Source organism: Apodemus sylvaticus, chromosome 12 (assembly GCF_947179515.1).
Source record: "Apodemus sylvaticus chromosome 12, mApoSyl1.1, whole genome shotgun sequence".
In the NCBI taxonomy this organism is placed as follows: domain Eukaryota; kingdom Metazoa; phylum Chordata; class Mammalia; order Rodentia; family Muridae; genus Apodemus; species Apodemus sylvaticus.
In genome coordinates, this window is record NC_067483.1 from 26,089,057 (window position 1) to 26,229,056 (window position 140,000).

At 49.3% G+C, this 140,000-nt stretch overlaps 3 protein-coding genes across 3 annotated transcripts in view; 1 reads left to right on the top strand and 2 right to left on the bottom strand.

The window, feature by feature from the left end:
• Window positions 1-29,159: 29,159 nt before the first annotated feature.
• Tmem177 (transmembrane protein 177) lies at window positions 29,160-32,595 on the bottom strand. Its single transcript, XM_052200181.1, has 2 exons — window positions 32,538-32,595; window positions 29,160-30,590 (listed from the first exon to the last, which is right to left on the bottom strand). The coding sequence occupies exon 2, from the start codon at window positions 30,385-30,387 to the stop codon at window positions 29,452-29,454; it is 936 nt and encodes a 311-aa protein (XP_052056141.1). The 5' UTR covers window positions 30,388-30,590; window positions 32,538-32,595; the 3' UTR covers window positions 29,160-29,451.
• An 8,684-nt stretch (window positions 32,596-41,279) lies between these two features.
• On the bottom strand, window positions 41,280-120,727 carry Cfap221 (cilia and flagella associated protein 221). Its single transcript, XM_052201188.1, has 23 exons — window positions 120,589-120,727; window positions 115,509-115,609; window positions 109,999-110,085; window positions 109,709-109,807; window positions 107,020-107,120; window positions 82,993-83,096; window positions 76,622-76,781; window positions 75,101-75,218; window positions 74,913-75,024; window positions 74,612-74,720; window positions 73,452-73,539; window positions 70,425-70,514; window positions 68,873-68,971; window positions 66,265-66,370; window positions 62,258-62,385; window positions 59,729-59,809; window positions 58,160-58,267; window positions 57,723-57,854; window positions 56,224-56,382; window positions 54,979-55,070; window positions 50,103-50,195; window positions 43,043-43,138; window positions 41,280-41,388 (listed from the first exon to the last, which is right to left on the bottom strand). Exons 1-23 carry the CDS (start codon window positions 120,725-120,727, stop codon window positions 41,280-41,282), a joined length of 2,511 nt encoding a protein of 836 aa, XP_052057148.1.
• Window positions 120,728-132,275: 11,548 nt separating this feature from the next.
• Window positions 132,276-140,000, top strand: part of Sctr (secretin receptor) — a 59,934-nt gene continuing 52,209 nt past the window's right edge. The window contains exon 1 of the mRNA XM_052200403.1: window positions 132,276-132,536. Within this exon, the coding sequence (XP_052056363.1) occupies window positions 132,462-132,536 (75 nt within the window). The 5' untranslated portion in view covers window positions 132,276-132,461. The remainder of the gene's footprint in view (window positions 132,537-140,000) is intronic.

The window sequence follows — 140,000 nt, forward strand, 5'->3', positions numbered from 1 at the left end:
GACATTTGTAGGGCTTCCAGGGGAGAGGACTGAGTGGAAAGAAACAGGAGAAAGAGCTTCAGGGAGAGGTGAGGTGAGATTGCTCCAGGTCTCCTCGCTGCGGCTATGTGAGATGCTCCACTTCCACAGTCTGCTTTCTCCCTGTGTGACAGACTGACTCCGAGCTGTGGGCCTCAGTCCTGCAGGACTCACAGCAGTGGGAACGAACGAACGTGGCCAACACTTAGCTCTTCCCAGCTACTGGGGGTGGGGTGGGTGGGGTAGGGTGGGGAGGGGATGGGGAATGGGGTGGGGAGGGGATGGGGAATGGGATGGGGGTGGGGAGGGGATGGGGAATGGGATGGGGATGGAGGTGGGGTAGGGAGGGGATGGGGTGGGGAGGTGGAGTGGGGAGGGGATGGGGGTGGGGTGGAATGTGCTTCCTGTTCCTCTGGTGCCTCCATCCCTTCCCTTTCACCTAGTCTGATAACGGGTCCTTCTTCTGGCAAGCTCTGTGCTACTCCCTAACATAAAAGATGAAGCCATAGGCTGAGAACATTTATCAGTGAGTAGGACACTTTCCTAGCCCACGCGAGGCCCTGGACACAATCCCCAGCACTCCCTCCGTAAGACCAAATGTGGTACAGACCGGAGGCCTGGCGAACACAGTCCTCCCCAGCACTGCATGAACCAGGCATAGCAGCACACACTGACTGTCCGAGCCCTGGGGACCTGGAGGCAGGAGGGTCGGACATTAAACGCTGGTCTGATGAGTTCGTGACACATTTGCACCACAAGCAGAAGGCCCAGTGTTTGTAGCCACAGAACCCCCTCAGAAGAGGGACTTTAAATATGCCAAGCCTCTCTTGCCCGTCTCCATCCTTCTTCAGAGTGACCGTTGATCAGTAGCCCGGGCAGCCTTTTGTTTCCGGGCCTTTGTCACCTGGTCTTAGGTCCTGGGGTTAGTGGTGACCTGGCACAGTTCCTGGCACTGGCCGCTCTACCCATTGTCCTAACACACCCAAGCACCAGGCAGGTGCGAGGAAGGAGATGCCCTTGGAAGGAGTGAGCAGTTGGGAGTAGCAGCATCTCGGGTGGGTGTCTGCCCCCTGGGGTGGTTACCCAAGCTCCGCCTCCCCTCCCCCACCGCCCTTTTCCCCTGGACTGCTCTGGAAGGAGGAGCCATGAGCTCATGTCTCAGAAATGCTTTGAAGATGAGAATCACTGAACATTTCCCCCAACAGCCCTCAATTTACTTTTTCAGCATTCTCTCTGGGTTGTCAAGCCTTTGTAGTTATTTTTATAAATAGCAATCGCTGGCTGCTTCCATTTTTACCCAGGACGGTTCCACCTCCGGCTGGATCGGATGTCATTTTGCAACTGACAGCCCTCCCGGCTGGACTTGCCCCTGTTCCTCCCCACGATGCCTTCTCTGTATCTCCCTTGTGCCGCTGCAGAACCCACTCGCATTGTCACTAGTGCATTTGCAATGCCTTCCTGTCTGCTTATATTCTACCCACAAGGCCCAAGGTTTCCAAGATGGCACCCAAAGCTGCCCTCCACTCTGCCACTTCACACCTGCTTGGCTGCATTCCCGGCCTTGTTCCTTACCACACTTGTTGGCTATTTTCAGATTCTAAAAGCCCCTCCAGTATGGTCCAGGGCTTGTAGGGTGGACCTGACCTAACACCAGGGCCTGCCTAGCACCAGCTTGCCTTTATTCAAGAACTTGGAAGGCGGAGCATGGAGCTGCTTGTCCATCTTTCTGCGCATGCGCGGGCGCATGCATGAGTGCGTGCCTGGGTGCATGGGTGCGTGCACGCGTGCGTGGGATCATATCTAGAAATCATATCCATCTCCAATGCTGTTCCTCAGGTGTTTTCTTTTTCTTTTTCAAATTACATTTATTTGTTTATTGTGTAGGAAGTGCTCAGCCCACCGTGATGTCCGAGGACAACTGGAGGGAGTTGGTTCTCTTGTTGGCGAGTTCCAGAGATCAAATCCACAGCGTCATGTCTGTCCGCAAGTGCCCTCATCCACGAACACCTCGGCAGCCTCACTTTTTCTTTTCTTTTTTTCCTTTTCTTTCTTTCTTTCTTTCTTTCTTTCTTTCTTTCTTTCTTTCTTTCTTTCTTTCTTTCTTTCTTTCTTTCTTTCTTTCTTTCTTTCTTTTCTCTTTCTTTCTTTCTTTTTTGAGACAGCGCCTTTTGTTTTTCTCTTGAGCTGGAGCCCTTTGCTATGCCGAGACTGTCTAGCTCTGAGCGCCCGCTGTCCGCTTGTTTCGGCTTTCCCAGCTCTGGGATTACAAGTATTTGTGCCACCACACGCAGCTTCTTTCTTATGTGGGTTCTGCAAAATCAAATCCAAGCCAGTCCAAGACTGGAGCCCAGTCTTCCGCCGGGAGCCGGCTCCCCAGCACTCTGCTCACTCTTTTGGCCCCTTTCCTTCCCTGTACTTAGGGATTTTGAGGCGAGGTAGAGGAAGGATGTGGCTATCTTCAGGTGACAATTGAGGTTTCCTCTCCCATGGGTTTTATGGGTCTCTCTTGGGCAGGTATCCAATGCCATCTGCAGAGGACAGTGTTTCTTGAGTCCTTCCTCTTCCCTTCCTCCGTTCCTGTGACAGTGGAAGACCCTTGTGTGGGAAGTGCTATGGAACAGCCATATATACAGCCATATATACAGCCATGTATACAGCCATATATACAGCCATGTATACAGTCATGTATACAGCCATATATACAGCCATGTATACAGCCATATATACAGCCATATATACAACCATGTATACAGTCATGTATACAGCCATACATACAGCCATATATATAGCCATATATACAGCCATATATATGGGCCCCCTAAAGTGCTAGGTATGTGAACTGCTCACCTGAAGACCTTCCTTTGGACAGCCATCTGCAATCGTGGGACAGACTTCTGACAGGCTCACATCATCCAGCGGAGGTGGGGGTGTGGGGGGGGGAGTGGGGGTGGTGGAGGTGGTGTGGTTCTCTTACACTGACACCCCAGATTGAGAAGTGCCTCCCAAGCACTCCCTGATGTTGCCATTCCTCAACTCTGGTGACCTTCTGCTAGGAACTCTGTCTTCTGCTCACATGGTCTGAAATAGTGGTAAGGCCAGGGTGTGGTTCATTGGAGCAGAGCTGGTTGAAACTGGTTAAGTGGAGTGTATTTATTTTTACTTGGTAAAATCCACATGGCATGAAAGTTACCACTTGAGAGCAAATGATTCAGTGGCATTTGGGACGTTTGTAGCGGGTGGACCCCCATCTCACCTTGTTCCAAGGCCTTTCCTCACCCCATCTCCGGACCCTATGAAGCCATCAGAGGCTTCCCATCTCTTCTCCTCTAACCCTGCTGATGGCCAGTTTGCCTTCTGTCTTGATGGGTTACAAGTGTGGTGCACAGTGAAATCATCTAAGTTTATCCGTCAGTAGCCATCAAAAGCTTCTGGTACTTGTGGTGATAAATTCAAAGGGATTGAAGGGCAAGAGTTTTAGCTAGAAATCACCAATCATTAGTTAACAGTAACAATCTTAACAGTTAGGCACAGACATAGTTAGAGAGCACAGTCTACAGGTATATTTTTAACTTTTTAAAAGCACGTATCTGTGGTGTGTGTGTGTGTCTGTGTGTGTGTATGTGTGTGTATGCATGTCTGGGTCTGTGTGTATGTGTGTCTGTATGTCTGTGTGTGTGTGCTGTGTATGGTGTGGTTATGGTAGTAATAAGAGTGTACCATGTACATGACGATGCTTGATATTTGCTGACGGAGAGACTAAGATTAAAAGACCCTGAAGAGCCTTCACAGAGCTCTGAGTTCCTTCCTAGCCTGAAGAAACGCAGGCAAGAGACATGCCTACCAAACAGCATGGATCTTGCTTAAACACAGATTCCAACAAGCTTACAGTGATGTGGGCGTCTTTGGAACATTCGAGAGACCATGACTATAGGCTGGTTATTAGATGCTCGTCAGAACCATGTGCTGCCTGAACACAGGTTTGAGGGACTTCACACATGAGTTATGTAAGTGAGAAGGCAGCTTTGTGTTGAGAGGCACTTGCTGAAACCGGTCGGCAGAGCCAGGGTGGTTGGGAATTTTTCCCCACAAAAATAAAAATAGACGAAGCAAGAGTGGCACCCGTTGCTGCTTCTAAGTGATGGGTGTTGGGAGTTTACTGTGCTGTCTGCATGAGTCAGGATCTACCCAGGAGGAGAAACCGCCGCCCCGAGATATTTAAAGCACACAGCCTAGAGGCAGAATTCTGGTTACCCGGTGGCTGGAGACCGGAAGCCAAACAAAGACCTCGGGAGTTGAGATTGTCTCTGCTGGCCTGGGACTGAAGGGCAGAGTCAGAAGGCGCTACCCCTGGAGCCACGGGCAGGGTCACTGACTGAGTGTGTACCCCAGTAGACCTTCTGGATGTGCAGTACCTCAGTGGGGACACTACCACGCTGTCTGTCCTCCGTTCTTGCTGGTATTGCCTCCCAGGCCCCAGTCCACAGCCTACTTAATTTTGTATGGTGCTGGGAATCCAACCCAGGGCTTTGCGGTGGTTAAGCAGGCCTTGTACCGGCTGAGCCACATCTCCGCCCCGCGCATGCCTTAGAGCTCTCACCCACAAAGCCCGGTGCCCATGGCATCCCAAGGCTTGAGGTCACCATGGAGACTCCTTGCAGCCTGCGGAGAGCCTTGGACAATGCAGCACTCAGGGCAGAGGCACTACCTTCACTGTTTGACAGCACGCCGCACTTTCAGATAAGTCAGTCCTCTCTGGCAAATAAAGCAAGGGCTGACTGTGTCAGTATGGCTTGTCAGCGAGAACCCAGACTGAGGTAACTGCTGCTGCCCAGAGCCGTCAGCTCGGAGAGCCTGGGGAGATTTGGCCTCATTTCCCACAGTGGTCCTGCTGGTGACTTACCCCAGTTCATTTCCTCTGTGTTCCTATGAATAAAACAGAGACTTTGTCCAGGTCGACGGTGTACCCAGCAGCTAAAAGAGGCTTGCTTCCTCAATACCCTTGAAGTTACCAGTGACCTTGGGATCAAGTTTAGGCCAAGGAGATACAGGTGAAAGTCCTTGGGCAATGTGATCCTTTCAGAACCAAGAGGCAAGCCGGCCTCAGTGGCAGCGCAACTCTGTAGCCACAGTACTGAGGTACAGCCCAGGATGGGGTGTGTTCAGCTGTGTGAGTGATTGTTGCTCTAAGAAAACTAACAAACAACACAACTACCCAAACAAAAGTGTAATCAAGCTTTTGCTCAACACAAGGGGGGAAGGGGAAGGTGGGTGTGAGTAAGTTGGTCACTAAGACCCCCCCCTTCTCTATGGCATGGCGCCAGAGCAGAGGAAGCAAGAGATGTGTGGAGAATGGATGGGGGCCGGTGGGTGGCCTCCTGAGCAGAGGCCATGGGGCTGGAGGGATGGCTCAGCGGTCAAGAGCATTTGTGTCTCATGGAGACGACCCAAGTTGGCATTCCGGAGTTTACCACCGGCAGTTTACAGCTGCCTGGAACTCCAGCTTCTGGGGTTTCCATGCTGTCTTCTGGCCTATGTACTCGCACACACCTGATCCTCTCCCCAATATACATATAAAAATAGGTACTGGGTGCGAAGGCCTTTAATCCCAGCCCTTGGGAGGCAGAAGCAGGTAGATGACTGTTGAGTTTGAGGCCAGCCTGGTCTACAGAGCAAGACTCCCAGCTAGAGATGGAGATAGTAAGTAAGGGGACAGGTACAATGGACACACCCTAATGGGACCCCAGTTGGCGACACCCCAGGGAACTTCTACTGTTGTAACACTGGTGCTTGTTCCTGAAACATGATGGTGGTGATCAGCGGACATTCTCCACCTCGGCCTGTGTCTGTGGCCAAGGTAATAATTATGTGTGTGCGCACACTCATGTGCACATGTGAGCAGCTCTAAGCAGACTGAGGAGAGAGACTCTGAAGCTGGGGCGGTGCCTCTGTTGGTAAAGTGCTCGCTGTGCAACCCCTGGGGGAAATCCCAAACGATCTTGCGTTTTGGGGAAGTGAGAGTTTACATTGAGCAGCTTTCGTAGCTCTCCTTACCCACATGCCACCTGTGGCCTGTGAGCTGAGGTTGGACATGCATGTGACAGAGGAGCTGGGCAGAGGCCACCTGTCCCAGGGCCACGGAGGGCGGGACGCTCATCTGTGCACTCACGGCCTTTCAGCTGCTTGCAAAGTGTCAGCCGCAAACCAGTCACACTAGGAGGCTTTTGTCTCAAAGCCTGACTTCCCTCCCTCCCTCCCTCCCTCCTTCCTTCCTTCCTTCCTTCCTTCCTTCCTTCCTTCCTTCCTTCCTTCTTTAGCTCACAGCTAGAGCACAGACTTCCCCACCTCGATGCAACTGAGGGGAACAGGAAGGGAAGTTCACACTTGGCGAGTCTGATAATGACCTGGGCACAGGGCTACTCACTTTGCACACACACACACACACACACACACACACACACAGAGCTCCATCTGGCATCACAGAGGGAACACAATGATTGTATTCATCAGCCCATTCCATGACTGGATAAACTGAGGGATTCAGTGAGAGAGCACAGATTCTAAGAAATGCTACCTCCTCCCTGTTCCAGGCTGGGTGAGAGTCTGGCTGAGGGAAAGCAGGCCATCTGAGCTCATGCGGCCTACTTCACGAGCCGCCTTCCCCTCCTGCTTGTCCCTCCCCTCCTGCCCTGCTCCACCCCTCATCTATGAGATGCACATTCTCATAGGTTTATAATATTATGAAACTCAAGAACACAATTCTGTGGTTATACACAGTGACTTTTAAACGGAGCGAGGGTCCAGTGTGCCTCCTTTTTTGCTTTTTGTCAGAATACTGTTCCCCTTCCAGGCAAGCGTTTTTTAGGCCATTCCTTCCAAACATTTTCTAAATTTGAATGTGGTGTTACACTCTCCTCCCCCTCAGCCGCTTCCCTCTTCATAGAACATCAGGCCATTCCAGGCACAGGGCAGTTCAGACGCAGAGCCGTCAGGTGAGGGGTGAGTGACCTCGAGGCGATGTCCAGGAGAGCGACAGGAGGTGGACAGCATCCAGGGACCCACAGCAGCAGAAGCTGGTACGGACCCGGCACTGAAGGTTCTTTCCTCGAGACAGGGTCTCACACAGCCCAGGCTGCTTCCTTACGAAGCCCAGTACGACCTTGGACACCTGGTCCTCTCATCCCATCCCCCACTCCACCCCCTCCAGTGCTACGACCACCGCTGTGCTGGTTATATGCTCCTGGAGATGGGACCCAGGGCTGTGTGCATGTTGTACAAGCACTTACCAAGTGAGCCACACCCCAACCCCCAAGACAGAGTTAAGAAAACATCACACAACACGACGAGTCTACAATTTGTCTGATTTCCATTAGTAATGGAGGGCATTTGGATTGATTTCTCTAATCATAATTATTCTTCGACACGTGTCATTTGCTGCGCCCTAATTGATGGGGCTCTTTCCATAGCTTACAGACCAGGAGAACATGAGGGACACCAGAGGCCGAACCTTCCTCAGGCCAAGAGGCCTTGGGAAACCATAAGGACCATTAAATCCTGTCTGCCTTTGCTAGATTACAGATGAGGAAGAGGTTTGGAGGCACAGGGGAAGACTGTGCAGGAAATTGCAGGGCCGGGTCTAGGGTTGACCATGGTGAGGGTAGAAGAGTGCCCGTGGTTACAGTTGCACTCCCCCTTGAGGGTTTCTTGCTGTCTTTCTCCACCCAGAGACTCCTGGGAGCCTGCCAGTCCCCGGGGCACAGGGAACCTGCGCCCCCTGCTGGCCAGAGGGGCATCTGCAGTAAGCTGGGCCAGCTGGCATCTACAGATTGTCAGGATTTTGGGCACTCAGACGCTGAGAAGTCCCTCCCTGCCACAAAATCCCCATAAACCTCTGAGATCTTTTGAGTTCAGCTCACTACAATACAGAACAGGGGCGCAACAGCATCTGTAGCTGTTTTAGATTGGCATACAGAGCACAAACTTTAAAATCACATGTTGCTTGCACTTGTACATTTTCATATATGTGTATGTGTGTATGGATGCATGTTCCTGAGGTCCACCCACTCCCACCCACAACGTCGGGGTTACAGGCACCCACAGCCATGCCTAGCTTTTTACACTGGTGCTGGGGATGCAAACACAGGTCCTCATGTTTGTAGAAGTATCCTTAACCCCCAAAGTATCTCCCCAATCCCTTTGTGTTTTTGTTTGTTTGTTTGTTTTTGTTATTTCTTTTTGTTTTTTTAGACATGGTCTTTCACTGAATGCAGAGCTCACTGACTCGGCTGGACTGGCTGGCCAGCCAGGATCAGAGATCTTTCTGTCTCACCTCTCCAGAGCTATAATTACTGCTGTCACCACGCCTGGCATTTTAAGTGGGTGCTGGGTATCCAAACTCAGTTCCTTATGCTTGTGTGGCAAAAACGTTGCTGGTTGAGCCATCTTCTCTTCCCTGGCTCACGAACATTTTGACTCAGCCTTGACTTCCTCAGAAGTCTTGCCCCACTGCAGTGCCCCAGACCCCTGCGGTGCCCCAATCCCTGCAGTGCCCCAGACCCCTGCGGTGCCCCAGACCCCTGCTCCTTTCCCCAGCCATCTGCTAGTCTCCATTTGTTTGTCTCTTGACTCTGATGAAAAGAAAAGCTGTTGTATTTGTAAAAAGATAAGGAGAGAGAGGATATGTTTTAGTGGATGTGTGGTAAGGGATGGAGAAGGGGTGCCTCTGTGTGCCGTGCTGAGGCGCCCTTCTCCTGAGGAACCAGCCACACACAGGACAGGTAGAGTATATAGAGAGATTATTCAGGGCATGGGGAGGGGAGCTGAGAGGGTAGTAGAGGCAGAGAAAGGTGAAGGGGGGAGAGGGAGAGGAGAGAGAAGAGGAAAGAAGAGAAGAGAAGAGAAGAGAAGAGAAGAGAAGAGAAGAGAAGAGAAGAGAGGAGAGGAGAGGAGAGGAGAGGAGAGGAGAGGAGAGGAGAGGAGAGGGGAGAAAAGTAGAGGCAGAGAAAGGTGAAGAGAGAGGGGGGAGAGGGAAAGGAGAGGAGAGGAGAGGAGAGGGGAGAAGAGGAGAGAAAAGTAGAGGCTGTCCATGATCACATACAGAGGGAGGGAGGGTGGGGGAGGGATGGGAAGAGGGGGGGAGGCAAGAGGATGTTCTGGAACTGGAAGCAAGAGCCCGAGGCAAGGAGGGAGAGCAGCCCCTTTTGTAGTGAGTCAGGCACCCCACAATGGTGGGGCGGAGCCTAGACAAAATACTAACAAAAGTAAGTTTATTTTGCTCTAAAATTTTACATTTCTATTTGGTGCTCCAACTTCACTATGAAGTTGTGGCAACTTGCTTACAATTACTTCAGGTTTGCCTTTCCGAGGAATGAGGTTCTAGGGGGAGGGATGTGGGGGCGGGCGGGGGGGGGGGAGGGAACAGCTCCTATGCAAGTCACATCTTAAGAGATAAAAGAGATCCCTTGAGCTCATTGGTCAAGCCAGTGTAGCCAATCAGTGAGCGTCGGAGTTCAGGGAGAGACTGTGTCACAAACACACAGACCAGCAGGCAAGGTGGAGACAGTTGAGGAAGACGCCTAACATCCACCCTCAGCCCCCATGAACCCCACATACACAAGGAAAAGTAGCTAATCCAAGTGCCATTCTGCTCCAAGGCAACCTGGGCGGAGCTTGCTCCTGTGGGGGCTGAGGGTTTGGTGCTTCTGCGGAAAAGCCATACAACTGTCAGCAGCAGGGAAAACAGCCATAAGGCTCCCTGTGGTCAGAGCATCGCATCCCTGCATCCCTGCCGGCTGCTTCCCATAGAACCATGTCCTCCATCCATTCTTCTCTTGAGGACAGACGCCCTGGGCTGATGCTGCAACTTTGCTGTAGTGACTTAGATTGCAACAAGCAAGGCTGAGAAAGTGTCTCTGAAGTCTGGTGACTTAGAGGGCACCAACTCTACTTCCAGGAGGGGAATAGCTCAGCTCTCTTTCTTGTTTGAGGAACCCCCACATCGATTTTGGTGGTGGCTAAAACTAGTTTATATTCCCACTAGCTGCGCATAAAAGGCGCCTCTACTCCCGCCCTTGCCAGCATTTGTCATGTTTTTGACGACAGCCATGCTAGCAGGGGTAAGATGGAATCCCAGTGCAATTTTGATCTGCAGGTAAATTAATATTGACTCAGTCCCCTTCACTTGTTGAGTCGGGAAGCGCCTCACAAACCACATGAGCACTGATCTCAGTCAGACAGGGAGAGTTCATTGAGCACATGACCCAGGACTGGTCAGCTAGGGCCCCGGTCCAGATTCAGGAACTGAACCACGACCCTGAGTTAAGGTCCTACAGGGTTTGTTTTTTTTTTTTTTCCCAAATCCACAAACATCTGTGCCAAATTATTCCACCAATCAGGATTTAGGGATGGGGGATTTCCTTAGGAACATGTCTTTGTTGTATACTCATCCTGTTCCTATTGGTTGGGGTAGTCAACTGTGGCAGGGGACTTGCCTTGTCTAACATTCATGTCCTAACTTGTCTACCAGAATGGGACTTGTCTTATATTCATGTCTTAACTTGCCAAGCAGGATGTCAGTTACCCACATACACGTCTCTTTCTGCTACATAGGTTGTCAGTTTCCAGGGAGGTCTTGGGAACTTAAATGTTACTGGACCACTACTCAAAATGGAAGTCTTATTCCAAACAGTTTCTTATACTGGTGTCTCTCTTACATCGGGGTTCATCTTAGGGGCAACGTATAAAGGCAAATACCATAAAAGCCTTTACATAGGTACAGGAAGTGCTGCTGGGTGGGTGACTCAGGGTCAAACTTCTTGTGGGTCACCATACAAAACAGTTCTACTGACTTCTATTGTGATTGGTTTCCAATGGCACAGAGCACAGCAGACTATGTAATCAATCTTGACATTAGAAGTTTTCCTAGCAACAGCAGAAACATATGAGAAAGTTTCCTTACCACGGCAGGTTAGCCAAGTAACTGTTACCTAGGCCTTAGCATTTCCTTAGGCCTTAACATCAGCCACGGGCTTTCTCAAAGGCACCATGAAACAGCTTCATTTCACAATGAAGGCTCTTCATTGGACCCTTGGCACGCTGCTCTCCCTACTGCAAAGGAGGACAGTTTAAAAAACAACTTCAAGGAGATATCCCCACGCCACAGATGGTAAGGAGGAAGCCAAGAAACGTTCATATACAGTTTTGGTACCTAAGCAGAAAAGAGCAGAACCAATCTGTCTCAGCATCAAAGGTCAGGATGCAGGAACTATTGAAGACATGAGCACCTGGGTGGACCTTGAGCAGGACCTGCCCTCTAGGCAGAAAGGGGAGATGGATGCCCTGCATTTGCTGGTGCGCAGAGATGGGAGCCGTGTGAGAGAGGAAAGGCTGCTGGGAAAGGAAAGCTGGACCATGAACTCCAGAGTCGCTCAACTCTGTATGGAATGACCCCATGAGATCATTCGTAAGAGAGTTAAGTTACTCACGCTTTCCCAGACGGAAAACAAAGTCCTTCTTGTCACCACAGAACTGCTGACAATGGCAACAAGGTACAGGGAACAAAAGGTGACATGCTCCCCCTGATCTCCTCAATAACCAGTCTGTGATGGCCTTTGTTGGAAGAGCGGCACTTTGAGGATAGCTTCCCAACAAGACACCCAGTGTCTCCCTCTTCTTATCTAGGTGGTGGCGGCAACAGGATCCTGACAGCCACCCGTACACCCTGGGGGCTTCTAGGAATGAGGTGCACAGGGACCTAAGTGTCCCAGAGACTCTACGTCAGGCGGTGGTGGCATCAGCCTTTGATCCCGGCTCTTGGAAGGCAGAGGCAGGTGGAACTCTGAATTTGAGGCCAGCCTGGTCTACAAAGGGAGTTCCAGGCCACCCAGGATGACACAGAGAAACCCTGTCTTGAAAAATAAAACAAAACAAAATTCAGAAAGCAAGCAAGCAAGCAAGGAAGAGTCTCTGGTAAAGAAAGTGTTGAGCAGCAGAAAGAAGAGAGGGAGGATTGCTGGAAGACAGGAAGACCCAAACCCTTCCCTCACAAGTGCCACCATGGTCCGCACAATCCTATGACTCTCAGCCCTTCAGCTGCTCTCACAGGTTCCAGGCCTGTGTTTCTAGAACATGCTTTCCCAGGTTTCTTTTTTTCTTTTCTTTCTTTCTTTCTTTCTTTCTTTCTTTCTCTCTCTCTCTCTCTCTCTCTCTCTTCTCTTTCTTTCTTTCTTTCTTTCTTTCTTTCTTTCTTTCTTTCTTTCTTTCCCTTCCTTCCTTCCTTCCTTCCTTCCTTCCTTCCTTCCTTCCTTCCTTCCTTCCTTCCTTCCTTCCTTCCTTCCTTCCTTCCTGTCTTTCTTTCTTTCTTTTTTTCTTTTTCTTTTTTTTTTGGTTTTTTGGATTTGGTTTTTTCGAGACAGGGTTTCTCTGTATAACCCTGGCTGTCCTGGAGCTCACTCCTTTAGGCCAGGCTGGCCTCAAACTCAGAAATCTGCCTGCCTCTGCCTCCCAGAGTGCTGGGATTACAGGCATGCACCACCACCACCTGGCTCTTTTCCAGGATTCTACCTGGCTCCTCCCATTTTGTATACCATCATCCCCTTCTCTGGATCAGCTTTCTTCTACTGTCCTATTTAGGGAGATACTTGGCCACACCCCCTAGCATGTCCTGTCCTGTCCCCTAGCAGGCTTACATTCCCATTGTCATTGCTTCCTCCGTGTAAGCTGCCTGTGCCCTCGTAGGAATGCGAATGTGAGGATTCTTTGTTTGAGCTTAAGCACGCTACATACATGTGTGGAGGTCAGAGGATGACCTCTGGGAACTGGTTTTCTTCTTCCTCCACATGGGTCCCAAACTTGAACTTAAGTTTTTAGGCTTGTGAGCAAGTGCCTTTATCCACTGAGCCGTCTTGCCGGGCCATGATTCCTAACCATTCCGTTTCCCCGAAGCTTAGAGTAAAGCCTGATGCATGGATGCCCAAGGAATGGGCACCAGCAGTGAGGTGGTGGTGGTGGAGATGCGGCAGGTACTGTGACGTGTTCCCACATGGACTCATTGGGCTCCATCTGGTGATGTTATCTGGGAAGGCTGAGGAAACCGTGGTTGTTGAATGGAAATGCCCCCCACAGACTCACGTGTTTGACTACTTGGTCCGTAAGAAGTGTCACTATTAGGAGGTATGGCTTTGTTGGAGGAAGTGTGTCATGGTGGGGGTGGGCTCTGAGGTCTCCTATGCTTAAGCTACACCCAGGGTGGCTCAGTCTCCTTCTGCTGCTTACAGATCAAGATGTAGAACTCTTAGCTCCTTCTCCAGCACCGTGTCTGCCTGTATGCTGCCATGTTTCCCCGCCATGACAATAAGGGACTAAACCTCTGAACTGTAGGCCAGCCTGATTAGATGTCCTTTATAAGAGTTGCCTTGGTCACAATGTCTCTTCACAGCAATGAAATCTAAACTAAGACATTGTTTATGGGTTGCAGACTCACTGGAAGAAGTGGGCCTTGCGACGTTATGGCCTGACCCAGTTTCTGTTCACACTCTTGTCCACGGTTTCAGATGCCACGTGACTAGCTGCCTCAGATGCCACGTGACTAGCTGCCTCAGATGCCACGTGACTAGATGCCTCTGATGACACGTGACTAGATGCCTCTCGCTCCTGATGCTATGATCTCCCTCCCGTCAGTCTATGAGCCAAAGCAAATGAACGGTTCGTCCTGTAGGCCGCTTCCAGTTAATCGTTGTCACAGCAATACAGGAAGTAACTGATACAGCAGATTTGTGTCAAGTGCTACCTCCCTGCCTAAGTCCTGTGGTGACTGGAGTCAGGGACAGAGTTGCATTAGTAGCAGGGTCCTCCTAAAACTCACAGTGCTGAGGACAGTGACCAGCAGTCAGCTACTTGGCCACACCTTGGCTCAACTCCAATGCTCAAGGACCTGCCCAGGTGTCCTTCACAGCTGGGATTGCTTTGTTTTTACCCAGAGGGATCCTCCTGTCTCTACCCTCGGCAGCACTGGAGTTACATACAGCTGCCGCTCCCAGCTTTTTACCTGGGGGCTGCGGATTTGAACCGAGGTTCTCATCCTCAGGCAGCGAGTGCCTGTGAAACCCTCTGCCCACCCCCCAGTTGGGCTGTTGGGACATCACTCCATGGCGATGGCCCATTCTTCACTCTGACATGTGCCTCCTGAGCCCGAGCCTGCTGGGTGCTCTGTGGACACCGAGATAAGATGGTGAGAGCCTCTGCTCCCTTTCCCTGGCCTAGTTTATCTCTAGGGCTGGGCCTCCCTGCAGACTGGGAGCATCATACACTTCTTTCTCAATAAAGGAAGCAATGCTAGGCTGCAGACCCGGCTGAAGGCTGCAAAATGTGGGCACAGAGCCAGCCTTCTGTGTAAATCAAGGCCACACAGCTAGCGAGGGTAGAGCCTGTACTCGGATCAGGCTGCGTGGCCACTGGCTGTTTCACTACCCGACTCATATATTCCATATACCACAGGCTATATGCAACTTACCTCCCCATGGGCCGTTAAGTTTAAAAGCAACCCCAGCACATTCAGTGTTTAGAAACTGCATATGGGTCTTTCAAGCTGGTCTCCTCAGAGTTTTGCACTGAGACTTGCATACAGCAGGTGCTCAAGACATGCTCTTGGCCCCCAGGCCTCACCTCTCTGCTCCAGCTCCACCTTGCCGTCCACTGGCCTCTGAGAACCTATGCTGTCCCAGGTCTTGCCTGCCAGCCATTCACAGCACAGTTGGGAGAGCCAGACAAGTTGCCAGACAGACGACAATGTGTGGGGGGGAAAAAGTGCAGGCGTGTGCCAGGTTGCCATGGGAACGTAGGGGCGGGGCTGTGAACACACGAATGAGAGCGGCTCCTGACATCTGCGCATGCCTTTCAGTTTCTCAAAGACATGGGTGTGAAAGGTGGGGGGGGGGGGGGCTAGAAAAAGCCAGAATCAGCTTTCTCAGTCCCTCAGTGCACAAATCCCTAGCAGGAAGATGTAATGACATTCTTAAATACTTGCAAAAGAGGTATTTTAAAATTTATTTTTCATGTGTGTGTGTGTGTGTGTGTGTACATGTTTGCATGTGCATAACGACACATGCGTAGGTGTGAATGTTTATGTGGTCCTGTGCAGGCTGAGGCTGATGCCAGGAATCCTCCTCCATCACTCCTCTGTTCTTCATTGAGGCAGGGGCTCTCAATCAATCCCAGAGTCCACTGATGTGGCTACTCTCAATACCCAGCTTGTTCTGGGGATCTCTGTCTCCTCCTTCCAAGGCTGGAACTGCAGGCAGCCCCCATGTCCACACAGAATTTGCCTGGGTTCTAGAGAATCCAAACTTGGGTCAAATGCTTTAACCACTGGGCCATCTCCCCATCCCAGGGAGACAGTTTTTGCAGCTCAGTGCTTCCTGATAAGTTTGCAAAGTCTCTACAGTATCATCCAGCACCAGGCTCTGAAGGCCCATGTGCTGCTGGGGAATTTGAAGACTGGCCTCCCTAGAGCAGGATTCTCCCGCTCACTCGCTGCTAAGGTACTGTGCCTCAGCCATTTCCGGGGCGGTGATCTTGAAAATTCTTCAGCAGTTGCCTAGGGTAGGGAAAAATATGGGAATGTGGACTCCTACAGCAACCTGTGGCTCTGGGCATGTTACCCTCTCTGTGCCTCAGTTTCCCCATGCATAAATGGGAGAAACTCCACACTCTCGTCAGTCTCTCTGGTTGTCGGCCGTCAGCATCTGCTGTGAGGGCTGCCGACTGAGATGCTACTTCTATAGCGAAGTTTCAGGGGAGACCTTAGGAGAGCAGAGGCTGTGCTCACATCTCATGTATGGAAGACTTTCCTCGGTTCCTAGCTACAAACCTTTGATTTTCTAGGAATCTCACCAGAAATTTGACTTGCAGTAAAAGACACGTCACAACCGACCTATGTAACACTACGACCCATGGTTTTACCTTACACTGTAGTCCTTTGAAAGGCACCTCTAGAGTCACCCTGTAGGCCCAGGTCCACCCTGTCATGGGATATGGCCCTTGGGGAGGTGGAATGTGGGGAGCTTGACTGTACTTATCCCACACTGCCATGGGGCAGGTGCCAGGCTGTTCAGCAGCTCCAAGGCGCCGCCCCAGGGGTGGGAGAGCGCAGTCTGAGGTGTGGGAAAGCCAGAGCTGGTTTGGGGGTACCCGGGTTTGTGATTCTCAAATTCTTGGACATCCAGGAGACACTGGGAGTCACAGGGAGCTGAGAACTGAGTTGGGGGACGTGGGCTGGTGGAAGCATCTAGTCCGGGGCCAGGTAGGAAAGGGCAGCTCCGGCTTGTCCCACAGGACGATCGTCCTTAGCCTGGCAGAGGCAGGCTGGGTGACCCTGTGACTGAGAGCACAGAGAGGCCTTCTATGGGAGACGAGGCTGCAGCTCTGCAGGGGAAGGCTTTCTTCATGGCTCCCCGCCAAGGATGTTGATGAAGAGAGATCGTCCATGGTTCTAAACAGTTTATTGTCATGGCGGAAAATGGACGAGTAAAATGACACCCAACTTCTCAGGGTGGGTCTGAGATTAAATTAAATACCTTTTGCCGGGAGGAATGTCTGGGAAGCTCATTGGCTAAACCCTGCAAGCTTCTAGGTACCTCATTAGCATGGAGAACTCTTGTTTTGGGCCTACATGACCAGAGGATCTGTTTCTTTTATGTGAGAAGCATGGCACATGTTCCAGGCCAGGAGCTGGGAGTTACCTGCGCTTCAGATGTGTGCCCACCGAGTGTCCGGTTCTCAGCCTACCTTACCAAACTGCCTGGCATGCATGGTTTTCCATCCCCCACCACCCTGTGGCCTCCTTCATCAAAACAGAAGGGGAAAGGGCTTCAAGATGGTTCAGCAGTAAAGGTCTTGCCACCATGCCTGACCTGAGTTCATGTCCTGGAACATACCTAGAGAAAGGAGAGAACCGAGTCTCAAAGGATGTCCTCTGATCTCCACGTGTGCATGTGGGGTCCACACACTGCAGCAAGCATATGGCATGCATGGGCCCACTTACATACATTCACACAAATATTTTGAAGAGGAGGAAACTTTGTTTGAGATATAACCAGAGAGCTACCCAAAGGGTAAAGGGTTAGTTCAGCTCAACTCTTCTTTGAGAAACCCACGCCTGCACTTGGATGTCTCATCCTCTCCTCAAGCTACTTCCTGTTAACCTTTATGCTCTAGGGTTAACAGGAAGCTCTGCTAACAGTTAAACTCCAGCTCTGATCCATACTTTCTCAACCTGTGTCTTAGGGACAGTTTGCAGTGCTGGAAACACCATGACCAAAAAGCAGGTTGGGGAGGAAAGGGTTTACTCAGCTTAAACTTCCAGATCATAGTTCATCATTGGAGGAAGTCGGGACAGGATCTCAAGCAGTGTAGGAACCTGGAGGCAGGAGCTGATGCAGAGGCCATGAAGGAATGTTGCTTACTGGCTTGCTTCACATGGCTTTCGTATAGAACCTGTGTTAGTTGGGGTTTTACTGATGTGAACAGACACCATGACCAAAGCAACTCTTTATTGGGGATGGCTTACAGGTTCAGAGGTTCAGACCAGTACCATCAAAGCAGGAGCATGGCAGCATCCAGGCAGGCATAGTACAGGAGGAGCTGAGAGTTTTACACCTTCATCTGAAGGCTGCTAGCAGAATACTGACTTCCAGGCAGCTAGGATAAGGGTCTTAAAGCATGTGTCCACAGTGACACGCCTACTCCAACAGGGCCACACTTTCTAATAGTGCCACTCCCTGGGCCAAGCATATACAAACCATCACAGAACCTCAGGCTGCTTTTCTATAGAACCAAGACCACCAGCTCAGGGATGGCACCACCCACAGTGGACTGGGTCCCTCTTCATTGATCACTAGTTAAGAAAATGCCTTACAGCTGGATGTCATGGAGGCATTTCCTCAACTGAGGCTCCTTCCTCTCTGGTGACTAAAGATTGTGTCAGCTTGACACAAAACCAGCCTGTACATCCTGAAATTCTTTTCTGCAGTAAAGTCAAGAATCCCAGTTTTACCAAGAAGCAAGTTCTGAAAAGACCTGCAAAGTCAGCAACATAGAAGTGTGTCTTTAGCCCACCTCTCTGTTGACTATGGAGACAAGCGCCTCCAAATGCTGCACCTTGGGGCCACAAAGTTTCGGCTGTGGTACTCGCCACGTGTCCCTTTCATGGTGGGCTGGGTTCCAGAAGTCTGGCTCGGGAATGAGAATCTGAGGTCCTGTCAGAGGCTGGCTCTCAAGTGTTCCAGGCAAAATGACCCTTCGGTCATCCCCCAAGCCAGTTCACCCGCAATGTGAGATTATTCAGAGCAGTTCTCTCAGACTTCAGGGTACTCACACCACCAGGAGAGAAGCTGTGAGAACAGCAGTTTCCTGGACTCAGGGCATTCTTCGTGGGTGGATTTCAGCAGTGACATGCTGGACCTAGGGATGAAAAGTTGACTGACGTGTCCTCAAGACTCCTGGCAGACTCCATCCATGCTGCTACTTCCTATCCGTTCTCCGAGTGCCCTGGGCAGGACCCCCTGTCTCCAGGAGCCTTTGTCATCCGTGAGTGTGCTGATGGGATCTCTCCTGGGAAACAGCACGATGCTGCCGTGAGTCCTAGGACCTCACAGCATTGTGACACGGATGAGTTATTTAATCTCTGAGCTGCTGCTTCCCCATTGTATCTGAGGGAAAACACCCTGCTTTCTTTTATAGGGTGCATATGTACGTACGTACGTACATGCTTGGCTGTGTGCAAATATGCATGTTCATGTATGTGTGTGTATGTAGAGGCCTGCCTGTGTGCAGATATGTATGTTCATGTATGTGTGTGCATGTGGGGGCTTGCCTGTGTGCAGATATGCATGCTCATGTGTGTGTGTGCATGTGGGGGCTTGCCTGTGTGCAGATAGGCATGTTCATGTACATGTATGCATGTTGAGGCTTGTCTGTGTGTAGATATGCAGCTATATGTGGAAGCCTTATCACTCACTGTGGGTCTTTGAAGGTTGTATCCAGTCAGTCTGCTTCCTGTTGTGCTCCCTGTCTCCTGGGTCACTGTTCCAGTTTCATTTCTGTTGCTGTAATAAAATGCCCTGACAAGAGCAACCTCTGGTTTGTTCCTCAAGAACCTCCATGTTGTTTCCTGAGGTAATGTCTCTCACTAGTCTGGTGCTCCTCCATTCTGCTGGGCCGGCTCCCCAGCCAGCAAGCCGCCAGCGAGTCTTGACTCTCCCTCCTCAGGGCTGGGGTTATGAGTACACACTGCCACACCCAGCTTTTTTGTGTGGGTGCTGAGGATCAAACTCAGGCCCTCTGAATTGAGCAGCAAGCACTTTAGTCACTGAGCGGTGTCCCCAGCCCAGTTGCCTGCCTTTCCTTTGAGGACTTTAGTGGCAATTAGATGAGGAAACAGCCTGGCTCCTGGTTTGGTAGCTATAATACTGTTCTTGGATAAGCCCTGGTGTTAAGCTGGGCAGAATAAGGGGAGGGAAGTCATCTCCATGGAAGGCCAAGAGCCACCTCAGCGTTGGCCTTGTCAGAGAGACATGGGCCCGTTCCTCTCATAGGCACACAGGCGCCAAAACTGCAACTTAAAGCTTCCTTCTGAGGCCGCAGCTTACTGGGTCTCCTTGGTCATCTCAGGCCCACTATCCCCTCCCCCGGAGGCCTTTCTCTGTGTTTTCAGGTCTTCCTCTGGCTGACGTGATCCCTGATGGATTGGGTAAACCCTTCCCCGGCTCATCTCAGGGTCTTAGCACAAGGCCAAACCAAATCAATTCATATGTATGCAGGCACGTTCCCAACAGCTGCCACAGGCTTAGGCAACAGATGGTGTCTGACGTTCATTAGGTTGGCAGGGACAGCCCCAGAGGCCATTCAAAGTGGGTAGAATAGGAGTTGGGAGGTGGAGAAGGCAATAATTTCTCAGGATTAGCAGGAGTGGGCATTTTGGGTCAACTCCTGGGGAACGCCCACAGCCTGTGAGCTGGCTAAAGCCCAGGACATTTGCACACATGCCCCCTACAGGAGCTGCAACCGGATTTTATTACTGAAACACGGTCCCCCAAGGACCAGGCAGGACACTCAGTGTGCCAGATGCCAACCAGGCAGGTCTGGACCTGAGGAACAATGGTTGAGAGAGGACTCCAGCATTCGCTAGAGGCAAGGCCACAAGACGGTAAGTGTTGGTTTATGGAGTGGTAGGTGTTGGTTTATGGGGTGTCCCGTGTCCGCTCGGAGCTCGAACTATTTGGGAGGTGGGATGTGGGAAGTTTTGCCTGCGCTCACTCCACACCAGCGCTGGGTGGGTGTTGGGCTATGTGAAGGCCGCTGGACACCACTCCAGGGGTCAGGGAGCACAGTCTGAGGTCACATCCTCTACCTGCGGAGGGGTAATGCCCTTATGTGACTGATGGCCACAGACCTATGGAGAGCTGCGGCCTCCTGTCCAGGAGCCTGGTGTCCAGGGGTGTGGCAAAATGCCTACTGTCCCTTGCAGGGTCACCAGGGTTGCCAATCTAGCTCAACTAGGCGACCTAGCCCAAGGCTGCCTTTCACGATCCTACAGATGGGTCCCTTTTGAATTGCTTTACCCAGAGGGGACAAGGTGGGCTTGAGAGTTCTGGTTGCAGCGGCCTCTCTGCTGCAAGGTCCCCTGGAAAAGGCTACACTGAAATGTCTCTCGCAGGCCTGACCCTGCTGTGACTTGGATCTGAAACTGGGTCTTAACCTCCCCGAGCCGGTGGGACTATTTTGAGAGACAGAAGCCTTAGGAATGGAGGTTCAGCAGGCAGGACTTGGCCACTCTGGGTGAGCCTTTGAAGTTTATACCCAGTCTGGCTGTTTCCTGGTCCCCAGTTCCAGTTTTCATCTCTGTTGCTGTAATAAAATGCCCTGAGCAGAGCATCTCGTAGGGCGGTTATTTGGCTTACAGTCCTGGACCACAGCCTCACTGCAGGGAAGTCGCAGAGGAGCCGGAGACAGCTTGCATTAGCTACTTTCCTACCACTGTGATAAACTCCATGACCAAGGCGGCTGATAGAAGAAAGGATTTATGTGGATTTACCCTTCCAGAGGGAGGAGAATCTATCACCGCCATAGTGAGGAACCATGGCAGCGGGCAGGCAAGTACGCTAACTGGAGCAGAAGCTGAGGGTCCGTACACTCAACCCCAAGCGCAGAGCAGAGGGCATGAACTGGGAGTGGCACGTGGCTCTCAAACTCCCAAAGCCCACTGGGGATGCGCTTGGTTGTCAACTTGACTACATCTGGAACTAGAACCTGAAAATGAAGGGTACACCTTGCTTTATTTGGTTTTGTTTTTTTGTTTGTTTTTTGGAGGGTTTTTTTTTGTTTTTTTGTTTTTGTTTTTGTTTTTTTTTGGGGGGGTGTTGGGGTTTATTTTTGTTGTTTTCTTTTTCTGTTTGTTTGTTTGTTTTGATTTGATTTGTTTTTTGCTTAATTTGAAATAGGAAGGTCTACTTGTCACTCAGCTCTTTGAGGTAGGAAGATACACTTTTAATCCAGATCTCTTGAATTGGGAAAGGGCACGCCTTTAAACCAGAGGTGGAAAGGCACACCTCTAATCCAGGTCTATAGAAGGACAGGGAAGAAGGAAGCGTTTGCTCTTTGCCTGCTTGCCCTCACCTTGCTGGCAAGTTTATTCCTTCACTAGCATTAGAGCCTACGTCTTTGGGATTCCAGCGTGTACTGAAGACCAGCTGAGACATCTACGGACTGAACAACTACTGGATTCTTGGGCTTTCCTTTCACAGTCAGCCATTGTTGCATTAGCTGGACTGCAGCCTGTAAGCCATTAATAAATCATATATATAATAAATCATATATATATTCCTTAAATTCTATTTCTCTGGAGGACTATGAGTAGATACTCCCACCCCCAGTGACACACTTCCTTCAGCAAGGCTGCACCTCAACTTAGCCAAACAGTGCCACCGACTAGGGACCGGGTACTCAAATGTCTGAGAATATGGGTTTCATCTCATTTAAACCACTGCACAGCCAGTTAAACCACAGCCACAGTTGACAACAGGGAGCCTAAGGCTTCCTTGTTGGCTGTTGGCTGGCTTTCTTAACTCTTCCATAGTTTGTGACCTAGGGAACAGTGCTGGGTCCTTCTAAATCAATTAGCAATCAGACACTCACCCACAGCCATGCTTTCAAGCCAACCTAATCTTGATAATTCTGTTGGAACTCTCTTTCCTCGGTGATTCTGGATTGTAAGAATTGACCAGTGCACCCACAGTGAAGTGCTTCTCCAACACACCTCCACAGCCACAATGGGCTAGAAACCATCCGAAGGTGTGAGCTGAAGCACACCTTCCTTCCTGATGCTGCTTCTACTGTCAGTCACTCTCCCGTTGATTCATTCAGCAAATGCTTTCTGAACACTGACAGGCAGGGGTGGGGGTCGGGGCAGGAGTGGTCAATGCTGCCCACTGCTGCTTTTCTCAGGGTACCAGGTCAGGATGAAGCCAATATACATAAATGGATTAGGGAGATGGATCAGGCAGCTGAAGTGTCTGTTATGCAAGCATGAGGACCTGAGTTTAGATGCCCAAAATTCACATAAAAATGCTGAGCATGGGGATGGCGGCACAAACCGGCAGTTAATGGCATGACCCAGAGTTACTGCTCTTACAGATGACCCCGGTTCAGTTCCTAGCACCTACGTGGCAGTTCACAACCATCCATAACTCTAGTTCCAGGAGATCCAACAGCTTCTACTGGCCTCCGCAGGTACCAGGCATGCATGTGGTGCACATGCATATATGTAGACAAACATTCATATACAATGAATAAATAAACACTTTTTTTAATGCTGAATATAGCAGTGGGCACGGACACAGTCAAAACTGTGACTCTCGCTGTCCAGCCAGCCCATCAGAATGGATAAGTTTCAGGTTCAGACTTTATCTCAAAAAGTAAAGACGAAGAGATCAGGAAAAGACAACTGGCATTACTGTCCAGACTCCACACGCATGCACCCTCATGTCCATATGCATACACCCAGAGTCAAAAATGCACCACGATATGCACACACATGCACACTTGCACACACATGCAAGAGGCTCTACTGTAGTTTGGGAAAGTCCTTAGTGCATGGCTGCCACTCCTGACTCGTTATCACAGCTGCCGAGAAGATTCTCTAAGTGCTAGGCCAGGCTAGCTCGGACTTAGCCGCTTCCTGACAAGTGTACCTTCAGCAATGACAGGAAAAGAATGAGGTTCAGCCTCAGGTTCCAACTCTGGGCCAGGCCCTGTGGAAGGGGTTTTGTGAATAAAACTTGTGATAGGAAAGAGGTAGGCATTGCTACCATTTCCCCTACTTTCCACATGGGGGAACCTGAGGCACAAAGAGATCAACGTGCCTGGAATATCAAGCTGCAGAGGCAGATGTTTTGTTTTTGTGTGTTGTGTATGTGTGTTATGGTATGTGTGTGTATGTGTGTGTGCATGTACACATGCCACATGTGTGTTGGTGCTCAAGGTATTGTCGAATCCCCTGGAGCTAGAATTATAGGCCGTGCAAGCCACTTTATGTGGGCACTGAGAACTGAACTCAGGTCCTCTGGAAGAGCAACAATCACTCTTTACTGCTGAGCCATCTCTCTGGCCCCCAGAACCTGGACCTTAATGCAGGCCATCTGGCTTCCAGGTCAGAGGCTGCCTGGAGTGGTACCTGTACATCTTTTCTTTTGGGCACACCAGGACCTCTGCTCCAATTCTTCCCTGCCTTACCAATTTGACAAAGACACGGATTTTTGGACCTGTAGGGTTCTCACAGGGACAGGGTTAGCAGGGACATTCCCACTTGCTGGGTTTAGTTCTGCTGTGAACCAGCTCAGGACCTTAAGCTCAGGGACAAAGAAGAGAGAGAGGAGTCCTTCCTGCTTTGGAAGAGGGTGAGGTGACCTTTTCCTGTTGTGATGGCTATTCCTGGTTGTCAGCTTGATTACATCTGCAATGAACTATAATCCAGAACTGGAGGGCTCACCTGTGATCCCGACCTTGAGACTGGAAGACACGAGTTTCTGACCTGGATCTTGGCATAGAGATCTTGAGACACAGTGGCCATGAAAATCTTAGGCCCAGGCAAGGTATTACATGCCTTTAATTCTAGGAGACTGAGGCAAGTAGGTCTCTTGAGTTCAAGGTCAGCCTGGGAGCAAGCAAGCTTTAGATCCAGACGTGGTGGTACACACCCTTCATCTGGGCCACACCTCTGAAGGTCTGAATAAGGACATTGGAAGAAGGAAGAGTCTTTACAGTGAACCATCCCTGTTCCAGTCACTGTGGGGTTTCAGTCTCTTGCTTGGCCCTAAGCTGATTCAAAAGCATAGGAACCACCTCACTGGTCCAGGGTCTTTGGATAGAACTGGCCAGTGTGGTAACGGTGCTGAGACGGCCCACTTGGAACCAAACGGCACACACTGGCTGGTGAGACCTACTCAGCCACCCTCCTCCTGGATGTCTTGTGTAGGCAGAGGTGTCTTAGTACATTCGTATGTATGGACTAAGTAAAATGACTAAGTAGAAATGTATGGCTCCGCCCTCTGGAGGCTGAGAGGTGCAAGGTCATGGTGCAGGCAGATCTGACGTGTCTGGAGGGCCTGCTCCCCATACATGGTATCTCCTATGTGCCTCTGGCAGCAGGACAAAATGAGCTCCCGAGGTCATTTTATGAGGCCCCAGATTCCATTCTGCCTTCCCGTTTAATCATTTCCTGTGATGGTTTTGTCATCTCAATAAAAACCGGAGGCACCTTGGAAGAGGAAACTTAAGCTGAAGAATTGACTCCATCAGGTTGGCCTGTGGGCGTGTCTGTGGGGGCATTTTTAAAAATTGCTAGTTAGTGAAGTGACTGTAGGTCTTGTCACTCTTGACTAGCATTCCTCCACCCTTGGCTTCAGTTCCTGCCTTCAGGTTCCTGTCTTGATCCCACCTTGGCTTTCCTTCTCGATGGATCTGTGACCCGGAAGCCAATTACATGCATTCCTCTTCAAGCTGCTTTGGGTCAGTGTCTGGTCACAGCAAAGCAGGCACCTCCCTAGTGGCCTACCATTTAATATTACCAGACAGATGCTCAGGTTTCAGGGGATGAGTTTGGGGATGACACAAATAGTCAGCTACAACAGAATAATATGACTATTGCAGGAATCACATAAGCTAACGTATGCAAAACACACGGCATATGACAAGTGTCATGTACGGACATGGCATTCTTATGAGGGTCGACCTTTCGGATTTAGGGAAGAGGACATGTCTTCTCCGGAAGTCCTCTCTGTACTTTCAATCCAAGCTGCTTTGAGCATCTCTCATGTTCTGGTCTAACACACTGGCTGTCAACCAGGTGTGAGTGTAGGAGTGAGGGCTACCTGACCAGAAGGCAGGCGTGAGGCCCTGGGAGCTCATATGTCTGCCTGGATGAGGGAGCAGCAGGGTTCCCTGAGATTAGACCCCCAGACGGGAGAACAGGAGGTGGAAGGCCTGTGAGTGACCAAGGGGGAGAGACAGGAGAGGTGGGAGGTTTGTATGGGGCGGGGCACATCTTCTTTAGTCACTACATATATTTTTAACTTTTGCTACAAGTATGTGGGTGCCCATGGAGGTCGAAAGGTGTTGAATCACCTGGAGCTGGAGTTATGGGTGGTGGTTGTTTGGATCAGGATCTCTGCACCCAGTGACATCACACCTGTTGCCAAGGCAACAGCCGCCATATTCCCAGAATCCACTTTGCTCACCTCTTACTCCTCACCTGCGGCTACTTCACTATTCACGTAAAAGGAAGACCCCTCTGATCTCTCCCCCCTACCCCATGCCCCCTTCTCTTTTCCCACCACCTTTGCCCTTCTCTCCCTCAACAAACCTCACCTGGAACTGTTTGTCCTGGTGTGATCTTTCCGGAGCCACACAATGATCAAAACAGTCGTGAGCTGCCCATTGCAGATGCTGGAAACTGAGCTTGGTGCCCCTTGAAAAGCCATCTCTCCAGGCCTGCTACCATCTTTTTAAAAACTTTTAAATTACATTTAATTAATTAATTAGTGTGTGTGTGTGTGTGTGTGTGTGTGTGTGTGTGAGTGCACAGGTAAGGAGGTCAGAGGACACCTGTGTGAGCTGGTTCTCTTCGTGTGTGTCAGGCTGACCAGGTTTGGTTGCAAGTGACTTTAATTTGACTTTATCTTTAATCACGCTTTTTGAGACACTGCCTTTCACTTTACCTAGAAATCACTAAACTGGCCAGGGTGCTTAGTCAACGAGCCTCAGGGTCCACTTGTCACTGACTCCCTAGTTAGAAGCCTGGCATTTTTTTTTTTTTTTGAATGTGGGTTTTGTGAATCAAACTTCAGTCCTCATGCTTACAAAGCAAGCATGTTAGTGACTGAACTATCTCCCCAGCTCCAAAATGTCCTTCTGTCCTTCTGACAGCAGAGAGCACAGAGGAAGAGTTCCCGACAGACAGCAGAGTTCCCCGAAAGGTTTCCTGGGCCCATGAGGAGTTTCAGAGCCACAGTCCCCTCTGGAGGAAGCTGCTTCAGCAGGCACTGTCACTATGCCCATGCACAGCTTTGTGTGAACAAGAGAGAGATCCATCCATCTTCTGAGAGGCTCTACCAGCAGCTGACTATGACAAATGCAGACACTTACAGCCAACCACTGGACTGAGAGGTCGGGGACCCCTATGGAGGAGTTAGGGGAAGGATTGAAGGAGCGGAGAGGATGGCAGCCTCAGGAAGAACAACAGTGTCAACCAACCCAGAGCCTTCAGAACCACTAACCCAGAGAGCATCCAGACACGTGCTGGTCCCACCCCACCCCACACCCACACCCACACATATGGCAGAGGACTGCCTTGTCTGGCCTCAGCGGGAGATGATGCGCCTAATTCTGTTGAGACGTGATGCTCCAGGGAAGGGGAATGCTGGGGGGCAAGGGGGAGCACCCTCTCAGAGGCAAAGGGGAGTGGGGATGGGGTGAAGGACTCAAGGAGGGTGGACCAGGAAGGGAGGCAACATTTGGAATGTAAATAAATAAAATAATTTAATAAAAATCATAAGTTAATCCAGAAAATAATAAATATATGTATACACACACACACACACAGAGAGAGAGAGAGAGAGAGAGAGAGAGAGAGAGAGAGCGAGAGCACTAGCTAAGATTGTGGGAAGAGGAGCCACATAAAGCACATGGGAAATTCTGAGTGGAGACAAACATTTTGACCAGGAGCAGGAGAGAGAAATAAGGAGCTATCTCAGGGACTAGCTTCTTCCTCTACCCGGGCTATCTCCCTGCATTGGTGTTTTCAGCTGTTACAAGAAGAAACTTGAGGCTGGATCTTTTTTTTTTTTTTTAAAGAAGTTTATTTAGCTCATATTTCTGGAGGTTCAGGAAACATCACCAGCCTCTTTCTGCCCATCTCTGGTGGTACCTTGAGGAGGGTGTCATGGAAGAGGGCACAACATCAGAAGCCATGGGGGGAAGGACTTGCTCTTTGGATAGGGTGTTGGCCTAGCTCAGTCTTGCCTGGAATTCACCCCCACATAACCCATGTTAGCCCCTCTGCTTCGACCTGCCACATGTTGGGGTTCGCAGGTGTGAGGCAGCATGCCATCTGTGTTGCTATTCTGAGACAGGGTTTCACTGTGTAGCTTAGGTTGCCTTCAAACTAGTCATCGTCCTACCCAAACCTCCCAAATGCTGCCTGCCATTCCAGTGTGCGCCACCACACTCTGCGTTGGTCTTGCTCTTATTTGAACAACCTGTGCCTGGTGAGGTGGTTCGTCTGCAGCACCAGCTACTCAGGAGACTGAGCTGACAAGACCACAAGGGCACCCTGGGCAACAGAGTGAGACCTCATGTCAAAACCTAATCAAACCAAAGCCTTAGTTACTTGTGGCTGCCAGAGCTCACTGTGCAGGGCCAACACAAATCCCTCCTGAAGATGAAGGAGCTATCTCAGGGACTAGCTTCCTCCTCTACCCTGGCTATCTCCCTGCATTGGATTGGCCCCCCCAAAGGGCCTCATCACCTCCCCTCAGGCCCCGCCTTCTCAAAGGTTCCCTTACTTTCAACATTACCATCGAGGGGACGCAGCTTCCACATCTAAACCCTAAGCTAGCATACAGCAACAGCAGTGACAGAGTCCGTGGAGTGTTGTTAGCCTGGATGGACAGCCATCCATCGCGTAACTACTTTATCCATCTGTCCTGGTTAGACTTGTCAACTTGACAAAGCCTACAGTCCTAAGAAGGGAAAGCCTCAATTGAAGAACTGCCTGGATTAGATTGGTCTCTTTGTGTCCATGGGGGATTGTCCCCATTGTTAATGGACGGAGGGAAAGCCAATCGTAGATGGCACCGCCCATAGGCGGTTGTATAAGAAAGCTGCTAAGCAGAGCCTGTGCGTCGGAGTCACTAGAAGACAGCATTCTCCTATGGCTCCTGACTCCAGGGCTGACAAGTTCCAGCTCTGACTTCCCTCAAAGATAGATTGTGTATGATCTGGAAGTTTAAACCTCTCCTACTGGAGTTGCTTCTGGTCAGAGTATTTTTTATCACATCAATGGAAGAGAAAGCTAGACCACCATCCATTTATCAGGCCCATACTGTGTGCTGCCCTAGAGTCCCTTGTCCTCAAGAGCTCAGCCTGCCATGCCCAGGGGGAGGACCCGTGGCTGGCAGTGTGCTCAACTCTGAACCACATACGAAGTCTGAGCAGAAGCCAGTGGTCTCCCGCCCTGCCATTCCTCAGCCCGCCTGGCTCCACCTCCGCTTAAGGTGTTCTACCAGTCACCACACCCTTCCTACGGTGTGGCCTTTCCTTTGGGTTACACTGGACCTGGGCAACACCCTTCAAGACTGCCCCAGGGAAGAGATAATTTCCAAGGAGAATATGATGAGAATGGCCACGTTGGGCCTGGCTCTGTGATCACAGGTCTCCTGTCTGAGGATTAAAGGCAAGGAATAAATTAGCTATATGACATCCAGTAGATTGGGGCAGTTCTCCACTGCAGGAAAGAAAGGGAGGACAAATTAGAAACATGTCCGGTGGTGACTCATGGTTTGATTTCTACAGTCCACTGGAATTCAGAGACCACGAAGGAAGAACGCCGTGTTTATTTACGCTGCTTACCAGGCCACCAGGCTCACAAGCTCATGCAACCCTACAATCAGTACTTCCCACCTCACAGTCGAGGTAAACCAGACTCAAGATTCACTTAGGGGCTATGGTTAGCCAGAGTCTATTCATGGCGAGGACAGAGTTGTTTAACTCCAAAGATGATCACTCTTCCGACCATGGGCTGTGGATGCAACCACACCAAGAGATTCCTCTTGAGTTCATCTCGAGGCAGTGCCTATGTAAGCCAGGACTGCCCTGTTGCCTGTTTTCTCAGAAGCGGCCTGGGCTGACTGTCGCCCTCCACATCTGTTGTAGAGAGTCCCGGCGGGTGGTGTAGGGCAAATGGTTGATGCGGAACCAGTGTCTGGGGATGATGTTTCCACTTGGTGTGTACAGCTTTTCCCCGTGCCTGCCCAAAAGACTGCGTAGAGCTAAGTTGCCCGACAGAATCTTCTCATAGAATTCCACTCCACCCTGGACATAGGCTGTAGACAGAGAGGCCGTGCGGCGGTCCAGCCAGCCTTCTAGGGCGACAGTGAGGGAGTCTTTGGAAAACGCATAGACTACATAGCCTACCACGATTGCCACCAAGTTGAAGGCGGCCCGCAAGCTCATGGGGCCTCCATAGAGCCCTAGGGCATGCTTGGCACCCACACTTACAGCCCATGTTCCTGCTAGGCACGCTGGGGCCGGCAGGGTCTGTAAGGCAGCCACGCCACTCTCCAGGTATACCACCTCCTTAGCCAAGGCGAACTTCTGGGCATCATGTGACAGGGTCAGGGCATCCCTCAGCCTGGTGCCTGCTGGGCTTTGCCAATCCACTCTTTGCCCACGGATGATCACGGTGTGTTCAATGTTGGTCACAGGGCCACCCAGGAAGATGGCGGGGATTCCCACCACAGCCCCAGCAGGCAACCGCGGGAAGCCAGCACTCACAGGCTGGAAAGTGAAGGCAGTGAAAGGCTTGTAGCAGTGACCTGAAGGGACGCCTATGTCCTTCAGCACCTCTTGGAAGAGGCACCACAGCTGAGGGGAGAGGGGAGCTGGCTCGCCCTGAGGCCAGTACTGGTAGAGCCACTGCACTAAGGGATCTGGGAAGAGGTGAAATGAGATTTGAACCCCAAACAGGCCTGCACAGGACCCCACCAATAGGCCTGTTCTGTGTCTCTGTATAAAGGATGCAACCCTCCACAGAGGACCGGCCATGAGTACTGCCTCTGCTGACAAACTGGCCAAGAATAGGAGAGGTCAGCTGATGGTTCTGTCAGGTCGTGGGCTACAGCCTCCGGGGCCACAAGGTTCTTAACTGAAGTGACACCACCTTGTGGCTGAGAGAGTGAGTTCCATCCAGTCAGACGCCTCAGGTTTCACAGAATCAGCTCTCCATCTGGCAGCCGGGTGTATAGCAACTGTGATGGGTAAATTCAGAGAGGACATTTCAGTGTCTAGCCATGGGGGACATCCTCTGGCAATGGCTGTAATTACATATTGCCATGGCTAGGCACAGCACTAAGTATGCGACAGCCTCATGCCAACCACCACTCATCCCAGAGTGACTCTCTGACTTAGGAACTACCTGCTTAATTCATACAGCACCTACTGTACGCTAGACAGTTCCGAGCATGGCGCATACAGCTGTCCCTCGGTGGCTAGAAGGGTTTGCTTCCAGGATTCTCACAGATATCAAAATCCAAAGACCATCAGCTGCTTTATATAAATAGCATAGCATTTGCATATGAGCTCTTATATACATATGCCCACCTCTCACATACTTTATCTCCCTACTACTTATAATAACCACTACAACATAGTACTACATATAGAGCTAGACTCTACCAAAATGTCTGCACACTCAGCAGACACAATTTTGCATATTTTCAGTTCTTGGCTGATTGAATATTCATGGACACAGGCAGCCAACTGTACTAGGAAATACCTGTAATATTAATAAACACAGGGAATATTTAAACACACACACATTTATACATAAATATGCACTATGTGTGCATATCCTTACAGGATTAGATTCAAGACCCAAACATTCCAACATCTTCACATGCTCATCTCTTATAGAAAGGTTTAGCATTTCTTATTATCTATTTCTAAATCAGCTCTGTATTACAGTACCTGCTACAATGCAAATGCTACATATGTAGTTGTGATGCTATATTGCATAGGGAGTAAAGATCAGAAAATAAAACCATGTTCAGTACAGATACAAATTTCCCTTCTGAAACACTTTTTGATATGTAGCTGGTGCTATCACCAAATATAGAGTCTGAGGACACAGACAATTCACTGGATGCAGTCAGTTTAAGAAAAAAAAAATCCTTCTCACTTCAGAACCCATACCACAACAGTTGATTTTCAGCTGTGAAACGGGATGCAGCTGGATAGGTTTATTGGCCAAAGCTCCAAGTGGCAGCATCACATGCTGAACAGTGTCCCCACCCCCACCACACTCCATGGTTGAGGCCACATTTCCATTATCTAAGGATGTGGCTGTATTTAGAGCGTCTGTCTATGAGTGAAATAGAAACGGAAGGTTCTTGGAATGACAATAATGAAATCTCACTGCTTTCGATCTCAGATTAGGACGCATACAGAGAAAATACTACACGAAGATTGAGGAGGAAGATGGCCAATTGTTACCAAGCAGAAATGCCCAGGGAGCCTACCCGGGCCACACCTGAGTCCTGGACCTTCAGCATCTGGAACTAAGGAAAAATAAACTCCTGTAGTTGAGGACATGTGTCATGTGGCACTTTCCTTGGCTGCTAATCTCTGATACCTGAGGCTCAGTATTTAATCTCAGGCCGTTAGGGGACCATAGCAAGCAGTTCACTTTAAAAACGTGAAATTTATCTATTACATATACACAAATAGACCATCAACCTCACTCATTAGCATAGTTAGTTTTTGTTGGTGGTGATTTTTTTCTTTGAGACAAAGTCTCACAGGTACACTTTTGAATATTCTGGGCACCTTATTTCGTCTGTGATTATGACTGTTATTTATCTTTGGAAGAAATTTCACTTTATTCCTATCTCCGTAAAGCGCTTGATTAGCAATGTACTACTGTAAACAAAACGCTGGGTTCTGCACCACACGATTTAACTCATTCTTTCCAAGAGGAAACTGAGGCTAGAAAAGACAGGGTCCTTGGGAGGGAACAAAAACCTCTCCTGGGTCGCCCTCTTGACTCTCGCAGTTGGCCTAGAAGCCGGTGTAGGTTCTGGCTCAATGTGATTCCGCCCTGACACACACCGGGCTGCTTCCAACAACCGGAACGGGACTGAACCGGGAAGCTGGACCTCGGAGAACTCCCCTGCTCACAGCCAAGAGCGAGAGCTTACCTCGGTAGCAACCTTGGAACCCGCCGCTGCCGCACTGGACTGGGCAGGCGCAAAGCATGCCGGTCTGGGAGCCTTTGTGGGCGGGGCCTTTGTGGGAGGGACGGCCCTTTGTGGGCGGGGCTTGGGGCCCGCTTCTGCTCGGGTCCTGGTCGCCGCCTCCCTGGATTCTGCTCTGTAAGGTCTTATTCAGGGGGAGGGAAAGCAAGCATAAGGACTTATCCAATTTAACCGTGTGGTGGAGCGAAGATAGAGACCTGCTGGTCCGGATTTCTGTCAGCGCAGAATATGTATCTGGGAGGAGAACTAAGCTTACTGAGAAAAGCGAGGACAGGGAGGTCTGGAATTTGCTTCCAGTGACCACTGCATTCCGAAGGTCAAGTGACCTTGTGAGACAGCAACAGTGTGGTGTAGACCATATTAGAGATAAGTAAGAAATACTTACCGGAAGGCACACCCATGAACGGTAGATTTGAATGAACACCTGTGCGCCCTCATTCATTTACAGGCCAGAGGTGAACTTGGATGTTGCGGGCCAATTTTTGGAGATAGGATATCTCACTGGCACCTGGGGTTCATTAAGGTAGACAGCGCCCCCGCCCCTCAAGTGAGCCGCAGGGATCTGCCTGCTTCTGTCTCCCCGTGCTGGGATTACAAGCTTACACCATTAACTGCCAGTTTATTTTATTTGACTGCTGAGGATTGGCAGTCAGTTTACCACTTGAGCTACCTCATTAATAGTCTAAGGAGTTTTCTAAAAAACAATGCCAAGGGACTTTAGGTGCTAAAATAATACCATTACTAGTGTTTTAATTGCTATTCAGTAGGTTAGAGCTATCTCATTTCTTTAAGCCTAAAAGTCTGTTTACAAATATTACCTTAATACATCCAGGAATCTCTGTATAAAGATATTATTCTGCTTGGTTTATGGTCAACTTTCAATTAATCCACAAGCCTTACAGATTATATTCCTTATTTATATCTCACAATTTCCTTTTTTTTTTTTAAATCAAATTTCCTGAGACATCTCAAACTACTTTGTGGGTGAACTTAGTTGGTGTTTTGTTTTGTTTTGTTTTGTTTTTTGAGATAGGGTTTCTCTGTGTAGCTGTGACCATTCTGGAACTCATTCTCTAGACCAGGCTGACCTCAAACTCAGAGATCTACCTGCCTCTACATCCTGAGCGCTGGGATTAAAGGCCTGCACCACAGCTACGGCTGCTGCTACTACCAGCTACCAGGGCCTCCACCCGGTCTAGTTGGTCCTTTTAAACACAATCACCCCCCCCCCCCCGGGATTAGTCAGAGTTGTCCAGGGAGCTAGAACCTGGAGTGTGAGGGTATGTGTGAAGAGGTTTAATAGAAAGCACTGGTCCCATGGGCGTGGTGGCCCAGGTCTTTAATCCCAACACTCAGGAGGCAGAGGTAGGCATCTCTGTGGTCTATACAGTTAAGAAGGCCAAAACCCGAGCTCTGCTCTCAGATAGTTGAACAGCCGAGATTGCTTATGGCCTAGCAATGGCCGACACCTGAAGCCTCCAGAGCAAGAGAACCAATGCAAAAGTTCTCATCTGAGTCTTAGTCCAGAGCCAGGAAAGCACCGATGCCCCAGGCTGGGTGCTTGGCTTGTTTTTCAGCGTTAAGGACTGAGCTCCTGGGACTCGGTGAAGCTCTTACAGCTATGCCCAGGGGAGGGAGAGAACTCTTCCTTAGCCCAGACTGTTGTTGTGGTCATGTTAGGCACGATGCTAGCTGTGGAAGGGACTAACCCCAGCCCACCAACATGAGGTCTGAGGAACAATGGATGGCCAGGGTGTAGAGATAATTAGTCACTGACTAGCTGGTGCTCCAGGTATCAAGACAACCGTGCTCTCTGTTGCGTCTTTACACAAAGAGGTAAAGTCACAGCTGCTGCTGTGACTCTTGGCCAGATGTGTGGAGTCAGTCAACATCTGTCACAGAGCAGGAGGCCTCACTGCTCTGGGAGAATCTACGGGCAAGCTAATGGATGCTGGGGAGAGAGAGAGAGTAGTGTAACCTCTGGGGCTCCCACCCGTGCTCCTGTAAGCAGCCCTCACAATCTCATTGTTATACAATGAAGTAGATGAGAGGGTGATTAGGAAGAGGAGGCAGGTCAGTGACGGGAAGCAAGGAAGGGTGAACACGACAAACAACATGTACACGCGTGAAATACCATGATCATAATGAAACTAGCATTAATGCAAAAAAACTTTAACAAAAAGTCCCGTGTTTGTCGGGCTGGATCTGGGATGGGGTGGGTACGTTTGTATCTCTTGTTAATCCCTCAGATGCCAAGGGAAGGCCAGTGACCTGAATCATATAGCCACATTAGTTAAAGCAGGCTTCTGTTATCCAGGGCCATGACTGTCACTCCCTACAGCCAGGGGTCACGAGATCCACACTGGACATGGGTAAGGCAAGGGTTTTTATGATTCGGGGACAGGAGGTTTCGAAAGGGGGGGGGGGTCTGGCAGGCAAATAGGCGGGGCTGGAGGAGCAGAACATAAACATAGCAAGCTAGTTCAGGAACGACCTCCTGAAGCAAAGACAAGGTGAAGGTCATAACAGTAGACGGTTAGAATAACTGTTTGAAGCAAAGGCATGGTTGCTGGCCTGTTTCTTGCTCTGTGTGTTTGTGTGTTCCTGTTCATGGAAACCAGAGTTAGAGGTCAACCTCAGACGTACTTCTTCACACACATACCCCACACCCCCACACCTCATACATGTCAGTGTTGGTGACATTGTCCCAAACAGAAGGACAGTGGCACAGTTGACAGGATTGTTATCATATAAACAAACCTAAAGATGGCTTTCTGTTTAAAAGAGAAGTACATCTTCTAGGGTGGCTCCTACAGCCATCAGGAAGTCTTTATTCCAGCCAGCTGGGACTAGACTCAGGTATTTGAGGCCCAAATATAGTGTCGAGTGTTTAGAGTAAGGCTTTTTTTTTTTTTTTTTTTTTTTTTAAGGCAAAAAGATCCTACATCCTGGTATCTCAATTGACAGCTGCTGGAAGAAGTTTTACAGAAGCAAGTCATTCAACAGAAGCTAAGGCAAACAGTTAGCTGGTCAGTGTGGCGGGCACACCAGGCAGTTTAACAGAAGCTAAGGTAAGTTTTCTGGGACATCTTGACCTCCGGTTCCTAGAAGAGAGTTGGGTAATTTTCCATGTTTCTTTTTTTCCACCAGGGAGATCAAATTCTAGTTAGACCTAAAATGGCTTTAGCAAGGATAAAAGATGGAGGAGTCTCCGTATTGTCTTGCCCTGTCACAGAACCTCTCTTGACCTTGGGCAAGGACACCTGAATCAGCTCAGATCCCCAACCTGCTGACTGTTGTTGAGGACACTGTTATTTAAGGTCTCAGTCTATCATGTCTGAATGGCTCCTCTGACACAAAATGGAGGACTCCCTTTCCCACAGGACTTCTCTTCTCGGCCTGACTTTGCCTACACCATCTACCTGAGGAAGGTCATGTAGTCCCTGACAAAGCTACAAGTTCAACTTCCTCCCGGCGCCCCACCCCCACCCCTCCAAGAACCTGCCCAGCAAGTAAGTACCTGGGATTCCTGGACTGCCTCTCCATGCAAAGGAGACATCCCCAGTGTGTTAAGTTCCAGCCAATGACTTAACATTCACCCTGAAAACTCCTCCCCGTTCTTCATAGACAGCCCTTGTCAACCCTGAATGGGCTTGACAAGTATGGGCCCACAAGCTGCTTCACTGAAGATCAGCTACGAAAGCTGTTTCATTGAGTACTGCCTAAAAGAACTGTAACACTAAAATCCTCAGAGAATCCCCTCCCTGCCCTCCTCACCATCATCCCTGGAACTCCCAACCTTCAGGGTCCTGCAGACAGCGCCTGTTCCAGGCTCTTCTTTCCCCGCTCAGTACCAGGACTTGGAACGCTGACCCACAGACTGTCTTAAATCTGTCCGCTCTTTGTGCTTTTCTTTCTGCTCCCCCACCACACAAAGGGAGGTGGCCTTGGCTGTGATCCTTTGCTAGTTTCTCTGTTCACTCAGGTGCTGTCTTTTTATTTTTTTTATTTTTTATTTTATTTTATTTTTTTGGCTGGAACTTGTTATGGAGACCAGGCTGGCTTTGAGTCACAGACATTTGCCTGCCTCTGCTTCTTGACCGCCAAGATGAAAGGTGTGCACGCCCATGCCTTCAGAACTGAGTTAAACAGACTCCCTGCTAGGTAGACTCAAGCTCTCAGAAGGCTGTGCCCCTCTCTCTGACAGATGGGATCCCAAAATCAACAATGAGAACGGATGGGGGCTGAGGACCTGACGCTATAGCCTCGGGCTTGGGGCTGGGGGGACCGGAGGCTTGAAGGTGGAATTAACTGGAGCAATCTGGTCTAGAATTTAGCATTTCTTTTCTGGGGTCCTGGTGCTGAATACTGAGGAGCCTGTTACAGATTCAGATGGGCTCTCCACAGGATACAGTTTACTGTAGCCTTATCAGCCCCTGGTTTAAATCTAATAGATAATGTTAGTAAGCATAAGAAGAAAAACCATTAGTAAGTGTGAGAAAAAGCAAGCTTCCAGATCTCCAGAAGCAAGTGTTGCACGGGAGATTCCCAGTCACTTGGTTGAGATGCCCTTGTTACACCCACTGTCCTCCAGGAACTTGGTGACTGATCCCAGAGAACCTCTGAACATCACAGGGCCAACGGCTGTAACAAAGGAGCTTTAACCATGGCATTGATTGCAGAATAAAAGGCAAGTGACGTTTCCCGCCTCTTTCATATCTGAAGATCTGAGGAGGGGGTGGGGAAAACTCCTCTGGGAATCTGGAAGGCAATTTGGTTGGTGTAGAAATTGAGGTGGCAAGAGATGTATTTATTGTAGCATCCACTAGAGGGCACAAGATCTCCAACATGGTCTCTGTAACCATTCCATGGAATGTCTTCTGTGGTGCCAGAGGCTAAGAAGACATAATAAATGTAGGAACCCATCCATGCAGTGCGGGGATGGAACGTGGGCTTCACACAGGCTCCACGGCACCCCACCAACTGAGCTACGTCCTCGACACAGGAGAAGCTAACGTACTCTGCCAAAAAGATTCAGGAGAACAGACAACCCACCCCACAGGATGGGAGGAGATGAGGGGCCCCCCTGCAGGTGAGAGTCACCTGAAGGGATCCTGATCAGTGCTGGACTCCTGTCAATGGCTGTCCTGTCCAAAGGAGTGTGCCGTGCATGTCCTGAAATCAATGTCAGCACGTGTGCGTGCGTGTGTGCGTGCCTGTGTGTGTGTGTGTAAGACAGAGAGGTTTTTGACAATTTATAATCACATGTTGTGGATGGCTAATCTTGGTTGTTAACTTGGTGGGATTTAGAATCATCTTGGAAACAAATCTCTGGGTGTGTCTCTTATCCCAGGTTCCTCAGGTTAAGTTAATTGGGATGGGAAAACCATCCTACAGTAGGCGTCACCCTCCTTGGGCTGCAGTCCCAGACTGAGTAAAAAGAGGAAGCGGGCTGAGCATGGGGGTAACAGGCCATTGCGCTGTGTGGAGGCTGTCTCTGTATTATCCAAGTGTTGATTCTAGGTGACTCGTGGTTGGGCTTGCGCAGTGCCATTCTTCTGTCCTGCTTCAAGATTCTGTAGACACGCACATTCCTCACTTTCGATTGGTTTAATAAAGATCTAACAGTCAAGGTGGGACTTCTGGAGAGAGATATGGACTATGGGAAGAATCAGGGACCTGAAGATTCACCAGCGTGATGCAGAGAAGGTCAGACATGGCCAGGGAGAGAGAGAGAGAGAGAGAGAGAGACAGAGACAGAGACAGAGACAGAGAGAGACAGACAGGGACAGACAGACAGACAGACAGGGGTAACGGGCCATGAGGCAGAGGTGGACTAGGCTAGTCGGGTTAATTGACCTGTATGCGCCAGCTGGGAGGCAGACCTGCTATGGTGCCTAAGCTTTTATAGCTAGGTCTCTGTCTTTAGTAGTGAAAGGACAGCATAAGCCCCGTTTGAAATCCAGGCCTGATTTCAAGAAGGCGGCCATGAGGCAGCAGCTGCAGGAACAGACCGTGAGTCCCAGAAACTAGGCCATGAGGCACCAATTCCAAGAACAGACCATAAAACCCAGAAACAAGGGGGTCATAAAACCCCCTCCCAAAGAACAAGCTGGGGATAACCACACAAACGGGAAAATGTCTTCTCTCAGAATGGGCCATCTCTGCTGGGCTGCCGGACCTCATCCTGTGGATAAACGGTCACGCTGACCACCAACCACCTGTGACTCCTTAGCACCCACCAGTGAAATTTTAGATGATCTAGTCCTTCGAGAGAGTTCACGGGATTCCCTACAAGAAGGCCTGAGAGTCTTTGTCTGCAGTCAGTGTAGGCATACATCTGCAACCTACTTTTAATACGGGTTCAACCTCTCGTCTAGCCCACCTCCCAGGAGAGGAAGTAGAAGAGCACAGTTATGAGGATACGGGGGAAGTGGACCTGTTCAGCAATAGTTCTTTGGGGGAGAGTTCGGTGTTCTTTCTCAGCAGTTCAGTCCTGTAGCAAACAAGGAATACAACTCAGCAGCTGCAGACCAGTCCTCTAGGCAGGCAGACAACACACACGAACTGGCAGCTAGTGTCCAGTCCTTCCAGCAGGCAGACACCAGGCACGAACCAGCAGCTGTAGTTCATCCTCCAGAAGCCACCAGTCTCACCACAGGCCCCAGAAAAGGCAGTGGGAGTGGCAAGTTGCTGCAGGAAGCTCATGAGAAGTTCTTGGTGACTTTCTCTCAGTGGTACCTCAACAAGGCTCTGTAAGGCGAACCAATAAATGCTGTCATTAGCGAAGAATAGCAAGGCGGAGCAAACCAAACCAAAGCTCGGTGCTTGTCTCCCACTGTCTGTGGGGTCATATTTATATCCTTCATCATGTGTCCTTTCATGTGTCTGCTCCAGCAAAACATCCTTTCACCCATGTCTGCTTCAGGAAAACATTCTTTCACGTATGTGCATTAGCAAGACATCATTTCACCTGTGTGCCCCAGAAAGACACCATTTGATGTAACTAACTTTCCAAAGAAAGTAGAAGTTTCCGTGTAAGGTTAGCAGTTTGAAAAATGGATGACCCCTGCATCCTGGTTGTTTCTGCAGAATAAATGTTCTTTGCTTTTTTGTGTTATCTGAGTCTGGGGTCTTCCTTCAGCGATCTTCAAGCCCTTACAGCGGGTCCAAGGAAGACTGGCAACAGCTGACGTGCCGGCGCTCATCTCTCTGCTTCCTGACTGTGAATGCCATGTGACCAGCTGCCCCGTGTTCCTGCCACCATACCTTCCTCACTTGATGGCATGTCTTTCCTGCCATGAAGGACTCTAGTCACTGGAACCGTGAGCCAAAATGAAACCTTCTTTCCTTAAGTAGCTTTTGTCGGGAATTTTGTTGCAGCAACAAGACAAGTAATTACATAATACATACACACATACATACCTGCATATGCATACATACATACATACATACATACATAATACATACACACATGTCTACATACATACATACATACATACATAGACAGAGAAGGGAACAGAATATGTCTGTCTCCGTTAGGGTTTTACTGCCATGTGCAGACACCATGACCAAGTCAAGTCTTATAAAGGACAGCATTTAGTTGGGGCTGACTTACAAGTTCAGAGGTTTAGTCCATTGTCATCAAGGCAGGAGCATGGCAGCATCCAGGCAGGCATGGTACAGGCAGAGCTGAGAGTTCTACATCTTCCTCTGAAGGCTGATAGGAGAAGGCTGGCTCCCAAGTGGTAGGTGGAAAGGTCTTAAAGTCACGCCCACAGTGACACACTTCCTCCAACAAGGCCACACCTCCAAATAGTGCTACTTCCTGGGCCTAGTATATTCAAACTACCACAACATCCTATCACAACTGGATAATTATGTGTATGACAGAACCTAAACACTGTCACCATCCTCACTGCACATATGAATAGAATCTCTTGACAAACACAATTAAAAGACTGGACTACTAGGATTCCTGGCATCTTTGCAATGACTCCTCCCCCTGCTCCCATGTGCTTCTGGGAGATAAGTTCCGGATACTATCCAGCTGTTCCCAAGTACATCTGCGAGTTCTAGTTGTCTCACAATGGCCATCCCAGTGCCAGTGCTAGTGCCATCTGCTACCAGCATAGCTACTCTGGGAGCCGGTGTTCTCACCCATGTGGCTTTTCCTGAGAGTGGTGGCTAAGGCCAAAGTACCAGAGAAGTTCTGGGCAGAGGTGGGAAGTCAGATCCCTCCCAGATCCATCCAACACCACAAAAGAATCCCAGAAACAGCAACAGGAATGCCTGGGTCTTAGCTTCTCGGTGGTGTGTGTGTGTGTGTCCACATTATTTTTTGAGACAAGGTCCCTCACTAGCCTGGAATTCATTAAGTAGCACTTCACGGACTGAGCCTTCTCCCCAGCCCCAGGCCATTGGCCCTTGCCTCGCTGACTTTTGGCTTGTTCAAGAAGGCTTCATTCCAGCACAAAGGCTTGCATTAAGAACTCCCAGCCTGGCCATCATTAACAGCATATTTTTATTTACAGAGAGAAAAAAAATATAGTTTAAAGCAAGGCATCCGCATTTCAATTCTTGTCTCTAAAAATGCTAATTCCAAAAGTGGCTTGAATGTAAATGGACTCAGAGGACGCCAGCGACCTCCGAAGGCAAGGAGAGCAATGACCACAGCAGAGGGTTTTATTCTAGAATCAGGTACGTGTTGAGAGCTTTGCTTCGCAGATTCTTCATCTCCTCCTGCACCTTCTCACCCACCTTTTCTGGTAGCTGGGACGAGTCTTTGAAATCCCTGGATATTGGAAACACAATAAAGATATATTAAGATACTAAAACATGAAAGTGGAGCCAGTTAGATAGGTCTATTGGTAAACGCTACCCTGAGACTGATAAACTGAGTTCCATCCCTGCTACCCACATGGTAGAAGGAGAGAGACAAGTGTCTTCCGGCTTCCACATGCCTGTGTACATGGTACATGAAGACACATACATATATACACATGCATGCATACAAAACCAATCACTGGGGGTTTGATTTCTAGGAGAGAGAACCAACATACACACACTCACAGACACACACAGACACACACACACACAGACACACACACAGACACACACACACACACAGACACACACACACACAGACACACACAGACACACAGACACACACACAGACACACACACACAGACACACACACACACACAGACAGACAGACACACACACACACACACACACACACCAAGTAAATAAACTTTTTAAAACTACGCAAATTACCCTGATGTCCCTTGACAACTGGAAATTTTTGCTTTAATATAGAAAAAGTTGTAATTACATTTAGTAGTAACTTACTAACTGTTGAGAACCTTCAGCTCCTAAGTGACTAGAAGTAGACTTGGGTCTCAGCTATGAACTTTGCTACAAGGGTGCGTTCTGAATGGAAGTCTCTACTTCCTACTGTGGTCATCCTTGTCACTCTACATCACCGTGAGGGTGACAAGAAACCAGTCACACAGATCCTACGAGATACGGTCAGCAATAGCTGTGTTTGCATCTGTGCCTGTGTGGATGCATTGAGTGCATCTCTCTCTCTCTCTCTCTCTCTCTCTCTCTCTCTCTCTGTGTGTGTGTGTGTGTGTGTGTGTGTGTGTGTGTGTACGGCCAGAGTCTCTTTGCCTTAGGTTTTTGAGGCAAGGTCTCTCACCAAACCTGTAGCTAATTCAGTTAAGCTGGCCAGCCAGCTGTAGAAATCCTCCTGCCTCTGCCTCTCCAAGTGCTGAGATTACAGATATACATTAGTATGCCTTATCTTTTTTCTTACCCTCTCTCTTTTTTTTTTGAGACAGGGTCTCTATGTGGCCCTGGGTGTTCTGATATTATGTAGACCAGGGTGTCCTTGAACTCACAGAGGTCCTCTGTCTCTCAAGTGCTGGGATTAACGGCATGTTCTACCATGCCCAATTTGCCTCTCACACCTGGGCATTTACTGACTGATCCTCCCTAAATATGGATGCAAGTTTTAAAAATATTTTTAATGTTATTTAAGCAAAGTATGTGTGTGTGTGTGTGTGTGTGTGTGTGTGTGTGTGTGTGTGTAGGTTTGTGCATGTGAATGCAGTGCCCAAAGGGCTAGAGAAGGGTATTGGATCTCCGGGAACCACAGGCAGTTTTGAGCTGGTGTGGGTGCTGGGAACTGAACTCAGGTTCTCTTCAAGAGCAGCATGCATTCTTTACCACTGGGTGATCTCTCCAGCCCTGTGGATTCAGTTTTTAAAGGTTTTGTTGCTAAAGCATTTGAAGGAGGTGACGACGGTGGATAAAGGATGCCATCCATGCATCTGAATCTGTGAAGCACTGGAGGTGTGCCTCCTTCAGGGCTGGGCATACTTGTGACTCAGACGTCGTGACATTTCTGACGTGCACCTAGGACAGATCTTATCCCACTTACTTCTCTTTCTTCGAGTCCCTGTGGGTCAGCATGGGGAATTCCACTTGGATCATCTCTGGCGTCAGCATGACTTCTATACCCTGGTCACAGAGATCTCTGGAAAGAAAGAAGATGCTGAATGAGCCTGGCTTTTTTCTTTCTCAGCATAAGAACAGGATGAACTATCAGAGCATCTGGGGAGCCATGAGTTTCCAGGGTCAGTTCTGGCCGCTTCTGCTGAGTCCACGTGCAGACCAACTGCCTCCACCCCCACCCCTCCATGATGCTGGGGGGGAGATATTTATAAAGAGCTGTTTTTAAAAAGGGGGTCACAGGTTTCAGGCTCCTTTCAAGTGCACCCGCAATGTTTATCCCTTGAGGATCTCAGCCTTTATCCCACGTCCCCACAGTAAAGAGGCCCAAATGATTTCAAAAGATGGGATTCATTTGATGACGTCCTCTGGACACAATGGGATTAAAATAGAGCTAGAGCCACAGATAACTCGAAAGCCCAGAGCTGCTGGGAAATCAAACAGTGCTCTTCTTTGAAATTTTTATTTTTAAAAATCATATAATGTGCCAAGTGCCATTGTGACATTCAGAACAAAGTTTGTGTTTGCGGCTCTCTTTCCCGTCTCCTACCCCGTGTCACCCCTGCATCCTCCCTGTGTCGCCCTTCTGTGGACCGATCGATCCCTCCCTATGTCGTCCCACTGTGGACCGATCGATCCCTCCCTATGTCGTCCCACTGTGGACTGATTGATCCCTCCCTATGTCGTCCCACTGTGGACCGGTCCCTCCCTCACGTCCCATGTCCTCTTGTCATCCTTCCTCATTACCTACTGCTGGCCTCTGTGCTTCCCCTCTAGATTTTTAAGCTTTGCCCACAATCACACCGGCTTCCATGTATATACGTGTATACTCTGGGTTAGGATCTGCATGTCACAGGGAACATTTTTGTCTTTCTGTGTGTGGGTCACCTTATGAACAGTCTATTTCTAAATAGTCTTTAGTGAGAGAAATTCAAGTTCATTCGGTCTGTCTGTCTGTGTGTGTGTGTGTGTGTGTGTGTTGTGAGTGTCATAGTAGGCAGGTGGAGTTCACAACCTTGCCTTCTGTCTTGTTTGAGGCAGGTTCTCTAGCTGTTTACTGCTGTGCAGCCAGGCTAGACGGCCAGTGAGCGTGTGCTGACTCCCCTGCCTTGCACTGTGAGCGTGCACTGACTCCCCTGCCTGCCTTGCACTGTGAGCGTGCGCTGACTCTCCTGCCTTGCACTGTGAGCATGCGCTGACTCTCCTGCCTGCCTTGCACTGTGAGTGTGCGCTGACTCCCCTGCCTGCCTTGCACTGTGAGTGTGCACTGACTCTCCTGCCTTGCACTGTGAGCGTGTACTGACTCTCCTGCCTGCCTTGCACTGTGAGCGTGCGCTGACTCCCCTGCCTGCCTTGCACTGTGAGTGTGCACTGACTCTCCTGCCTTGCACTGTGAGCATGCGCTGACTCTCCTGCCTGCCTTGCACTGTGAGTGTGCGCTGACTCTCCTGCCTTGCACTGTGTGTGCTGACTCCCCTGCCTGCCTTGCACTGTGAGCGTGCGCTGACTCTCCTGCCTTGCACTGTGAGCGTGTACTGACTCTCCTGCCTTGCACTGTGAGTGTGTACTGACTCTCCTGCCTGCCTTGCACTGTGTGTGCTGACTCTCCTGCCTGCCTTGCACTATGAGCGTGCGCTGACTCTCCTGCCTTGCACTGTGAGCGTTTGCTGACTCCCCTGCCTGCCTTGCACTGTGAGTGTGCGCTGACTCTCCTGCCTTGCACTGTGAATGTGTACTGACTCTCCTGCCTGCCTTGCACTGTGAGCATGCGCTGACTCTCCTGCCTTGCACTGTGAGTGTGCACTGACTCTCCTGCCTTGCACTGTGAGTGTGCACTGACTCTCCTGCCTTGCACTGTGAGCGTGCACTGACTCCCCTGCCTGCCTTGCACTGTGAGCGTGCGCTGACTCCCCTGCCTGCCTTGCACTGTGAGTGTGCACTGACTCTCCTGCCTTGCACTGTGAGCATGCGCTGACTCCCCTGCCTTGCACTGTGAGTGTGTACTGACTCTCCTGCCTGCCTTGCACTGTGAGTGTGTGCTGACTCCCCTGCCTGCCTTGCACTGTGAGCATGCGCTGACTCCCCTGCCTGCCTTGCACTGTGAGCGTGTGCTGACTCTCCTGCCTTGCACTGTGAGTGTGTACTGACTCTCCTGCCTGCCTTGCACTGTGAGTGTGTACTGACTCTCCTGCCTGCCTTGCACTGTGAGTGTGCGCTGACTCCCCTGCCTGCCTTGCACTGTGAGTGTGCACTGACTCTCCTGCCTTGCACTGTGAGCGTGCGCTGACTCCCCTGCCTGCCTTGCACTGTGAGCGTGTGCTGACTTACCTGCCTTGCGCTGTGAGTGTGTACTGACTCTCCTGCCTGCCTTGCACTGTGAGCATGCGCTGACTCCCCTGCCTGCCTTGCACTGTGAGCGTGCACTGACTCTCCTGCCTTGCACTGTGAGCGTGCGCTGACTCCCCTGCCTGCCTTGCTCTGTGAGCGTGTGCTGACTCTCCTGCCTTGCCCTGTGAGTGTGTACTGACTCTCCTGCCTGCCTTGCACTGTGAGCGTGTGCTGACTCTCCTGCCTTGCACTGTGAGTGTGTACTGACTCTCCTGCCTGCCTTGCACTGTGTGTACTGACTCTCCTGCCTGCCTTGCACTGTGAGCGTGCGCTGACTCCCCTGCCTGCCTTGCACTCTGAGTGTGCACTGACTCTCCTGCCTTGTACTGTGAGCATGCGCTGACTCTCCTGCCTTGCACTGTGAGCGTGCGCTGACTCCCCTGCCTGCCTTGCTCTGTGAGTGTGCGCTGACTCTCCTGCCTGCCTTGCACTGTGAGCGTGTGCTGACTCTCCTGCCTTGCACTGTGAGTGTGTACTGACTCTCCTGCCTGCCTTGCACTGTGACCGTGCGCTGACTCCCCTGCCTGCCTGCATTAGCGACGTGTCAACTTCAGACGTGCACTGCTGTGTGCAGCTTTCCTGTGGGTTCTGGGGATCTGGACTCAGGCCATCACACTTATGTGGCAATCACTTTGCCTGTGTCACCATGGACTCAGTCTGATCCAGTTTATTCCAGTTGTGATTAATAGTTCAGGCTTATTACTAGACAATGAAGTATGTCCCCAAGGGCTCCATGTTGAAGGCTTAGTTCCCAGTGCGGTGCAATTCTGACGTGGGGATTTTTTGAAGTGAAGGCTCATAAGGGGCTCTGACTTAATCAATGGGTTAATTCATTGGTGATTCATAATTGAGGACAGTTATGGGTGATGGGAGCTGTTGGGTGAAACAGATCACTGGTGGCATGCCTGTGAGGGATGTACCATCCCCAGACACTTCCTGTTACCCCCTCCCTGTTCCCCCCTCATTTCTGGCCACGGGTTCCTGTCTCCATGATGCTTCTGTTTTGTCTCCTGTCCAAAGAAATGGCCAAGCATGGTTGGACCTGTGAGGCCACGAGCCCTAGCAAACCCTTTGCCTTTGAAGGTGTTTCTTTTGTGCTTTGCCACAGTGACGAGAATGTCTGAGTATCACGAGAGCAGCAGGCGTTTTCCTTGAAGACTCTGTGGGCCGTGGGTCTCAGTGATAACTCCTCAGCTTTGCCACGCGGCACTAAAAGACTTTGTTAGTAACTTTGCTGTGACAAAACGTCTGATGGAAGCAACTAAGGAATGGTTAGGCTGGTTCTGACTCGCAGGTCAAGAGTACAGTTGGTCATGGTGGCAGGAGCTTTAGACAGCTGGTCACAAGGCACCTGCCCTCAGGAAGCAGAGAGCTGTGTCTCAGCTCTCTCTGTCCTCTATTCGGCCTGGGTCCCCAGTGCACTGAATGATACCACCCGCATTTAGTGATCCACCTCAGTTAACGCAGTCTGGAAAGTTCCTCACAGAAATGCCCAGATGTTTGCCTCTTTCATGATTCTAGATCCTGTCAAGTTTGCAATCAAGGCTAGCCTTCATAGGAAGCAGGACGCTTTCTCAGTCTGAAGCAAATAGGGCCATCCAGCCATGCCTGCAGCGCTTTCCAGAAAGGGTCTCTGCATAGGCTGGAGAGATGGATAGCTCAGCAGGGAAGGGTGCTGTCCGTGATCCCTGGGGATCTGAGTTAGGATGCTGTCCGTGATCCCTGGGGATCTGAGCTTGATCCCTGGGACACACATGGTGGGAGGAAAGAAGTGGTTCCTCAAGTTGTCCTCTGATCACGTCATGAGAACTTGGAACAGGTGTGAATATGCACACACACACACACACACACACACACACACACACACAGAGACACACACAGACACACATAGACACACCCACACACATATTAAAAATAAAATAAAAAGAAAGGGCCTTGTACTGTGCTTTGGGTAGACGTTCAATCTTCCTTTGTAGATCTTGCTTCCAAGCGAGATGCCCAAGTAGTGCCAACTCCCAGAGCTCGTAGGCAGGTGTCAGAGGAATTGGCTACGTGCCCCAGTTATTTAGCATTTCACTAATTGATTATTTAGCATGGAAATGTGCTGAAACTATCAATGTAGTATGTGTTGATGAGAAATAGAGTTTGTCACAGTAATGATTTTTGAGTACGTACTGGATAAGAGATACTGCACCTGGCAAGGACACCATTTCCTGTGCTCAGCGAGCAGGCTGGCACGGATCCGGGGCTAGGACGCCGATGAATGGTTATCAATGGTTGGCCGTTCAGGGCTCCTTGGCTTCATTGTAACTCACGGTATAATTTAGAGCAGGAAAGTTTGGACTGATTAAGAATAGAAACTAGGGCTGCAGAGATGGTGCAGTTGATAAAGTGCTCGTTGCGAAAGCGTGGGCACCTGTGTTCAGTCCCCAGAACACAGGGTGTAGCATTGTATGCTTATGACAGCAGCGCTGGGGAGCCAGAGGCAGGTATGTTCCTGGGCTTGCTGGCCAAACAACAACGAACGCCTAGAAAAACATCAAAGGTTGGTCTCCAGCCTCCACACACACACACACACACACACACACACACACAGAAGAAGCATGTGCAGAGAGGGCAGTGACAGGTGGCACAGCCAGCACACAGGTGCCCGAGGTGTTTGGGTGTCACACCAAGGGGCTCACGGTTTAGGAAGTGCTGGGCTCATGGTCCCTGCTCTCGCTTGTGCTGCGGAGTTTCTAGCTGGATTTAAGGATACATGCTCTCTAGCTGTTGGATTCCGATTAGTAAAAGGAAATGCAAATACCTTGCTTCTAGTTTATATTTCTTGTGTGTATGTGCATCTGTGTGAGTGTATGAGTGTGTGTGTGTATGTGTGAGTCCTTGTGAGTGTATGAGTGTGTGTGTGTGTGTGAGTCCGTATGAGTGTATGAGTGTGTGTGTGTGTGTGAGTCCGTGTGAGTGTATGAGTGTGTGTGTGTGTGTGTGTGAGTCCATGTGAGTGTATGAGTGAGTGTGTGTGTTTATGAGTGTGTGTGTGTGTGAGTCCGTGTGAGTGTATGAGTGAGTGTGTGTGTGAGTCCATGTGAGTATATGAGTGAGTGAGTGTGTGTGTGTGTGTGTGTGTATGAGTATGTGTGTGTGTGAGTCTGTGTGAGTGTATGAGTGAGTGTGTGTGTGTGAGTCCATGTGAGTGTAAGGATGAATGAGTGTGTGTGTGAGTCCGTGTGAGTGTATGAGTGAGTGTGTATGTGTGAGTCCGTGTGAGTGTATGAGTGTGTGTGTGTGAGTCCGTGTGAATGTATGAGTGTGTGTGTGTGGGTCCGTGTGAGTGTATGAGTGAGTGTGTGTGTGTGAGTCTGTGTGAGTGTATGAATGTGTGTGTGTGTATGTGTGCGTGAGTCCGTGTGAGTGTATGAGTGAGTGAGTGTGTGTGTTTGTGTGTGTGTGAGAGTCCGTGTGAGTGTATGAGTGAGTGTGTGTGCATGTGTGTGTGTGAGAGTCCGTGTGAGTGTATGAGTGAATGTGTGTGTATGTGTGTGTATGAGTCTGTGTGAGTGTATGCGTGAGTGAGTGTGTCTGTATGAGTGTGTGTGTGAGTGTGTGAGTGTGAGTGTCCGTGTGAGTGTATAAGTGAGTGTGTGTGTGTGAGTCCGTGTGAGTGTATGAGTGAGTGTGTGTGTGTGAGTCCGTGTGAGTGTATGAGTGAGTGTATGTGTGTGAGTTCGTGTGAGTGTATGAGTGTGTGTGTGTGTGTGTGAGTCCATGTGAGTGTATGAGTGTGTGTGTGGGTCCGTGTGAGTGTATGAGTGAGTGTGTGTGTGTGTGAGAGTCTGTGTGAGTGTATGAATGTGTGTGTGTGTGTGTGTGCGGTACATTTGTGTCCATGCGGAACATGTGTCTGTGCATGTGCACAGAGACTCCTGAGGTCAGTGTCAGTGCCTTCCTTGTCTACCTGTTTTCTCTCCCATGGAACCTGGAGTGCCCTGATTCAGCCTGACCTGCTGGCCTGTAAGTGCCAAGGGTCTGATCATCACCATGGCCTCAGCCTCAACGCTGGGCTTACAGATGTGTGCCACCATGGTTGGCTCTTTTCTTTTCTTCCAGTTGTGTTTGCTTACATGCACGGTATGTGCCATGTGTGTGTGTGGTGCCCACAGGGGCCGGAAGGTGGCACTAGATTCCCCAATCTGAAGTTACAGGGAGTTGTGCACTGCCTTCGGGACATGACAGACTCTGCAATGACAGCCGGTGCTCTGAACTGCTGAGCCATCTCTCCAACCACAAGCCTGGCTTTCTGTATGTGTGCTGAGGATCTGAAGTTGGTCTTCATGCTCATTGTCAAGTTGCTGTCAAGCACATTACTGCCTGAGCCGCCCTCCCCGCTCCTCACGTCTGAGACATACGGGATAATCTATTCTGCACTGTGAGGGAAGTGTCTGTCTCATCTCCTGCTGGCACAGCTGGGAATTAGCCTTGCCTGCTCCTTTTGGGTAGACACTCAGGTGCTGTGCGCTCTTCCACAACCCCTCAGACTGCCTCATGAGGAAAACTTAACAGCTTACACACCAAAAGCCCCAAGAAGAAAATCAGAAAAATACCGCTCAGTCGTTTCCAATCTGTCTTCTTCTGGTAAGTCCTCCAGTGGGGCAGGGATGTCTATGGGCAGCATCATGGGACTGTACCAGTCGCTTCTGTGGGGGAAGACGCAAGCAGTGAGAACCACGATGCACCTGCACTCACGCTGACCCCTGTGTGGTTTGCTGTGTCTTGACACAGAGTCTCACCTATGCCACACAAGGCTTCAATTCACTCACACTTAGCTAAGGATGGCCTTGCACTTCTGATCTTTCTGCCTCTGCCTCCCAAGTGCTGGCTTTACCCGTGGCACATCGTTATGCCCGGTTTATGCTTTGTGGGGGATGGTACCCAGGGCTTTGTGCATGTTAAGCAAACACCCTACTAACTGAGCTACAGCCTTAGCCCCTAGAACTTACATACATAGTGTAGTATGTATATGTTGTGTATGTATATTTGCATGTGCGTGGGCACGTGTGGGTGTAGATTTGTATGAATGTGCACATGGAGCCCAGAGGATGGGTTCAGCTGTCTTCTTTTACCACCCCCCTCTACCTTACACACCCAGACAGGGTCCTTCACTGAGCCCAGGTCGCACTGATCTGGCTAGCCTAGCTTGCCACTTTACTCTGAGGCTCCCTTGTCTCTGCCTCCCAAGTGCTGGGCTTACAGGCACACACCATGTTGTCCAGCTGTGCTTATAGGCACACACCATCTTGTCCAGCTGAGCTTACAGGCACATACCATCTTGTCCAGCTGAGCTTACAGCCACACACCATCTTGTCCAGCTGTGCTTATAGGCACACACCATCTTGTCCAGCATTTTCATGGGTGTTGGGGATCCAAACTGATACTTACATGTAAACGCTTGCCTACCGAGCCATCTTTCCTGCCTCTAGAAATATAACTTATTATTTTAAAAGACTTGAGCATTGAAGGCATTAAAATAGTTGAGATAAGGAGGTTTTTTTTTGTGACTTTTTAAAAAAAACTTTTTTGTGTAGTTCTGAGTTTGGGAAACACATCGGATGTTCTATATATTGGGAAAGTATTAAATCAGCAGGAATGTAGAATTAAGAAACAGAAACAGGCTGGAGAGATGGCTAAGTGGTTAAGAACACTGACCAGCTCTACCAGAGGTCCTGAGTTCAATTCCCAGCAACCACGTGATGGCTCACAACTATCTGTAATGGGATCCAATGCACTCTTCTGGAGTGTTTGAAGACAGCGACAGTGTACTCACATATATAAAATAAATAAATCTTTAAAAAGAACCTGTTAATTCCATAATCACAATAGAGGGGAAGAGAGAAAAAGAATGGGCAGGACATATTAGTGCTTAGGAGCCCTTACTGCTCTTCCAGAGGACCTGGGTTCAGTTCCCAGTACCCGGGGTGATTGGCTTACAGCCACGTCTACCTCCAGCTCCAGGGGATCTGGCGCCCTCTTCTGGATACCACAGCACATCCCGCCCCCCCCAAGAACAAGCACATTCATATAATCAAAACCAAACAAATCTTTTTTAAAAGAAGAAAGAAAAACGGGGGTGGGGGAAGGGGAGTGAAAGGGGGACAGGGGAGAGAGGGTTATGGGGGAGGGATGTAGGGACAGGGCAGAGGCAGGAGGGATGGAGGGAGGGACAGAGGGAGGAAGGAGAAGGAGGGAGGGAGAGAGAGGTGGAGACACACTGAAGGTGGGTGGTGGAGACTGGACAGGGGTGGGGTGGGGTGGGAACAGAAGGGATCGGATGGAGGGGATGGAGGGAGACAGTGCTGGGAGAGACAGCTGTAATGGGAGGGGCGCCTCTGGACCGAGCTACAGACCTAGGGCAATGGAAACTCCCATGAATCTGATGGTGACTCTAACTAAGGCTCAGCAATGGGGGATCAGGAGCCTGAACAGGCCATCTCCTGTGGTCAGGCCAGTCTTCCAGTGGAGGGATTGTGACACCAACGCAGCAACAAAACTTTCGGCCTACAATCTGTCCTGCCCACCAGGTCTGCTGGGGTAAAAGTGGCACAGAACTTGTGTGAGAGGCTGGCCAATGACTGGTCCAGCTTGAGACCCATGCTGTGAGAGGGGGCCTGCAGGGCCAGGAGGCAGAGGCTGGAGAGTCCAGAACTGCCTTCTGAATCTCCCCTCTGTCCTCCATGTGTGTACTGTGGCCTGTGCCTTCCGCCTCCAAGATAAAAAAAAAAATGTAAAAATATTTTTCAGTGATTTGGGATAAATAAATGCTTAATAACCACGCTGCATGATTTAACGATACACAGATAAATCTCAGGTTTAAAAGACTCAAGTGTGACCCCATAATTGAGGGTCATACATTCAAGTCAGAATAGCTTTGAAGTTGATGTCGTGAATGGACTTGCAGAACTTAATGGAGACTAAAGGTGTCGCCTTCTAGCCCTCACATCCCTAATTCCCACTCCTAATGTATCAATGGGCGGAGACAGAACCGCTGGGAGGCGATTGGTTCCTAAGAGTCGAGCCTCACAGCCAGCATTAGAGCCTTCAGAAAAGAAGTCCTAGAGAAGCCTCGCTCCTCCCTCCGCCTGTGGGAGTCACAAGCAAGGCTCCCGGGCCAGCAAGATGGCTCCCATCACCAGGCCTGATGGCGTGAGTTTGATTCCTGGAACTCACAGTGAGAAGAGAGGGCAGACTCCTGAAAGCTGTCCTCTGTTCCCCACATATGTGACGTGGCCTGAGCACACCTATGCTGTGCACACATGCACATAGATAAATAAAAATAGAAAAGAAGGACCTGTCTGTGAACCGGGAAGTCAGCCCTCTCTAGACACAAGAATCTGCCTGGTACCTGACTTGTGAGAAATATATATGTTGTTTTTAACTTATGGAGACTTTATTACACTTTATTATAGCACCTGGATGGATTAACAGAATGTAGGAAAATAATTACTATTATTATTTATAACTGCTTTTAGAAACAACAGTGTGGCCTTCAATCCAACAACCAGTATAAACACATAATAGAAAAATAAAGATTTATTTTTTGTTTGTTTGTTATCTCATGTAGCCCAGGCTGGCCTGGAACTCACTGTGTAGCTGAGGATGACCTCTCCTCTCCATGCTGAGGCTACAGATGCGTGCCACCTGGTCCAGTTTCTACCATGCTGGGGACGGACCCAGGTGTTGTGTGTGTCACACACTTCCTACCAACTGAGCTGCACCCCTGCCTGGGCACTGGGCTTTGAGCTATTACGCAATGGTAGTTTGTCTGAAACAAACTGGCCAACAGAGCATGAGGGCACAGAAGCCGAGGGCACAGAGTCACGGCAGAAAACTTTTCATTGATGCTGCCCTCATGCTTAATGCACGGCTATTCCGGGCCATGACAACCTCCTCCTGACTTCCCACTAAAACAACAGCTTTGGGAGATGTTTCCAAGGACACTACTTTGGAAAAACGAATTGTTTACTTTTTAATACTTGGAATCCACATATGTTAACAGTGGGTGCACTGGAGTCCAGACACAACCCCAGACCCAGCGGAGTCTAGCTAGTCAATTTTCCCTCCACCGTATTGGTAAGGATGAGAGAGAGGCAAGAACTTTACCACTGAGTTATGTACCAGGGATTTGGGTCTATATCAGGTTGTCTGTGAGCATGCCTGTGTGTGTGTATGGAATGAGTTCTGGGTTGTTAATTGATATAGGAAGACCCAGCCCACTGTGGGCGGCACCATTCCGTAGGCAGCAGATCCTGAATGAGCAGGATTCTTATCCTGCCTGCTTTTGGCCCTGGAGGGTGCTTGAAACTTCTGTCTTGACTTTCCTACACTAACAAAATGTAAACTGGAATTGCAAGCCAAACAAACCCTTTCTTTCCTAAGCTGCTCTGAGTCAGGGTGTTTTATCACAGCAACAGAAATGAAACCAGAACTGCGCGTCAGTTTGACTCAATTTTCTTGTGGAATGAGTTGGTTTTGAGGGGCTGATGCTTCCATCTAGTGGTGATAGAATGATTGCACAGTTTTGTGAGCTCAGTGGAAAATGCATCCTAGATATTTCTACATATAGCCATTTGCCACATCCTGGTGGTGGCATTGTCATCATAGCCCCTGTCTCACAAAGAGGAGGATACTGCTCAAGAGCCCAGGAAATGACTCAATAAAGTGCCTACCATGCAAGTGTGCAGGCCTGCATTTGATCCCTGAGTTCCAGCCACAAAACACACTTTAAAAACAATTGGGTTTGGGGATGAACATCTGTAACCCTAGAGTGGAGGAGGCAAAGTCCGGAGACTCCACTGGTGACATGGCTGGCCGCCTCAGCAGAATCAGCTACCTCCGGGCACTAATAAAAGACCTTATCTCAAAATAAATAAGTAAGTAAATAAATACATTTAAAAATAAGCAGAAAGTTTCAGTTTCTGATGAAGAACACTCAAGATCGCCTTCTGGCTTCCATAAGCATGTACACGCATGAGCATGTGTGCCTGAACACACACACACACACACACAAACATAAACACACACACACACACAAACATAAACACACACACACACACACACACACACACACACACATACACACACAGAGACAGACAGAGAGACAGACAGACAGACAGACTCACTCACCCCATGAACCATAAAGAAAATAAAAGAATATTTCAGAATTATATGATCAGTTAATTCTCTCTCTGTGCACCAATTAGCCAGCATCACATTACTTTTCAAAGGCATGTCTTGATTAAGATAGATTTGAAATATGAAAACCGGCTCTCTATCATCGTGTCTCCCTGGTAGGCAAGCCCCCCTCACGTTTTGAAAGTGTGATTTATAAGTGTGGTTTGCCTCTGTGGCTTTGCTTCCGGGTCTCCCAGCCTGTTTAAGCCACGGTGCTGACACACCCCAGGAGGCCCGCAGCTTCCAGCTTACCTCTGAGTGGTTTCCACCCTGGAGGGGTCAGACATGGAGTTAAACACCAGTGGCTGGAACTTCTTCCAGTTCATGATCCCAGGGATTATATCCTGGGATGAGAGGTGGGGCAGGGGCAGGATGCAGAACGCTAGCGTTAGCTGTAGCTAATATCATCATCGACTGCTAGCTTGACAGCCTCTAGACTCATCCAGGAGACAAGTCTTTGGGGATGTTTCTGAGGGTTTTTAAAACTTGGGTTAACTGAAGTGGGAAGCCCCGCCTTTAACTTTGAGCCACAAACTGAGCCCCCCCCCCCCCAACGGATACAGGGGGAAAGGGAGCCCCAGCACCCCTCCCCCTCCCTCCCTTCCCCGCCCCCTCCTGGCTTCCTCACTGACCGTGGGTGTGAGCTGGCCAGCTGCCTAAGGCTCTTAGGTTGCTTTTGCCTTATGTTTTGTTATAGGACCAAGAAAAGCAACCAACAAAGATATGTCTCAGCCTCCATTTCATTCAGGTGACTGCTTTTAAATTCCAAAGGTCCAATCCAAATGTATCATTTCATTAAATTTGACTGACTTCCTCTATACTAGGTCACCAGCAGTTTAGCTGAGTGCCGGCTACGTGAGTGGTGAGTGCAAGGAACATGATGGGGATGGTACCTCTGGCCAGAGAGGGAGGAGGGTCGCTGTGGACTTGGGGGCCGGGCCAGTGAAGCTGCTCTTTGGGCAATGGCTACACATTGTGTGTGTGTGTGTGTGTGTGAGTGTGTGTGTGTGAGAGAGAGAGAGCGAGAGACAGAGACAGAGACAGAGACAGAGAAACAGACAGAAAGACCGAGAGACAGAGACAGAGAAATTATGTGTGAGGGAGAGAAAATTGTGTGTGTGAGAAAGAGAAAGAGAAAGAGAATTTTTTTTGTGTGTGTGAGAGAGAAAATTGTGAGTGTATGTGTGTGTGAGAGGTGTGTGTGTGTGTGTGTGTGTGAGAGAGAGAGAGGTGTGTGTGTGTGTGTGTGTATGTACAAGTTGTCAGAGGGGAAGATGCAGGGGTCAGTGCTCCCCTGGGTCTCCCTCCACTGTGAGGGTCCCCAGGGTTGAACTCAGATCATTAGGCTTGCTGGCAAACACCTCTACCCACTGAACCACCGTGCCCGGCTAGCCACCGTGCCCGGCTAGCCCTCTTTTGCGGAGTCTCAGCTCTCCCCGTTCCCTGCCCCTCCACACAGCCCAAGGCCAGCTGTGCCAAGCCTGCGGCTGACATTACCGTGTGATGGAGAAACTGCTTTTGGGTGAGGGGAATGCTGGAGCCCATGTGGGACTCCTGGGCATACTTGTACTTCGGGTGAGAGCACAGATGGTAATCGATCAGCGTCTCCGCGTAGGTCAGAGGATGCTTCACGGGAAACAGTCCCGGGCTGGGGTTCTGTGGCGGAGAGGAAGACCTGATGGATGGTGTTTACCCATCTCCACACCAGGCACAGGGCAGGCGTCAGAAACACTTCCCCAGGCTCCCACTAGCACTAACAATAGGAATGTATGCTAACATTTCTAGCGAACGGGCACAGGGGCAGAGCTCAGGTTGGTCCGCCTTCCCAACACTGCCAGCTTCATATACACGTTTTCTAGTCACAGGGCTTCATTAGATGCTATTGAGATTTGCCGACCTCACGAGGAAGAACATGTTACTGGAATCGCAGTATGAAACTGCTTCTAGCCATGATCGACGAGGAGGCGGGGAGGGGGTGGGGGGAGGGGGCTGGTGATTAAATAGGCAAACTGGTTAGAAAGAGAAAATCTATCTCCTGGTCTGCCTTAGTTTCTTTTCCTGTGACTGTGAGAAGATACTCCAAGAAAAGCAACTTAAGAGAAAAAGAATTTATTTGGGCTCACTTCAGGAGACCAGCCCATCCCGGTGGGGAAGAACGGAAGCAGTTAAGCCATTACCACATCATTCATAATCAGAAGGCAGAGGGTGAGGGTGCTCAGCTGGCTTGGGATGCCAGAGACAAAACACACTCCAGGGCTGGGGTGTAGCCCATGGGCAGAGTGCTTGCCTAGCATGCATCAAACCCCAGGTTCACTCCTCAGCACCACATGTGGTGTAGCTCACCAGCAGTCCTGGTACTTGGGACATAGAGGCAAGAGGGTTAGGAAGGAGTTCAAGGTCATTCTTGGTGCGTTATTGTGCTCCAACCCGTCCTGGGCCATGAGATACTGTTTTTTAAAAAATGGGGTTTAAAAAGAAGGCTTAGGTGTTGAGAGTGCTTCTTTCTTTCTTTTTTATTTTTTAATATTTATTTATTTTATGTATACGAGTACACTGTTGCTGTCTTCAGATACACCAGAAGAGGGATCAGATCTCATTACAGATGGTTGTGAGCCACCATGTGGTTGCTGGGAATTGAACTCAAGACCTCTGGAAGAGCAGTCCGTGCTCTTAACTGCTGAGCCATCTCTCCAGCCCCTAGTGCTTCTTTCTTTTTCATGGAGACTAGAGTTCAAATCCGAGCTTTGTGTTGGATGGCTCATAAGCACAGCAACTCCAACTCCAAGGGATCCAATGTCCTTTCCTGTCCCCTCTCCCCTGGCATACTCACAAATAAGTAACGGGAGTAAACCCAAATATTTAGTGAAGAAAAATTTGATTAAAAAAACTAAAGCAAAAAAAGAAAAAAAAAAGTATTTCCAATTCATGCTTCTGTTTTTACCTAATCTCTGAGATAAAGGGATATAGGACACAGGTGTCTGCCAACTGGTACTTACGAAAATATACAGCGGATCGTATTCCACAGACACGGCTAAGCCCTCGGGTGGTTTCATACTCAGGATGGAGGGCTTTGCCGAGAGCTGTGTGGTGTTCTTCTTGGGTAGGGTTATGATGGTGGTGACTTCATCCTGTGAAAGGGCCAAGAATGACCTGGTCACCTTTTCTCCTTAAAGAGTTATTTATTTTACTTTCTGCACACGAATGTCTGTCTGCGTGTATGTGCACTGTGTGTATGCCTGTTGGATCTCCTGGAACTGGGATTATGGATGGTTGTGAGCTATAACATGGATGGTGAGACTCAAACATGAGTTTTCTTCAAGAATGACAGCAAATTCCCTTACCCACTTAGGCATCCCTTCAACTCAATGACCTGTTAGTCTTGACGGCAGGACATGAGTGGTGAGAACAGTTCTTGAATTTGCAGATGCATTACCTCGGCACCATGCTTCAGGGGTCGAGCGAGTTTCTGAAGTCTGTAATTTGTTGAGGACTTGTTGACAGAAAATGAGTGATATCCCTTGATTTTGTATAACTGTGGAACCTGAAAGTGAAAGAAGACTGCATATTGGTGACACATAAAAGCTTGTTTTGTATAGTTACTTCCTTCAAATGGAAACATCCTTTTGTGGAAGAAGGCCCATGAGGGCTCAGGTAGTAAATGAACTAGTCTCAAGAAGTCCCTGAAACTTACAAGATTCACAAAAAAGCTCCTCTCCAAGGTGAACAATTCCTGGGGAGAGGAGACTCTCTGATTAGCTGAGCTGCCTGCAAATTGTGCAGGGTGCTTCAGAGATGTAGCTTTAGTGAGTCCTTACCCATGACAATGTGGGGTTTCAGTGATGCAGAACCTTCACCCTGTACCTGTAAGTAATTTCAATAATCATTCTGGATCTTCAAGCTAGACTGAGGAAAATAATTTCTTTGTTCTGTCATCAGTGCCTTAACTAGAGTGAATAGACATTTGTATTTTCCTTAAAAAGAAAATGGCCCACAAGAATCCATTACTGTTTGGTAAGATTAGCATCTCAACAACAGCTGCCTAACAGGGCCAGTCTTGAGCCTTGTTCTGAGTCTTGGCACATGTCAGTATTCAAATTATTTTCTCATACCAGATGGCTTCACTGGAGACATACATAAACATATTTTTACTTTCAAAAGCACAAGTGGTCCTACACTTCAAGAAAGGCTGACTATCCAGGCAATGGTGGCGCATGCCTTTAATCCCAGCCCTTGGGAGGCAGAGACAGGTGGATATCTAGAGTTTGGTGAGGCCAGCCTGGTCTACCTAGTGAGTTACAGGAAAGCCAAAGCTACACAGAGAAACCCAGTCTGGAAAAATCAAAAAAGAAAAAAGAAAAAAAAAGGCTGACTAACTAGTATCTTGAGGTTTCTAATATATAGAGAGCTTCCTATATGCATAATATATACTGTATCCACAGGAAAGAATCAGTTTCCATAATCACTTTAGAGAAAAGGAACCTGAGGCGAACTCAACACACCATCAAATAACAGAAAATGCAGTGTGCCACTCCACATGAACTGGAATTGAGCAGTGCTAACATGATGATGCAATTGAAATTCAAGCTATTGTGCTCCTTCACAAGAACCGGAGGACCACCAGGCGGTGGTGGTGCTCACCTGTGAGCCCAGCGCTCAGGAGGCAGAGGCAGTCAGAGTTCTGAGTTCAAGGCCAGCATGGTCTACAGAGTGAGTTCCAGTTCAGCCACGGCTACACAGGGAAACCCCGTCTCAAAAGCAAACAAACAAACAAACAAACACAAAGAAACAAAAAGAAATTTGAGGACTAGTAAGATGGCTCAGTGTGTTTTGCTGTCAAGCCTGGCGATCAGTCTCTAAGCCTCACACTGTAGAAGGAGAGACCCAGACCCCAAAAGTTGTTCCCTGCAGGTCACCCATGAACTGTGGCATGCGTGCCTCCCCAGTGATTGAGAGATGATGGTTGTAAGCAACCTGCTTAACTTACGCTCTATGCGAGTCTCACCTTTAGAACGAAATAGGGATAATTGTGCTTGATTTGAATTTCTGAAGCTTTAATTGGAACTAGTCCGAGGCCATCAAGAGCCTGCATGGGAAAATGGAAAAAAAAAAAAACCATGAAAAGACAGATACGCATCTGTGAACAGAAACAGCTGTGTGTTGCTGTCATTATGTTTTGAAACATTACCTGAATAGTTCTGGCTCCAAACAGCTCTTCCTGTGGCCGCAGGTGCTGTCTGAGCCGTGGGCACACAGGCGGCTCCCACCCTGTCATGTCTCTTTGTGTGTGAATCTTATGGACTGTGATGTAGGCTGCTACACGCCCTTCTGCGGTGGTTCACCCTGGTTGTGAACTTGACTGGATTTGGAGTCAGTTAAGGGGTGAGCTGCTGGTCACACATTTAAGGAATCCCCTTGACCAGGTTATTTGAAGTGGGAAGACCCATCTGAAATGTGGTGGCTCCATCCAATGTCAGCCAGACCGAAGGCTGAGGAAGAAGCTTTGATTTCTGCCTCATCACCGAGACGGCTCACCAGGGAGCCTATCTACCACTGGCTGCTGCCTTCCTTGGCTGAGATCAAAACTCAGCGTCTTTGGGTTTCTGTTGCAGATTGAGGACCAGTGGCTCTCCAGGGTCTTCAGTGGCAGGTAGGGATTGCTGAGGCCTGCATTCTGTGGACCAAGCAGCTGCCAGGTTCTCAGCCCCTCTGGTATAAGGTAGCCATTGTTAGACTGCCCAGATTGTATTGTGTAAACAAACCTAATAACACCAGCTCCTTTCTCATGCTATCAGTTCTAGAGTTCCCTCAGACTTAGCTCACAAACCCTTGGGAGGTCAAAGGAGCAACGGGCGAAGTCAGCAAAGGAGTTGCCTTGTCTGAGGAAGCTGTCTCACGACCTTCTGGTCTACCTCGTAGGACAGTCTGACGTCAAAGGGTGAGGGTTAGCTCCTCTCACCCTGTGAGGGCTTCAGAGCCCTTAACCAAGTCCTTTACCAAAAAAAGCACTGCGTTTACACTTCTCTACGCAGACCACACCTCTGTGCTGGCCTTCTGAAAGTGCTGGCCCCCAGAGAGCTTCCCACACAGCCATCTGCGTCAGACACTCAGAGACCCTGCGGCAGGCCCAGGTACATTCCAGCACCCAACAAATATCATTCTATACCTTATTTCAATTAGGCATCAGCATGCCCTTAATATGGTGGATTGCTGACATGCTATTATTTAAAAGAGATAACTCAATTTTAAATTTGCTAAATGTTAAAAAAGATGTGCATCTTAGAATTGATGAAGTCTAGTACCCAAAGCCCTTAAAACATGACTTGTGGTAAATGCCATGTAAGGATTAATTAACTACTATAATTACTTTTATTTATTATTATTATTATTATTATTACATTGTTCATTATTGTTGTATATGTGTTGATATGTGTGCAGGTTCATGTATGTGCAAGTGCATGTGTATATGTGTACACATGGATATGGAACACAGAAAACAGCCTTGGATGTATCTTTACTGAGAACTGGTTTATACTTTTCAAAAGGTTGATTTTTAACTTTATTGTGTCTGTCTGTGTTGGCATATGACATATGTGTGTGGGTGCTCTCTGAGTCCAGAGGAGGCGCCTGGGTTTCCCAGAACTAAAGTTATAAGCAGTTGTGAGATGTCCTAGGCGGGCACTGGGAACCAAGCTTGGGTCCCCCAGAAGAGCAGCAAGTGCTCTTAGCTGCTGGGTCCTCTCTCCAGACCTCGGCTCTGGTTTTTGACACAACATCTTTCACTTTACCCTGAATATGATGATGATGATGATGACGACGACGACGACTCATCATGCCCATAAGGGAAGAAAGGGAAGGTATCATCATACTTCAAGAGGAAATGGGGGTGGTGCCGGGAGGTGGTGGCCCACGCCTGTAATCCCAACACTCTGGGAGGCAGAGGCAGGCGGATTTCTGAGTTCGAGGCCAGCTTGGTCTACAGAGTGAGTTCCAGGACAGCCAGGGCTACACAGAGAAACCCTGTCTCGAAAAAAACCAAATCCAAAAAACCAAAAAAAAAAAAAAAAAAAAAAAAAATGGGGGTGGAGAGGTGGGGTTCCAAGTGTGAGGTTAACTTGTCCGAGTCTGGGGCCTGCCCGACCTTGGAGTTGCTCTCATCTCGGCCTTCCATTTGCCAGGCCAGGAGGCTCATTTGAGCACCGGCCAGGCGGGCCTTCCGTCCTGTCTTCTCTCGGGTCTACCGGGTGTCGGCTCAGTGCCCACGCTGGGCTTCAGCCTACCAGGGAGCCCCTCCAGGATCCCCATGGGTTCAGGGGGTTCGGTAGGTCTGGAGCAGCACATGCAGCAGCGGTGGGTGCTCACGGATTCCCAGGCACCGCTCTCCTTCCGAGCCTCTCAGAGGAGGTGGTGACTGAGAGCCAGCTTGGCTAGCAATCTGCCCACGCCCACGTGATCCCGTCTGCGTCCTCGGCACCCACGCGATACCCTCCCCTCCCCCCCTTCCACGACAGAGGAAAGACCGGAAGACACCCACCAACTCATTGTAGCTCTGAGAGTCCGTCGGGAAGGCAAAGTGCAGCACTTCCTCCGGCTGTATTGAGTAGCGCCAGAGGTTTTCGTCCTGACTCATGCGGGCCTTCAGCGATCGGTAGGGATTCTCTCCTACAGAGGCACAAGCAATTGTAGGGGCCTCTTAAGGCATGTCCGTGTGAAGCCAGCATCTTCAGCTGTGTACATCGCAGATGCCGTGTGCAAAAGGATATTTAGGTTTAGCTTCAGTGTGTGGGGGGTGTCATGCGCCCATAAACTACTCTACTTGAATGTATTGGGTCAACACACACACACACACACACACACACACACCACAGCACACACATAACATACACACAGCACATACACACATATACGCAGGCATGCACATGCACACACACACAGCAAACACACACCACACAAACACACATGCAGGCACACACATGCACACACACATAGACCAACATATGCAACACACAGCACATGCCAACTCCCCCCACATTATCTACACATAGGCACCACACACAGCACGCACATAACACACACACATTCACCCACACACAAAGCACACACTACACACACATGCATACACATACAATACCCCACATCAATACACATTCATAGTACACATACCACATACAACATATAGCAATAGCACATTCATACACCTACATAGCACATACACATCACACAGCACACACACATACTCTACATATACCATGCACACCCCACACCCCTCTCTTTCACACACAGAGCATACACCATGTACCATATACACACCATATACACATACCATATACACACCACTTCCTACACAACACACACCAATCACATGCACACATATGTACACACACAGAGCACACAGAGAGACAGGACAGACACACACATTGCACAAGAGGGATTAGTTGGAAAGGAGATCTGCAGGAGTTGGGAGAAAAGTGAAAAAGATGTCTGTGGGGTGAATAAAACTAAGAGACAGGTGCGCATATGAAACCGTCACAGTGAATCATTCTTATAGATCATTAATATACACTAATAAGGCCTTAGAAATAATATTCAGATTTATGCCAACTCAAGCATGTGTGTGTGCACATGCACACACACACTCATATACACACACCCATACACACACACACACATATACACACACACATACACACACCCATACACACACCCACACATACACACCCATATACACACACCCCATATACACATACCCATACACACACACCCATACACACACACCCAAACATACACCATATACACACACCCATACACACACACCCACACACATACCCACACACATACCCATATACACACACCCATACACACACACCCAAACATACACCATATACACATATCCATACACACACACCCATACACACACACCCAAACATACACCATATACACATATCCATACACACACACCCATACACACACACCCAAACATACACCATATACACATACCCATACACACACACCCATACACACACACCCAAACATACACCATATACACACACCCATACACACACACCCACACACATACCCACACACATACCCATACACACACACCCATACATACACACACACCCATACACACACACCCATACACACACAATGCATATGTACATTGTTAGTTTCCTGTGCTCTTTGCTTCTCTGTCTCTAATTTTGAAACAATGTCCCATGTAGTCCAGCCTGGCCTTGCACTCACTATGTAGCTAAGGACAACCTTGAACTTCTGATCCTCCTGCCTCCACCTCCCAAATGCTGGGCTTACGGCTGTGTGCCATGTTTATAGAATGTTAGGAATGAGACCCAGGGCTTCATGGATACGAGGCAAGACTCTGCTGAGCAGTCTTCACGTTCTCTTTATTCTTATTTTAACTGACTAACAGATTGTTTTTGAGACTGGGTTTCTCTGTGTAGCCCTGGCTGTTCCAGAACTCCATCTGTAGACCAGGCTGGTTCCTGCTCACACGCCCTCTTGCCTCTGGAGTTCTGGGATTAAAGGTGTGTGCCACCACACCAGGCTTCCTTTAATATTAAAATTTTTACCTCATTTTGCTTTTTAATATACAATTCTTTTACATTTTCATTTTATTTTTAAAAGATTTTATTGTTATTTTTAATTATGTGGACAGGCTTATGCATGAGCGCAGTGTCCAGGAACGCCAGAAGGGGGCGACCACGTCCCCGGCGTTAGAGTTACAGGTGCTTCTCCAGGCCTCCAGACTAAATTCTCACTTAAATTACCTCTCATGAATTTTAACAAAGAGAAAAAAATGGAATTCTAGAGAGCATTTAGAGACAACTGCATGAGATTTTCATGCAAAGTTTACTGTTTTGTTATTTTTTAAAAAAAACTTTCTTTGTCAGAAATTTCAATATTAGAAATTAAATGCTATAGGAAGAATAAAAGAATAATTAAAACATTGAGAAGCATTTTGGGAGGGGAGCAAGGTAGTTTTGTGGAGGGGGGGTGTCCTTACTGCTCGGGGAGATGGCAGAATGCAGGCCTGGAGCAGGGCAGGCCATACGCTGCCTGTGGTCCTGTGTGTGTGAACCGCAGACCGGAGATACATCATCTACAGGAGAAAATTAGGACTTGGCTTTTGGTTCTTGAAAGCACCTTGTGAACCAGAGCACACACACACTCTCTCTCTCTCTCTCTCTCTCTCTCTCTCTCTCTCTCTCTCCTTTTACCTCCCTCCCTCTCTCCTTCTTTCTTTTGATCGAGTGCATGCATGTCTATGTTCATATGGGTACACGTGTAGGTGAAAATATGTAGTGTGTGGGTGTCTGCATGTGGAGGTCATAGATCAACATTGGCTGTCGCTCGCCCAGGCTTGCACCGGTTTGCCTTTTGAGACAGCCCACAGCCTGAAACAACAGCCAGTATGATGCTTAAAGCTTTGTGTGAGATTGACAATCCACTAGATTCAAACCGACTGTCACTCAGCGACTGTAAGTGACAAGTGTCCCCGTGTCTCTGCCAATGAGAAGTAGCAACGGATAAGCGGAGATCAAGCCGAGGCCGGATTTCATGGGGATCACTACTCGGTCTAGGGTAGGTAGACCTTGGCAATGAACTGGATAGGCACCTGGGCCAACGCTGGTGTGGAGATCTAAGGGAGGTGTGAAAATAACCCCCAGAAATTCCCATATCCCCACCCCTAAGGACGTGCAATTGTACACGGTAATTCACACACAGTGAGAGGGAATTAGCAGATGAGGGTAAATCAGGCCTCTCCAAGTGGAGAGATGACTCTGATTTTCCAGGCGGTCCCGATGAAATCCCAGGGTTGGTATAAAAGGTGAGGGGTAGCAGTGGCAGAGGGAGGGGCCAGGAACCAAGGGGAGCAGGCAGCCTTTAGCCACAGCTGGCAAGACGAGGAACCAACCTGCCGAGAGCTTGCTTTCAGACTCCTGATCTGATTTCTAGAAGCTGACTTCCGTGTGCTCATGTGTGCACACACACGTGTATGTCTGTGCACCTCATGAGGAGGTTGGAGGACCGCCTTGGGTATCAGTCTCCAGGTGCTTTCTACCTCTTGCTTGTGATAGGACCGGCCATTGGCCTGGAATGGCACCAAACAGGCTAGGCTAGCTGGCAGGGAGCTTCTCGGGACCGTGCTGTCTCTGCCTCCCAACTCACTGTCACAGGGAAGACTGGACCTAGACTTTTGTTGGTTTCCAGGGTTGAACTCCGGTCCTCACAGTTTCCAGGCGGGTGCTCTGCTGACCAAGCCATTGTCCCATCCCTGAATCTGTGTAATGCTGAGCGGCGAGGTTGGTATCAGCTTGTTATAATGGCACCAGGGAACCGATGTGTGGGATCTGCTGTCGCCAGAGCTGGAGCTCTGACCCAGTAGAGACGTGAGGGGGAGTATCTGGCTGCCGCCACACCTCTACCTCATGCTGAGCACCATCCCCACTCTGGACCTGTGCTTCAAGCAGAGACCTCAGGCTCTGAGAGGCCACGGTTCCCAGCACCCCAGGGCGTGTTTACCTTGGATCAGGGTTCGCTTGACTTGGACAAGCTTTCTTAGGATGCCTTCTTTGTCCATTCCACGGATGGCTCCCAGCATAATGAGCAGCCTTCGCTCAAGCATGATCTGCAGTGGGAAAGAACGGCTTCAGGTTAGGGGTTGGTGCGTGGTTCTCTTGGCGGTGGTGAGGCGAGCGGCTTGGCTCCGGCAGGCTTTCCTAGCTGGGATGCTCCGTGCGATGGAACTGCACCTCTAGAAGTGAGTCAACACTTGAACCTTCCTTTGCCTTCAGTTGTGACTGCTTCAGGCATTTTGTCACAGTAGAAAGCTGAATAGCACCAAGACACGTCTTAATCATCATCGCTCTCCCTTGCTTGAGTATGGCCTTGTCTTCTGGGGGAGCCACGCACAAAAGGAGAGACCTGCAGGTGGTGTAAGATGACAGAGGGGCTGGGCACATCCTTTGGTGTCAAAGCTCAGAAGGGTTGTTCTTTTTGAGACAGGCAGACTCCAGTTGGGAAGGACAGGGGTGAGCCGTAGAGGGAAACAGGGGAGTGATTCAGTCATAGAGGAGGACTCGAAACACAGGTCCACAGTGGGGATGATGTTCTAGGACTGCTACAGCATGAGGCAGAGGTGTGGCGGCAGCCAGACGCTCTACCTCACTGTGTCAGAGCTCCAGAAGGTCATTCTTCCTCCCTCCCCATGTTTCTGTTTTGTGTGGTGCAGTATATCTATGTGCACGTGCACATGTGTGTGCAGTATATCTATGTGCACATATACATGTGTGCACAGTATATCTATGTGCACGTGCACATGTGTGCGCAGTTTATCTATGTGCACGTGCACATGTGTGTGCAGTATATCTATGTGCACGTGTACATGTGTGTGTTGTTTATCTATGTGCACATGCACATGTGTGCAGTATATCTATGTGCACATGCACATGTGTGTGGTACATCTATGTGCACGTGCACATGTGTGTGCTGTTTATCTATGTACACATGCTCATGAGTGCAGTATATCTATGTGCACATGCACATGTGTGGTAAATCTATGTGCACGTGCACATGTGTGTGCAGAATATGTGTGCACGTGCACATGTGTGTGCAGGCATATGTGTACTCGGGAAGACAAGAGTCAATACTGGGTCTCATCCTTAATTACATCTCCACCTTATTTTTCGAGACAGGATCTCTCCATGAACCCAGAGCTCGTAGATTTGGCTAGGGCGGCTGGCCATGGAGTCCCAGGGCCCTCCTGTTTCGGCCTCCCTAATATTCCTAATAGGGTCACAGGGCAGGCCACAGCACCTGACTTTTTACACAGGGGGAAGGATCTGGCCTCACGTTTACATGATAAATGCTTCCTGGAGGATGGGTATGAGGGAGACCCATGGTGGGCAGTGACTTGTAGGGAAAGCAGTGAGCCTGATATCACCTCTGAGAGTCCCCATTCTCCATCGAAACCATTTCCTCCAAATCCCATAGCTCTGGAGTCATTGTATGAGCCCCAGCAATTCCCCTCCTAGGTGTGAATACTCTGGAGAGTAGAGACCCACGTGCCCACTAGCTCGTGGAGGAATGTTTATAGCAGCATTGCTAGGAAGGGCCAAGTGGTAAAAATTGCTGAGATGCCCATTAGTACAAGAACAGATGAAAGAACAAATCAAAGCCTGGTTTATCCAAACAGTGGAATATTACACAGTAATGAAAAAGAGTGAAGTGCTCATTATGATACCAGGGAACTTGGAGATAAGAGAAAGGAGTCAGTTACAAAAAACCATATAACATGTGATCCCATTTCATGGAATGACCAGAAGAGCCAGGTCTATAGGGACGGAATGTAGATGTGGTGGCTGCCAGGAACCTGGGAAGGAGGGGGTGGGTAGGGACTGCTAAGTTCCTTTCTGCATAAGAAAAGATGTTTTGAAACTAGGTAGCAGACGGGTGTAGCCCAGGCTGTCCAGTCTGTTCACAGAGCGGATGCCTGAATTTCACCAAGCCCTGAGTTCCAACCATAACACACTTAAACCTGGTGTGGTGGTGCACACCGGAAATCCTAACATTCAGGGCGCAGGCAGGAGGATTCGTGAGTTCAAAGCCTCCCCCTAGGGTATAGACCCTGACCAAATCAAAAACAGAAGTAAAAGTCACATAGCAATGGCGGCTGTCTGGATATGTGACTATACTAAAACCTTACTGTCTTGGTTAGCTTTAAGTCCCACGTTGCTGAGAAGGTAGTCTGAGGGGGGGGGGGATTCCCCAGATCAGACTCATCCATAGACAGATCTGTGGAAGACGATCTTGACGTTTAGTGGCTGCAAGAAGACCTGTCCCATGGCTGATTGCGAGCCCGAGCAGCGTTTCGCCATGGCTTCTGCTTCAGTTCCTGCCCTGGCTCCCTTCCTGATGGACGGTGATGTGGAAGTGTCAGTCAGATAAACCCTTTCCTCCTCCGAGCTGCTTGTGGTCAGTGTTCTACCACAGAGCGACTGGAAGGAAAGGGACTAGTGCACTTACTCCACGGGACACTGATTTTCGGAAGTGATTTTTATGCTGTGTGAACGGCATCTCTAATGGTCTCTTCCCCCTGCCGGTAATTGCACGGTCCAGAGGTGAGGGCTACCTTGCGTGCTGCTTGCTGAAACCGTCGTTGTGCCCGGTGTCTGCTCAGCCACATGTTATTCACGAGTGGGTCAAAATTAGGATGAAATTCCTGGATTTTCTGTAAATATAAAAACATGGGCACACCTTATATTCAAATACAAGCTCTTTGGCATGAGTATTTAATAAAGGCTTTTGAGTTTGACCTCTGGCTGGGTATGGTAGTGCGTGTCTAGAATACCAGCAACTCAGGAGGCTAAGGCAGGGGCATCTTGAGTCTGAGCCTACTTAGCAAGATGTTTACCAAAACAAGCAAAAACAGGGGCAGCAAGTGGCTCAGAGAAGGAAATCGGTTGCCGCCCTGCCTGATGACCTGAGTCCAGTCTCTGCCATTTTGGTGCTGGCAATTCAGTCTTGGCCTTCCAACCGAGAACAGCGAATGCTCTCAGCCCAGCCAGCTCTGGCCTCTGCTGCATTTTCTGAGACAGTCTCCTGCTCAGAGTGGAGCTCGCTGACTTCAATAGACTGTCTCTGGATCCCCAGAGCCGGGGCTATAGGTACATCTGACTTTTATCTGTGGGTGTTGGGACTGAACTCAGGTCTTCAAGCTTGCCGGGCAAGCACTTTACCAACCAAGACATCTATCTCCCCAGACCATAATGATAAGTTTTGACATTTTATTTGCAATTTTGTAGTGTCCTAGTTAGCTTTAGCTTGCCTAGAGTTATCTGAGAAGACAGTCTCAGCTGAGGAATGTCCTAGCTCAGACTGGCTTGTGGGCAGGGGTATGTGAGTATGGGGACTTGTCTTGATTTGATAGGAGGGTCTGGTCCACTGTGGGCAGCACCATTCCTAAACAGGTGGCCTGGGGTTGTTTAGGAAAGCTAGCTGGGTGTGAGCCTGCCTGTGAGCCAGCTAGGACACGCCCTCTTCCCTGGGGTCTGATGAAAGGCTTTGGCTGTGAAGTGAGCTTGTGGTCAGAGGTAATGCTTGTGGGGAACAGTACGCAGGCTGACTTTGGGCTCCTGCTTTGAATCCTTTCAATGATCGAGTGTGATTGATCAAAAGCTGTGAGTAAATAAAACCTTCACTCCCCTAAATTACTTTTTAAATTAAAAAACAAAAACAAAAACAAGGGCTGGAGAGGTGGCCCAGTGATTAGGAGCACCGGCTGTTCTTCCAGAGGACCTGCGCTCAAGTCCCAGCACCCACAGGGCAGCTCTAACTCCAGGTCCACGGAATCTGACACTCTCACTACACATCTGTGTGTGGTTGTGTGCTACTGGGAGTGAGGGGCCGGGGAAGGTCAGGAGAGCATCTGATACCCTGGAGCTGGAGTTAGGAGGTGGGACTTGAGTCCGCCCAGTCATGGGGCCACCTCTCCAGGTTCCTTACGCTACTTTTAGTCAGAAAGGAAACCAAGACAAACAGTAAAATGACACTCTGAAAACACAAGTAAATGAAAACCAACCACTCCCTGCGACGAAGGAACTTCTGCAGTACTTGTTGGTGTCTTTGGAAACAGTCAAACCACTGCCACTTAATTTGATTCCAAATGAAGAGAAGCCACCCACCTCCTCCAAGTCCCGGACGATGCGCTTGTTGCTTCGCTCAGTCTGGAGTCGCTGAAGCTCCTCCCCTTTCACAGGGTCGCCTCTGTTTTGCTAGATTTTTATATTAGTGACACACTAAAGTCAAAAACAAATGCATGAAACTTTCTCTTTACAGCTTGTAGAAACCTGCTGGACAGTGGGGTCACCCTGCCACAGAGTGCTGACAGGATGAAGTGTCCACTCTCCTTATTGTTCAGACATGGGGAAATCATGTAACGACAGAGACTCTCATGTAGCCCAGGCTAGCCTGACACTCACTTTGTGTCTGGGGATACCCCTGAACTTCTGAACCTCCTGCTTCTACCTCACAGAGTATCCCAGGATAGGTAGGAATCAGTCTCCCTTGGTGCTCTCCAAAACACCATAAGGCTTTCTTTTTCTTTTCCTTTTCCTTTTTCTTTTTCTCTTTCTTTTTCTTTTTCTCTTTTTCTTTTCCCTCCCCTTCCCTCCCCTTCCCTCCCTTCCTCTCTCCTTTCCTCTCCTTTTTCCTTTCCTTTTTCCTTTTTCCTTTTTCCTTTTTCCTTTTCCCTTTTTTTCCCTTTTCCCTTTTTTTCCCTTTTCCCTTTTTTCCCTTTTCCCTTTTTTCCCTTTTCCCTTTTTCCCCTTTTCCCTTTTTTTCCCTTTTCCCTTTTTTCCCTTTTCCCTTTTTCCCTTTTCCCTTTTTTCCCTTTTTTTCCCTTTTTCCCTTTTTTTCCCTTTCCCCTTTTTTCCCTTTTTTCCCTTTTCCCTTTTTCCCTTTTCCCTTTTTTCCCTTTTCCCTTTTTTTCCTTTTCCCTTTTTTTCCCTTTTCCCTTTTTTTCCCTTTTCCCTTTTTCCCCTTTTCCCTTTTTTTCCCTTTTCCCTTTTTTTCCCTTTTCCCTTTTTTTCCTTTCCCCTTTTTTCCCCTTTCCCCTTTTTTCCCCTTTCCCCTTTTTTCCCCTTTCCCCTTTTTTCCCCTTTCCCCTTTTTTCTCCTTTCCCCTTTCCCCCCTTCCCCCCCTTTCCCCCCTTTTCCCCCCTTTTCCCCCCCCTTTCCCCCCTTTTCCCCCCTTCCCCCCCCTTTTTTCCCCGCTTTTCCCCGCTTTTCCCCCGCCTTTTCCCCTGCTTTTCCCCCCTTTTCCCCCCCCTTTTCCCCCTTTTTCCCCCTTTTCCCCCTTTTCCCCCTTTTCCCCCTTTTCCCCCTTCCCCCTTCTCCCTTCCCCCTTCCCCCTTCCCCCTTCCTTCCCCCTTCCCCCTTCTCCCTTCCCCCTTCCCCCTTCCCCCTTCCCCCTTCCCTTCCTTTCCTTTCCTTTCCTTTTTCCTAACCACTTGATTGCAGGTCCTACAGTGTGAACTTTATATGACATCATATGGTAATGCCTAAAAGGCTGGCCACAGGGGCTGGAGAGGTGGCTTAGCATTGAGTGGTGACTGTGTTTGCAGAGGAGTGAGTTCAGTTCCTACCGCTGTATTGATTGGCTCACAACTGTTTGGAGATCCAGCTGGGATCACCTGCCTCCCGCTCCCCCTCTCAGGCACCCCATTCACAAGTGCATGCTCACATGCATGTATCCCCCCCTCTGCAGGGGCCCCACTCACAGGTCCTCCCCCCCTCTGCAGGGGCCCCACTCACAGGTCCTCTCCCCCTCTGCAGGCACCCCACTCACAGGTCCTCCCCCCCTGCAGGCACCCCACTCACAGGTGCATGCTCACACGCATGTATCCCCCCCTCTGCAGGCACCCTGCTCACAGGTCCTCCCCCCCCTCTGCAGGCACCCCATTCACAGGTCCTCCCCCCCTCTGCAGGCACCCCATTCACAGGTCCTCCCCCCCCTCTGCAGGCACCCTGCTCACAGGTCCTCCCCCCCTCTGCAGGCACCCCATTCACAGGTCCTCCCCCCCTCTGCAGGCACCCCATTCACAGGTCCTCCCCCCCTGCAGGTACCCCACTCACAGGTCCTCCCCCCCCTCTGCAGGCACCCCATTCACAGGTCCTCCCCCCCTCTGCAGGCACCCCACTCACAGGTCCTCCCCCCCTCTGCAGGCACCCCACTCACAGGTCCTCCCCCCCTCTGCAGGCACCCCATTCACAGGTCCTCCCCCCCTGCAGGTACCCCACTCACAGGTCCTCCCCCCCTCTGCAGGCACCCCATTCACAGGTCCTCCCCCCCTCTGCAGGCACCCCACTCACAGGTCCTCCCCCCCTCTGCAGGCACCCCACTCACAGGTCCTCCCCCCTGCAGGCACCCCGCTCACAGGTGCATGCTCACACGCATGTATCTCCCCCTCTGCAGGCACCCCACTCACAGGTCCTCCCCCCCTGCAGGCACCCCGCTCACAGGTGCATGCTCACACACATGTACATACGGATACAGATAAGGCACATCTTTAACAAATAAAAGTCCTCATCCTTCCTACTCACTGAGACCCTGTAGTTCACACTATTAAGCTTTGCTGGGTTTTGGAGGGGTGAGTAGGGGGTTGCGGGGGTGGGGGTGGGGGTGGGGAGGTCCCCTATCATTCAGATGCCAGTGCCTCAACCCTAGCTCCTCAGCTTGTGACTATATGTGGCATCCAGCTCGGGGTGACTCCTAACAGCAGTTGGGGGCCTCTCGTTTTGATTCTCTGGAGACCACAAGTACAGCTCACATCCAACCACTGGCTGAGTCTTGTCATCTCCTTGGACTGCAAGTTTCTTTCTCTCTCTCTCTCTGTTTGTCTCTCTTTGTGTATCTCTCTGTCTCTGTCTCTCTCCATCTCTCTGTCTCTGTCTGTCTCTGTGTCTCTGTCTCCCTCCCTCTCCTTCTCTCCCTCACTCCCTGTCTCTCTCTGCTTGTCTCTCTCCCTCACTTCTCTGTCTCTTCCTCTCCCCCACCACCCCCCCACCCCCATTCTGGGCAAGTGCTGTGCCACTCTGCGTCACTCCTCGCCTTTCCCTGCATCGTCTTTCTCCTGCTTTGGCCTCTTGTATGCAACAGGAGTTGGAAAGATTTAGCAAACCAAATGCGATCATGGTGGCAGCCGCTCTGACCTTGTACTTCTCCCGCGCTTTCTGCCGCTCCTCATTGATCTCTCTTTTAAACCTATAAGTTGTGTGCTCTTTCCCAAGGTGCACCTGCCTGTGAGAACAAAAGCCGACTTCCAGAAGACATCCACAAGCATCGTCTTTGCAATGAGTGTCTTAGCGAGATTCTATAATCAAGAAGGGGTGGGGAGAAACTGGAGGGAACCTCTGGGGTGAATAATAGGTCCCGTGAAATGAAGTTTATCATTTAGCGATTGATGCTAGAATACTTATGGATTAATAAAACAAGGGTCAGAGAGAGAGTTCATTCAGCGAAGTATTTGCTTTGCAAGCACGACGGCCTGAGTTCAATGCCCAGCAGGAGCCTGGTACAAACTGTCAGGAGTGGCCGTATGCTCTCTTTGCCTTAGCACTGTGCAGGTACAGACAAGCCATCCCAGGACAGCCAGCCTAGCCTGCTGGGTGAGCTCCAGGCCAGCAAGAGGCCCTGTCTCAAGGAAAAGGCTGGCTAGACAGCTCAGTGTTTAAGAGGACGGGATGTTCTTCCGGAGGACCCAGGTTCAGCTAGTGGCCCGACATGGCGGCTCACAAGGGACTGTACCTCCAGCATTAGAGGATCCAATGCACTCTTCCAGGATAAAACAGTGGAGCATATGCATCCCACTCTTACTGAAGCTAAACACATAGTGAGGCTCCTGGGGATCTCTAGCTTAATATAAAAAGAATTTATATTTATTTAACCCCAGAAAGACAAGAGTGCTCCCATCGGAACATCTCTTGTCAAGTCTGCCCCCGGCTGCTACTTCCCACAGCATGGGGGCTCGCAGGAAGGTGAGGGGTCATGGGGTGTGATGTGGGCCCCTGAGTCACCCCAGGTCTGTCTGGAGATGGGGACTAGGGCAGCGGGAAGGAAGCGGGCCACACACCCACCGTTCACGGTTGCTCTGCCCTGTTTGTGCATGTGAAGGAAACAAGATGTCTTGGTTATTAATTTATGCCCAATGGCCACCCATTCTGAGACAGGAACACTGGCTGAGGAGAAGGAGTAATCTAATTCATCGAGAGAGTTTATCAATAATTGTGTGTTATTGTGTCTCCTGCGTCAAAGGCTATCCCATAAAAGCAGTCAACCTGTCACTTGATACAAATTATCCCTCCATATTTACCACTTAAGATGGTTCTCGATCTCTGTCAGGATGTCCTGTCTGACTTTCTGTTCGAAGATCGCCTCCTTCATCTGTCTGGTTTTGGAGATTTCATCACCTTGGTCCAGGACTGGAGGCAGGAACGAGCGGAGATCATGGCCGTAATCAGATCAGTCATTTGCCCAGACGAACACAAGTTTCTAACCATGTCACCTAACAGACATCTAACTGAGTTTTGTTCATTAATAATAAATGTTGCTGGACACATTTCTTTCTTACTCTGCCCCAGGGACTGGTTTAGGGCAGGGCTAATGACTATTACCTTGTTTTAATTCCTTAATCTTCAGTTTTCCGGGTTCCTGGTTTAGGACAGTAGCCACGGCGAATGGATTTGATAGATCGACTGGAAACCGCAGGTCCTGATAATCGATTTCCTGAGGACCCAATTGGGAGGGAAATGAGTTTCTTTTTTCCCTTCCCATTACACCGGGGGTGCACCCAACCCCTTACCTTCAACTTCGGAGGTTTTGCCTTTGCCGGAGCTGGGTAAAATTGCACATACGCTGTTTTTTCTATAGGAACATTTACTTTCTTAGAACGAGTATTTAATCTTTTAAACTCTTCTAATCTAAAGTTTAAAACAGATGTTTAATTAGTGTATGATCCAATGGTTCGAGGTTTGTTATAAACATTTATTTTTAGTTTTGATTGTGCTGTCATGTTGTCTGTATACCTGGTGAGGCCAAAAGAGGGTGTCTGATCCCCTGGGGTCAGAGTTCAGACAGTTGTGAGCTGCCGTGTGGTGCTGGGAACTGAACCCAGGTGCTCTGCCGGAACTGCTACTGCTCTTAGCCATTGAGCCGTCGCTATACCCTTGTAGCTCAAGGATTTTGTTATTGTATTTTTTCTGATAAAACTATTACTTGTGGAGCAATAGTATAACTAAGAGAAAAGTAAATTTGTGTGTCCATGAAAATAAATTTCATATCGGTATATTAACATGTAGGTATATATGCATATATGTATGTGTGTACACATATACACACCAGTGGTTGCTTTGCCTCCCACGAACCCTTTAAAATGATATATGTATTTATTGTGTGAGTGTGTGCCTGCGTGCCTATATGTCTGTGTGTGTTTGTGTCTGCATGTCTGGGTGTACCATGACACATGCGGAGGTTAGAGGACAATAACTGTCTCCTCGCTTTGTAGATCATCCCAGGTATGAAACTGAGGTCGCCTCAGCAGCAGTCTCTGCCTGCTCTCATTAGCATTTCTCATGAATATGTAAATGAAAAAACAACAGGCTAAGGAATGCTCTCCTGGTTTACTGTAATTGGTTTCTAGGCTGTAGCTCTTCAACAACCCAAGCTGATTAATTTAGAAACCAACCATTACTTTAATTTATTTTCCCAGTTAAAGCATGACTGCGCCCTTAGAAAAACAGACAGAACACCTTCCTCTATGCTCTAAAGCCTTTTGTGTAGACTCTCTTCGTAATAGAAATGCTGTTTTCCTAGTGTTGGGTTGACCCTGGAGCCACATGCATGCCAGACAAGTGGTCAATGACTGACCCGCCGTACTCCCAGCTTTAAAAACAAGAACAGAGAGAAATTGGAAAAGAAAACTCGAATATTTATTTTTTAAAAGGCAACTTCTTGCTATGTAGTTCAGGCTAGCTTTGAACTCAGGATCTTTCTGCCTCTGCCTCTGCCTTTGCCTCTGCCTCTTCAGTGATGGGATTACAAGTGTGTACCACAATGCCCAGAACTGGACTGTACTTAGTTTGTGATGAAGTGTTAACAAAAAAGTTGGGGTCAGGGCTGTGGCTGTGGCTGTGGCTGAGTCTGTAGAGGGCTGGATTCCATCCCTAGCACCATATAAACTGGATGTGTGGGTGCATGTCTATGACCCCAGCGTTCTGGAGGTGGAGGCAGGCAGACTGTCAGGTCATCTTGGTTCCATAATGAGTCTGAGGCCAGCCTGGGCTACATGATAGAAAGAGAAACACAGTGAAGAAGCCATACATACGGTAAGGCCGTGTTGGGGTAGCAGGTTCCAGTGAAGACACATTCGTATGGCTGAGAGTTGAACTGGGAGATCCACAATTGAATTTTTATTTGCGCCATCCCATACTGGATGGGTGTGAACTTGACAGTTACTCTTGCCTTCCCGTTAGCTGGAATTATTCCTGTAAGGAGAGATAGATAGATAGATAGATAGATAGATAGATAGATAGATAGATAGAGATTTCTCATTTCTGTGACATAATGCCTGACAGGAGCAACTTCATGGGGGAAGAGTTTACTCTGGCTCCCAGATCAAGGGCGCAGTCCATCATGGCGGCGAAGGCACAGCAGCAGGAGCCTGAGGCGGCTGCTCGATCAAGTCCACACTCAGGGGGCAGAGAGGCGGATGTTGAGGCTCAGCTCACTGTCTCCTCTTTAGTTTGTCTCGGACCCCAGGCCATGGGATGGAGCTTCCCATGTGCAGGGTTGAGCTTCTCACCTCGAACCTGTGCCCTGCCCAGAAGTTCTTTGTCCCTCTGGCATTGCCAGGTAAGACGAACCACCACAGAGGTGAGCTCTGCCCAGCGAGGGCAGGGGAGGAGGCAGCACAGAGCCCACTGTCCCAGCACACCACGGGCGTGCCTCTGCTCTTGATACAACCTCTTCCTTAACTACACAGGGCTCAGCTCCTAAGTGCTGGCACAGACCTTGCTTATCAGTGACTACTGGAATTCTTACCAATGATTGTCTGATCGTGTAGTTACACAGATGTGGACAAACCCTACTACATCAGTGCCTCAAATATAAATCCACAGAATACCGACCCTAGAGAGAATGGGGTTGGAATGCAATGTCAGAGCTGGGAGCAAGATGGAAAATAGGAAAACAGCTAGAATTTTGGTCCAGACAGTTCAGTACCGGGCTTTTCTATAACTTTATCCTTTCTTCTCAAATCACCCTTCCTTCCTCCTTTTCTTTCTTCCTTCCTTCCCTTTCTTTTTTTCAGCATTGGGGCTAGAGCCCAAGGCCTTATCCACACTTGGCAAGTGCTCTATCAGGAAGCTACACCCCAGCCCTCTCCTTTCAAATCTGTCTGATGAACCACCAAGCAGCACACTGTGCCATATTCCCCCTTGGTATCTCTTGTGCCATCTGGACGTAGAGCACTGTGTGTTCCAGGGGTCATCAGGGTCACAGCCTGGACCTTCGAAGCCCTAAGCAGTCAGGCTGTGTCACTCAGGAACTCAGTTAAAGAGACAAAATGATAGTGAGAAACAGAAGAGATGCGGTCAGTGCACTCACACTGCGAAGGAGAATGACGAGATGCGATGGTCCCTCCAAGTCCACCCATGTGGCCCTGATGTGATGTTCAGGTTTAAACAGAGGGCAAGATCCGGCATGGCTAAGATGTCCTGGCCAAGGTGTGGTCCTGCCCATCCCTGACCCAGCTGTGGCTCAGCCCAGTCCCTCCTGTAAGGCGATCTGACAGATTGTCAGCACTGTGTAATCAATCTCTCTGTGGGTTCTATTGAATGGGACCTTCCAGAGAAACTGCAAGCACCCCAGGCGAACAGCAGCTCACACTCTTTTATACACCCGAACTCCTTCTCTGGTGCTTTAAAAACAGGCAGTTATAGTCTAGAAGGGAAGCAGAGACATCTTTAGCGGTGTAGCCACTGGTAAGGTGCCCAGGCTCTGGGAAACAGTCCCTCATCCACACTAACTCATGAGGGTAAGCGACCCTCATGAAGCATATTGAGACACACAGACGTGAAAGTAGATGGGCAGCTAGCTGGGAAGAGCAAGGAGATCAATAAGAATGGTTGAGGGACAAGGGGGAGTCGTAGGGGTGAATGTGACAGAAAGCTGGTACAAGCATGTATGGAAATGCCACCCCAAACCATTATATTATATAAACAATACAGAAGACTGTGGGGGGGGGGTGGATCTGTGAGTAAAAAGCTTGCTGCACAAGCATGCGGGTCTGAGATGGGATCCCCAACACCCACGTATGTAAAAGCCAGACAAGGTGAACATGTCTGTAACCCCAGCACGGGGACGGGAGGAGACAGGTGGACCCCTGGAGCTCCCTGGCCAGCCTAGCTGAAACAGTGAGGGAGTCTACTTCAAAAGGTAAGGCAGAGGAACAATTAAATTAGAGCTCATACACACACACACACACACACACACACACACACATACACACACACACATACATGCAACATGCACATACATACATGCACATGCACACAAGTGGAAATTTGTTAATTTCCTGGATACATACAGAGATCAAAATCATTAAGTAATGGCCACCATTGTATCTCAAGCCCAGGGCCAGGTGGAAAGAGTCACTAGAGACCCTGGGTCTGCAGGCTAACAGCAGGACATCTGGAGAGAAACCTCAGCCCAAGAGACTTTAGTACATTGACAGTCACTTGGTCAGAGTATTCACCTGCAGACCATTCTCTTCAGCTCATTAACTTAAAAACAGAAGGTCAAGCTCTGGGACATGATTAATGGTTTACCTTGACCTGGGTGATTAATTTTTTTAAGTGCTCTCAGCCCAGACATGATACATAAAGCCAGTGGTGGAGATGCAGCCCAGGCAACCACAGTGCAGCACTGCTGCTTTTGTCCCCTGTTCCTGCAGCCTCATTACCAGAACACGGTGGTGGCAGGCTGTGCAGTGTTGACAGTTGTAGGATATGTGCCAAGTCTCGACAGCTACTGCCTGGCTGAAATTCACAGTGGCACAGAGCAGTGATGGCCTGGGCTTTATAAGTGAGAATGCTGTTCTCAATATTTAACCACGTTAGAAAAAGTCTCCCTCGGTTGGAGGTGTGCTCGGTCTGCACATGCTTACCTAGCATGCGCAAAGATCCTTAGCCCTACAGAAGCCAGCTGTAGTGGTGCCAACACTCAGGAGTTTTAGGCAGCAGGATCAGAAGTCCAAGGTTATCCTTGGCTACACATAGTGACTTCTAGGCCATCCTGCAAAATGCAAGCTGTCTGTGGAGCAGGCAGTGAGATGGGTCACAGTAAAGGAGCTGTCAATCCTAACGGTCCGAGTTTGAGCCCTAGACCTGCATGGTGGAAGGAGAGAACTAACTGGAAAGTTGTCCTTGGCCCACAATGCATACATGTCCATACACAAGTATATGAAATAAATACATAAGAATGTGATAAAAACAATCTAAAGCTCACACTGCTACTCTTGGATCAATTACAGATCACTACCCTCAGCACAACCAGGAGTAATGACTGAGGCAAAGCCACAGAGCGGGAAGCCGGGCGGGGTGGGACGTGCCTGTTATCCCAGGACTCAGGAGGGCAAGGCAGGACCCAGGCTGGGGTGCGCTTCACAGCAAGACAAGCAATAGCAAACAAACAGGCAAAATAATAGCAACAACGAAAACAAAAGGCAGAGGAAGTTCTGGCTGCCAAGATGGCCCAGAGAATCTGCTGCTCTCGCTGAGGACTGGAGTTTGGTTCCCAATTCTAATGTCGGGCAGCTCACGACTGCCTGTGGCTCCAGCTCCAGGGGCTCTGATGCCCACTTCCACCCTCCACGACCTTCACAGGCATGTGACATACCTATAACTACACACACACACACACACACACACACACACACAAAAATACAAGCAAGAATAAAGGCCATAGTTTATCAACATAAGCATTTCAAAGAACACTTAGAACACACACTGAGCAATGTGAAGTCACAACAAGAAAATATTGCTGAGTCATTTCCTAGGTGGCACAGAGGTCGACATATTTAAATATGCAAATAAACTAATACAAGTATGCACATGGACATATTTAAATATGCAAATGAACTAATATAAGTATGCATGTGGACATATTTAAACATGTAAGTGAACTAATTAAAAATATAGGCATAGGCCGGGACTAAAAGAACAGAAAATAAAAGTACATTAAGGACCAGACTGAGAAAACTTGCAAAAATTGTTCCTTATTATACATCTATATAGTTATAGCCTTTAAAAACATTTTAGTCAACATATAGTTGTAAAGATATGATTTTTCCATGCATGCACAGTTATATAAGGAAGAAGCAGGGTAATCTGTCACCTCAACCCTTATCTTTGTCACAGTAAAATTCTCTCCGAGTCTGTGCACCTGTGCACACCTATGCCTGAGTACACCTATGTCTGTGGATACTTGTGCCTGTGCACACTCATGCCTATGCACACACATGCCTGTGCACACCAGTGTCTGTGCATATCTACGCCTGTATGCACCCGTGCCTGTGCACACCTGTGTCTGTGCACATCTACGCCTGTATGCACCCGTGCCTGTGCACACCTGTGTCTGCCCACCCATGCTTGTGCACGCCCATGTCTATGCACACCCCTGTCGGCACACGTGTGCAGGCGTGTGTGAAGGCTGACATCGGGTGCCTTCCTCAGTGGCTTCTCACCTTACTTTTTGAGACAGAGCACCTCACTGAACACAGAGCTCACTGACTGGCTCGGTTGTGTGGGCAGCAGGCACCAGGGCTCTTCCTGTCCTAGGTCTGTGACTGTAGGCACCGTCCCCCCCAGAGGCTTTTACACGGGGTGCTGGAGAGCCGGGTCACCACGGGCAGCAAGCACTTTGCTGACGGCTCCCTTCAGTCCCGCGGAGTCATTAGAAGCTCACGTTAGTGACCTCTGATACTCTAATATGCATTTACATCCTATAACCATAACCTGCTCACCATCCCACCTCATGCCCCCAGCTTTTGATAGCCACTAGCCTAGATTGTGTTTCCATGAAATAATTTTTTAAAAATACTCTCTATGTAGTCCTGACTCTCCTGGAGCTCCTTATTTAGACCAGGCTGGCCTCAAACTCACAAGGATTCACCTGCACCTGCCTCCTGAGTGCTGGGATTAAAGGCATGTGCCAGCATACCTGGCCAAAACAACACCGTTGGGGGGGCAGTGCCAGTTCTCTGCTTTCTGTGTAGCTGAAGATGACCACTTGCGTCTAATCATCCTGACTCCGCCTCTCAAACCCTGGGGTTACAGGTGTGCAGCTACACAGGGCTGAGGGTGGGGCATCGCCCTGGCTTGCACGCCAGGCAGGCACTCTGCCCCTGAGCTGCATCCTGAGCCCTGGGAGATGAAATAGATCCCATGCATCGGTGAGATCGCCTACATCAGCACAAGCTTTAACATTTTCCCCCAACAGCGCAGAGGTACAGATTGGTCCCCGAGCCATCCAAAGCCTCACGCTTGGAGTCTTCTAAGGACAATTGTAACCTTCTAAGATTTAGGGTTCCACTGAGTGTGGAGTTTGGGGTGAACTAACCTCTGTAAGATTCAGCATAGTTTAAAAATGATGTGCAGACAAGCTGTTGATAAATGTTAGCACAGAGGTTATGGAGGAGGGCACCAAGGAGACAGAGCCTCCCTCTGCCTCCTAGTCACAGGCCACTGCTGTTGCCCAGGGCCTGGGGCAAGAAAGTAGCTTCAAGGGTCACTGGGCCTCCATCACACACAGTCCTGATTGGTCACTCGGGGACTCTGCAACTCAGCTCGGACACCTTAACAGAGGCTCAGTTTTCTCATTTTCTGCGGAGTTCATGTGATCGTGCAGTGTTTGTGAAGACTGAGATTCCAGCCTTTGGGCTACATGGGCAAGCGATAACTTACATGGGTTCAGTCACCGCCGAACCACTTGGAGGAAGAAATGTGTCTTGAGATAATTGTATACTTGGTTCATTTTATTGTCCCCCCCTCCTCCATTTTCTTGTGTGTGGAGTGAGTGTGTGTGTGTGCATCTTTGCATGTATGTGTGTGTGTGCATCTTTGCATGTGTGTGTGTGCTCTCCAAATATGCTGGTTACGATTTCTTGTCAACTGAGCTGGAAATGGAGTTACCGTATAAACACGCTCTGAGTGGGTACTCCGCAGAGTGCTACTGGAAGCATGTAACCAAGGCGAGAAGACCTGTCCTGAACACGCAGCACGGTTCCACCCGTGAGCTGGGCTGAGTGAAAAGGAGGAGGGGACTGAGCACTCCATCTCTCTGCTCCCTGACTGTGGATGCCGGTGAGCAGCTGGCTCACTCCTGCTGCTGTGCTTTCCCCGCCATGATGGACTGTGCCCTTGAACTGTGAGCCAAAACCACGTTTTCTCTTTCCTTCCCTCCCTACCTCCTTCCCTCCCTCCTTCCCTTACTCCCTCCCTCCCTCCCTCCCTCCCTTCCTTTCTCCCTTCCTCCTTCCCTCCCTTTCTCCGTCCCTCCCTCCATCCCTCTCTCTATTCCTTCCTCCTGTTGTGTTTTTGCTACAGTGACGACCAGGACATCAACTCCTGTTTCAAGCCCTGCCTCTGACCTGAGATCTCTGTGGCAACTGGGCGTCTGAAGTCACACCCTCCTCACCTGACTTTGGCTCAATCGTAAAGGCCTGATGAGACCGAAGCAACGTGATGTGGAATTCGAAATCCACGGGGCAGCTGCACTGCAAGGGGATCACGTAGCTTTTACTGCAAAACAAGACCAAGAAGGAGATGGGACACAGCCTAGAACGGAGCAGAGGCTCAGGAAGCACAGCTAGCAGCAATAGGTGTCACCGACCCCAACCGTCCCTCCTGACTCTCAACACAAAGATTTGTTTTAAAATAGGTTGGCCTGGCATTTAATTTGCCACATGGCCAAGTGTCTGAGTTTAGTTTCTGGTTGCTGTGACAAAATCCCCTGACAGAAGCAACTTAAGGGGGAATGGGTTTGGTTCACAATGCCAGGTTATTGTTGTAGAGAAACTGAGGCAGCAGGAACCGGAAGCAGCTACGCCCACTAAAGAGCGGAGACAACGAGGTAGTGCTTGCTGTGGTGAGCTCGCCTGCTCCCTCTCACACAGTTCAGGATCCCATGCCCAGGGAATGGCGCCACCCGCAGTGGGCGGGTCTTCCCACATCAGTTAAGGTAATCAAGATAATCCCTCATAGACACACCCACAGGCCACTGCGATCTAGACAACCCCTCACTGAGACTCTTCTCTGGTGATTCTAGATTGAGTCGTGTCAACACTTGACACTAACCATCACACCCAGGAAGAGCTTTCCTCTTGAGTGGTGGGATTGCAGGCGTGCACCACCATATGCGACTTGTGCAAGCCTGAGGATGGAGTCCAGGGCTTCGTGCTCTTAGCAGGCAAACAGTCTACCAAATGTTCCATCGCTCCTTCACACTCCTGAGAGAGCTCCACTGTGATCACTGCGGGTGGGGCTGGAGGACTGGGGGACTCACTGTGGGTGGGGCTGGAGGACTGGGGGACTCTCTGTGGGTGGGGCTGGAGGACTGGGGGACTCACTGTGGGTGGGGCTGGAGGACTGGGGGACTCACTGTGGGTGGGGTTGGAGGACTGGGGGACTCTCTGTGGGTGGGGCTGGAGGACTGGGGGACTCTCTGTGGGTGGGGCTGGAGGACTGGGGGACTCACTGTGGGTGGGGCTGGAGGACTGGGGGACTCACTGTGGGTGGGGCTGGAGGACTGGGGGACTCTGCCTCCTTGAGAGACACCCATTTGACCTGCTCACCTCTGTGGACTTCACTACCATACACTAGGCTGAGCCTCAACCGGCAATGCCACGGCTCCCTGGATTCTGGTAGAGTCGTATGTATAGGAATTTCAGCGACATCTCAGACACACACACACACACACAGAGGTCAATAAATATTTGGTTTTTCAGTAGCCATTTAGGAGACTACAAATGTGGCTTTTAAAAAATTACTTTTATTTTTTTTTATAGTTCCCCCCCTCATGGCCCTCCCTCCCACAATTCTTCATCTCATTCCTCCTCTGCCCTGTCTTCAAGAGGATGTCCCCCACACCCCTTCCCCAGGCACACACACACACACACACACTACTTCCTGCCAGGCCTCCCCACTCCCTGCAGCCTCAAGTCTCTCAAGGGTTAGGCTCTTCTTCTCTTACTGAGGCCAGACCCGGCAGTCCTCTGCTGTGTATGTGTCGGGGCCTCAGACAGCTCCCGCATGCTGTCTGGGTGGTGGCTCAGTGTCTGAGAGGGCTCGGAGGTCCAGGTTAGTTGAGACTGCTGGTCTTCTTCTGGGGTGGCCCTCTTCCTCAGCTTCTTACATCCTTTCCTTAATTCAACCACAAGGGTCCCCGACTTCGGCCCAATGGCTGGGTGTAAATCTGTGCCTGTGTCAGTCAGCTGCTTGTTGGGCCTCTCAGAGGCTAGCTATGCTAGGCTCCCGTCTGTACGCACACCATAGCATCAGTAATAGTGTCAGGCCTTGAAGCCTCCCATTGAAATAAACGTGGCTTTTAAAAGTATGTCCAGAGCTGGGCGGTGGTGGCACACGCCTGTAATCCCAGCACTTGGGAGGCAGAGGCAGGCAGATTTCTGAGTTCGAGGCCAGCCTGGTCTACAGAGTGAGTTCCAGGACAGCCAGGGCTATACAGAGAAACCCTGTCTTGAAAAAAACCAAATCCAAAAAAACCAAAAAAAAAAAAAATATGTCCAGAACATTTATATTGGGCATTGAGATTCATTACCTTTTAATAACCTGTGAAAAATCTGAATGTAAATATTTTTAAACAATTAATATTTCTTTATTCATTACTATCATCTATGAAATATTTCCACAGAAATAAAACATCACCAGTTGACAGTGCTTGTCTGTCTTTGTTCTCTTCTTTGCAGGGGTGACCAGAACTAGATAACCTCTGGGTAAGATTTATGTATATGTATTTATTTATTATTAAATGTGTTTATGTATATTACTAACATTGCTGCACATCGTGCTTGGGAAGATGTGGCTGCAGTAGAGATGCTCACATGGCATCGACGGTCAAGACGGCGGCCGGTGCTGAATGCTGGTCTTCGGTTTTCTCTGTCCCTTTTCATTAATCTGGGACCCCACCCATAAGATGGCCCCACCTACACGCAGGACGGGTCTTCCCACTTCAGTTACGTGGCTCTGAAAACGCCCTCCCAGGCACACCCATGTGTGCTTTCTAGGTGGTTCCAAACTTAAGTCCACTTTGCCGCTACACTCATGACCCCTCAAGAGCTACGGTTGCCTTCCGGAGACTTGCGGAAGATAAGTCAGTCAACATCCCAGCAGGGATGGGCGCAGAGCCTGCAAAGCCTGCTCCTGGGACAGGCGGCCAGGAGAGACAGACGGTTCCTGTCAGGGTCACGGTCCTTGGTAGGTGGCTCACGTTTTAGGAGTCAGTACTATAGCCATGAGCACACGGACAACTGGGCTCAGTAGATTACATATTTTTAAATCTAGGACAGGACATGAAGTTGGGAGGAAAATCTGGACGGGATGCACAGGAGAAGCAGGAGGGTGCGAGCGAATTGTATTGTAGTCGTGTATGACATTCTCTAAGCGTGTTAGGGCTCCTGTGACGCAGCTGTCTCGGGGCTTCGGTGCCCCAGCCACTGGGCCAACTGGCAGCGCGGCTCTGCTCTGCCTCACAACCTGGCTGTCACCATCCTCTACTTGCCTCCGTCCCCAACTGGATGTGAAGCCCCAGGCCCAGGTCAGTGACATTTCCTGGCTTTCATTGGCTGAAGAGGAAGAGAACCTCAGTTCCCCCTCAGCTTCAAGGCAAGGGCAGGCGCTGCTCCCCGGGATCAGTGAGACTGAGCCTCCGTGACCCATGGGAATGAACTCCACAGCCAGGAGCCCACTGCAGCACCGAGCCCACTGCAGCCCCCAAGCCCATTGCAGCACCGAGCCCACTGCAGCCCCCAAGCCCACTGCAGCTCCTGAGCCCACTGCAGCCCAGAGCCCACTGCAGCCCCCGAGCCCACTGCAGCCTCTGAGCCCACTGCAGCCCCCGAGCCCACTGCAGCCTCTGAGCCCACTGCAGCCCCCGAGCCCACTGCAGCCCCCGAGCCCACTGCAGCCTCCGAGCCCACTGCAGCCCCCAAGCCCACTGCAGCTCCTGAGCCCACTGCAGCCCAGAGCCCACTGCAGCCCCCGAGCCCACTGCAGCCTCCGAGCCTACTGCAGCCCCCAAGCCCACTGCAGCCCCTGAGCCCACTGCAGCCCCCGAGCCCACTGCAGCCTCCGAGCCCACTGCAGCCTCTGAGCCCACTGCAGCCCCCAAGCCCACTGCAGCCCCTGAGCCCACTGCAGCCCCCGAGCCCACTGCAGCCCCCAAGCCCACTGCAGCCCCTAAGCCCACTGCAGCCCCTGAGCCCACTGCAGCCCCCGAGCCCACTGCAGCCCCCGAGCCCACTGCAGCCCCCGAGCCCACTGCAGCCCAGAGCCCACTGCAGCCCCTGAGCCCACTGCAGCCCCTGAGCCCACTGCAGCTCCTGAGCCCACTGCAGCCCAGAGCCCACTGCAGCTCCCAAGCCCACTGCAGCTCCTGAGCCCACTGCAGCCCAGAGCCCACTGCAGCCCCCGAGCCCACTGCAGCCTCCGAGCCCACTGCAGCCCCCGAGCCCACTGCAGCCTCTGAGCCCACTGCAGCCTCCGAGCCCACTGCAGCCCCCGAGCCCACTGCAGCCCCTGAGCCCACTGCAGCCCCCAAGCCCACTGCAGCCTCTAAGTCCACTGCAGCCCCTGAGCCCACTGCAGCCCCCGAGCCCACTGCAGCCCCCGAGTCCACTGCAGCCCCTGAGCCCACTGCAGCCCCTGAGCCCACTGCAGCCCCCAAGCCCACTGCAGCCTCTAAGTCCACTGCAGCCCCTGAGCCCACTGCAGCCCCTGAGCCCACTGCAGCCCCCGAGTCCACTGCAGCCCCTGAGCCCACTGCAGCCCCTGAGCCCACTGCAGCCCCTGAGCCCACTGCAGCCCCTGAGCCCACTGCAGCCCCTGAGCCCACTGCAGCCCCCAAGCCCACTGCAGCCTCTAAGTCCACTGCAGCCCCTGAGCCCACTGCAGCCCCCGAGCCCACTGCAGCCCCCGAGCCCACTGCAGCCCCTAAGCCCACTGCAGCCCCCGAGCCCACTGCAGCCCCCGAGCCCACTGCAGCCCCTGAGCCCACTGCAGCCCAGAGCCCACTGCAGCCCCTGAGCCCACTGCAGCCCCCGAGCCCACTGCAGCTCCTGAGCCCACTGCAGCCCAGAGCCCACTGCAGCTCCCAAGCCCACTGCAGCTCCTGAGCCCACTGCAGCCCAGAGCCCACTGCAGCCCCCGAGCCCACTGCAGCCTCCGAGCCCACTGCAGCCCCCGAGCCCACTGCAGCCTCTGAGCCCACTGCAGCCTCCGAGCCCACTGCAGCCCCCGAGCCCACTGCAGCCCCTGAGCCCACTGCAGCCCCTGAGCCCACTGCAGCCCCCAAGCCCACTGCAGCCTCTAAGTCCACTGCAGCCCCTGAGCCCACTGCAGCCCCTGAGCTCACTGCAGCCCCCGAGCCCACTGCAGCCCCCAGCCCACTGCAGCCCCCAAGCCCACTGCAGCCCCCAAGCCCACTGCAGCCCCCGAGCCCACTGCAGCCCCCCGGGCCCACTGCAGCCTCTGAGCCCACTGCAGCCTCTGAGCCCACTGCAGCCTCTGAGTCCACTGCAGCCTCTGAGCCCACTGCAGCCTCTAAGCCCACTGCAGCCTCCGAGCCCACTGCAGCCTCCGAGCCCACTGCAGCCTCTGAGCCCACTGCAGCCTCTAAGCCCACTGCAGCCTCTGAGCCCACTGCAGCCTCCGAGCCCACTGCAGCCTCTGAGCCCACTGCAGCCTCTGAGCCCACTGCAGCCTCTGAGCCCACTGCAGCCTCCGAGCCCATTGCAGCCTCTAAGCCCACTGCAGCCCCCGAGCCCACTGCAGCCTCTGAGCCCATTGCAGCCTCTAAGCCCACTGCAGCCCCCGAGCCCACTGCAGCCCCCAAGCCCACTGCAGCCTCTAAGCCCACTGCAGCCTCTGAGCCCACTGCAGCCTCCGAGCCCACTGTAGCCTCCGAGCCCACTGCAGCCTCTGAGCCCACTGCAGCCTCTAAGCCCACTGCAGCCCCCAAGCCCACTGCAGCCCCCGAGCCCACTGCAGCCCCCGAGCCCACTGTAGCCTCTGAGCCCACTGCAGCCCCCGAGCCCACTGCAGCCTCTGAGCCCACTGCAGCCTCCGAGCCCACTGCAGCCTCTAAGCCCACTGCAGCCTCTGAGCCCACTGCAACCTCTAAGCCCACTGCAGCCTCCGAGCCCATTGCAGCCTCCGAGCCCACTGCAGCCTCTGAGCCCACTGCAGCCTCTGAGCCCACTGCAGCCTCTAAGCCCACTGCAACCCCCAAGCCCACTGCAGCCCCCGAGCCCACTGCAGCCCCCGAGCCCACTGCAGCCTCTGAGCCCACTGCAGCCTCTGAGCCCACTGCAGCCTCTGAGCCCACTGCAGCCCCCGAGCCCACTGCAGCCCCTGAGACAATGCCAGGTGCCATCTTTCCGGTCTGTCCATTTCATTTGAGACAGTGTCTCTCATGGCCTAGAATGTCACCACACAGGCTAGATGAGGTGGCCAGCAAGCTCTAGACACACCCACCTGTCTCTGTCTCCCATCTTTGCATCCCTGGGATTAAAACTGTGTGCATATGTGTGTGTGTGTGTGTGTGTGCGCGCGCGCGCGCGTGCACATGTGTGTGTGCACATGTGAGTGTGCGTGTGTGTGCACGTGTGTGTGTGTGTGTGTGTGTGCACATGTGAGCGTGCATGTGTGTGTTGCCCAGAGGAGACGCCTGGTGTCTTTCTCTATTAATCTCTGCCTCACCTTTTTGAGACAGAGAATAGTAGGTTCATCAAGACAGGTCTCTGATGAACCTAGATCTTGACAATTCAGCTAGACTGGGCGACCAAAGAGCCGCCTGCCCCTGCCTCTGCCTCCTCAGTTCTGGAATTACAGATGCAGGGTGCTCTGCCTAGCTTTTGACATGCATGCTGGGGTCCTGAACTCAGGTCCTGCTGCTTGCCAGCAAGCACCTGTTGACTAGACATTCACCTGCTCCGGGTGGTGCAGCGTATCTAGTGACTCTGAAGCTCACTCGTGACACTTGCCAGGCCACGCCCTGTCCTGCCTGTAAGTGACTGCCACTGCTATTTATTCCTCCCTCTCTCCCTCCCTTCTTCACCTACTTCCTTCCTGAAACATGGTCTCCTGGAGCCAGGTTCCTCTCAATCTTCCTGTGCAGCATGGATGACTTTAAACCATTATCTTTGTCCTCACCATGGATGACAGTGTGAGCCACCACGGTGGGTTGATATGGTCTGGAGATGGAACCTGGGACTTCCTGCATTCTAAACGGGTGCACTACCCACTGAGCCAGAGCCTTCTTGGTAAATATTGTTCCTTAGCTATGACGTTCTCTGCTGCCAGGGTAGGTGCCTATAAACACTCGCATGCCCTGGTAGGAGACGAGGTGGCCCCAGGGTTCCAGCAATGATGCTTTTTGACATAAATCCTGGATAATGGTCGCATGGGATCCTTTCTTCAGCCCGGTTTACAGGATTTTCCATGAAACCTTTACAACCTGTCCTACCTCAGGCTCTGCTAGGGTATACAGCCGACCAGAACTCCCTGCAAAGCATCCTGATTCTGCAACCATGTGTCGTGTACATGGGTGGCTGCGTTTTAAAGGTGTGACGCTCAGTCTTGACCGTCAGCTTGATGGGATTTAGAGTCACCATGAACAGAGAGACTTCTGGGCATGGCTGTGAGCAATTTTCTAGGTTAGGTTGACTGGGGCAGGAAGATCCACCCTAAACATAAATGTGGACGGCAACATCCTGTGTGCTGGGCTCCTGGCCTGAGTAAAACAGAGAACGTGAGCTGAGCCCCGGCATCCATCTCTCTCTGCTTCCTGACTCTGGTACTCGGTGACCAGCCGCCTGAGTCCCTGCCGCCACCATGCCTGAGTCCTTGCCGCTGCCGCAGTCACCGCCACCACCACAGCCACAGCCATGCCTTCCCACCATGAGGGACTGTGCCCTGGAACAGTGAGCCACAATAAACCATTTCTTATGTAGCTTTTATCAGGTTTTTGTTGTTGTTGTTGTCGCCCTCTCTTTTGTCACAGCACCTAGTGACTACACAGGGCTGTCTGCGGCCTTACCACCCTCAAGGCTCCCAGTCTTCTCTGAAACAGAAGGCAGATCAGCCGAGCAGACACGTAGGCGGTCCACTTCCTGTCAGCCATTCCACCCAAACTGGTTTGACTGAACTAACAGCCGTTGTTACAGCAACCAGACTGGATCCCGCTCGCTCATGGAGATGGGAGCAGGGTGCGGGTAAGGGCTCATCGCTGTCGTCATGCGGTCTCTGGGGACAAGACAGGTGACTATGACTCAAGGGTCAGCACCTGAGAGGTCAGCACAGAGCTGCCCCAGTATGGACCCCCAGCTGGTGCTCAAGGCTCTTCTGATAAATGCCACATGGCTGAGTGTTTCTAAGCTGAAATAATTCCCCACAAACTCTCTTGGGGTCCTCCCCTTTGGTGATAAATGGCCCATTTTCGGTGAAGTCCTAAGCTCTGATAATTCTCAGAAAAAGGTGTTGAGGTATTTGTTTAGTGGTGATTACCAGCGGCCAAGTTCCCGATGCACTTGCCAGCCTGGAAAAATAAACAGTTCCTTAAGGGAACCACATTCCAAGCACCGTGATTCAGAAGGCGGCAGACTGATGCAAGTCGCCAGGTTGCAACGGCATCTGTGCTCTGCCCCAGTTACTCCTGCCCCTTCATCAGTGTCAGGGCTGCAGGGATGGTGGGGCTGGACTGGGGCTTGGTAGCATCACCATGGTGGCTAGCTGTTTGTTTGTGAGGGTTTTTAAACAGTTATTTACTTTTATCATGCATTTGTGGATGTGACCCGTATAGGAGCTGGGAACTAAACCTTGCTCTTGTGCAAGGGCACAAATGCTTGTTAATTTCTGAGCTAACTCTCCAGCCTCTTATTTTATTTCTAAATATTATGCTTTCAAGTGTGTACGTGTGTGCATGAGTGTGTGTGTGCGTGTGAATGTGTGTGTGTGTGTGTTGATATTCACACGAATGCTGGTTTCTGTGAGACCCCATGGAGCTGAGTTACATGTGGTTGTAAACTGCCACATGTGGGTGCTGGGACATGAACTTGAGGTCTCTGCTGTATGCACCATTAACCAGTGAGCCATCTCCTGCCTCCTTGTGTGATGGTTAATTTAATTGCCAAGCTGACACAATCCCAGACCATGTGGGAGGTTGGCATTAAACTTAGACATGGCTGCCTTTGCCCGCACAGTGCTGGGATTAAGGGCATGCCCTGCAATGCCTCCAGCTGTGGAGAATGATCTTGATTATGTTAGTTAGGGAAAGGTGTCAGAGAGGCTGAGTGGGGGAGGCGGAGCCACAGAAGAGCAGAAAACAAGCAAACAACCGGGAGAAAGCAAGCTCTGGCAGGCACACTTGGAACCGGGAGCCTCCCGGGCCCTTTCTCCCTGAAGTTGCTTTTGTTGGGCTATTTTACCACACAGCAACAGTATGGGGAACTGGGATGCTTATCATATGTGAGGTCCTGGGTTCAAGCCCAGTACTAGAAGCTGTTTAGTGTTTGCTGAAAGTGGAGGTGCACATCTGTAATCCCAGCACTTGGGAGGCAGATGTAGGAGGATCAGAAGTTCAAAGCCAGTCTGGGAAACTTTTCTGAGACAGCAGCTCAAATAAACAAATAAACCTTCCCAGCTTTGGAAACGTGTTTAGCCAGGTAAGAGTGTTGTCTATGCAAGCTTGAGGCCCAAGTTCAAATACCTAGCACCCACCTAAAAATTTAGACAAGGCTTCAGGGTACCTAAAACTCTGTGCTGGGTGATGGGTAAGTGGCCAGAGAATTTGGGGGCTTGATGGCTGCTAGCCTTGCTCCAGGACCAGGGAGAGATCCTGAGGTGAAATATCAGGAAACCTCAGATTCTCCTCTGGCCTCTGGACACACATGCACACAAGCACACTCACACGTAAGAACACACATGTACACACATACACACATGTGTGCAACACACTCACAGACACACACATGTGCATAGAGACATACATGTGTGCAACACACTCACAGACACACACATGTGCATAGAGACATACATGTGTGCAACACACTCACAGACACACACATGTGCATAGAGACATACATGTGTGCAACACACTCACAGACACACACATGTGCATAGAGACATACATGTGTGCAACACACTCACAGACACACACATGTGCATAGAGACATACATGTGTGCAACACACTCACAGACACACACATGTGCATAGAGACATATATACACACATACACATATACATGCGCGCGCATGTGCGCGTACACACACACACACACACACATCTCTAAGCTAAATCCCTACTGATAAATTCTGATCTACAGTGAAGAAAAATACTCCATTCTTGTTATTCCTCAGAAGCAATTAGGACCTTAAGTCAGAGTTCTCTAACTGACAAGCATCAGATAATTAAAACAGAAAAGCAGGTGGAAGTCAGCGCTCTGGGAGATAATCTTAGCTTTTAGCCTCCTGACTTTACTGCTCGTTTTATCAATTTCATTAAGATTGCATATAAAACTACATTAGATACTTCAAAAGAGTCACTTCCTGTTTTTTTAAATGACAGCATAAACCTTTGAAATGCTAAGACTTTGTATTATGTTCAAATTTCATCATCAGAAGAGAGCACACATTTACCTTATAGGAAGTACACATGGGAGGAAGGGACCTGGGAATGTGGCTCAGTTGGTCAAGTGCCTGCCTAGCGCGAGGCCTGGGGGCCGTCCCCAGCATGGCATAAACCAAGTGAGTTGTTACATGCAAGCATGCACTCCTAGCATCCAGGAGGATCAAGGTCATTCTCGGCTACACACTGAGTCTGATGTTAGCCTGGGCTACACATGAGACTCCACTGTAAGGAAGAAAGGAGAGGGAAGGAGGAAGGAAGGAAGGGAAAGGGGGAGGCTGGAGAGAGAGAGAGAGAGAATAAATAAATTTCTCTCTCCCCATCTCTGATTTGTTTTAGAGTGAACTTATTGGATGACTTAAAATTAAATAAACTGTTTAAAGCTCTCAGTGTCTGGAGAGTGTCGTGACCAGGCCACTTTACCATAATTGGATTTGGCTCCTTTGCCAGCGAGTGAAGGGCAGGGGACAATAAGCATGACAAACGTGTGCTGTTCCACAGTGGCCGGACTCGGCCGCTACGACAGCGTAATTGTTAGTTACTGTGCTTTATGAAACAGCAGGGAAGGGCCAGGGGAGGGGAAGCTGGCAGAGTATCGGCCTTGCAAATGTGAGAACCTGAGGTGGAGACCCACTGCCCACGTTATAAAGCTGAGCATGATGAAAATGCACACCCACAAATGCACACTCATGAATGCACACCCCCAAATGCACAGCCACAAACCAAACAAATGCACACATGCACACACACACACACACACACAGTGGGGGAGGGAGTTAGATAGTATTGGGGCCTGCCCATATGACCTTATGTACACCTAGTTACAAACCCCACCTTTCTCATGGCAACTGGACCTTGGAAATCTGGGATTAATGTTCTTTTAAGTGAAAACCCACAAGTGTGCCTTCACTAGAACCAGCCCATGTTGTCACTATGATCTTGGGCACTGGAACTGTGAGAAATTCTGTTATAGCCAAAGATCCTGGTTTCACACTCACATGCTGACATTAGGAAACTATTAAGACACTGATGTTAATACTTAGTATTACAGGTCTTTGCTTTCTATAATTAAATCATTGCTTTTTTTAATTTTATAAACTTCATGGGAGAAAAACTTGCAAACAAATAAAAACATCACACAGTAAAATTAAGCTAATCCAAATTATACAACTCAGTGAACACAGTTAAAATCAGCACCAAGACCACAAGAGTCTATGACTGAATTAGAACGAGAAAACCAAATATACATGTTCTGTGTGCAGAGGCCTCAGTGAGCACACGTGCTATCTCCATGCAGCAGAGGTGAGCACAGCTCAAAACACCTGTGATTCACACACATTTGATTTTTAATTAATTTGGTAGATGTACATTTGGAAGACTTTTACTGTTGCCAACGTTTTTACAACCCACAAGTGCAATTATGACCAGCAGTTTAAGACACCAGAGAACAGCCTGGATTCAGCAAGTTCACCTCTCCAGACTTGGTAAAACATCTTCTTTTTCTGATTATTGAAACAGAACTGAATTTAGGAGACAGAGAGGAAGAGGGAGGGAGGGAGGAAGGGAGGGACAGAGGGAAGAGGAGGGAAGGAGGGAGGGGATAGAGAGAGAGAGGGAAGGAGGGAGGGGGGAGGGAGAGAGAGAGGGAGGAAGGAAGGGAGGGAGAGGGAGAGAGGGAAGAAGGGAGGGAGAGAGAGACTGTTGAGGACTTGAATTCTGGTTCCCAGGATCCATATAGATGCCAGGTGTGGCTGGCTGTACTTGGAATGAGAAATAGTGTCTACAGAAATAAGGTAGGGGGCAGGGGAGTAGGGGCTCTCAATGCTAACCTTTAGTCCACATGAGCATGGACTACATGTGAACACACACACACACACTCACATACACACACACACACACAGGCTATGATCATAAACATACAATTGAACACACATGGGAAAAACTAAATGTTAAGTTCATATAACAGAAAATTCTTAATAGAAACAATGCATTTGATAGCAAACATCGCTTCCCAGCTCCACAGGGAAGGGAAGGTAGGGTGGTGGAGACAGATATAGAGTGAAATGCAGGGACTGCTCCCTGGGAGGAAGCAGGCTCTGTCTGTCTGGACCCTAGAAAAGAGGGTCATTGTGTGGCAGGATCTAGGAAGCGAGCTGGGGTAAGTAACAGGGAGGGAGGAGGGTCGGTGGAGCTGGGGGGGAAAGAAAAGGCTTCCTTCAGGGTGCTGACTTTTTCATATGGAGAAAGTAGGTCATTATTAAGGGAAGATACGAGATGCCCTAATGTGGTGGAAGCGACCACATGCTGATTGCATGAAAACCACAGTTCCTCCCAGCCCAAGAGCCTGAAATAACATTTGACCAACATAGCCCACAGGGCACCCCGCTGACCGTCTGCCTGTCCTTGTGGCCCAACGCCTGCAGCCACCAAAAAAAAAAAAAGGCTCATTCTTTGTTGGAATAAGAAGTGCATTTCTTTTGTTTATTTAAAATACAGTCTCTCTTTGGAGATGATAATATAATTACGTCATTTTTCCTTGTCCTCTCTAAACCCTCCACATACCCCTCCTCAACACTCTTTCAACTCCATGGGCTCTTTTCTTTAACTGTTGTTGCTGTGTGTGTGTTCCTAACTATATGATATAACCTGTTTAGTCTGTATAATGTTACTTGTATGCATGTTTTCAGGAATAACCTCTTGTTATTGGATTGTCAATTGGTGTTCTCTTCCCTTGGGGAAAGGAAACTGACTGCTTTTAAATGAAACAAAGGAAGCTCAAATACCTCTGGTTTTGAAACTGCTGTGTCTAAGAATTGGGCTAAGAAGTGGGGGTCATGTGTGACAGAAGTCAGCTGTTCATGAAATGACGGCCATAGCTTGGGATGGAGCTCACTTGGGATGGAGCTCACTTGACAGGATGCCTGCCTAGCGTACGGGAAGCCCTAGGTTCCAATATCAGCACCAAACTAGCTGGGCATGATGGCACACGTCTGTAATCTCAGTGCTATATAGGGAGTTTGAAGCTAGCCTGGGCTACAATGTGACAAAGAAAGAAAGGACAGAAGGAAAAATGTCCTATTTGACAAGCACCCAATCAACATGTTCTAAGATGCGCACTCAACACATGCACCTGTGTGCTTGTATGTCTGCATGTACATTCATGTGCACCTGTGCACATGTATCGCATGTCATGTGTGCAGTGCTACATATCTGGGATGTAGCAGCCGCACGCCAACTGGCTACCACACACCAACTGGCTACTAGTTAGTGATGGAAAGAGCATCCACATGGACAAGGCAAGGGAAGAGCACATAGTCACCACTCTGAAGGTCAGGGAACACTGCTCAGCCGCTGCAAACCATCTTGCTTTCCTTTGCTCCATGAGGAATGTTCTTTAGGTAGGCACTGACCTTCTTTATATTATAGTCTTAAATAGTAGGCCTAGCAATTTATTCACGAATACTTTGTGTGAGTATGTGTGTACACGCACACATGTGTATGTGGATGTGTGTGTACGTGTATGTGCATGAGTGTGTTTGTGTGTGCACATGTGTGCAAGCCCTAGGGACCCCTCTATCCCCACTTTTGCAGTATGGGGATCACAAGCATGGGTACTACCACACCCAGCTTTTGGTCATGGGTTCTAGGGATCTGAAATCAGTTCTGCCTGTTTGGCACTGAGTTATGAACTGAGAAATCTCTCCGGTCTTTGTGAATACTTTCTCTAACAATGAAGGTCATCAGGACTTAGAATGTGATGCTAGCTTGGCTGTCTGAGCATAGATACTGAACGAATGAATCATTCCAAAAAGTTATAGACTGGATGACCCTATCGTGAAAAATGTTCTACTCTTAACTGCCCCGGTACACATTCATTTGCCCATGGAGCTGATCATAAATTTAGTCCACTTTACCCATGACACAAGCCAACTGCACAATGTGAACGAAGCTGGTGGGAGAAGAACATGTCAGAGCTTTAACGCTGGGCCTTCCATTGCTTTCTCCAGGATTGTTACATCCAGAATTTTGGAGAAAGACGACGACGACGACGACGACGACAACGATGACGACGAGAGCATTAGCTCAAGTCTTCAGGTGCAAGTCCTCCTGGATGGCACCTGAAGCTCTTAGGTTTGTGCATTACTGTTCAGAGGAATCCCTAGAATTTAGACTAGGGATGTTTTTTCTTTCACACTAAGATTCAGAAGAGGAGACCGGACCAAGGGGAACAACTAGATTGATGTGTGTGCAGTCAGAGCATCTTAAATCAAAGAAATTCTAGCTACAAAGGAGGGGAGAATTGTTCACATAACAAAACCACTGGTACTTGTCAAGTGACAGGGATTGTGTATGCATGTGCGTGTGTGTCTCTCTGTGTGTGTGTACCCATGTGCACAGGTGCATGTGTATTTGTATACATGCATGTGTACGGGTGCACACATGTGTAAGCAGCTAGAGATCAGCCCTAGATATTGCTCCTCAACTCCTTGTTTGTTGAGACATGTTCTCTTCCTGACCTGGAGCACATTAAGTAGGCCTGGCTGGTTGACCAGTTATCCCCTGAGATCCTCCCATCTCTGCCTGCATAGCACTGCGATTACAAGTGCACGTAGCTGTATATATTTCTTTTTTAGCTTAGAGTTCACCATAGTGGAGCAAAGGCATGCTGGCACAAACAACTGAGAACTCATGCCTTGAAGTACAAGCAGGGGCAAACTGGGAATGGTAGTAATTTTCTTCAAAGCCCTCTCCTAGTGACACACCTCCAACAAGGTCATGCCTCCTAGTCCTTCCCAAACAAATACAGCATCTGGGGACCACCAAACCCCGAGCCCCGCTTTTCTGTGGCTTCTTGGGATTGAATCCAGATCCTCCTACCTGCAAGGCAAGTAGTTTACAAGTGAGCCATCTCTTCCACCATGATCATTTCTTTCATCCAAATACTGATTGTGAGATGGAAGCTAACTGCTGTCCCAGAGATGGAGGTCGAAGCTGAAATAAAGAAGCGTTTCCCAAAGGTAAACTCATCCTTATAATTGTGTAAGAAACAAATTGTTATTGTCCACTGCATATAAGAAAACCACTGTGTTGTACAAATCAGTGTGCTGGCCATTTTTGCTCTCTCTCTCTCTCTCTCTCTCTCTCTCTCTCTGCTGGTGTCTTTCTGCAGAATTGTATATTAAAAACTGTCTCTTTTCTTAAGTCTCTTCAATGTGCTGTTAACTTTGCCAACACGAGAACACTTTAATAAAACACTAATGCTTCTTCAGTTCTACCTAGAATCTGGGGTGTGTAAACAGAGTCCTCAGTATGGGGAAGAACAGTTTTTCTCTTGACAATTGGCCTCTGAGGCTCGTCACAGAGCGGGATTTGTAGCCTTCTACTGATGTGTTTGCTGTGACCTCTTGCAGCTGGTTCTCTGAGCCTCCCAGAAGGGCTCAGAGTCGGCAGAGAGCAAGCTGGGCTTGGCTGATGTCTGTGTCATTGATCTTCCCTGTCAGCGCTCACTGGAGAATACACATTCCCAAGCAAGCCAGGGGCTGGACAACACATTCTGACATTGGCCATTCCCACACCTCAAGTAAGCCACAGGGTCCAATGCCTCATTGTTGTAACAAGAGCGTTTTGGCTCTTGGTTTGAGGATACTGACCATCGCGTCAGGGAAAGCATAGAGGTAAAAAGCACAAATCACATCCACCATCAAGATGAAGCGATGGATCTGGGGTTCGCTCACCTACTTTGTGTTCTATCCAGGACCCCAGCCCATGGGAGGGTGCTGCCCACCTTCTGTGTGAGTCTTCCTCAATTAATCCAGTCTAGGAACTCCCTCACAGACAGGCCCAGAGTTCTGTTTCAACAAAGATTATGAGCCCTATCAGGCTGGCAAGACGAACCATCACAAGGCAGCCATAACTCACTAGCTGACTGGTTGTCAGTTGTTGCTGGGTGCAAGGAAGAGCGAATGATGGGAGAACATTGTCAGTGGCTTCTGCTAGCTACGTGGCACCAGAAAGACACATTTTGGTTTTGAGACAGCATGTGTCGTAGCCCAGGCTAGCCTTCAATTCACTATGCAGCCGAGGATGAACTTAAATTTTCCTCTTCCTGCCTTTATCCACAGAGTGCTGGGATTCCAGGTGTATGTCATCACGCCCAGCCAGAAAAGCAGTGTTGCTGAACTGCAGAGAAAGATGACTTAATCGGAAGCCTTTTAGAGCCAGGAGAGTGGAATGGCACACACTTTCTATATCTAATACAAGTGTGTCCTTTATCTTGATACACAGGAAGGATGAGATTGCATTGTGGCGACAATACTCTCAGAGACTATCTAGTGTTGTGTGTGGGAAGTGCATGTATGTGTTCCTGTGTTCACATGTGTACGGAGCCCAGAGGTCTACCTTGGTGTTGTCCTCTGTCACTCTCCACCTTTTTTTCTGAGACAGTCTCTTACTGAGTCTGGGACTCACAGATTTGGCTTCCTGGCTCCCGGCATCTTCCCGTCTTCAGTTTCCTAGTGCCAGGCACACGGGTGCACACCTAGCTTTCTCCTTGGGTGCTGCTGTCTAGACTCAGGTCCTCATGCTTGTTCAGCAAGCTCTTTCTCACTGAGCCTCTCACCCAAACCCATGACTGCCATGTTTGACAAGCCAGCCCAGTTGAGTTTATCTGGTTGTAAATTATAAAGCGAGCCCACGGAGGAATACAAAGCTTCAAGATCTTTGCAGCCAGCGACACTGTTTGACTTGCGGGATGTTGGACAGATGGAGGAATTCAGCTTTCTTATTTACAGAGAATGTCAGGGTACATTTTAGCAGATCTTAAGCCACCAAAGTTGTTTATGGCTATCTGGCAAGTGTGCTCACAGCATTTTGTCTCAGTAAGGGAAACTTTACAACAGCCAGAACAAGCCACCCAAAAATGTAGATGATAAATGTGAACAAGCCCACTGTGTAACCCAGAGGAAGATGGATGGAGACGCTGTCCAGGCTACAGAGAGGCTTTGGTCAGATCACAGTTGTTCCTCCCCAGAACTACCCCCTCAGTAAGAAAGCTGCATGAGCCAGTTCAACACAGATCTCCAACTTTTGACAATTTTGTCCAAATTCTTTTATGAGCAAAGGGGAAAATGGAGTCCTTTGAATCCCCTGTCCTGATTGGCTATGGCTGTCAGCTTGACACAGCCTAGAGTCATGCAAGAGGAGAGGCTTCGGCGGAGTAACTGTCTGGATCAAGTTGGCCTACTGGCATGTCTGGGGTTGGGGGACTGTTTTAATTGTTTGTAGGTATAGGAGGGCTCAGCCCACTGTAGGTGGAACCACCCCTAGGCAGATGGTCCTGAACCACTTTAGAAAGATAGTTAACTAGAAGCCAGCCTTCCAGCCAGCCAGCACCCAGCATTCTCCATGGTTCCTGCTGTACTTCTTGGCTGTGGGGTGAGTTCCTTATTTGGAGGTCATGTTGCATGGAACATCAAACATCCCTGCCTTCAAGTTCTTGCCTTGACTTCTTTTGGTGATGGATTATGACCTGGAGTCCCAAGCCAATATAAACCTTCCCCCATCTAAGGTGATTTTGACCAGACTATTTGTTACAGCAACAGAACAAAGCTGGGACCCTGCTGTCCGGTGGTTTAGGTCTTCCTGTTGCTTTTCACTTCTTCATAATGCAGGGTGGGTCCTCTTCGGTAGACAAAATGGCTATCTTACTGAGACATTTTAAGAGAACACATATACAGTGCTGGGAAGATGGCTCAGTTGGTAAAGTGCTTGCCTTCCAAAGTTTGAGGACCCGACTGCGATCCCCAAAATCCATATTAAAAAAAGAGAAGAAAGGCATAGGCCTCATGAAGGCCTAGCTCAAGAATCTTCACTCTCTCTCTTTGGATTCAGTTTCTGTTTATAATGCCCAGCGGAGGAGGGCACACAGATTTGTAAGGGGCACAGCGAAGGTGGTCAATGCTGACTGCCAATCTGGCAGAATCTAGACTCCTAAGGAGGAGACAAGCCTCAGGGCATACCTGTGAGAGTTTCTGGTTGGGGTTAACTGGGGAGGGAAGACATACTCTGGATGTGGGCAGCACCATGCCAAGGCTCGGGGGTTCTGGACTCAATAGAAAGGAAAGCAAACTGAGAGCCAGCCTTCGTCTTTTTGTGACCTGGCTGTGGTCACGTGTGAGCAGCTCTCCCCACCGTGATGGAGTGTACCCTCAGAGTGTGAGTCAGAATAAAGCTTCCCTTCCTCCCTTTGTGTCGCAGTAGTGACATGACTGACAAAGGCCCCTGCTTCCTGTCCCTTTTACCTCCTTTAGGCTCTACCTAGAAGTTGAGGGATGTGGGCACCATGGTCTCATCAGTCTCCTCAACTGAGAGGTGACATCACTGTCCTTTATAACTCACTGGTGTTTTGTTATGAGATGGTACCTAACACATCAAGCCTTCGACAAATGACTGAAGGACTGACTGACTGAATGAACGCTGAATAAAGAACCCATCCAAATGCCTATTCAAAGCTATCATTCTAGTAGCGGATGGTTGAGATCGAAAGAAGCAAAGAAGGGTCTGAGGGGCTGAATGTTGCTAAGGAGCCTGTTAAAGGCAGAAAGTCTTGGGAAGGTACCGCCTGCTGCCAGGATGTCTGCAGGAGAAAAATAGCGTGTTTATCTTTTAGGAGATTTTTAAAAATATATTACGCCATTATAAACAGTAACTCAATTAAGTAAATTGTTTAGCTGAGTTTTTCATTCTGAATACAAATGAGACGCATTATGTGGAAAATAGCTTGGGGGGAGGGCTCTAGGAGGAGGGCATCTCTTTCAAGGGCTGCTGACTGATGTCCACAGTGTGAGGCACGCTGACTGCACTGCTCTCTTACGCCATCTTTCCCCCTTCAACCCGTAAGCCTCGCTTATGACCCAAACAGGAGGTGGCTTGCAGAGACAGACAGAACTAAGAATCAGGACTTCTTGTTCCCCAACACACTGGTTTTGATAAAATACCCAGCCTTGCCCACCTGCAGGAGGTGGCTACTAATCTCACAAGGCGCAGCGAGCTGACAGTTTAGACAGAAGGGTTTGAGAGGGAGAAGGACGGAGAAAGTACAGGCATGGAGTTCTGTCAGGATGATTCTGGGGAAACGGGGAACGGGAAGGAATGGGCCAAGAACACGCCAGTCACGTGCTGGGAGATGGCGACTCAGGGGATGCTGTGCTTGGATGTGGACTGACCCCTGGTCCCCTTCTGTGCTGTGATCGGGAAGGTTGTGGAGCTGTTAGGAGGTAGAGCCTTGCTGGAGGACGTAAGTGGGCGTGGGCTTCTGGAGTTTACCTCTCACCCCACTTACAGCTCTCTCTTTGGCTCCTGTGTCTGGATGAGGATGGCCAGCCACCTTCCTGCTCCTATGGCCACGCCTTCCCTGCCTGCTGTCACATCTCCTCACCGTGACACTATGAGGGGCTCTAGCTCTCTCATCCTATCTCCCCCTTAAGTCTCCTTTTTTGGGGAATTTTGTCATAACAAAGGAGGGAAGGTGGCCAGGGCGGACTAGACACCTGGGGTGGAGAGATGAAGTTCTCAGGACAGTCGGCATTTCCTACTGGTGCAGAAAGACCTTTGATATTTTTCACATTAAAATTTCATTTTATTGTCCAATGAGCATATCTCATGTGTGCCGTGACATGTGTGTGCTTGTGGGAGGGGGGTTTTCTCCTTCGACCCTGTGGATTTCAGGGATGGAACTCAGTTGTCGGATTTGGAAGCAGGCGCATCTCCCTGGCCCAGATTTCAATACTTTTCTTTTAGTCAGCAGCTCTCTCTATGAAACCTGGGCTGAGTATTTCAAGCTTTAAACAACCAACACAGCCAGCAGGCAAATAGCATCTCGGTGGCATCTCTAGGGCAGATGGCACTATGCCTACTGGTAGGTCTTTAGTATCTGCTGAAAGAATGAGATACTCAGAGCTGGGGAGATGGGTCGGTTGGCAAAGTGCCTGCCTTTGATCCCCAGAACCCATGTAGTAGAGAGCCAGGTATGGTGTGCGCATATGTAATCCCAGCGCTGGGGAGGTGGGGACAGGCAGATCCTTGGGGCTTACTGGCAGTTTCCAGGCCAATGAAGGACCCTGTCTCAAATGAATAAATAAAAAGCAAATAGCACCAGAGGAACAATGTCTGAGGTTATCTTCTGGCACCCCTCCCCTCAACACACACACACACACACAGGCACCACACACACACACACACATAGACACACACATGCACACACACATAGACACCACACACACACACATAGACACACACATGCACACATACATAGACACCACACACACACACACACACACACACACACACACACACGCACACATAGATACTATACACACACACACACACGCACACACCACACGCACACACACAGATATCACACATACTCATCACACACACAGACACCACACACACGTACACACAGAGACACCACACACACACACACATAGACACACACAGACACCACATACACACCACACACACACACACACACACACACAGATACCAGACACATACACACACACACACATACATAGACATCACACACACATGCACACACACACAGACACACACACAGACACACACACAGACACCACACACACATGCACACACACACACACACACACACACACACACCAGACACAATCATACACATACACAGAGATACCACACACACATCTACACACACAGACACCACACACATGCACACACACAGACACAGATGCACATGCACACACACCCCACACATACAGGATGGGATATAAACTGAACCACAATTGGGATAATTAGCCATTTCCTCGGAGGGAAGGGGGGAATCTGAGCTCTGAGATCTGGTCTCACTCACTTTCCTTTCTTCTAAAGGAGGACTGGTGAGGAGAACGTGAGGGTTGGGGAAGTCATGTGATCCAAGCTGCTCTGGTGGACACAGTCGTGAGTGTTGGCCTAATTCTTCAGCCCCTCTTGCTGCCTTCTATTCCAGGTTAGAATGGGCTGCTGTCTTATCTGCCACGAGCAGGCCCTATGAGAAGGACCTCGCAGGTAGCAGAAAGAGGACATAGGGAGAGCCAGGCTGATCCAGACATACCCAGCTGGATGCCCTGTCTTTCCTATCAGTGTTTTGTTTGAATTGTTTAAGTCATGTTGTTTTGGCTTTTGTTGCTGTAAATCCTGCCTAATTGAGGTGGAAGGATGAACTTTCATCAGAAAAAACACAAGTGTATGTTTGTTTCTCTTGTGGGGGTGTTTGTGTGGGTGTGGGTCTGCATGTCTTGTGTGATGTGTGCATGTGTGTGTACAGGTGTGTACTCTCACGTGCTTCTGTGTGGAAACCAAACAAGGATGCCAGGGAGCTTCTTCTATTCATTTGCCCCCTCATTCCCTTCACATAGGACCTCTCACTGAGCCGTGCGTGTCCCGGTCTGCTTCCCGACTGCTATGATAAAGACCATGACCAAAAGCAACTCAGGAAGGAAAGGGTTTATTTCATCTTATTTTTTAAAGATTTATTTTATTTATGTGAGTACACTATAGCTGTCTTCAGACACACCAGAAGAGGGCATTGGATCCCATCACAGAGGGTTGTGAGCCACCATGTGGTGGCTGGGATTTGAACTCAGGACCTCTGGAAGAGCAGTCAGTGCTCTTAACCACTGAGCCATCTCTCCAGCCCTGGTTTATTTCGTCTTATAGCAGTGTGTTACAAAGCAAAGCCAAGGCAGGAACCCGGAGGCAGGATCTGAAACAGAGGCCATGGAGGAGTGCTGCTTCCTGGCTCACACCCCATGGCTCCTTCAGCTTGCTTTCTTAGTCCAGCACCATCTGCCCAGGGTTGGCACCTGATCAGTGAGCTGGGCCCTCCCACATCAATCAATCAATCAATCCATCATCATCATCATCATCATCATCATCATCATCATCATCATCGTCATCATCATCACAATAACAATAAACCTCACAGGCTTACCTAGAAGCCAAGCTGATGAAGGCAGTTTCTTAACTGAAGGTCTCTCTTTTCAGTTTGTATCAAGTTGACAAAAACTGTATCAGCACACTCAACCTTGTCATTTTTCTGCTAGACTGGATAGCCATAAAGACCCTGTGATCCTCCTTAGTCCGTCAAGTCCAGTACTTGAGTTACTCCTGCATGGGTTCTTACTAATTTTTTTGTATACTTTGGGATTTGAACTCAGGTCCTAATGATTGTGAAGCAATCACTCTTACCCACTGAGCCATCTCCCCAGCCCCATGCTGAGTCCAGCTTGGCCAGGGCTGGAATGGTATGACTTGGTTCCCACCCCTGGAACAGAGCCAGCAGGGTGTGAGCCTTCATGAGTGCCCATAGTTGCTGTGGGCATAGGGCTTGTTTGTATGAAAATACATATTATACCTCATGTTCCTCCTTTGGGAAATATTCTCCCTGACAAGGTTATTGGGGAATGTTCTTCCTGACAAGGTTAATGACTTCATGATAATCAGAGACAGCACGAGTCTAGGAGGCAAGGGTGTGTCTGTGTCTCAGCAAACTGTAAACGCTGAGACCCTTAAGGCTGTGGGAAAGAACTCTGAAAACATGAGCCCAGTGTAATTTCTCAACTATGAAAAATATAAGGATGCAATATGGATTGAAACTTTGCAGACCTAAAGGAACAGAGGCAGCTGCACTATGAGGCAGCTTATCAGAAAGATACTAAGGAAGGAGATAAAGAGATCTGGGGAGTGGCGAAGACAGGGCAAGCTCCCACCCAGCTAAGTTTATTGTTTGTGTTTACAAAGGCAGGCAGATTCCCGAGTTCAATGTCAGACTGGGGCAGAGGGAGTTTAGGTCCAGGCCCAGGCATGGTAGGAATGGTAATTTTAGGGCTGAATTCCACCCAGCTAGCTTATTGTCTAAGTTTAACAAAGGCAGGCAGATCTCTGAATTCCATTGCAATGTTATTTAAAAAAATGTCTCTTACTAAGAATCAAGGGGCTGGGGTCACAGGATGCTGATTCATGGGAGAATCAAACGGAAACCTGGGGTGATGGCTGAACTGACGTGTAAATAAAAGGCTGGGCTTTTGATCTGAAAGAGATAAGCTATCCAGAGAGAGTTTTTAGAATTGCCACAAAAGGCTGTCTTGAGAGCAGAACACACACACACACACACACACACACACACACACACACACACACTCACAGAGAGAGAGAGAGAGAGAGAGAGAGAGAGAGAGAGAGAGAGAGAGAGAGTAATCTGGAAGCTTGTAACCCACAATTTGGTTTTTTGGTTTTTTTCTAGACAGGGTTTCTCTGTGTAGCCCTGGCTGTCCTGAAACTCACTCTGTAGTCCAGGCTGGTCTCGAACTCAGAAATCTGCCTGCCTCTGTCTCCCAGAGTGCTGAGATTACAGGTGTGTGCCACCACTGCCTGGCTGTAACCCACAATTTGACTTCAAGTCGTTTGTGTTGCTGCTCCCAGGCACCCCTTCCTCAGAATCCCTCTCCAAGCTGAGGCCGGTCCTTATGTTCTTATGTTCAGCCTCACTTATATGTTTCTTAATTTAAAAAATTATTTATGTGTATATGCACATGTCTGTCTTCAGAAGTGAAAAGAGGGTGCAGGGCCCCCTAGAGCTGAGCTTAAGGTGACTGTACGGCACATGGTGTGGGGGCTGGGATCCGAACTCTGGCCCTCTGCAAGGGCAGCAAGTGTTCCCGACTGCTGAACCGCCTCTCCAGCCCTCTAGATTTTCCACATCCTGTGGTGTCTTACTGGTTCATTCTGGGAACTCACCTCTCTCCGAGGAAGACATCTGATAGATTTATAAACGTGGGGAAGTCCAGGTTATTCAAGACAGGGTAGGCATGAATGGGAACAAGCAAGGTGTCATCTCCCTGGAATTAGTGTGGAGGAAAGTTAAGTTTAGTGTTTGGAAAACTATCATTTTGAACTTTTTTAGTCATTCAAGAATTTCCTTAGGAAACCTTGGTGCTTTAAGTAAAACATTAGAAATACTGGGTTTCTTTTGTGAATGTATGTGTGTGGACATGTGCACATATGTCCATTTGCATGTGTGTGGATGCTCACATATGGAAGTCAAAGGACAACTTTGGATATCACTGTTTAGGTACCAATCACCTTTTTATTATGTAGGTAAGGTCTCTCATGGAACTTACCAAATAGCCAGCAAGAGAACCCCAGGGACCCTCTAATGTCTGCCTCCTCCTCTTCCTCCCAGCAATGAGATCACAAGTACATATCAACATTTTAAAAAATGTATGTCCTAGGGATCAAACTCAGATTTTCATGCTTGCACAGTGAGTGCTTTACCAACTGAGCTGACTCTCAGCCCCTAGGAAATAATATTTCTTAGCCATGAACAAAACACAAAGATGTTTAAATCTATCTTACTGGAACAATGTTCGCTATCACCCATAAAAGCTAAAGGTAATCCTCCTGGCTGCTCTGTCTGCTTCCACCTGGGGGAGTTATAAAGAAGGACCATGTGACCTTGAAAAGGGTCTTTGATTTCTCCAGGTTTGTATGATCCTCAACAATGTGGATATAGTTATACTTTCCCTTAAGGATATCTGTAAAAGTCAAAGCAGGCTACAGCCCTAAAACATAAACATGTACTGCATCAATATGGCATATCTTTATTAGCTTTGTGACCATTCCCAGTGGCAGGAAACATGCTCAGTGGTTCTATACTCCGGCTTCTTGACTCTGTATGCGATCACAGAACTGAATATGGTGTTATAAAATATTTGCTAATAGTAAAAGGTCCAAATGCACAAGGACTACACGATTAACTTAAAATCAAATGTGGGTGAATCTGAGATGTTTGTGGTAATGCTTGTCTATGGTTCATCTCCTGACATCACTGCAGCCTTGGTTCTGAGGACAGGGCATGCACACATGCATCATGTATGCCGTGAGTCCAAGCCATGCCAGTCAACACTGTCTGAGACACCTTGGCTCGGACTCAAGACTATCACATACTATTAACTGTAGAGTATTATAAACTGTACACATGAAATATTCTCCAGAGTATTTCTACAGAAACATAACATTTTGATTATGGAAAATGGGGACTTCGTTCTTACTGTTTCCTCTTGACAGTGAAGCTATCTTATTTTTTCTCAGTTACTCATTGGCATGTATCAAGTGTAGCTTTGGATCTTATTATGAATGTACGGGGTTTCTTGTGTATTTGTTTGCTTGGTTTTTAGTCTTGTGTATGTGTGTGGTGTTTGCACATGTGTGTGCTGGTGTGCACGCCTGTGAATGGCCAGGGGGAAATGCCTTGCTCTATCTGCCTTATTCCCGCGAGACAGGGTCTCTCAATGACCCTAGGCAGTCCCTGCAGTCCTCCTGTCTCTGTCACGGCCTGGTGCTAGGGATACAGGCACACACATTCATGCCTGTGTTTTCACATGGCTTCTGGGAACTTGAACTCATTGCTTTAACCATGAAACTGTCTCCCTAGCCTTGACTTTAGTTTTTATACGAGGTTTGTCTATACAGCCCTGGATGGCCTTGAACTCGAGATCCTCTTCAGTGCTGAAATTTCAAACCAATTAGGAAAACCAAAGGGAAGATTCTTCAAGCCAGACCTTACTACACAAGTGATAAGCAATCAGAGTTTGAAAGAAAAAGGAAACTCATCTGCTGCAAAATTTGTAGCCTCCCACTGAGTGAGGTTAACTTGGGGATTTCTGAACTTTGAAAGACTGCGCCTTTGACAAAAAGACAAGTGGAGGGGACTTCGGGGGCTGCTCACTCAGGCCAGGGCTGAAGGGTGAACGAAGAGACCTGAACTAGGCTCCCGAGAGCTCAGCCAGCGAGCACCTCAGGCCTGGGGGCCCCACTTCTCTAAGGACGGAGATTCCGTGCCTGTCTGTGGACATTGCTGCTGGAGTCTCGGGCCAGTCGCCAGTGTTTATAACTACAGAATGGGGCACTATTTATTTTCTAACCCTGCACTTAAAGGAGCACATTAAGGTTATTTGACAAAGCTTTCACAGGGCCCTACCATCACAGGATAAATGGAAGTTTGGTTAAGGCAGCTGGGCATTGCAGGGTAGTGTCTTCCCACGGTCCCTGGGGCCTAACCTCCTCCTAGTTGGGATACAGGCGCAGCCCTGAGCCTACAGCCTCATAAACCACCCGGAAAGTGCTGAGGGGGTCACCCTGGCTCTTCCTTCTTCCTTTCAAGGTATGATGTGCTAAGTGTCAGGCACAGCCAGCAGAGAGAGACCTACCGTGCAGGTAGGTGGTCCTGCCCAGGATCACCATGTTCTAGTATCTTCCCAGCTGGGAGGAAGGCACAGCTGTGGGCCACCTGGCCTCTCACAACACTGAGAACCCACAGGTGTGTCTAGCTGTCCTTTTCCCCCCCCTCGGGATCAGGATACAAAGTGTCCCCTCACCCTTCTGCCCCACTCCCACCCCTGACAAGCAACAATTTGTAGAAACTCACCTTACAATGGATGCGGATGCAGTCATAATAGTACCGCCACTCGTCTGGAGAGAATGTGATAGTGACCGTGAGTGACAAGCCCGGGATGAGGCGATGCTCCTGGAAGGCAGGCAGGCTGTGTCGGGACACGCCCTGACCTGACAGACAGCAGCACTGGGGGTGCGACTGGGGGGGGGGGAGGGGCTGGGGGAGGTGAAGGCTGCACACACTCCTGCCCTAGCAGGCCCGAGTCAGAAACCACAGCCCACCCCACATCTCCCTCAGCAGGGAAGGCGACCCAGGGACAATACCTTCTTCTCAAAGTTGATCTGAAAGTATTTGGTCTGTGGTGGTAAAATATGAAGGTGTGTGTCTTCATCCGAAATATTGGCGATATTCTGGGTGAGAGAAAGATGAGTAAGAATTTGACTTATTTACATATTCGTCTCTTCTCTTCATCGCTTACACCGTATTATTTTAAATTTTTCAAAAGTCGTGAAATATGGGCTAGGAGGTGGCTCAGCCAATGGCTGCAGGGCAAGCATGAGGAACGGAGGTCAGCGACCCATGGGAACAGCTGGGTAGGCAGCCGCAGTTTGTACCGGTGAAGCCTGGTGCTGGGGAGGGGCCAGGAGAACCCCTGGGGGCCCCTGGGCAGCAAGCCTAGAAGAATGAATTAGCTCCAGGCTCTGTGAGAGACTCTGTCTCAAAAAATATGGTGGTGAGAGACTGCAGAATACACCCATGCCCTCTTCTGGCTTTCCTCTGTATACATACGGGTGCATGCACTTACATACACTTATGTGCATATATGACACACACACACACACACACACAAACACACACATACACACACACACACAGTTAGAGACAGAGAATAGAGAGAAAGAGAGAAAGAGAGAGAGAGAGAATAGCATTAGGCAAAATTAGCTTTTCCCATCTACTTAGAACATGTGTGTTATAGATGTGTGCTATGTGTTTACATGTAATATGTTTAATATGCTCAATTGCACACAACTTAAAAGAAGACATGTGATACTTTTAAAGTTCTAGATTGCCAATTGATTATGATAAATGACTTTGTTAGGACTAGAGAGAAGGCTCAGCAGTCAAGAATGCTTTCAGCACGTACAGAGGATCAGGGTTCAGTCCCCAGCACCCACAGCTGGCGGCTTACAACACCTGTAACTCCAGATCCAGGGGATCTAAGGACACCCTCTCCTAGGTGCCACAGGCCTGACCTGACAGACAGCAGCACTGGGGGTGCGACTCGGGGGGGGGTTGGGGGAGGTGAAGGCTGCACACACTCCTGCCCTAGCAGGCCTGAGTCAGAAACCACAGCCCACCCCACATCTCCCTCAGCAGGGAAGGCGACCCAGGGACAATACCTTCTTCTCAAAGTTGATCTGAAAGTATTTGGTCTGTGGTGGTAAAATATGGAGCTACCTGTAACTGTAGCTCCAGCGGGTACAAAACCCTCTTCTTGTTTTTAAAGGAACATACATACAAACAAACAAACAAACATACATACATACATACATACATACATACATACATACATACATATGGCATACATTCACCCAGACAACTCTCATATATGATAAAATAAAGAAATGACCTTATTGATTTTTGCCAAAATCTTGCAATCATGGCCAACTAATGACTATAGGAAATAAGTGTGGTTTCAAAAAACCCGTAAGCACAATAATGCTCAGGTGGAGTGCGCTGGGCAGGCTGCACTGTGGTCAGTGCACTGTGTCGAGGTGCACTGTGGTCAGTGCACTGTGGTGGGGTGCACTGTGTAGGGGTGCACTGTGATGGGTGCACTGTGGTGGGGTGCACTGTGTTGGGGTACACTGTGGCGGGGTGTGCTGTGTTGAGGTGCACTGTGGTGGGGTGCATTGTGGTGGGGTGTGCTGAGGCAGGGTGCACTGTATCGAGGTGCACTGTGGTGGGGTGCACTGTGTTGGGGTGTGCTATGTCGGGGTGCACTGTGGTGGGGTGCACTGTGGCGGGGTGTGCTGTGGCGGGGTACACTGTGGTGGGGTACACTGTCTCAGGGTGCACTGTGTCGGGGTGCGCTGTGTTGGGGTGCACTATGGTGGAGTGCATTGTGGTGGGGTGTGCTGAGGTGGGGTGTGCACTGTGATGGGTGTGCACTGTGGCGGGGTGCACTATGCCTATATTGTATTGCAAAGGCCCTCCATCCCCAGGTCCTGAGGAGAAGACACTGCTGCTTATGGTCCTAATTTTGAGAAGCAACATTTGGGGAAGGATAGAGTTCTTAAAAGCTGTTTCAGGGAGTTGAACAGTATATTACAGAACTCCTAAGGGCACCGCCATTGTAGGTTAATGAGTTTTGTCTGGGCCTATAAACACGTTGGGTGTCTCCTTGGAAAAATAATTGCTTATTTATTAATAAAGATAATTTCCGAGACAAAAAAGAATTGTCCCCAAAGGGGGGTGGAAAGAATACCAAGCGCCTTGGACTTTGAAAAAAAAAGAGAGATAATTATTTAAAACTTCAAAGTAGACTGAAACACAAATATTAATATGCATGCAAACAGATGCCTCTGACCCTTCAGATCTGTGTGGCCTCCGTGTTAACGAATTGCACCGAGTCGTTCCACTGTGGGAAATTTGCATAGTTTCCTGTGTCACCTAGGAATGTCCTTGTCATTTTCCACAAGAACAAAGACCATTCTAAGCAACCAAACTACCCACATTCCGGAAACTGTCCACCTCACTCCGAGGGCCTGCCATGACTGGGAACCCTTCGTTGGCACTACAATCACACCAATGTAGGACTGAGTCTCCTTGAAAAGAGATAGAGACTCTGGTTGAACAGCGTAGGATGCTACCTGAACCACCCCTAGCAACGCCCAGATCAAGGCCAAGGCTGTTAGAGCCGGCTTCCACTTCAAGACTGGGCTCCACAGGAGCCCATGTCTGTGTCCACGTCTCCAACAACACCGTGGTTCAGAACGAGGGCTCTCTCGGCTTGAACCACAGGGTTTGGGACAGGACAAGTGTTGTGTGTTCAGCGTATCAAGCCTAGAAAGATGAGTTAATCTCTAAAGGAAACGCTATCGCACTTCCTCGGAGTTCAGCTGCAGCTACAAGCAAGAATGTGAGAAAGGTTTTAGACGGGAATGGTGTTTCTGAAAAAGAAATGGTGCAGCTGAGCCAGGCAGTGGTGGTGCACGCCTTTAATCCCAGCACTTGGGAGCCAGAGGCAGGGGTATCGAGGTCAGTCTGGTCTACAGAGTGAGTTCCAGGACAGCCAGGGCTACACAGAGAAACCCTGTCTCAAACCCCCCCCCCCAAAAAAAAAAACGGAAAAAAAAAAAGAAATGGTGCAGCTGGCTGATGATCGAGACCTTACTTAACACTGCTGCAGAGACCTGGAATAGAAGAATGATTTGGGACATTTTTTTGGCACAACGAAGGCTTCTACTGATTTTCTGGGAGGGGGAACCTTAGTAAAACAGTGTTCTCCCCTTGTTTGGCAAGACTCCTTTTGAAATTGATGCTACCCATATGTGTGTGAGTGTGAGTGTGAGGTCATCTACTGGGACACAGACAACCTACACACAGAAAACTGACCCTCCTCTAGTGGCTGTCAACTGCCAACAGCTCCTTCAGCCCGGCTGGGGCTTCTTCAAGAGCCTTTCCCCAAACTTTATTGAAATTTTAACTGTCTGGAACTTGTGAAGGTCTTGTGCAGGCAGCCATAGCTGCTGAGTTCAAATGTCCAGAAGATTATCTCTTCCCCATTGTCCGAGTCTTCCTGTCTTTCTGCCCTCTCCTCATCCGTGTCCCCTGAGCTTAATGGGTGGAGTAGCGGGTCCGTAGAGACACCTCTGCTGGGGCTGAGCCCCTGCGTAACTGTTAGCACCTCTAAAGGTTGTGGATGCCTTTGATAAGCGTATTCAGGTAACTGCTTTGGGCTTCTGCTTCGATTTCCTGATGGGAACAGGAAGCTGGCTTTCCCAGCATCTGCCAGAATGCTATCCAGATGAAATCATGTGCTTTTATCTACTTCTTGTTTGTTTTAATGTCTGATAGAATCAGCCAGGTGCTTTAGGCATCACACTGTCCTTGGTGGATGAATGATCTGCCAAGTCAGCCTTGTGTGAGAGCGAGCTCAGTCTTTCCTCTGTTCTCTTAGTGTCTTCTGTGTGGCTGGCATCGTGCTGGACCACGAGGAGGTAGCAATAAGCCACAAAACAGGCATGGGACTGCCCTCCGGCAGGACAGAGCTAACACTTCCGATCTTAAAGATTTTATCTTTAATTGTGTGTACATGTATGTCTTTGTGGGGGTTTGTGCACATGCGTGTAGATACCAGCGGAGGCTAAAAAGGTATGTCTGACCCCCCGGAGCTAGAGCTATAGGTAGTGGTGAACCACCCCACACGGGTTCCGGGAACCGCACACTTCCGCAGTGTGCACTCTTAATTGCTAATCCTTTTCTCCAGTCTGCTCATGTTGCTTATGTTAATATCTGAATCTCAACACACATGGTAAAAAAAAAGAACAGCAAAGACAAGGTTTCAGCCAGAACTCTCTTTGGCAGGCTCCGGTCAGGGGTCATGCCTAAATCAGTCCTTCTGGCAGAGAGAATGAGTACATTGGAGTGCCCAGACCTAGACACATCTTCTCTGGACAGGCATGGCACCTGACCAGAGCTGGCTAAAGGGACCTCTACCTGGGATGTCCTAGGAAAGGGACCTCTTCTCCCCTGCTGTTGTGACCACACAGGTCTGGAGGAACACAGTGCAGTCCCCACCCCATCATTCAATCCCCTGTGGACTGGACCAAGTGAGATAAGCTTTTGGATCCAGGAGTACTCCTCTAAATAGCTTCTCTCAGAGCTACCGTGAGGCCCGGACAGACCCTGGTCCCTAAAGTGGACAGGGGGGTCACAGTTTTAGAAAGGATGCTGAGAGGAGTCCTTTGACAGAGTGGAGTTCATTCATTCAAGAACACTGATGCCCTTTCTAATTTCTCTTCAAGGAACTGCCTTTCTGACTGAGTGACCCCCCCCCATGTGTGTGCATGTTGTGTGTGTGTGTGTGTGTGTGTGTGTGTGTGTGTTCAAGTACTTGTATGCTTGTGTGTGTTTGTGTGTGGAGGCCAGAGGTCAGCCTTGGGTGTCTTCCTTAGTCATTTTCTAGTTTGTTTTTTATATTGTATTGTACATATTTACTGGGAGGCCGAGCATCACCGTGGCCTGAGTGTGGAGCTCAGGTGACTTATAGGGACTGATTCTTGCTCTGCCCTGGGGATTCTGGGGAGCAAAGTCAGGCCGTCAGGGTTGGTGGCAAGTGTTTTAAGCAGCTGAGCTACCTTGAGGGCCCTACCTTAAAGTTTGTTGTTACTTTTATGTACTTACGGGGACAGGGACATGTCACTGCTTATAGAAGTTGGAGGACAAGTTGTTTTCTCCCTCTTCCCTGTGGTCCCATGGACTGAACTCAGGCTGTCAAGCTTGTTGGTAAGAAAGAGCCTTTACACACAGAGACACCCCACTGCCCACCCCCCAGTGTTTTTTTTTTAAATAAGACCTCTCATCTTTACCTGGGGTCTGGCGGGCCAGGAGACCCCATTGTCTACCTGGCTCCACCTTCCCAGAAAGTGGGCTTACAAGCCTATGCCACCATACCCAGCCTTTTGACATAGTGCTGGGAATCGAACTCAGGTCCTCATGCTTGTAGAGCAAGCACCTTTCTGACCGAGCCATCCCCCCAGCCCCTGCTCTATATCTGAATTAGTAACATAAACCCTTCCCCGACCCCGTGCCTTTAACCAGTACCTACCAGAATCTGTTGGTGCTCTTTTTCTATCTCATAGCCTCCGAAATGGACTATGCCTGGTCTGGCCTGGATGACTTTATTGTTCAGAAGCTTGGCATAAACCTCTATAAAAGAAAGGCAGACACGTTCATCGTGAGCTATCAAAGAGAGCACTGCACTGAAGAACTTCTTATGGGTAAGGGCTTACTTGAGGGATCTTTAAGCACAGTGAGTTCAGCTGCCAGTAAGATTGATTCTGAATCCCAAAAGAAATGTCTGTCTGTCTGTCTGTCTGTGCCTGTGTGCCTACAGAGGCCAGGGGAGGATGTCTGAGCCCCCAGAGCTAGAGTTCCGTGCAGCTTTGAGCTGCCTGGTGTGAGTGATGGGAACGGACTCCGGTCTGCAGAGCAGCAAGTGCCCTCGGCGGGTCAGCCTTCTCCATCCCCTCCACTCCATCTGTCTGTGTTCGTGCGTGCTCACTGCCCACTTCTACATGTGTCATGCATGTCCTTGTGTGTGTGCTTGTGGAGGTCAAAGGACAACCTCTGGGGTGGTGTTTCTTGTGCTGTCCACTTTTCTTTTGATTTCTGAGATGAGGTGTCGCAGCACAGGCCTGGAACTTAGAAGGTAGACTGGGCTGGTTGGCCTTCGAGCCCCAGCCTGGCTCTGCTCCCCTAGTGCTGGGACTGCAAACACATATCCCAGAGACGCGGGTTTTCTTGTTGCTGTTGTTGCTATTGCTGTTGTTGGTGGTGCTGCTGCTGCTGGTGTGTGTGTGTGTGTGTGTGTGTTTTACATGGGTTGCAGGGTTTGACTGGCATCCTTATGCTCTCAAGGCAAGAACTTAACTGACTGAGCCATCTTCCTAGCCCACATTATACACGTTTACATAAAGGTTTCAAAGCGAGAATATGAAAAAACCCAACAACTTGTTTCATGGTTAGAGTTACTGTTGCTGTGATAAAACATCATCACCAAAATCGACTTGAGGAGGAAAGGATTTGCCTGGCTTATGTGTCCTACGGACTCACAGCCCACTGAGGGAAGGCCAGGCAGGAACTGAAACTGAGCAGGAACTCGGCGGCAGGGGCTGATGCAGAGGCCATGCAGGAGTGCTGCTTACTGGCGTGCTCAGCCTGCTTTCTTATAGAACCCAGGACCACCAGTCCGGGGATGGCCTCACCCACAATGGGCAGGATTTCTATCAATCACCAATTAAGAAACTTCCCTGCAGGCCTGCCTACAGTCTGATCCTACAGGAAGCATGTCTCAGTTGCGTTCTCTCCTCTCAGATGACTTGAGCTCGTGTCAAGTTGACAGAAAACTATCCAGCAGACCTTGGCAAAAGCTTGATAAACATTGGCATTAAGAAATGGCTGGAATCCTTCTCCCCTCTGGAGCCATTGGCACAGACACAGATACTTCAGGGTGTCTGAAAGTGATGTGTGGTACATTATAACACTAAAACGCACGCCCTTGGGTGGAGATTTTGAGATGCCGATGGGGCATGCACGACATGAAACTATGTTAAACCTCAAGTAACCGAGAGCGTTTGTGAGAGAAAGCCAGCTCCATGCACATGCTCTAAGCACATGCTCTAAAGGCCTGCACTGCAACATGAAAGCCTCCACTCTGCATACTGGGGAGCCGCTCTGACCTACATGCCCCTTCTTTCCTCTATGCTCCCGCCTCATTGTGTCCATATGTGTGTGTGTGTGTGTGTGTGTGTGTGTGTACATTCATGTGTGATCCTGTGGAGTGTCATTCCCTAGAAGCCACACCCCTTTCTATCAGTGGAGTTCTCACCTTTTCCCTAGAACTCCCGATTCAACTGTGCTTGATTCCCAGTGAGTCCTTGTTTCTCCTGTCTCCACCTCCCAGCACTGGGATTACACATGCATTTTCCCATGCCTGGCTTTCTGAAAACCTTGGGGACTCAGGTCCCGGCTTGTGCACCTTACTTTATTGACTGAGTCACAAATACACACACACACACACACACACACACACACACACACGCTCTAGCTCTCAGATACATGTGCTCCTGCTAATCTCCCTGTCTCTGTTTGGTTCCTTGTTCTGAGTCACAAGAACCTGGAACCCGCTGGAGGTGCCTTCTAAACCCTAACCATGTCAATATGGAGCCAGTGTTTCCACTGCGTGGAAGTGGAGTGGGCCCGAGACTCACAGCTTATGCACAGCAGGTCATCAGAAAGCAGTCAGCTCTGGCCAGCGAGCCGAGCCGCTCACTTATTTTCTTATTTTTTTTTAAGTTGGGGTCTCCTGTATCCCTGGCTGCATCAAGCTCTCTGTCTAGCCAAAGGATGATCTCGAACTTCTAACTCTTTGCCTTCATCTCCTGAGTGCTAGCTACCGCACTTTGCACCATGCTGGAGATGGAAGCAAGGGCCTTACACGTGCTAGGCCAGGGCTCTAACAATTGAGCTACAGCTCTAATCCAGTTCAGATATTTTTCTAATGCTAATTTTGTTTGTTTTAGGGTCATGAAGCAGCATGTAGTGTTCCTGCCGAGAAATGGGCAAGTATGACAGTGTGTGCCTGACAGTCTTAAGCCGCCAAAAAGAGCCCCATGGAATAGGAGTAGCCGTGAAATAGCTGCATTTCTAAGGTTTAAGGTGGGACTTGAACGACTGGTGCAGTTGTATTGGGGGTGTGGTTAGTTTTAATTATAAACTTGATAGACCTAGGAGAAGAGGACCGTCTAGATGATGTCAATGAAGGACTGTCTAGAATTGAAATTCTAGATCTAGACTCTAGATAAAGCTATTGTGGAGAGAATATCTCGTGTATTGTGTGGATGCATGACCTATCAATTAAAAAGCCTATGGTCTATGGCTTTGGCAGGATATAGAGGTGGGACATCCGGGAGGAGAAAGAATTCTGGGATAGAGCCAGGCAGGAGATCTCCTTGGGAAGAAAAGAGGAGACAGACACATAGTACCTGGGCACAGGTAACCAGCCGTGTATGTATGGCAGAATGAAGATTACAATAAACAGGCTATCTTAAGTTATGATTCTAATCAGAGAGAGCCTAGCTATATGGCCAAGATATTTGCAAATATATTTTGAGTCTGAGTCTTATTTCTAGGAGCATGGGGCTGGGAGGAAGAGCCGTGCCCTAATTTCAAGTTGCCTTGTGCACACGTCTATATGAGGCTGTCTTGATGTGGGCAGACTCAGCCTGACACTGTGGGGGCACCATTCCCTGATATGGGGGACCCGGACTGTATAAAGAAACCGGATGAGCACAAGCATGCGTCTTGGCTATGGGTGTCATGTGACTGGCTGCCGGAAGTTCCTGCCCTGAATTCCTGGCTTTGATGGACGGTCAGCTGAAATAGACCCTTTCTCCATCGTCAGAGAATTTCACCAGAGCAGTGGAAATGACACCAAGATGGGGTGACTAAACATGACAGTGGGGAGCAGTCATGGCTCCCCACCCGCTGAATGCCCCCAAAGGGCACCAAAGGGAGTGTACCAAAGGGCATATACGTCTACTAACAAGATGGTTAATTATATATGTCTGCATCAATACCTTTGTCTTGATTTCTGCCGTGCATCTCTCTTTCTTTTAACCTTTGTGCTGAAAACTTCACTAAAATATATTTTAATGAAATCCACAATTAAGACATATTTTATAATAATATAATACATCTACTTCCTAAACTGGCAAGTTCTGAAATTTTTTCTGTGTCAAAGAAATGAATCCTGGTTTGGCCCAAGCGAGGTCCCTACAGATTAGGGGAACTCCTTAGACTGCTGAGGTTGACAAGGTCGAGCCTCTCTGACTCCCCATGCTTATCAGAACTGTGACTTCAGTACACAGAGAGCGCTTGAGAGTCTTCAAGCAGGGCAGAGATGTGAGTAAGGGGTTCCAGAAAGGAAACTGAGGTAAGAAGCGTGGTCGTCCCAAGACTGGCCGAGGATGGAAATTGTCTGTGGTGTTACGGGCACATTGGACACTGGAGGGAGGGTGCTCCTGGAGGGTGCTCCCTGGGATGTCTAGGTTCTTACATTCCAGAGCAAGGAATTGTATCAGGGACATGTGAGTGGTGGTAAAACAGAAATAGTTTATTAAGAGAGAAAAGCACTTCAGGAAATGGAAGTGGGCGGGGCTGGGGAAAGGTCAGAGGCTCAATGGTGGATGATGAACCACGAATCAGGATGCTTCCAGCCCAGTGCAGTGGGCTTTCAGTCATCTGAGTAGCAGTCATATTTTCTCCACATGCCTGGGGCATGTCAGCCTTGGTCAGGGAGTATTCCAGGCTCTCTCTGCTATTGTGCTTTTATTCAAATGTTAACTGTGTGTGTGTGTGTGTGTGTGTGTACTGAACAACCTTGGTTGTTACCCACTGTCCACATTGTTTTTTGTAAGGCAGGGTCTTACCTCAGCTAGGCTGGCTGGCCAGGGAGCCTCAAGGATCCCTGATCCTCAGGGGTCCTCGTCAGTGCTGAGGTTACAAGTCCACACCGCAGTTTTTATGTGGGAGCTAGGATTTGAACTCACGGCCTTGTGCTTGCAAGACAAATGCTCTACTTACTGACCTATGGTCCCAGCCTCATGTTCCTCACTTCCCATCCTACTTTTCTTCACACAGTGGGACAGAAAGAGCAACATGTGAAGGAATGATAGTCATTGAACTGGTGAGTGCTTTTTACCACAAAACCTACTGTTTGGAGGCAGGAGAAATGGCTCAGTGGTTAAGAGCACTTTCAGCTCTTCCTGTGGACCTCAGTTTGGTTCTTAGCACCCATGCTGCATGGTTTACAAATGCCTGGACTCCAGATCCAGGGCATCTGAGGGGCTCTTAGAGTCTCCATCAGCGCCCACAACACATGTGCCATATACACATAAACATACATAAATGAAAATAAAAATGAGTATTTTTTAAAATCTACCATTTAAGCAGCTAGATCTAATAGCTTTGTCTTAATAACAAAACCTGTTATGAGCCTATGCATAGTGATACTGGGTATCACGATACACAGTGACACAGCTAGGTCAGCACCCACAGCCCCAGCCTCCTGAACCCTGGATCCCCTGGAGATGTCATTCACAGGCACAGGTCTGCCGCCCGCTTACTGGATTCCAGAAGGTGGTTAGGCACTTCCGTTCTTTTCTTGGGCTCCTCCACCAGGCTCTTCAAGAGGAGGGGTGACATCTTATCGAAGGGTTCTTTTGCGTGCTTTAGTTCCTGCATGGGGCTTTTCACAGCCGCCATCTCCCCGTGAAAAATGGAGCTGTCTGTCTAGAGTCAAAGGTTATTTCCTGGAAAGAAAAACAGGGGTCCTGGAATGACCATGAGAAGTCACACACAGATTTCTTCTCAGCTTTTGACCGATGCACCTCTTGTCTCTACTTGGTGTGCTGCGGCTCCGGCCCTCCCCGCCTCTCATCTGCGGGACACTGCATTCCCACACGGGGCCATCTCATTAATCATTTGACATCACACAGCATAACCCAATATGGCAGCACGCTCCGAACTCTCCCATGACTCTCCCAAGCTTTTCTAAGATGTGTTCCCGAGATGCTTCTCGGGCACGGAAGGGGGAGGGGAGAAAGAGAGATGCTCGAGGGCCAATACATCTGGAAAGCGTCCTAGTTTTCTGTTGTCAATGACAAGACATCCTGACAAAAAGAATTGGTACAAGGGAGGAAAGGGTTAATTTGGCCTTACAGCTCCAGATTATCAAGGGGAAATTGAGGCAGGAGCTCAAACAACTCGTCACATTAACACCCGCAGTCAAAAGCAGAGAGAAACACATGCTCCCATAGTAGGCGTTCCCTTTGCCTTCCTAGCCTCACACAGTACAGAGCCTCGGGCGTGGCGCTGCCCACAGAAGGCCAAGTCTTCTCACATCAATTACCATCTGACCCACAGACACCCAGAGGCCAGTCTGATCTAGGTAACTCCTCATCCAGACCCTGCCGAGATGATTCTAGATTGTGTAGAGTTGACAATTAAAAGTCTCTTTCTGACATGTCTCCATATCACATTCACCGAGACATGAACAAGGGTTCCTTGAACATACTGAGGCTTTGCATTCATATGTCACCTTCTGGACCTGTCTGCTAATAGGGGGTGATAGAGGGGTGATGGAGCCTGGAGGTGACTGTATCACAGAGACCTGGGGCATGACAGTCATCGGAAAGTCCACTTTCCTCCTGAACACCCGTTCCCACCCCCCTTTAATATTCTTTCTCAATTGCTACTTTAGACATCATTCGGCATTAACAATTCATTGCCTTGAAACAGAACTTTACAAATTCCACATTTGAAAACCCTTTAGTGTTTTGTGGGGATGGTGGGGAGCAGCAGGTGCACGTGTGGAGGTCGTGTGGAGGTCAGAGGACCACTCTGCGCAGCTGGCTGGCTCCTCCCACTCTTGTGTCTCCGGCTTGCAAAGCAGGCACAGGTACCCACTGAGCCATCTCACTGCCTCCCAATCCCACGTTTTCTGTATCATCCACAACTCTTGACTCCTTCAAACAAGCCAGGGGGCTGCTTGGAGAATCCCCTGACATTGAAGGTAAAATCCAGAATGCGCGTCTATGACTTTTGCTTTTTATTTTCCTCCCCTGGAGAAGTCCCATAGCTTTCAAGAAGACACAAGAGAATGTAGAGGTAGCTGTGTAACAATCATTTCCAGAAATAAGATGGGCTGTCCTCTCCTCAGTGTCCCGTCCAGTAGCAAAGGTTGCACAATCCTCAACACACACACCCCTTAACCCCCTCCCCGCCCTACTCTGCCTCCCAATGCCTGCCCAACTTCACCCCAACCCTGCTGCTCGTGGTCCCATATAATCATTGTCTGTGTTTCTTTCCGGTAGGGTCAAGTTGGACGGGGCCCCACCCTGGCTAATCCCTTCTTCTTTAACACCGACTCATGCTAAAGGAGTAGATCCAACGCAGGCTCACTCCTACCACCTTCATTTCTTTAGGGCTCATCTCGTCCTCACCCGGACCCGATCCCTAGATGAACATCTAGGGGATCTGCCTGGGGGTTCCCACTGCTTTAGTACCTTGGCGACCACCTTGGAGCCACAAATCCGAAGCCTCTTACCCTGCAAATGATAGTTCCGGGGCGGGCGCGCAGGAACCTACTTAGAGCGTCGCCATGACAACGCGGACGCTTTCCCAGGACGTGCTGGGGGACGCGCCCAAACGTCCCGGGACGTGGGGGAAGTTGGGCGGTTTCTGTCTGGGACGAGGGTTAGCTTCTTTGGGTTCTGAGCAGAACGCGGAGCCTGAGACAGACCAGAGAGCACCACTTACTATGTGGAAAACTAATGGATTCCCAGAGGAGCAGAGAAATTTTGGCCCCTCTGAGGGCTGGGCAGCCTGCCTGAGCAGACGGGGGCGGGGCCCCGGCGCAGTGGGCGGGACCTCCTGTCTAGGCTCCCCCCTCTTTTTCCCCCCTCCCAGTTTTACACTTTGATTTATGGTAAAGTTCGTATGCTAGCAAAGTTAGGCAGTATACCAAAAAGAAGCTCTCCGTTTCCCGCTGCGACCATGGCCAAATCTATCTATTTTGACTTGTACTTTCTATTATTTTGAAGAAATTCCCTCATTCTCTTGCGCATTTTTTAAAAAAATTTTTAAAAATGGTTTATCTTTTCATTTCTCCTTTGACAATTTTGTACGTGTAAACAATGTCTCTCGATTATATGCACCCCAGCCCTGACCAAGAGCCCTCAATACATCCCCTCCCCTGCCACATAATCTCTTTTGTTAATAATCCACTGAGTCAGTGTAGCGCCCCCTGCCGGAATGCTGACCGGACCTGTGCAGGTCTGGTGCAGATACCCACAGCTGCAGGGAGATCACAGTGCAATGGCATGTCACGGCCGGAAGTCAGCATTCCACAGCACGTTTTCCTTCCTCTGGTTCCTCACTCTTTCTGCCCCGCTTCTTTGATTTTCCTTTAGCGTTGTGTTGATGTAGATGTTGTATTCAGGCTGGTCACTCAATAGACGCTTATTCTAAGCACTCTGACTACTTAAGAATCTCTGCATAAACCGGTGCCCACTACAGAGAACAGCTTCTCTGGCCAAGGCAAAGGCTCTACTAATGCATGGTCTAAGCATACATATTTAGAAGGCTGTTAGACAGCATGTGGTTTAGGAAAACATCAGTAGTAGGTGCTTAGAGCACTGACCCAGCAGGCGCCAGCGTTTGACTGGGTTCACAGCACCAGGCCTGAATTCCTACTTGTGGACAAGACTCTTAAGTCTAATCCAAAAATCACTGTAAGTTACTTCTACACCTGTTGTGCTGGATAGAACCCTTTCCCCATCTGGAAAGATTTGTTGGCTTTTGTTAGTTTGGTTTGGTTCCACTTTCCCCTCTTATCAACATTCCTACCTATAAAAAAACAAACAAAAACCACCACCACCAACAACAACAAAAACTCATCTTGGGACTGGAAGGGTGGTTCAGTGGGTAGTGTACTTGCTTCCAAGACTGACAACCTTAGTTTGATTCTTAAATCCATGTGCTGGAAGGAGAGAAGGGACTCCTGTAAGTTGTCCTCTAACTTCCACATGTGTTGTTCTCACGTGCGCACACACACACACACACACACACACACACACGGAAAATTAACCTCATCTTTCAACACTGGCACTGGGTAAGATTCAACCAGAACTCTCTCTCTGATGGCTTGGAACCCCTGCTTCCCCTCCCCCATCTCTTCCTCTCACACATTGGGTTGTAGGTGTGTGCCACCACGCCCAACTCCATCTTTATCTCTTTGTACGTTACACCCCTCGTTGTTTGCATACGTGCCTTGCTTTGGGTTTTGAGATAGTCTCTTGCATCTCAGGCTGACTTACAACTTTGCTCCGTAGCTAAGGATGGCCTCATTTTCCTGCTTCCACCATCCCAGTGCTGCAACTGCAAATGTGCACGTCTCTCTCCGCGCATGTGTGGTGCTGAGGGGCTGGGCAGCTGGGCAGCTGGGCAGCTTTGTGCATGCAGGCAACCACGCTGCACCCCAGCTCCATGCATACGCCTCAGCTGCACAGTTCTTAGGCGAAGGGCCTCGTGTCTTGTCCCCGGCTCTCCCACGGCCCTTGACGCAGTTCCTAGCCCATCGTGATTACTTGGTTACTGCTGGCCGAGAGAGTGGGCATTGTCACTGGGTAAGATCACAGGTTGCTTTAGATCCTTCTTTTTGTGCCCCAACAGGACAAGACTTCAGGAGAGCAGAGAAGCACCCATGTTCCTGCTCTCACGGGCCCCTTCCCCAGCATGGACCACAGGATGCTTCTTCCATGCACGTAGGCATGTAGATGTGTGTTTTGCTGCATTTAAATGTGAACTTAGCACTTTTCTTAGTACAAACGTATTTCCTACTATATATAGAAAGTACCCATGTGGTCACATAGCAGTTAGCAGCAGGGCCTGTTGTCATACGTGGTCACTGTCTGCTGTCAATGTCCACTATCTCATAGCAGCTCGGTTGGAGCAGGATATGCCGCATCCAGTCCGAGCCTAGATGCCTGACGAATTCAGGGCTGGGTGCTTCATCTTGCTCTGGCTCCTGGGACTCTAGCTCCTGGGAGAAGCCTGTAGACGGCTTTCTCTCTGGCAAGAAGGACTGATAGGGATATGCTACCGCACTTTTCCCGTAGCCATGACAAAATGCCGGACAGAAGCAACTTTAAAAAGGATGAAGTATAGTCCACCATGGGGGACGGCGTGCCAGTCACTGTGAGGTGAGGTCCATTCAATCCACGGTCTGGAAGCAAGAAGACTGATGCTGGTGCTTCTCTCTCTCTCTCTCTCTCTCTCTCTCTCTCTCTCTCTCTCTCTCTCTCTCTCCCAGGACTCCAGTCCACGACATGGTTCTGCCTATATTCAGGGTATACCTTTCCACCTCAAGTGAGCCGGTCTAAAAACTCCCTCACAGCTGGGCCTAGAGATTTGTCTCCTAGGTGATTCTAGATCCTGTCAGATTAGTCATCAATTTGAACCGCTACCATATCTTTCTCTTTCTGAACTTTGTAGCTCATGTTCTTATTCTTACAGCTTCAAACACCTGACATAGAGTGATTTCTTGTGTGTGTGTTTGCGTGTGCACACATGCATTCATGTGTGTGCACGTACATTCATGTGTGCACGTGCATTCATGTGTGTGCATGTGCATTCATGTGTGTGCATGTGCATTCATGTGTGTACATGTGCATACATGTGTGTGCATGTGCATATATGTGTACATGTGAAGACCAGAGCATCACCTCCCACAATTCCTAAGTCATCGTCCACCTTGTCTTCTGAGACAGTGTCTCTAACTGGCCTGGAACTGAGCAGTTTATCTAGGATGGTTGACCAGCAAGTCCCAAGGATCCTGCTGTCTCTGCCTCACCAGCACTAAGTTTACAAGCTGGTAATACCATGTTTGATCCTTTATATGTGGCCTGTGGGAACCAAACTGTCAGGTCCTGATGCTTGTAAGGCAAATACTTTACTGAGTGAGATAGCCCCTACCTCCATCCACACTCCCAGACTGATTTCTAAACCCTTGGTGTTCACTCCGTGTAACCGGCACGGAAGCTTGTAAAGAGTCTAGAATCTCAGGCTGTCTGAGACCTCCTGAATCAGAAACCACATTTTAGTAAAATTCCACCGGGATATTTGCGAGCTTGTTAAAGTCTGAGAATTCTGGACCGAAGGCTGCTCTACAATTATGGCTGCTCTAGAAGGTTAATTACTTCCTCTATCCTTGTGATTGCTGCAGTTGGCATTCACAATGGCCAGACAGAGAGGTGCCCCAAACCCCAGGAGAATGCGAAGAGATGAGCAAGGCAACAACAGGCTTAGGAGCTTGTCACAAGTTTCCGTGGAACAGGGAGGGACACTGATTCCCTTGTTTAAATCTCTCTGGGGATGTGACACTGGATGAGGAATAAAATTTAAAATGCTTACCAGGCTTTCAGAGCGAGGCAGGACTTAGCTGCCACCCCAGTCCTGCCCTTTCTTTTTGCCCCCTACCCCACTGCCGGGCAGCGTGGTGACTTAGACTAGCTACTGACCCATTTTACCCCCATGGGGAGCTGGAAGCCCTGTCCTGTCTTCTTGGATCCTCGTTGATCTGTGACTCCTTTCATTGTCCAGTTGAGCCCCGCCTGATTTAAGATTTCAAAGTTTCACATGGCGGTTGTTTCAAGACACTACCTTTGTGATACAAGTTTACAGTGCAACATCAACTAGTCAGAAACTTGACTGGCTCCTAGCCAGCTCCATTCATACACCAGGGCCCCAGCCGGGGAATGGTGCCCCCCATGGTGGGCTTGACTTCTCTCCTCAGTTAATGTGACCAGGATAATCTCTGTAGTCATCCTAAGAGACTAGCCTGACCCGGGCTAGTCCTCACAGGCGTGCCTGAGGCCTCTAGGTGCTTCTAGATCCTTTCAAGTTGACAGACTGCCATCATACTTGATATTTGAATTATACCGGTAATGATTTTTGTCTTGAAATTTTTTTAAAAGTGCTCTACTGATCTTTTGATCCTTCAAAACTCCCATATGATCTTTCTCCCATTCCGGCTCTCATGGTTTCCCTGAAACAACATTCCAAATAAGATACAGTAGGGGACTGGAGAGATCTTGCTCATGCAGAGGACCTGGTTTCAATTCCCAGTACCCACATAGTGGTTCACAACCATATATAACTCCAGCTCCAAGGGATCTGAAGCCTTCTTTTGATTTCACAGGCTCTAGGTATGCATGTGGTGTTTTATATATATATACATATATATGTGTGTGTGTGTGTGTGTATACACATATATTTGTGTGTGTTTGTGTGTGTGCATGTACACATATATTCAAGAAACATTCATTCATACACATAATGCATCATACACATATATACACACAGAGAGATATAATGTTCATTAGTGTTTTGCCTCCATATGTGTCTATGTGAGGGTGTCAGAGCCCTGGAGTACAGGCAAGTGTGAGCTGACATGTGAGTGCTGGGAATTGAACCCTGGTCCTCAGCAAGAGCAGCCTGTGCTCTTAACCAGCCAGTTAGCTCTCCAGTCCCTCAAAATAAAGTAAGACAGAGCAAAGAAGGCTTGTTTCTCCTCCCCGATGGTGAAGCCCAAGAAATCTTGGAAGCAGATCATGGACCACATCATCTGATGGTGACATCATCTGATGGTGACATCATCATCATCTGATGGTGACATCATCGGATGGTGACATCATCGGATGGTGACATCATCGGATGGTGATATCATCTGACGGTGACACCGTGCTGCTAGCTGGGAATCTGAACAAGGCTGTCAGCCAACTATTTACATGCACTGAATTATTTTCTTCCTTAAAACCAAACAAAACTAAACTAAACTAAAGCAAAACTAAACTTATTCTTGGACAATCCTATACATGTATATAGTAATTCTTTTACTTTTATGTTATGTGTTTTGTATCTGTCATGGTGCACATGTGGAACCAGAGCCTAACAGCAAAGCCAGGTCTCGCCTTCTACCAGGTGGGCCCTGGGGGATTGAACTGAGGTGCTCAGGTGAGCACCGTATTCCCTGAGCTAGCTCACTGATAGTCACTGTCTCTCTAATACGTACATAACATGTCCTCTCAGAAACCACTGAATGCCTTTTAGCCTCCCTCTCTTCCTCCCTCTCTCCCTACAAGTCATTTTCTTTCATCCATGTCTTCCTTGTTTTATGACCAGATGAGTTTAACCAGGACTACCTGTGTGACCAGGTCTTTGGAGTTATCCATCAGAGCCTCGTGGGCATTGCACTGGATACACGGCTAAGACAATGTCTGTCCCTTTTCCACATGGTGATGCTGAAGGTGGGTATTTACCCTCACTGCATAAATGAAGCTAAAGTTTCTAGGATTCAAGAAACTTTCCCAACTAGTCTTAATTGATTGTTAACCCGGAAATTGAATCCAGGTTTGGCTGTTAACAATATTCTTAAAATTTTTAATAACATTTATGTATGTATGTATATATGTATTTCATGCATTTGTTTTGTGTGTGTGTGTGCCACAATGAATGTATAGAGGTCAGGGGACAATTTAAGTAAGTTTTCTCCGTCCACAGTGTGAGGATTCAGGGGCTGGACTCAGGCCATCGGGCTTAGAGGCAAGCACCTTTACCTGCTGAGCCACCTTGCCAGCCACAGGTACTCTGTGGGCTGAATGAGCCACGTGGGGCTCTCTGGGAAGGTTGGGGTGCTCCTGACCTTCCACCCACTGGCGACAAGGATTTGAAAGCACTGACAACACTCTCTCAGAGGTGGCTTTATTTGCTCTTTTATTTGACCGACTTTAACTCTCATATTTCATTTAAATATTCAAAAGGATGCTGACAAACGGTGGGGGAAATGCAGAAAATAAAGAAGGGCACACGTCCCTGAGAACGCAAACACAGAGGCAGGAGCATTAAAACCTCGTTACAGTGGGGACGGCAAACCTTTGTAGTTCAGCACTCAATGGGAAAGCACTCTAGCTCGTTACTCATGGGTCATCAACCCCACCTGAGCTCTGCTCAGTCGAGCTGCCACTCCCGGCACAGGTCTCTCCATAAAGCTGACTCCACGCCTCGACAGCTCGCTTTGAACCTGGGCGGTCACTTGATGGACACCTTGGGCTCAAACATCTGGAGCAGCCCCCTTCCTTCTCTTTCCTCTGTTACCTCCTCTCACAACCTCCAAACCACTACATCTCAAATATTCCTTAGGGAAGCCTCACTGGAAGGTGAGCATATTAGTCAGTGTTCTCTAGAGGAACAGAATTTATAGAGTGAATGTTTCGGCCTATCTATCTATCTATCTATCTATCTATCTATCTATCTATCTATCTATCCATCCATCCATTCTGTCTGTCCGTCCATCCATCTATCCATCCTTCTGTCCGTCCTATCTATCTATCTATCTATCTATCTATCTATCTATCTATCTATCTATCTGTCTGTCTGTCTGTCTGTCTGTCTGTCCGTCCGTCCGTCCGTCCGTCCGTCTGTCTGTCCGTCCATCCGTCCGTCCGTCCGTCCATCTGTCCTATCTATCTATCTATCTATCTATCTATCTATCTATCTATTCATCCATCTATTTATACATCCATCCATCCATCCATCCATCCATCTATCTGTCCATCCATCCATCCATCCATCTATCTATCTGTCTGTCCATCCGTCCGTCCATCCATCTGTCCTATCTATCTATCTATTCATCCATCTATTTATCCATCCATCTATCTATCTACCTATCTATCATCTATCTATCTATCTATCTATCTATCTATCTATCTATTCATCCATCTATTTATCCATCCATCCATCTATCTATCTGTCTGTCTGTCTGTCCGTCCGTCCGTCCATCTGTCTGTCTGTCCGTCCATCCATCCATCCGTCCGTCCGTCTGTTCTATCTATCTATCTATCTATCTATCTGTCTATCTATCTATTCATCCATCTATTTATCCATCCATCCATCCATCCATTCATCCATCTATCTATCTATCCTTCCATCCATCCATCCATCTATCTATCTGTCTGTCCATCCGTCCGCCCATCCATCTGTCCTATCTATCTATCTATCTATTCATCCATCTATTTATCCATCCATCTATCTACCTATCTATCATCTATCTATCTATCTATCTATTCATCCATCTATTTATCCATCTATCTATCTATCTATCTATCATCTATCTACCTATCTATCTATCTATCTATGTACTTATCTATCTATCTGTAGAATTTATTAGGATGGCTTACAGGCTTTGGTCCAGCTAGTCCAACAATGGCTTTCTACCAAGAGAAGACCCAAGAATGTAGTAATTGTTCAGTTCCCAAGGCTGGATGCCTCAGCTGGACTAGAGTATACACCGAATCCTAAAGAAGTAGGATGTCACTGAAGGAATGGATTTGCCAGCGAGAGCAAGAGCAACTGTCAAAGAAAAAAAAAAGCTTTCTTCTTTCTTGTCTTTTATTAGGCTGCCAGCAGAAGCTGTGGTCCAGATTAAAGGCAGCTCTTCCAACCTGTCTTAGTTGTCTGATGACTTCTTATATGCTGTGTGTGTGTGTGTGTGTTCATGTGTATGTACCATGTAGACATGTGAACACATGTGTACATATATGTGAAGGCCATGCGTCAGCCTCAGGAGTCATTCTTCAGGCACCATGTGTCTTGGGTTTTTGTTATTTGTTTGCTCTGCTGTTTTGAGACAGGGTTTGAGACCTAGGGCTCACAGACAAAGCGAGTCACGGGAGCTGCCCATCTCTTCTTCCCCTAGAATCACAGATATATGCCACCAAGGTTGGCCTTCTATGTGGATGCTAGGGATCCCACTTTCCGGTACTATGTGACTGGGGCACTGGATTAGAACTAAGAGGCCACTGACATAAAAGAACGGTCCCTCTCTTTCCCAGGGAGGGCGACATTGAAACTTGGAGAATGTACAGATGAGATTTCCCCATAGCGGCCACCACAGTGTCCACCATCTCCCGCTCACACGGAGCAGTGCTGTTTGCTGGGCTAGCATGTTTGCTTGCCTGGTGTGCAGGGAGCCTTGGGTTTGGTCTCTAGCTCTGCATGTGCTGGGTGACTTGTAGTTTTAATCCTAGCATTCAGGAGACAGAGACAGGATGATCAGAAGTTCAAGGTCATCTCTGGCTACATAAAAACCTTGGGGCCAGGATGGTCCTGAGACTGTCTTAAGAAAAAAAAAAGTATCTCCTACAGTTTGGAGTATTAAGTGTCGCCCAAAGACCCCTGATCCCTGTGTTAATAAAGGCTTTGTCCCTGGGGTGGAACCAGTGAGAAGTCTCCTAGGAGGTGGGACCTAGTGAGAGGTCTTTGGTCATAAGGGATGTGACTTCAGAGGACCTCTTTCTCTTTGTCCCTAGGGCTTGCTAAACCGGAAGTTTAGCTCCACTATGTACTCCCAACCCTGAGCTTTGTGCCTTTGCCAGCCAGTCATGGACTGAGGCCCTCCAGACTGTGAGCAAAACAACCCTTTTCTCTTTATGCATGGATTAACTGCTTATTTACTACAGCACCAAAAGCTAAAGAACAAGAGAGTTTACCCCACGTCGCGCCGTTCTGTAGGACGGAGTAGACATTGACTTAATTCTGTTGGTTTAAAAGTCAGCCTGGGAATTGGTAGCTCCTACACCAGGTGTAGGAGACCACATCTGTAATCCCAGGACTAGGGAAACTGAGGCAGGGGAGCTGAGAGTTTGAAGTAAGGGGGTGGTGGCTATATAGTGAGACCCTGTCTTAATCGAGGATTCAAAAAAAAAGGTGTTGCCTATCTTGTCACTCCTCAAAGCTCATGACTTAAATCCTCCAGAGAGAGAGAGAGAGGGAGAGGGAGAGGGAGAGGGACAGGGACAGGGACAGGGACAGGGACAGGGACAGGGACAGGGAGAGGGACAGGGACAGGGACAGGGAGAGAGAGAGGGGGGGGGACAGGGAGAGGGAGAGGGAGAGAGCAAGAGAGAGAGAAAGAGAGTGGGAGGAAGAGAGAGAGAAAGAGAGAGGGAGAGAGAGAGAAAGAGAGGGGGAGGGAGAGAGAACTTTCTGGATTGGAAGGGAAGGAGGGAGGTTGCAGCTGCCTCTAGTCTAGGGTGTCTAGGGTCCCTCCTTCTCTCTCCTCGGTGCCAGCTCTGTGCCGCCCCTCCAACCCCTCCCTGCTATTCCCAGCAGGGTGGAGTCTCCCAGCGAGCAAGCCTCGTCCAGTCCTTATCAACCGGGCATTGCAGGTTAGTTAACAGTCTCGCCACCTCCTAGGGAGCAGCAGTCCCTAGCCTGGCTGTGGATCTGGTCGCATTGGGTAGGTCCAGCCATGGCTCCTCCGGGGTTGGGAGTCGCCCAGGGTCCTGGACGACGTGCAGGACGCTGAGTGGGACACAAAGACAGACACCTCAGCTCCTGAAGAGGCCAGAACACAAAGGGGGCCAACAGTGGGCGGAGCATGCTCAGCACCATGAGCCCCCGGCTGTCACTGCTTCTGCTGAGGCTGCTTTTGCTTGTCAATGCAGCGCACACTGTAAGTACCGCGCCCCGCCCCGCCCCGCGCCCCCAGACGTGGACCCCTCGGACCAGTCCACGGTCCTCTATCGGGTGGGTCCTAGGAGTTACGGGGAGCAGCCTTCCCTCAATATACTATCGTCCGCTCTGTCGGAGACCCCTTTTTTTCCCCAAAGGCAAAAACTTCATGGGCTCTGAGTGAAGCTCAGTCCCCTCACCGTCACTTCTTTCCGAGAGACAATTCTGTAGCCATTCCAACAACGACACGTGCTAGACATTCTCGCTCTCTAGGGTTTTATCAGAACACCCTCGCTCCCTTTTGAGACCGGCGGGGGTTGGGGGGAGTGGGGAGGGGGGCGGTCTCAAGGCTCAGAAAAGGGACAGGAGAAGTTTACTGTCAGAAAAAAAAAGTCAAAAACACATTGTTCAGGCTAGCTAGCACTTTGGCGTGCTTTTTTCCCCTCACGTGCCCTGGTGTCCAGATGGGAAAGTTCAGTTTTTACACCTGTGGTGGGATCATTTCAGCCCTTGGCAGCCTGGAGGGAGTGGCTCTCTGAAGTCTGCCCCTCTTGGGAGCAGTAGATCGCAACAAACTAGGAAAGGAAGACAGTTGGAGGAGGAGAGAGAGGCCAGGCGGGTGGTGGTTTGTGTTTCTTTCCCATAGAAACTTCTGGGAACTCTCCCCTGGGATATCTGAATGAGAGACAGGCTACATCGAGGCTGGCAGGATGGGAAGAACTGGGAAGAAGGTCAAGGCTGCCGGGTTGGACTCCAGGGTTACCACAGGGAATAGCTCCTGAAACTGTCATCTGGGTCAAAAAACGTTGTTTCCCATTTCCCGGGGCATTTTTGTGCGGTGCTAGGGCTGCAGGACCAGGCTCAGCTTACAATTTTTTTTTTTATCTCAAAGGCGATCTCAGGAATAAGCAGATGGAGAAACTGAGGCTTTGCTTGGTTCAAGTCTTCCCTGCACCTGGGATGGCTGTTTGGGAGTGTCTGTCCAAATCCCTCATTTTACAGACGACCAAAGGCTTCAGAGGAGACTTGCTTTTGATCAGCTTGGTAGGAGCCAGGCTGGGACTAGTGCCCAGATCTTTAGGTTCCTCACTTTGGAGGCAGGGACCTGACCTGCCTCGGGTTCGTTCTGTCCCGTGTGCTCCCTTGTATGTGCATGTCACTTACATACACAGATGCAGGGTGGCTATCTCTAGGAGAAAGGCTTCACGTGGGCGTCTGGTGACTGTGCGGGCTTATCCCGACCTGTGATTCTATCTCTTGGGGTTTGTGGTAGAATACACCTTTAATCAATGAGGGTGAGACGGGCCTCCTTTGTTGGATTGTCCCCAGCTTCTGCAACTTTTCCTTGTGCTCCTTTGACTCCGGGTGCTCAGATGTTGGCTTTTGAGATTCCGGGACAATAAAGACAATTTCTTCCTTCCTCTGAGCTTTCCCTCAGAGGGACATCATAGGTGTCTTGCAAAGAGACCACTGAAGCTGGAGTGCTTGTTCCTAGCTCCCTTCCCCGTCTCTTCCTACAGGGGAGGTGTCAGAAGGGCCCTTTGCAGGTAGACACTGAAAAACAGTGACTGCTGAAGGGGGGCTGGGTTTTTACCATAAGAAATTGAGCACACCGCCTTCTCTGCTGGTTTGGTCCGTACAGCAAACTTGTGTGCGCTGGTGCACGCATGTGCTTGGGGAGGCTGGAGAGCATCTTCTGACCTTTATTCCTCAGGTGCGATCCACCCTGGTTGCTTGAGGCCAGGCCTCTCCCTGGTCTGTGACTCACCAAGTAAGGTAGGCAGACTATCCGGTTAGTGCCGGGGATTCTCCTGTCTCTACTTCCCTAGCTCTGGTTATTATAGCTGGTTTTAATGTCAACTTGCCACAAACTAGAATCACCAGGCATGCACATGGTACACAGACATACATGCAGGCAAAATACCCATACATATCAAAATCTTTTAAAAATTATTATGTTCTCTATACTAGCTCTATTGTTTCTTATTATAATATTATTGATATATTTTGATCACATTCATTCCACACTTATGCCTTTAACTCTTCCTGGATTTATTCTCAACCCGCCCCAAGCTCACCCCTCTCTCTCCAGTAACCCACTGAGTGTAATTCGTGTTGCCCATCTAATTGTGGGTATGGGGCAATCCACTGTAGAATGGGGAACCTACTGGGATGCAATTCCCCCAAGAAAACTGACCCCCATCTCCTTATCAGTGACTAACTGCCAGTAGTTCCTCAGCTAGAAGTGGGGGGGGTCTTATATGTCCCTCCCCCACCCCTGCTGATATGTTCAGTGGCTTGATTTGTTTAAGCTACCAGGGCTACAGTGACTTCGTGTGTGTGATTGTGCCGGCATGTCAGGAAAACACTGCCTTACCGCAGTCCTCTGTAACTTCTGGCTTTTGTAATCTTTCTGACCCATGATTCAAACAGGGTTTCTAAACTGTGACACGATTCGTTTTGAGACAGTTCTCGTAGCCCAGGATGGCCTCCGATTTCCTATGTAACTAGGGATGGTCTTGAATTTCTGGTCCCACTGCCTCTACCTACTGAGTCCAGGTGTGCACCACCAGGCCATGTGTATGCTGAGGGGTGGAACCAGGGTTTGTGTAGACTCGAAAGCACCAGCTAAGCCACACCCTAGCAGGCACCTGCTAAGCCACACCTCCAGGCCGACCTTGACACCTTTGACATGTGGACAAGGTACAGCAGTTCTGTGCAGTGGATGAGCCTGGACGGCATCTCTGGTCTCCCTAGATTAGGGGCCAGGAATATCTCTGGAAAGCCGTAACAACAGAGAATATTATCAGGAATTGTCAAGTGCTCTATGAATACAAGGAGGGGAATTGTCCCTGGTGACAGCTACTGCCTTAAGGTCTGTCATGTTTCTGAGAGGTACATCAGCAGGACTAAAAATAGGCGTTGCTGATTGGATTTGAGGCGCTATGATGATAGAGACTCTGAATTCAGTGATGGAAACAGGCTATTTGGTGTGTGTGTGTGTGTGTGTGTATGTGTGTGTGTGTGTGTGTGTGTGTGTGTGTAAACATGCTCGGAGGCCGGAGGTCAACCTAAACACCCTTCCTCAGGACCCTGTCTGTCTTGGTTTTTGAGACAGGGTCTCTCATTGGGGTTTGGAACTCACTGGTTTAGCTGGGCTGAGCAGTCTGAAAACCCTAAGAGCTACCTGTCTCTGCTTCCCACTAGTGACATTTTAAGCATGTGTCACCATGACTGGCTTTTTATGTGGGCTCTTGGGACTTGAACTCAGGTCGTTGGACTTAGGATGCAATCACTTTACCCACTGAGCCATCCATCTCCCTGGCCCCATAGTTTAAACCTTGTATACTCTCTTAAAGGCCTATGTGTTGAAGACTTGGTGCCCAGTCCATAGAACAATCCGGAGATAACCAGACTTGGGAGGTAGAGTCTAAATGGAGGAAGTTAGGGACATTGTGACCCTGGCCCTTCCTCTACCTCTGTCTGCTTCCTGGCCACCCTGAAGTGGGCAGTGTCCCCTCTCATGAACTCTCAAATGACACTCTAGGTCAAAATAAATCCTTCCTCCTTAGCTGATTTTTTTTTCCTGTTACTTCTTCAGAGCAGTGGGAAGCTAACTAACCTGTAAGCATTTAACAAAAACCCATTTCCAAACCGGATAAAAGACTGCAGAGAATGTGTTGTCTTTGCTGTCTGCTTTTGCATTTTCTCCTTCTCCCTGCTTTCTAGTCGATGGCTCCGAAACAGAGACTTTGCTCCAACATCATAGCTGAGCCGGCTTCCCAGTGGCCCTGCTGGTCTGAGTGGCTAGCGTTCTGCCACTGTGGTGGCCCCTTCCAGTGTCTCATCACCAGGCCCAGTCTCCCTGCAGTGTTAGGGACACTGCCCTTCACCGGGCTCTGGGGTACCCAAGGCAAACCCACGACACTCAAATCCTATCCATTTGTACTTGCTTACAATAAACAGAAGGCGGCTCAGCACAGGGTGGGCTGGAAAAGTGGGACTGTCCGGGGCTGCTGGCTTCAGACTACTCTGACAGATGAGCTCTAATGGGGGTAGGTAGGCCTAGTCAGTTGTGCCTTCGGGCCAGATCATCCTGTCCCATGCAGGAACACGAGTCTTAGGATTGGAACCTGACCCCATAACCTCAGCTAACCCCAGGACTCTATCTGGAACCTTCCCTTTTGCTCCCCTCACCCACAGCTCTCACAGACATGCTCACGTGACCTGTCTGTTTGAATTCCTGCCTTCCTGATTCCCAATCTCATTTCCAGTTGATGGATTTCCCTGCTGTTTCGTGAGAGTCATGACTACCTGGACCCACTTCCTCTGAGTAGTCAGCTTCTGATAGATGTGTCTACTGTGAGCCCTCTGTTTCTTTCCTTCCTATTCATCTTGGTCAGCCAGCTTGTCCTAACAAAACCCATAAAGGGGGGGGGGGCAATCAGATATAGTGGTTCATGCTTATATCTCAGCTCTGGAAAGGTGGAGATCAGTAGATCCTTGGGGCTCTGTGGCCAGCCAGCCTAGCCTATTTGATAAGATCCAAGCCAGTGAAAGACCCTGTCTCAAAAAAAAAACAAAAACAAAAACAAAAACAAAAAAAAACCAAACAACAATGCAGAAAATAAACAGAAAACAAGGCAGCAAATGAATAATAGTAATGCATCGGGTTGACCTCTGATATACCTGTGTGTGAGAACACACACACACACACACACTCCACAGACTGACCAACTTAAACAACAAAAGGTTCTTTTCCTGGATTCTGCAGCTGAAGCCTACATCAAGGTCTAGCATATCCAGTATCCTGTGAAGGTTCACTTCCTGGTTCTAGGTAGCTACTCCATTCTCCTGTGGCCTGCCCAGGGAGCATGCTGAGTGGACACAGTCTCCTCTACAAGAATATGGATTTTTTAGGGTCCAGCCCATCCTTACCACCTTACTAGCATCCATTACATTCTGTGAGGTTCTGTCTCCAATTACAGACACACTGGTGTGAGGGCTTTGGTGTATGAATTGGGGTGACATAGACATTCAGTTGGTGGCACTATTTGAGGAGAGGTCACTGCCTTCTTGTCATGACCTGTCCCTATACCTTGTCTATCTGTATTGTTCAGCTTTTGTCATTGAAACAAACACATGGGGTAGCCATGAAGACAGAGGTTGATTGATTTTGGCTCAGTTTTGGAGAGTCTGTTCATGGTGAATTAGCCTATTGTTCTGGGCCTATGCTGAGGCCCACCATCGTGGTGCAAGTCCATGGTGAGTTAGGGTGTCCCTCTTGGCCTGTGGTGAGGCCCAGCATCATGGTAGAAGTTCACAATGGATCAAATTCATGTTTCATAACCAGAAAACAAAAGAAAGACAGGAAATGACTATAGCGCTACCATACCCCTCAGAGGCATACCGGGTGATGGTTTCGAATCATCTGGGGAGAGATTATCACTGAAAGGTTGTCTAGACTGGGTTGCCCTCTGGGCATATCTCTGGGGGATTATTCAGATTATATTAATCAAGATGGAATGTAATTGGGGTTGCCACCGTAGAGGATTCTGACTGTGTAGAAGCAGAGAGAGGAGCAGAATGTTAGCATGCAATGGGACCAGCTGGCACAAACTCCCACTGCCATGATGGACCAGATCACGGAACTGTGAGGATCTCGGAACTGTGAGGGATCTCGGAACTGCGAGGGGTCACGGAACTGCGAGGGGTCACAGAATTGTGAGGGGTCATGGAACTTCGAGGGGTCACGGAACTGTGAGCTGAAAGAACCCCTTTCTCCCTTCATTTGCTCTTGTCAGACTATTTTATTACACAACAGAAACAAAACTAAGATGCATCTCCCACACCCCTCCCCCACACTGACCTGTCTTTTACTAGTTCCCGCCTTCAAAAAGTTCTACGACCTCCCTAATAACACCAAGTTAGGAACTCAGCCTCTAATACACTGGGGAGCGTCCCTCCCCAGGTGACCCAGTCTTGCATGACCCCCCACTGAGGTCTCTCCCAGCCCCGCTTCTCTGTGTCTGACTTCTCCAGATTCCCACAGAAGTGGGGTTACGCTGGGTGTCTCCCTCCTGTTAACTGCTCCACCTGCCCAGTCCCTTCAGGGCTGGTGAACTGCTCTCTGGACGCCTCCTCCCACGGTCCCCGCTCTGCCCCCTGGTGGCCAGCTTCTTGGGAGCTGTTCCATGGCCTTCATTTTATCTCCCTGCAGCTTGGCTCCTGCAAAGCACCCGCAGAATCGGGCTTCTCAGTCGCCTCAGTTTAGCCCCAGCTGCTAGATAATTCTGAAAAAAAAAATCTTTAGAAATTGTTTGTGTTTCGAGTGCAAGATGAGACAGCTTAGTCAGTAAACACTTGCCTGGCAACCAGAGAACCTGAGTTCTACCCCATGTCAAAGCATCGGCGTGGTGGTTGGTTCATGGTTATAATCACAGCACTAGGGAGACTGAGACAGGAGAGTCCCTGGGGCTTGCTGGCCCGACAGTCCAGCCTAACCAGTGAGCTTCAGGCCAATGACTGACCTTGTATCAAAGGAGCGTAACATCCAAGGTTGTCCCCCAGCTTCAACACATGCACACATTTGTACATACTTACACATACAAACACATGCTCACATAATTAGAAATCACATGTGCTTAAGGGGACATGATGTACATGATGAAATGATTGCACAGTCAAGCAAATTAACATCTATCTCCTTTTAGAGTCCTCCCCCCATGTGTGCATGTGTATGTGCACATGCGTGCACATGTGTACAAGTGTGTATAAGTGTGTGCATGTATGTGTACACAAGTGTGTGCATTCAATTATTGTCCACATGTGTATGTGTGCGCATGCATGTGTGTGGGTATGAGTGCGCACGCGCGCGTGTGTGTGTGTGTGTGTGTGTGTGTGTGTTTGTGTGTGTGTGAAGAGCTCTTGAAATCCACTAAGTATCTCCCCCTTTCCTTCATCTCCCAGCTCCATGTAATCACTATTTTATACTGTTTTTGTCCACTTGTCTTTTTGGATTGTGTGAGTATGTGCATGTGCCTATCTATGCATGTGTATGCATGTGCAGACGCACGTGCCATCTACTTTGTTTTTGTGAGACATCGTCTCTCCTTTGGCCTTATAACTGCTAACAGTGAGACCCCAGCATCCGTTTGTCTCCACTTCTCCAGGGCTGGGACTCTAAGAACCCATAGCTGTGCCTAGCTTTTTAACACGGATTCTAACAATCAAACTCAGGTCCTCATGCTGACATGCCAGCCAAGCATCTTTCCAGCTCAGAGATTTATTTAGTACAGTTTCAGAGGATGGAAAATCCAGTATTGAGGAGTTGCCTCTAGCTAGGTCCTTCTTGCTATGTCATCATAGAAGAAGGGCAAAAGATTGTGTGTGTGTGTGTGTGTGTGTGTATGTGTGTGTATGTGTGTGTGTATGTGTGTGTATCTGTGTGTGTATATATGTGTGT

Bases quoted from the DNA above. Each gene is read 5' to 3' on its own strand.
- Tmem177 (XM_052200181.1), bottom strand. From the start codon at position 30,387: ATGGCCGGTCCTCTGTGGAGGGTTGCATCCTTTATACAGAGACACAGA.
- Cfap221 (XM_052201188.1), bottom strand. From the start codon at position 120,727: ATGGCGGCTGTGAAAAGCCCCATGCAGGAACTAAAGCACGCAAAAGAA. The intron at 56,383-57,722 runs GTAAGTACCAGT...TCTCCGCCACAG, and splicing joins ACGATCCGCTGTATATTTTC to AACCCCAGCCCGGGACTGTT. The intron at 55,071-56,223 runs GTAATGTCAGCC...CTCTCATCCCAG, and splicing joins AGCAGTTTCTCCATCACACG to GATATAATCCCTGGGATCAT.